The sequence below is a fragment of the Cuculus canorus genome, chromosome 1, assembly GCF_017976375.1.
Source record: "Cuculus canorus isolate bCucCan1 chromosome 1, bCucCan1.pri, whole genome shotgun sequence".
In the NCBI taxonomy this organism is placed as follows: Eukaryota; Metazoa; Chordata; class Aves; order Cuculiformes; family Cuculidae; genus Cuculus; species Cuculus canorus.
This window is the reverse complement of record NC_071401.1, coordinates 200414743-200558921: the sequence shown is the minus strand read 5'-3', so window position 1 is coordinate 200558921 and position 144179 is coordinate 200414743. Positions and strand designations below refer to the sequence as shown.

Sequence of the window (144179 nt, the reverse complement as noted above, 5' to 3'; positions counted from 1 at the left end):
TAAGATCAGATAAAAAACATCTGCGGCTTACTCGTTGTTACTGTATGACTTGAAACCACTTTCGTTTCATAGCCTAAGATCCTTCACAAAGTATTTTTCAGAAATTACTGTGAAGCAGAAATATAACTCCTCTTCAAAAGGAAGTAAGTGTAAGGACAGGCCTGTCACACTGAGCTACTTCCCTGACCATCTCCCAGACTGCCATGATTTGCATCCCAGGGATTTGCTGAGATGGAGTGATACCAGTGCATATGTAGGTTGTGTCAGAATGGCATGGTCATAAGGGTAGCAGAAAGAAATGATTTGGTAACACCAAAATCTAGGGATTTTTACTGCAGAGGCAAGAGTGATCATAAAGCATTATGGAGATGTTCAGAAAACAACAAGAGATCATCAGGCCATTCAAATTCAGGCTTGTTTTGAAAGTGCCAACTATTTGTTGCTGCATTGACAGAGAAGACAGGTTTGGCCGTGCCTCTTTGGAACATTTTGCTTTGGTCAAATAAAGGCTTTGTCTGCATGGCAATATTTCTCAGGAAAGAAAAGGCTGTTTTTCCCCCCCAAAAAAGCTGGTGTGTAGCTAAAAGATGAGCCTCTTTCTGTGGGGAAATACTTGGTGAATGGGCTGAATTCTACCTAACCCTTTCCTCCTAGGGAGGAGAGCCCATAGTTGTCCCTCAGGCAGAGATGTTCTTTTCCAGAGGGATGATGTTCCTACATGGGGATCCCATCTTTGCGCTTGCATGCCCCTGCCTGGTGCTGATATTTAGAGATGTGCCAAAGCAAAGGACAGCAGCAAAAGGCCAGGCTCTAACAAGATTAACCTTTCTTTCATTTAAGCTCTGGTGGTTCCTATGACTAATAAAACACAGATATATCAAACAAAATAGACTAAATAGACATGCAGGGAGCAGTTTCCTAAGAGGATCCAGAGAATTAGGAACATGTGTGCCACCACCCATCTTGAAGCCCTTCATATGCAGAACTATCCTGAGATACAGCTCTGAAGGGCTGTATTTGACCTCTTTAACCAGAGCACCTAATCCCAGCTGCTGCCTTTGTGATCACCCAGGGCTGCAGTAAGCAAAGCAGGGTACTACAGGCTATCAACACCTCATTCATTGCTTTGGTTTTAAATGACAGTCAGTCAGACAAGAAAGCATTGCATCAGCACAGATGACAGGGATCAGATTGGGCTAAAATGCTAAGCCTGCCCTCTTCTAATTTAAAATGTCTGATTTCTCCCACTTAGTTTTTCAAAGCTGCATTTTATATGCTACGTGCAGGGTTTAGGTGTTTACGTATCTACCCCTGTGTCTCTCCATCTAAAGAAAATACAGTCTCCATGCATATCAGATGCTTGGACCACTGTCCAGGATCACAAAGGGGTGGCACGCCAAGCTTGTGTCTGCTTTTGGAGAAATCTCCTAACCAAGGGCTGAGTCCTGAATAACGCTCAAGGACAAAGCAGCTCTGCTCCCTCCCTCAGATCTGACACCACAACAGTGTCCTCTTAAGAGTAAGACATTTGCAGATGACAAATTGGAGAGGGGAAAAGCAAGTGTAATGGGGGAGGAGGTGTTGGGAGAGAAAGAAAGCAGCGCTCCTCATTAGAGACACAGGGAAATAATGCCTTTCATACCTGCTTCGCTCCCTTTTGCTCCTTCCATTCTTCAGACAAATGAGATACCCACAGTGCAGACCGCGCGCTGGCATGCTTCCTCAATTATTAATGGAAGATGCTTTGTTTTATTTAATGCCATGGGTTTGATTAGTTTATTTTCCTAGGAGACGATTGGGGTTTTTTTCCATCTCCTTCTTTCTTCCTTCTTTCTCTGGCCTATCTTTAATCCACATTTTTTCTTGCTGTAACGTTACGACTTCTGCCACCAGGTACTTTGCTCACACAGACTCAGGCAAGCCTGGCAGGCACAATGTTTCTCCAAAAGGCCATATAACACCAGAGCCCCTTCTTGGGAGAGAGTGAGGCTTGCTAGAAAATAATGAGAACTGGCAGGTCTGATGATCCAAAGCCGAGAAACATATGCCTGGTCTGCCTCTTTCATCTCTGTAATTGGGTTTTTCCATTCCTGTCAATTAGGGCTTTTTTTTCCTCTTTCTTCTGCCCCACCACATCTTCTTTCACAAAGCACAGTGTGTCAGAATGGCTGATGACAAAGGTGGTCCTGGGGTAACTGGCACTGGGATGACTTGCAGAGGTAAGTTTGCAGGGTGTCACTGCAGCCTGCTGGAAAATCCTACAGTTACTCTGACAGGAGAGGGAGGATTATTACTGCCAACCACCTCTGGACACAGGGAAGTGCAGGTCTTCTTTTCCCTTCTTGTCCCTAGAACAGCCTAGCTGCTATGTGATGACATATTTAAAGAGAAGGCAAGGTTTCTTCCCACTTCCACTTCCAGCCGTGAAGTTTGTTCCCAGCAGTGAACTTACGGGCGAATACTCTTAGCTACCGCAACTCCACACCTGCTCCTGCACTGGTGCTCAAATAGAGGCTCAAAATACCATCTTTTTAGGGGGAACAGTGTCTGCAGAGGATGAATTCTTACCTCCCCTAGATCTGACCTTGCACCTTTTCTCTAGCCCTGGCCCCAGCTCTCAACACCCCAGGCCATGAGACTACAAGCAACAAGGAAGAGCTGCAGTTCAGAGCGTTCAGGCTTTCCACATGCCTACCACAGCCAGAAGCTTGCCAGAATTCTGTCTGGATGTAGGAACCAGCCATCCAGTGGCTCATAAATACAAGCCAGGTAGTAAACCTATATCTTGCTGTTATTTTTATTTCTCAAGCCTTTAAAAAAAAAAATCACTGGGTTCTTTCAGTCATCATGTCTTCTAGGGAAATCATCAAACTCAACAACTCAAGGATTGGTGAGAAAGGTGAGGGCTACGTTTTAATGTCTGCCAAACAGTTTGAATAGCACATCCCGTTGCTGAGCAGGACAAGAGCTCATTGCTTTTATCTCCCATCACAAAGAGTAGCTCATTTCAGAGAGGAATTCAGGGCTGGGAACCTCAGCTGCCAGGCTGCAGGTGGTGACTCAGTGTTGGCTGCAGCAGTCACCACTGTTGTCACTAGCTTAGTCACTGGTCTACATGTGCTGTTACAACTGAAAAGCACAGAGAAATTTTTCCACGAAGTGGATTTGAAGATATTTTTGTCCCATAAAAAAAAAAAAGAGGTAAAAAATATTGACCTGGAAGAATACGTCAAATTTCACATTGCTTAACATGATCATTTTCCCCCTGTTTTTTACTGGAAAGATGTGAAAAAAAGATTTTTCCTATTTTTCATTTTTCTTGGCAACTGCAAAACAAGTTTCAAAAGGGGCTACTTAAACATCACTCTATCCCAAAATTCCAGTTATTATACACCTGCAGAAAGCTGACAGAACCCTTCATTCCTCTTGCTCTCTGCTTTTAGTCTTTGATTTGGTGTTCAGAAGTCTACTGAAAGTATCTGAGGTTCTGTGAATTGGGACAGATGTGAGCCACCAGAGAGCACCTGTTCAAGGACCAAGAACAATTACAGGCTGGACGGAGAATGGATAGAGTAACCCTGAAGAGAAGGACTTAGGGATGCTGGTGGATGAGAAGTTCAACATGAGCTGGCAATGAGTGCTTGTAGCCCAGAAAGTCAACCAAATCCTGGGCTGCATCACAAGAAGTGTGACCAACAGGTCGAGGGAGGTGATTCTGCCTCTCTACTCTGCTCTCATGAGACCTCAGCAGGAGTAGTGCTTCCAATTCTGGAGTCCCCAGCACAGGAAGGTTATGGATCTGTTTGAGCAAGTCCAAAGGAGACCATAAAGATATCAGACCACTGGAGCATCTCCCATATGAGGACAGCCTGAGAGAGCTGTGGTTATTCAGCCTAGACAAGAGAAGCTTCCAAGGAGACCTTACAGCAGCTTTCCAGTACTTAAAGGGGGTCCACAGGAAAGCTGGGGAGAGGTTCTTTATCAGGAACTGCAGTGATGAGACAAGGGGGAAATAGTTCTGTGTGAAAGAGGAGAGATTTAGATTAGATATTAGGAAGACATTTTTTCCTGTGATGGTGTTGGGGTAATGGAACAGGTTGCCCAGACCAGTCATGGATGCCCTATCCCTGGAGGTGCTCAAAGCCAAGCTGCCTGAGGCTTTGAGCAACCCGATCCAGTGAAAGGTTTTGGAACTGGATGAACTTTAAGGCCCCTTCTGACCCAAACCATTCTATTTTTCTATGACCCTTCTGACAATGTATCTGGCACCTGGGTGCTCACATTCATGGATCCAGCAGGGTACAAACCCTCCACAAAACCCTCCACAACTGTCCAGGTGAAAGACATTGGTTTTCCAGAGAACTGGGGTGTATTACAGGTATTGTATCCAAAGGTCTCTCCTAACTAAATGCAATGAAGTCACAAATTAGACTTAAAATATTGCTTTGCATGTTATGTAAAAGAATTCTACATTAATTTCACTGTCAGGCTGTGCCCAGAAAGGGGCACATAAGGGTGGGTGGCTGTGCACGAGAGAGCACACATGCTTTTTATACTTCACCAATTTTTCACCTGAAAAAATGCTGAAATGAGCAACTACTGTCATATTTCATATAATACTCATCTTTGCACAGCTAGATAGGTTTATCTGAGTAGCTGTCAGCATCAGACATCTGAGGGTAGTTATACCTCAGCCTGGCTGATAAAAAAATATGGTCAGATTCAGGGAAGACAAATTATTTCACAAGCCTCAACACCAATTAAATGTGTATTTCATTTCTGTGTAATATATTGCACGTATCTGTAAGGAGACTGAAGGGCATATTGCTGGCTCTCTCCTTGTCTGCATATGTGATTTCACCCCCGCAATTTGTTCCTCACCAGAACAGTGAGGACAATGCACCAGCAGTCTCTTCCCAAACCTTTTCTCTGAGCGCACCAGCACAGATATGCTGGTTTTCCAGCCGTTCGTGGGCACTGAGGAGAGGCAGAATGATTTGCAGGACATAAAAAAGGGGCTTCCCAGAATGAAGCAATGGAGTAATTAATGTTTCTGAACTCCAAGGACTCTGTGACTTAGAATAGAGATGTGCTGATCCGTCTTTTTAATCAGGGCAGAGAGATGAACAGATCCACAGGGTCTGTACAGACCAAATTCCACATGGATGCTATGATTGAAATTATACCAGATTCTGTTGAATCTTGAAGAATGATTCTAATACTTACAGAAAAACTACCTACTTGCAGGATACTGACCCCTCTCCAAATTTTATGGGAGCATGTGAGAAGGAGAGAAGAAAACTGAATACCACAGCTGAAATCTTCTGCTGATACACAACAGTGTAGTCACGGTAAAATCTTTAAAGCTATGTCAAGGTAAACCAGCTGTTGTTCTTGCCAGCCACTCAGTCCAACAACCAGGAACCCAAGAAAAAGCCACGAAATCACGTTTTAACCTGAACCTTTACATCTGTCAGAAGGCAGCAGCTTGAATAATAAACTCATCCTTAAAGCTCTGGCTGATGTTGTGCTGCCAAACCATTCTTTACAAAGTGTTGATCTGCATAATTAATTTTTTTAAAATTGGCAACAAAATAGAATATATCAGTTGAAAATCTAGCCGTTGATTTTCTTTATGAATAAATGAGGGTGTAGCATTACCCGGAATTTAAAATATTGCACCTTGGGATCATTTACATATTTTAAAATACATATTACAATTTTATAATGGCTCACTTTTGCTGCCCCTCCCAAGCTTTCTCATTTATTTTCTCTTCTTCCATCATCTCAATTATCATAGAAAGTGGCCAAACGCCAGCAAAGATAGACACAGCTTACCGCATCTCCAAATGCCCAAGAGGCAGGTAAGTCCCTGGGGAGTCAGGAGCCTCGAGTTCAATGCAAATTTCAAGAAAAGCAGAGGAGAGACCAGCACCTGCTTCTTTCACACTCGAGAGAATAGTCTAATTGCTGGCTATTAGCCCTCTATATGACTCAAAAATCTGTCTGTGCCTCATGGTAAGAGGGAACCCAAACGTAAGACCAGGACCTAGTAGTTGGAAATGTGAATTAGATGCTTAAAAAGTGCTGTAAGACCAAAAATAAGTGATAAGTCAGGGAGGAAATCTGACCCATATGTTGGCTGCATGCTTCAAGCACAACAACCCAGCTTACGTTTTTTGGGGCACAACAGCCTCAGGATTTTCTGTCCCAGTTTTCAGGTTCATGGAATTCTGTGTAGGTAAGTAGACCTATTATACATTAAAGGTGTTACTGCTACTCTGGAGACTGCAAAGATCTGTTCCAGGGTCAGATTTCTGCTTCCCAAGGCCATGATGCCTTTCTAAGAAGAGTCCTCAGATGTCCGGGTCCCATCTCCTTCCTTACCTGCCAGTCTCAAGGACCTCCCTCAGTTTCATTTGACCAACCATTGACCCTAACCAAATTTTCACCCATAGGAACCAAATGCAGTGAGATAGGGGATATCAAAGACAAACACGCAGTTTTGGTGGAAACCAAATATTCTGACATCTCCTTCACTCTTTACTAACACTTAGTACGTAAGATCCAATGTGTAACAGCTGTAGAAACAGTAGAGAGGTTGATTTCCCACTACACCTCTGGGTTTATCCTCTTTTCAGCTTGTCTGAAATCCTCTGATCAGCTTCACTACATCTTGACAGCTCAAACATCTTGGTTGCAAGAGAAGTGGCCCACTGAGAAATGACTGACACCTTCCTTGCTGCAAACCCTGCCACTTGGTATGGACCTCCCAAGTCTCTTCCACCTCCTGGTGAGTCTCGTCTGTGTTCAATGGTGAATCTGTTCTCTGAAGGGGAAAGCAGAATGTCTGAGAAAAGACAAGCGCTGGGCATTCCCTGGAACAGGAGTGTGCACTGCAAAACCATGGCCAAGCTTTGACTTCTCAGCCTCCTCTCCTAGCAGCTGAAGTGCCCGTTGCACTCCCTTGAGACACAGTTTCTTCTTTCTACCCAGAATAAACATAGGAAAGTCATGCTGTGCTAGTGGCAGCAAGTTAAATGAAACACCGGCATTTCATAACTGAGAAATGTGTAGACACGGGAGGCAGCAGGGAAGGAATGGCTTTGAAGTTTAGCCAGTCAATGCGTCCCTCTGGGTTTTTTTTTCCTTACGCCTATTTTTAGCTTTTTAAATATATGTATTTTAAATCGTTGTGTAAATAAAAGAGGACCTGGGAGAGGATCTGCAACAAAATAGAAAGATAAGAAATTTCTGTGTACCAGACAAAGAAATAAGCCATGAGAGCATGTTGTACAGCCCCCTCTCTTGGTAGAAGTTATTAATGATACCGAGCTGGAGCGGCAGTGTTTGGATGCTGACACCTTTCCATAGTGCCCTTCGCCGTAGCCTGGTGTGCTTACTATTTGCAGCTCCTAACTGATTTTTTTCTTGTGCTCAAAAGCCCCAGAGAGGAAACATCAGGAAAGGAAAGCTTTCCTGCTTGCTAACAATCTTAAGTCCAGGAGGAAGCCAATGAAACCCCTTCCAGTCTTTCCAAGAAGCTGTAGGGTGAAACCTAAGATGCTCCTCCAGGACTGAGAGTCCCAGCAGTTAATAGATATTCTGCAATAATTTGGGATAAAAGAAAAAGAAGCAGGAAACACAGCAGCAGAAGAAAGAGATTCCTAACCTTATAAACTTATTCCATTAGACTATATTGGTGTCCTAACAGAATTAAAAATCAAAGCAAAAAAATATTCTCTTCCAATGACAATTTTTTAACTGTCTTTCCAGATTTTTTGGCATTTAAAAAAAAAAAAACAAAATCAAGGAAAAAGAAGACACTAAATTACTTGAAACAAACTGAGCAGTGTGTAGCTGGGATTATTCAGCGCCACGACAGACATAGTACTTTTTCTTTTTTATCTTCTTTCAACATGGAGACCAGAGAAGGAAAAAAATTCTCATTAGGTGGTGAAGGGTAAATCAGAATTTTTCCAGTACTGGAGTTGGATGCATTCTGCGAGATCTTGCTACACAGAAACAGAAGTGATTACAGGAAATATTACACTCTATGGTTCTGCAGCTGGATTAAGTGTTTTATTACTTACCACTGAGGACACTTCTGTTTGACACAAATATATTTGTTGGAGTATTTTATTAAATTACAGCAAACGTCTGAATTCAGAGTGGGGCTATTGAGAAGCTAAATATAAGAAGAATTGACATTACAGTGTCTCAGCAGCAGTAAAGCTGTAATCAGTTTTGACAGATATTACTCATGTGCTTCAGGCTCAGCAAGAAGTTGTTTAGATACCACCACAGTGAAGTAGAAAGGAATGAAATATCAGGAGGTCCCCAGAAATGTAGCAGTATGGAGAAAGGTTCTCCAGAGATTCTTCTCCCTGTTTTTCACCAGCTGCACTACAAAACTAAGGGCTGAAGATAAATAACTGGTAAACACTTTAGTATTTAGAAAGATGTGGCATATTTGTTAGTAGTCCTGCCTCCTGACCTTATGTGGCTGCTTACCTAAGATGCGTGCATGGACAGCTTATCCATCACTTTAAAACATACGCTTCTGGCCCCTAAAGCAACAGACTGTCGGTAGGAAAAAAAACCAATCTCACTGAGTGTTTTTCAAGTTATTTTTTTAAGGTTTGTTTCATTAGTTTTGCAATCCTTATGTGATTTTTTTAATATTTGAGACCAATAACTTTAGGCCCTTGATTTGGCTGCTTCTGGGAGCAGAATTAAGAAGAGCTGGCTGCTGGTGCTTGCTGTACCCCAAGACAGCCTGCGTCAGGCTGTCCTGGCAGGACCAAACCCCAGGTAAGGGGCAGCAGAAGGGCAGCTGTCATCTCTTCCTTCTCCTTTGGACATGAGATGCAGGAGGAGAGGTATAAAAAATCACTGACATCTCCCTACCAATGACAAGGAATTCCCATTGGGGTCCTCTGCTCATATTTAAGTAATTTTTAATCCCAAGCCAGAAGGAAATTATACTTAGCAACAATGAGACCAACCTTCTCTAATGATGTGGGGTGTAATATGACCCCATTTATTGTTAACTCTCTCATAAGAACTACTGGGCAGGGAACATTTTTCACATCTGCAGTCTGTAGGAGGAATTTTCCAAAGCTTAAAGGCTTCTTGCTCATCATAGGACAATGAATTTCTCAGAGGAACTTTCTCATGCTCATCTTTTATTCCTTTCACTCTGCTTTATAATCCTGGAAGTTATTAGAGCACAGGTACATCTCAAGTCATTTTTGAAATGCCATAGAAATTGCACAGCTGAGATTACTTCTTCCCTCTAGCATGCAAATCATCCCTAAAAGGGTTTTCCTGGAAAACAATTCCTTACATTTTTTTCCCCAGGGTGTGCATTTGGTTTTTGTTTTGTTTTTTTTTTTTTTGTTGGGGACCCAAATGCTTATGTGATAATGCATAAAAAGCTATTTAAACTTAGAGTATTTTGAGGTGGCAACAGCTTTTTCTCCTCTTTCCTTCATATCTTCTCATCCTCTTCACCCATCCATAAGACCTCCACTGAGCCAGAACTGAGAAAAAAATCTTTAAATGGTTGTTCGATGTCTTATTGTGCCGAAACAAGACAGTTTCTCGGCAAAATTCACTTAGGCACCAGCTGACTACCTGTAACTTCTTGTTGTGGACAGGTTTTCCTTTACAGACACCTTAGAATTCTATTTTCCCTACTCAAAACTTGCATGTATGTAGTCAAGAGTATGTCTTGCAGTGAGCTCCATCCCACCTAAGTTCAGTGGTGCAGGATTATCCTCAGATGTCTGCTAAATTTCTGCTGAAGTCTCTTGACTGTAAGCGTGCCCTTTAAGTCTCCATCCAGAAATGAGCAGCAGGTGCCAGATGTATGAAACTGGGTACTTGCTCCTAACGAAAAATCATCTTAAAGTACCCGAGCCCCTTGTGTAGTCAAAGGAAAAGGAAAGATGTCTTGGAAGATTTTCAGACACCAAACGCAACTGAGGACTCTTACTTGGTTGCATCTCTCCAAAGACAGACCCAGGTGTATCTCACAGAGTTAAATGTCCTCCTAGACAATTATGTTAGATGCATGCTCAGATTCCAGTGATTTCAAATGGAATTAAAGGCCCAGGCCCAGGTCACTAACAAACTGCAATTTGGGCGTTCATATCAGGACTGAGATTTACATAAGTAAGCAAGGGCTTTGGTGCCCCGTGCACAGAGCATTTCAAATTCTGTAATTGTTTCTGAATTCAGACAGGGTGCCAGCTCTTTGGGTTGTGTTTTCTGCCCAGTGCCAAACACGCAGGCTGTGCTAGCGTGGAAGGAGCTGTTTCACTAACTCCACAGGGAGTCCTTCCTCCAGACTTCGTTATGTTGCTTCACAAAAATAGAACTGTTACAATTCAGGCAGGATTTCTAGTTCCTGGAAGCCTTCCCCAAGATAAAGCTGTCTGATAGTTGTGCATTGTTTTTTTCCTGGTGTTAGCCACCTCAAGTCAAAGACACTGGAAATGAGAGCACTGTGTTGATGAGTTCAAGAGTCTAACACAACAAAGGACCTGTGTGTTCAGCTCCTCTTCTCCCTTACAGGAGCAAAGCCTTATTCTTTTTTAGTTTCCTCTCTGGAGAGAACTTTATTTAAAATTCTGTTTCTACATCTTCTTTTTTTCTTTAGTGCCTTTGGGCCTTGAGAAATCTGGCAGCTCAAGAATTCAAACATCGAGGAGCTTGTTTAGAAAAACTTCAGTGTGCGTTTTGCAAACCCCCAATTCAGACTGGTGCCTCTGATTATTGATACATGCCATTCAGTCTCTGTCTCTGTCAAATATATTTTATTTCCACACTATTGCGTGAAAAATTCCCCAACCAGCAGTTGCCTCATGAAGCAGAAAATGCAAATGTTTGTGCCTATTTCAAAGCACCTCTGGCAGGAAAAACGATCTCTGTGCATGGAAATTTTAGTGTTGCCAGCCCCTCCTTTTCAGGTAGAATATGCACCTATATCATGTTTTAATACAATCACTGTAGGTTGGTCTTAGCAGAGAATGAAGTGCTTAAATTTATGGCTTCCCTGGCTGTGGTTGTCCCCTGCAGCTTATTTGACTATTCATCATGCTCCGCATAGTTGTGGATGTCACCTTTCAGAGGATAAATCCTTGGTCATGTTATAAATTTAACATTATACATTAAATATCTGTGTTATTATAACACTGATAGAAGATATTTATATATATATATAAAATCTCTAGAACTCCTTGGAAAGAAATTTTGAATGTCACATCGTGTTCAGATTGTAGCTCCACTAATTACACGATATTCTGTCGTAATGAACCAAAGCTTTCAGTATGGTTGAAAAACCATATCCAGTGTAATGTCACTACTGCAGCTCTGCTGATTCATGGCGTGATGGACTGGGAGCATCTTCCTGCCCTTCATCCTACATGTGAGGTATTGCAACCTCTTAGTTCAGCTCTCTGGGGACTGAACCCAAGCTCAGTGTTACCCATGTGCCCCAGGCAGCACAGCTCATTAGCCACAAGAAGAAGGTCTAATGCTTGCTGGGCACAGAGAGGCTGTGAAGCTGTAAGGCCAGAGATACTTTGGCCTGGCTACAAACACAGAAGATCCCGTATGACTTTGACTCCACAGCTGTCCACCAGATTGGGTGCCCATGCTCTTCTCTTGCATGCCTTAAGCACACGTGTGATGTCAAGATGCCAGTATCCACTAACTGCAGACACTTTTGAGTTGCTTTCTCCTTTGAAAATCATGTCACATCCTCCTGCTTTTGCTCCTCAGGCCATGCCCCAATGAAATTCCAACAGTATTCCAAGCCATACCTCTGCCAGTAAGTCCAAGGTACCCTGCCATGGTAGCAGTGGTGCAGAAGGATGACACTATGAGGGTGGCAGTAGCGCTGAGCACTGCTGGTGCTTTCCACAGGTGCAGCCCAACAGCATGGAGGTCTCCACCAGGAATATTTTTTTAGTCTGGGCTGCCATATAACCTCCAACTCTTCCCAGCCCCCACGCAACTCTGCGCGCATTTATTACCTGAGGTGACAGTTCCTCAGCACCTCAATAGCCTGCCACGTGTGCCCAAGGTGTCCAGCTGCCACAGCATCCCTGCAAAGTCCTCATCCCTCCCCCTGCCCCCACTAAAACCACTAAAACTACTCCCAGAAAAGTTTTTTCAAAGCCACAACTAAAGAACGAGTTTGCCAAGATTGGTGTTATCAGGATGCTCTGTAGGTGTGCAAGTGATTGCACAGGAGTCAGTGGGTAGGGTTCAGATGTCTTGATATTTAGACAACTCAAATTCAGCAATGGCTTTACCTTAAAATGCCCAAAAGGAGAATCCAGAAGAGCAAGAGAGCTACCAAACTGAAAGGTGAGGAACATGATGAGGCACTGAAGCAGGTTTCTCCAAGAGGTTGTGAAATCTCCACTTTTGGAGGTATTCAAAACTCAATTGGATGAGTTCATGAGTAACTTCTCCTAGGCTGCCTTTGCTTTGAGTAAGGGGTGCATCAGAGACACTCCGAGGTCCCTTCTAACCTGAATTGTGCTACAAACCTATGATCAACATCCAAGTTGACAGTCAGAAAGCTGTGGAGTACATACATCCTACCATGCAGGAGCTAAAAACAGAAGCCAGAAAGGGCAGAGAAGGGTTGTGTGAGCTGATGGCAAGCACGGGACCCAGATCAGCAGGAGGAATGCAAATGTAGGCCACTGAGAAGCTGAGCAGACAACAGCAAATTGTCTGAGACTGCCTGATGTACACAGGGGTGGGATAAGTCAAGGTGAGATTCATAAGAAAGGACCATGAGACTGCTTGGGGTTTCTGACTATAGTCCCCTCTAAAAGATGAGGAGGGAATGATACACATCTCATCTAGTAACATGCGATGGTTTGTTTTTCCAGAGAGAAAGCACAGCCTAAAAGTAAGTGTATTTATTTGATTTTCATTAGCTAGGCAGAGAAATAACCCAAGTCACTTGAACTCTCTACTTGCTTTTCAATTTCCCATCTTTTTTCTCAAAAAGCTTCTGAAATTTAGACATATTCCCAGGCAACCTTCCAAACCTCAGAAAGTAGAGAGTATTGAACACCATTTGCCTTCCTCTAGACGATCTCATCAATTTTAAACACCAGGAAATACATTTTCAAAGTGGCACTTAGAGGCAGAAAAAATCACATTAAAAAATAAGAAGATTTCCATCCCTAAATCGGCATGACCAGCTTTAAATCATACCTAAAGGCATCTCATTTTCCTATCCAGGCAAAGAGTAAGGCAGAGGGAAAAGCTCCGGGTGCAGGAACAAGTTTGAAGCTTTCTTGCTTGAGGAACCCCATTCCTTTGCACATGACTGGGAAGGATCCCAGGAGCAACTGGAACCTGTGTCCTGCAGAATCTCTTTGTAATCTGTTTTTTGCTAACCGCTCCCTGAAGCACCCAGGCTACACAACATCAGACACTGTTCGGTTTTTCAGCATAGGGTGAAAGTACTGAAGTTAACTCTGCAGCTCATTGTCTATATAAACAACACATAAGTCAAAATGGCATCTTTCTTATTGTGCTGTGGACAAGATGTCGGCTTAATAAGTGTTCTGGATTTGTGCTTTCATGCTGCATTTTTGTTTTAATTACACCTCATTAATTTTTGCCTTCTGAACTATTACAAATGGCATTAAGAAACCCAGATATAAGTATATTCACCTCTATTTTTTATGCATGTATGTATATTTTTTTCATTCTGGGTATGTAATATACATGACATATTGACACCAGAACACTTGATACCAGAAGATTAAGACCAAAACACAAAAGTATTTAGTCTGTCAGCTTCCCATTGAACTCAGTGGGCTACTCAGAGTCTCAACAGGAGCAAAGAGCTGTAATGGTTGGCTGAAACAGAGCCGCAAGGAGGAGGCCAGGACCGCACAGTGAGCTAAAAAGAGTGCTAAGAATAAAACCCAGGAGTGTATTGGCTCTTTGTTTGCCATTCAGCCCACAGGATATGGCTTTCTTTCCCCAGAGCTTTAATGTAAGAGCAATAAGGGATGATGACTGGTAAGCTATATGCACAATTTGGAGATGGTCTGTGCATCTTTGCATTCACAGCGACTGATGCTCGAGGTAACATAGAGAGGAAAATATTTCAGGAGAGGGATGTAACCAAATCTAAACACAGTTAATCAAGGGGAAATAAACCAGAGCTGCACAAAGAACTGGGCTGAAAAATAAGATCTATAAACAACAAAATATCCAGGTCTCAATATTGCTTGATTCAGCAGTATGTAATTAAAACAATGAACTTCTGGAAATGTGACATTTGTAGATTTGCAGGAGTATTAACAACTTTGTAGGAGGCTTAATGTTATGTTTCCTCAACCCTCCTTACAAACCAGAAATGTTAAAACACATTAAAATGAACATTGAATTTTTAACAGAAGGAACTGTTAAAGCAGCCGTTCATGACACGAAGCCACTCAATAAAGTATTTTTGTAGTACAAAGGAGAAGAACAAACTACATAAATGAGATGATCCAAACGGTGTCCTCTATTTTCTTTTTCTTAATAAATTATCTTGAGGCAGTTTTCCCCAGGTGCACGCACAAAACCTCACACTGCACAGGCTGTGCTTGTACTTCTGTGGACTAAAGCCACATTTAAACACAGCGGAGAATACTGGAGCCATATATGCTCAAAGCATCATCTGCAAACATCTCCAGCATCGATCCTAGCAACTTCTGAAGAACAGGGTCAATTGCATTGCCTGCAATACAAATATTTTTTAAATTAAATATCAGGTGAGGTATTTCTGATATGAATTCACTGCTCTTTCCATGAGCTAACCCGTGCCTCACAACAGGTGAAACGCAAGAATAATCAGACAGTCATGGCTGGAAGAAGGATCATGCATGTCTTTTAGTCCCGTTCCTGCTACATTTGGCATAATCCTTACATTTCCGAGACAAGTGATGTTTGGAAGTTCCTTAGGTGAATATTGGCCTTTATGAAGACAGACGCTTTGAAGGAGTTGTGCATACAAAACACCTTTACTGAATAGTATCACTTAACCATGCAGATGTTTTCTAAGATGTTTTCCTCTTATTTGGAAACTTAGACATGCCAAATATCTTCAATTTAAAATTATCCCAAGTATTGGGATGCCATCATTGCTGCATATGAATTCAGTGGTAACAAAATCCAACTGCAAACTTAATCCAGAATGACATGCAGTAGATTTTTGCTAAAATCTTCAGGAATTAGAATAACTGCTAATTAAAAAAACAACTTTATCTTTTCCCAAATGCATGATTGCACAAATCTAGTTCAAGGTGAGGACAAACAGACTTGGGGGAACTGCTTTGACACATGGAATTGACAAGGGAACATAAAACACCTCTTCTGAAATATTGCTCAAGTAAGAAAGCAGGAAGAAAAAGGCATACAAGTTAGTGAGGCTAAACCCCTTCTCACATTCCTAGCAGCAACCCTACATATCATGGTGAGTTAAAAAACAGGAATGGAAAAAATACACGGACTCAGAAAGCCACAAATTCATAGAATCATAGAATCATGGGATGGTTTGAGTTGGAAAGGACCTTAAAGATCATCTAGATCCGACCCCCTACCACAGGCAGCAAAACCTTCCACTGGATCAAGTTGCTCAAAGCCTCATCCAACCTGGCCTTGAACAATTCCAGGGACGGGGCATCCACGACTTCTCTGGGTAACTGCTGCCAATGACTCATCACCCTCGCAGAATAAAATTTCTTCCTTAATATCTAATCTAATTCTCCACTCTTTCAGCATAACACCATTCCCCTTGTCCCCTCACTACACTTCCTGATAAAGACCCCCCCACAGCTGTCCTGTAGACCCTGATTAATGTAGTCTGGCACTGTCGGAAGGGTCTTGGTTTTGTGAATTGTGGTATTAAATCCTATAAAACTCATGCAGATACTTGCTAGATAGAGGTGGATTCTGTCCAATTCTTTCTGAAAAAAACCACCCAGAATTTGGAAGTCTCTGCTAGTGCCCAAATTGTAAAATACTGCACCAGTAGTATTCTCAGTTTAATCTGACTGCAATTGAAATGAAAGCTTTAGAAGACATCATGGACTGATAGAGGGATAAATCATCGATTGACAGAGCAATAAATCATGTGTTGGAGAGGAAGCCCAAGATTGCCCTAACCTAGACCAGTAGTACAGATCTGTGGAAGATTGTATGGAAAACAGTGCACGGGACCAAGCAGGTCCAAACACTTCATCTCCGTGAACAGGTGATTCTCAAGTGCTTTGCTGTGAGATCAGATGGGCAACCCTTAGACTAGTAAAGAACAAAGAAACACAGGCTACAGGAAAACAAGCATGCTCCTCTGAAATGTTGACGTCTTCCTTCAATAGCCCTTGAAATGGCAGATGGGAAGCAAGAATCCATTGTACATACCTATTTGGATGAGCTTAAAGAAATAATAATGCTTTCTCCAGAGAAAATAGGTGATGGAGGTTTGCTGGCGTCGAGGTGACCTACAGCTGGGTTTCATTCCATTTCACTGAGTAAGTCAAGTTGTGTCAAGAGATATCACCTGCATAGCAGACCATGTCATTCCTTGCTGTCACCCCTGCCTCTGAGGCATTCCCACGCTAGGGAAGGCAGACCAGCACAACTGGAGCTGGAGATTCAAATGGAAGCAGTAGGTTAGATGATCAGCCAAAGTAAGGACATGAACATCTGGGCCAGATTGCTGCTGGCACAGGCTGGACTCAGCATGGCTTTCAGGTGAGCCTGCTTAGAGGCATAAAACACACCCCTGAGTGTGAAGCAAAACAGAGCAACTGAGGGTCTTCAATTATGGGAGCAAAACTCTATCTGGCAAGAGAAACCATAGGACTTACCAACTTCATTAAAGATACCCTCTCTTTAACCTTGGAGGATGCAAAACTCAGTACAAAGGGCACCATCGTGGGTGGTCACAGGAAGAACATATGCTTCCTCCTGATGGAAGAGTAGCAGTAGCTTCTCAAATTTGTCTCAAGCTTCTTCCCAATTATCAAAACCAGGCTGTGTGAAAAGCCCATCTGTACACTGAGCCAAAAGCATTTTGCACCCAAAAGCTGTTTTAAAAAAGAAAAGAGAAGCTCTGCAATAAGGGAGTTCTTTACATCAGAAATCCAAGATGATATTAAAAAACAGCTCTTTAATAGAAAACTATGTATATAAAGAAATAAAATTATATTGTGTTTGAGGTCATCAAAATCAGTAGATGATACACAGTTCCAGCCGCAGGAAGGACTACAAAACCAGTTTGTTTCTACAAGGACCAGAAACTGTCATAAGGATCCTAGTTTGCTTTTAATTTGCTGGTTTTGAAGTGATTTCGGTTAGTGAGGATGAGTCACAAATGCCAAGGGGATAGAGAATTTAAAAATGCACACAAGAGTACTTCTTGGGAACAAACTCTCAGCAGGTCCCTGTGGCCCTGTCTAGGTACCTTACTCATCATACGAACACAGAGAACACTGGAGGAGACCAGCTCCTGAGGCTCACTAACCCACCAGAGGGAAATACCTGCTGTAATGTTTCTTTTGTGAAACCACCAGATTTCCCCTGACCAACAGCCTGGCATGGAAAATGCTATAGGTAAAGCTGGAACACTTTGAATCTTGAGGGGATGAAATGGCAGAGGACACCATGTGGTTCCTGATGTTCCACCAGTCTGGCGGTAATCCAGGAGGCTGTCCAAGGTCGTCTTCAGCACAGCTGTCAGAAGTCCTCCTGATGAGCCATGGGAGCAGCAGCCTGCCCAAGGGAAAAGCAGCAGAGGAGCTCACAAGAGGTGAGGAGCCACACTTACCCTGCCAGAGGTGAACTCACTGTTTCCCACCTGCACCTTCCAGTTTGCTGCAGTCAGCCTGCAGAAAGGCTTAGAGAAAGGACTGTTAAGTGGAGCTCACTACACAGGATGGAAAAGCTACAAATACCTGCTTGCTTCTCGGTTTAGCCGGGCCCCGGGAGCTCAAGGGTTGGTGTTTGCACTCTCCACTGGAACAGCAAACTCTGGTTACAGCACTCTACATCCAGCCTGCAGTAAAAGAGAGGCTTTATCCATCACCAGCAGATGCTCCATGAGCTGGACTTGAGGCTCAGACCACAGGGCAGGAATAGCTGATGACTTTGATCTATGATTTTATTCTCTTTCTTTTTCCTACACTTCTGTGCTACACATGTCTTCCAGCTTTCAGGCCAGGCCAGGATACAGTCTTGGACACATCTTTTTTTCACCATATTTCAAGCAATCCTTGCATTTCCACATATTTATGACTTCATCTGCATGGGGTTTATGGGCCAAAACAGTGGTGTCTTGGCACAGAGGGTGTGTGGGACAGTAAATGTGATCCACATCATGTGTGAGTCTGGCTGAGGGTGTGCAAAGCATGCACGGAGCAGGGAGGAGGCACATGGGAGCTGCAGAGGGCTGGCATCCCCCTGAACAGAGCAATCTCCCTCTTGCAGGCAGATGGTGAAGGCTTGAGGATGAACCAAATGTGTTCACACATAGGGAAGTGATTTGGATGCAGGCAGGGAAGTGTGGCAAGGTCTGGCCGATTTGGCCAGGATGCTGCTCGTTGTTATAGCAACATGAGGAGTCTGCTGTCAGCCGAGATGCTGGAGCACGAGGATGGGGAACACCTTTAGAAAGCAAAGGAGGGAGTTTGAACAGGTGAAGAGAAGGAGAAGTCAAAGGTCTGGAGACCAGGATGGAAACTGCAGAGGGATGGACAGGATATGTCAGAATGGAGGATTCTCCCTGTCCTTTCCCATCGAGCCCCTTCCCCTGGGCAGAGTGAGGGTCTGGCTGAGATCTCTCTCCTGCCAGGAAGCAGAAGGGCTGCCAGTAAAAAAAGGGCAAAGCATCGCCTTCCACAGTGGCAGCAAGAAAAACACCATTGCTGGTGGGGCAGCCAGGGGGGAAGGAGGCAGAGGGGAGGGAGAACAGAGGTGTTACGCTTGTTGCTGGAATTGCAGGCATATGTAAATCCTCTACAATGACCCCAGAGTACAACAGAGTCGTTGCTGCTACGTGTAAAGGATCAGCTGCTGGAGAAGGCGGTCCCAGCCACAAACCTGGCACACTTGGGCTTATCGCACCTCCAGAACATCCTGATAACATCTTGGATCTCTGGAATGATCTGGCTGTGCAAAATGGCCCTGGAGACTCCACAACAGCCCTCTCTGTGGCAAATTAGACAGAGAATTTCAACAGAAATTGTGACACCAAAACCCCCTTTGTGAATGCACCTCCCGAATTGCTGAGATCTTGAAACACACTGCAGGTTTTTTTAGCTTGATATCTCAGCAACTGTTAATGATGTTTGCATAACGCAAAATCACTAAATGTATGCTCACAGCCCAGAAGGCCAACTGTATCCTGGGCTGCATCAAAAGAAGCGTGGCCAGAAGGTTGAGAGAGGTGATTCTGCCCCTCTATTCCTCTCTTGTGAGACCTCATGTGGAGTATTGTGTCCGGTTCTGGAATCCTCACATAAGATGGATATGGAACTGTTGGAACGGGTCCAGAGGAGGGCTCCAAAGATGATCGAAGGGCTGGAGCACCTTCCATACAAGGACAGGCTGAGAGAGTTGGAGTTGTTCAGCCTGGAGAAGAGAAAGTTCAGAGGAGATCTTATAGTGACCTTCCAGTACCTGAAGAGGCTACAGGAAAGCTGAAGAGGGGCTATTCATAAAGGCTTGTGGGGACAGGACTAGGGGGAACGGGTTTAAACTGGAGAGGGGCAGATTTAGACTGGACATTAGGAAGAATTTCTCCATCATGAGAATGTTGAGACCCTGGCATAGGTTGCCCAGGGAAGCTGTGGCTGCCCCATCCCTGGAGGTGTTCAAGGCCAGGTTGGATGGGGCCTTGGGCAGCCTGATTTAGTGGGTTGTCCCTGCCTGTGGCAGAGGGGTTGGAACTGGATGATCTTTAAGGTCCCTTCCAACCCAAACTACTCTATGATTCTATGATTCTAAATAACGGATTCCCCAAGAAAGCACCAGTTTACAACACAGCGAGACTGAAGAGCTCAGCACCGCTGTGGTTCTGGGAGAAAGCTTTGGAGAGGGAAGGAGGAAAAAGCCTTGGCAGGGCCATCCCAGAAGAGAAATCCTCCAGCAGGGCACGAAACCCCCGCTCGGCATCGCTTTGCCCAGGAGATGGCAGCAGCGTGTGCAGTTAGCTCAGGGCCGCAGCCCAACGGCCCCGGGATGCGGCAAAGTGGAAGGGGGCGGGGGGGGAAGGAAATAACCTCGACGGGAAATCATTCAAAGAAGATTGTTATCGCCCTAAACAGGGCAGTTTGACTTTGCCCAGGGATTGCTTCTGTGTAAAGATATTAATGCTTGGATTCGATGATCTAAGAGGTCTTTCCCAACCTAGTGATTCTATGATTCTATATTGAGCTGCTGAAGTGTGTCCAGAGAAGGGCGGCAAAGCTGGTGGAGGGGCTGGAGAATAAGCGTTAGGAGGAGCAGCTGAGGGAACCGGGATTGTTTAGCCTCTAGAAGAGGAGGCTGAGGGGAGACCTCATCACTTTCTACAACTAGAGTGAAAGAAGCATGTAGCAAGGTCCAGAGAAGAGCAACGAAGCTGGTGAAGGGGCTGGAGAACAAGTCTTATGAGGAGTGGCTGAGAGAGCTGGGGTTGTTTAACCTGGAGAAGAGGAGGCTGAGGGGAGACCTTATTACTCTCTACAACTACCTGAAAGGAGGTTGTGGAGAGGAGGGAGCTGGCCTCTTCTCCCAAGTGACTGAGGACAGGACAAGAGGGAATGGCCTGAAGCTCCGTCAGGGGAGGTTCAGGCTGGATATCAGAAAAAAATTCTTCACAGAAAGAGTCACCGGGCACTTGAACAGACTGCCCAGGGAGGTGGTCAAGTCACCTTCCCTAGGGATATTTAAGGAAGGGGTGGATGAAGTGCTTAGGGACATGGTTTAAGTGAGTGTTAGGAATGGTTGGACTCAATGATCCGGTGGGTCCTTTCCAACCTGGTGATTCTATGATTCTATAAGGTGGGTGCTGGTCTCTTCAACCTAACAAGTGGTAGGATGAGAGGAAATGGCATCAGATTGTGCCAGGGGAGGTTTTAGATTGGATATTATAAAAAATTTCTTAACTGAAAGAGTGGTGAAGCACTGGAACAGGTTTCCCAGGGAAGTGGTGGAGTCTCCATCCCTGGAAGTGTTAAAAAAACATGTACATGTGGAGCTTCGGGACGTGGGTTTGTAGGCATATTGGTATTGTGTTGATGGTTGGATTCGATGATCTTAGAGGTCTTTTCCAACCTTAACAATTCTATGATTCCATGTATTTTAGGCTTCTTGCTAATAACGCAATGTACATCCATCCTCCTTCTCACCTCCACTGGGCTTCCATCATAGCCCTTCTTTTTAAGTGGGGCTCTGAGATAAATACATTGATAACACTACAAGGCCCGACACGAAAAAAAAAAATGTAGAGTAACCCTATAGCTTAGGAACCAAGAATGGGATGGGAGAGACAAAGAGATGGTTACAGAACATTTTCTAACCTGTCACAGTGAGACAAGGCTCAACTCCATTACTTCACTCAGTACAAGTGGACACGTGCTCAAATACAAAAGCTTTCTTATCCTCAGTTGGAAAGTTTCTGTGTATGCCAGCCCACAATGCTTTGTTTGTGAAGAAGTTTTAAGCTAATAACAACATCACTGAGCTTGAACACCCACCCTGTTCACTAGACCTGGCTCCCTCTTCCCAAATATCAAGCTGGTGCTCAAAGGAACTCATTTTTTTTGTCAGGAGATGTGAAAACAAAAGTGATGGAGATCCTCAACAGCTTTTCAGAAAATGGCCTGCAGAATCGCTTTGAACATTGGCAGCATTGTATGCAGCCATGTGTCAACTCAGAAGGTAACTATTTTGAAGGTGATGGTAGTTGATTTTCTTAATTTGTTAAATAAAAAGAGTTACAGACACGGTCTTGGGGTTATTTTGTGTCAGACTTCATATACCATTTGCTCATTTATGCTGTATCAGACACCCAGTTTGATTTTTTATTCCTATCTTTCCCCACCCTGCATACACTGTGTTTCTTATTCCCACTTCCCATATATTGAGTTTGGGCTGGGTTTGCCTTCACTCTGCATGGCAGTGCAATCCTCAGCTCCAAAACACCCATTTTAGGATCCATCCCAAGAATTCCTCACTAATTAAGTGCCTTTCATTACAAATCAGCCCTGGGAAATAAGCCTGAATAGGCAACAAGAATAGGCAGCAAGGGCTTGGGGTAAAGGAAACAATAGGAAAGGAGTAAAAAGCGCTGTGAAGCTTGGGGGTGGGGAGGGAAGTGTTTGGTACATTAGATGAGAACACAGGCTCTGCATCATCCTCAACTTGCTGTCTAACCTTGGGTTCGAAGTAGAAATCTTCATCAGTCATGGACTCACCTTCCCACTGTTTTCTTCCTTTTTAGCACATCCTTTATCCTCCCCAGACAGCAATGCCTGCTCTTCAGCATCAGGATTGAGTGAGCCTCCCTGCACAGGAGGTTTTTAAAGCTAGCTGTAGGCAGTTTGCAGTTCACCTCTGGTGTGGTTATCAGCACAATTTCCAAATAAGCAGGGAGTAGGGTTCTTGGTGCAAAACAGAAACAACTCCCTTGCAATACGAAAATAATAAAAAAATGCAGGATCTGTGTTTTGAAGGTAATGTACTCTTGGTACTTGATGAGTTAATTTAATTTATTAGAAATGAGAGGATAATTTTCCTAACAAACCAGCAGTTGTGAAGTATAGGGGCCACCGGGCTCAGCAAATTTCCAAAAGATACTTCCTTGCTGAGCTCAGCTCGTGAAGGCAGCACCCTGAAATTGTACAGAGGAGAATTAACCTAAATGATCAGCACAGAAATAAAACTAGATGAAGACAAGTGCTGAAATTATACATCAGGGAAAATTACACGTTATGGTCCACGACTGCAGTGATCAAGGGCCTTCAAGGGGCTTTCTCTTTTCCTGCTGCTACTGATGAAAGCAAACTCCTGATCGGCTTCGTATGGGAGAATCTTTTAGTCTTCATTTACCAAAGGCGAGTTCAAAGACAGAGATTCTGTTGGACGTAACCCCTTTTTCAGTGAGTTTCAGATGGGCAGGGCTGCCACACTCCAACTCCAGAGTAGCTGAGATCCAGCAGCTTCCTTTCACTTTCTATACGGAGCAATCTGCACTTCAAATGAACCCTGCTAAAGGGCTTAGGCTTTGCTGGGTGATCTTTAATTTTTGAGCACAATGAAGCAGACTTGGCATTTCAATTGCATTATGAAAGATTTGTTTCCGAATAGCTGAAGAGGGGAAAAGAAGTACAGTTCTTCTTCCCATCTAATCAGGCTGGAGTTACTCAATGCCAGCCTCAATCTGTGTTAAATTGCTCATGCCATCCACTGGAGAGATTAGACTTGGGTACATAATAGAAGTTAATCCAGAAAATGATTACTTAGATAATTAAGTACTACAGCTGTATGGGGTGATTCTGGCTCTTGGAACTCCCTATCAGGTGCTTCACGACCCTCCTCGTTGTCCCTCACCACCACTGTGGAGACGCCACTTCCCCTCCAGCTGGTCGTGTTTGGCCATGGGCAGGTTCTCTTCTCCCCAGATCCCAGCGAGGGCGGTGTCCCCAGCACTTCAGGGGCTCAGCTGAAGATTCCATGGTACCAGCACTAGAGCTGGTGAGCGCAGTGCAGAGATAGGCTCTTTATTAGCTTATGAACTACATGAGGATTAAGGGCCAAATTTCCTAAAGGTATCCAAGTGCCTCATCTTTCCTGGCAAGCAAAATTCCATGAAAAAGTCCTGGTGGTTTAGAGGTTGCATTTGAATGCCCAGCTTCAGAGTCCTTGCAATGCAGATGACATTCCCTTTGAGTAAACCTTGCAGGTTCCTTTGCAGTCAAAGAAAGGAAGGGAACTGCGCTCCACAGGACTGATTTCTCTGCAGCGATATAAATGAAATCCAGATGATTAGCTCAAATGCACCTACCAGGTTCAAAATGGACGCCTAGTTCTCTAACCTTGGAAAGGCAATGCAGGCAGCATGATGGATCCAATGCAGCCTTTACCTAGGTCTAAAGCACTGCCAAAAGACTGGCTGGGGAAAACAAGCACTGGAGTGGGAGTCAGGATATCCTGTCTGTGCTCTATTACCATCAACAAATACTTCCTCTGGCCATAGTTTCTGCCACCTCCATCGAGAAGATTCATCCTTAATATTGACAAAGGCATCAAAAACCCCACCTCTGACAGATGAAAGATTTTAAGCAGAATACAAGCAGTTTAAAGCAGCAAAGTAGGGGGAAAGATACCTTGTGTTTCCCCTTCCTCAAATCTCGTTGAGTATTAGTGCTCTTCCTATTGTGAATCCCATGTACTCTCCCGTTCTTCACTCTAACCACATCATTCTGATCCTATGGAAACCGTAGCAATGAAATTGTTCTGTCTCCTACTGTCTCGCTCAAATATTTTCTTAAGCATAACTGGTCAGCACAAGTGCTATCAGCCGTTTTAGGTTATAAATGCCACCCATGGCACTGTGACAGCAGCCATGGGACTGGAAGGTACTTCTTTCCGCATAGCTATGGCATGACACAACCCATCTGCATGCAGCCATGGGAGCACAAGCAAAGCCTCCAGCAGACCAGTGCTTGCAAAGCCACATGACAAAATACATTAGCTCAACTCAATCCAAAAAAGCGTACAAAAGGAAAATCATCTTTTCTGCTGGACATGCTACAAACACAGATCACATGCCCTCACTTTTTTCTTTCTGGAGCTGGAGCGAAATATCAAAGGACAATTCAAAACACATTTGGATACGCTTGAGGTAGGAGAGCACAGGGCAATGTCCCCACCAGGCCGTAGAAACCCACCCCTTATTAACTCTCGCTTCTTTCTTACCACCCCCACATTTGACAGCTCCTGGAGAGGGTCCAGCGTCATTGCATCAGCAGTACTGCCAGAACCCATTCCACATGCTGAGCAGTTTCTGAAGGAAAAAGCATTTCCTGACATCTGTTCTGAATTCACTGCTCTTCTCCTCCTCCCCCAATTCATCTCACCCACACTCCTCTCCAGCTCCCTCTCCATCACCACCTGTCCAGGGCTCAATACTAAGAGCTGAAAATCTTTGTGGAGACCTGATGACCCACACTTGCTTCAGTCCTGTTCTTTTCCCCCCCACCCCCCTAGTTTTGTCTGCTGTTGACACAGAATTTTGCTCTTAACAATGGCACCAAGCAATCTAACCCAACAAACCATTTGTGCATGCACTTCCTTTCACATGTCCAGGTTTTTCCTACTAGAAGCACAGCCTTGAGCACCAGCTAAATTAAAAACACCCTCGCAGCACTGAAACCAGGACCAGTATCATTACTCTTTCCTCATACCCTTTCAGGAGGGAGCTATTGCAATGCTAACGGTTTCAAGGTTCAGCTTTGCCTGGTGCACCTTGATGAAGTTAGTGGGATAGGGGATAATTTCCACAACTGTTTGATCCCCATCATAAGTTTTCCCTCATGCCCTGCCTCTCCTTGCACTAACTGAAGTTAGTCAACACAACCCTGAAAATTTTCTGCATCAAAAATATACTAAAGAAGCACAGCCGGCAGGTTAAGGGAAGTGATTCTGCCCCTCTGCTCTGCTCTTGTGAGACCTCACCTGGACTACTGAATTCGGTTCTGGAGCCCTCAGCACAGGAAAGACATGGATCTCTAAGAGCAAGTCCAGAGGAGGCCAAAAAGATAATCAGAGGGCTGGAACACCTCCCTTATGAGAAAAGGCTAAGAGAGTTGGGATTGTTCAGCCTAGAGAAGGCTCCAGGGAGACCTTATAGCAGCGTTCCAGCACTTCAAGGGGGCTACAGGAAAGCTGGGGAGGGTCTTTTTATCAGGCAGTGTGGTGATAGGACAAGGGGTAACACTTTTAAGCTGAAAGAGGGGAAATTTAGATTAGATATTAGGAAGACATTTTTTGCTGGTGAGGAGGAACTGTCCCAGGCTGCCCAGGGATGTTGTGGACGCTCCACCCCTGGAGGTGTTCTAAGCCAGGTTGGATGAGGCTTTGAGCAACCTGAGCCAGTGGAAGATGTCCCTGCCCACGGCAGGGGGGCTGGAACTGGATGATTTTTGAAGTCCCTTCCAACCCAAACCGTTTTATGATTCTACGATAAGACCAAGATACACAACAAGATTTTTCTGCCAACTACCTTGCCAATAATTTTGCATACACAAACACAGATGCATTTTAAAGGAACCAAAAGTCACCATGATCTTAATACTCTCCCCTGGGTTGCAGAACTCTAAATAACCCGGATCTCAGCGCAGTCCCCAAGGTGTTGTTTTCACCAGGGCATAACAGACACCACCACGTATGCCAAGCATGTAGCAGATTTTATTAAGCGTAACTTTGGTTCTAAGTATTCCACCCTTGTTCTCATAATACCTTTAGTTAAAAACAATTATACAAGAGCAAATACAAAAAATATTAAATTATGAAAACAAATCCATTAAGGCTCCCTTTTTATATTTATATATATTTATATATGTACACTCAAACAAGTGCAGATATTAACAGAAGGTTAAAGCCACAAAAATGCTAAAAAGTTACTACTGTACTATCAAATGCAAGAGTTTTAAAAAAGTACAAAGTGGTAAGCGAGCCATTTTCAAATCACTAAAGTATCTGCCAGATTGCTTTAAAACTCATCTAACTAAAGGGCAGATTAGGAATTGCTTACACTCAGTGGCAAGCAATTTCTTACTTGAGTTGCTGGACAGGACACTTGTGGTGTGGCTAGTGAACTGCCCGGTTAAGGGTTGCCTGCTCTAGCCCAATCCTGACTGTACGACAAGCTTTTGCCCGTCGAATCAACATAAGGTGGCTGGGATTCCTCTACAAGAGGGTCAGAAGAATTCGAAGATGTTCTAACACACACGTTGATGTTCTGTTCACACAGAGAATTAATTCCAAATGAAAACTAAAACCTACTTCACACTCTATGTACAAGAGTTTTCTGGCCTCCTGGGTTTCAGAAAGAGAAACCCTACCCTGAATCACAAGCTAACAGAGAGAAAGCAGAATGTCCTTCAGCCTTGAAGGGCCCAATCCAACACACTCATTGAAGCCAAAGACAGGTCCTCGTCCCCTACTGACTCCAGTGCCATTTGGGTTACACGAACTTCATTTCACTGTGCATGCATGGTAGGATTGCCATGCTCATCTAGGGTAAATGGCTGAGAAGAATTAGTCTGCTCAAGCCAGAGGAGGGTTTCCTCACCAACTTCTAGATGTTTCCATACTGTGCAGAAGGTTAATAGTGAAGCGGAGACCAAGAGGCATGAAGTTTGGTAGGCTGACAGCAGCTAAGATAAAACATGAGCATGGCATGGAAGGCTCGTATATAGTGCTGTCTCAACAAAATGAAACAAACTCAATCAGTGTAAGAGTTTGAATAACGTGTTGCCTCAAAGGAAGATTCTCTCCTTCCAGAAGGAGGGAAGGAGAGAGGAAAGAACCTGCAGCATTAAGGGTGTCCTTACTTAAAAAATACATGGAAGTCTCTCATGTTTGGCCTTTGTCTTTTGTATGTCCATAATCTGAACAGTCTGGTAGACAATCTTCACATTTAATCTTCTAGACATGAGTCACACTGCAAGTCTAAATCAATGGCAATATGCTTATCACAATTCAATTTACTCTCAATCTGATTACGTCCTCATAAAAATGCCTGGATCCTGACAAATTGAAGTCTGTATCTAGGAAACATTTCTAATTGTGAGCATTTTTTCCCAAGTGCTCTACTGAAATTGTATTTAAAATGTCCAATACTTACAGGAAAGGCAACTAAAACACAAGCCAACAAACCCTCCCCCACCACCTTCACAATACAAACACACCACTGTTGATATTAATAAAAAGTGTTCTCAAACAGTTATGTCCAATGTAATTACAAAGTAGACAGTATTTTGTTTAGCATCCTAAGGCAAATACTAGGATTAGATCCTCAGTTGATATGGATGAACACAGCTTCAGTGAGGGCTATGACTGTGCCAGCCAAGGAAGATGAGGATTTATCCCCAGATTCTGAAGATAAGGTATCTGCACCCATTCACACCAGGTAAGAATCCAATTCCATAATCCTACATGAGCGATCTGTTCCCCCCTCTTCATCCCAGGCTTTCCTGGACAACTAGTAGTCATAAGCATCAAGGATCAGATCCTGCCATCCCTGTGCAAGCTGAGCAATACTTTATATAATGGCAAGTCATAGGGGCAGCTTGTGGAAAGACAGAAGGTGACAGAATTGGACCCTAAGATTCAGTGGCAACACATTTCCCTTTCTTCTTGAAGCTAAAGGAAGGATAGGATAAAATTAATTTCATTTTATGCCTCACTTTGGGGAAAAAATTTCCACTTCAGTAGATTCCAATGATCAGCGTGGTCTGGCTTAAACACTGCTCTGTTGCAGGAACTGCAACAAGTTCTTGCAAGCAAAAACCAGGAACTGATGGCAGATCAGATTCCTGATTTCAGTTCCAGCAAATGAGTTTAAACACTACCGAGTAATGTGTTAACAGTGTACTCAGATCAGCATGTCCTTGGAGGAGAAAGGCCACAACAGCAAAGTATGTAGGATTTCAAAACACAAAAAGTAGAAGACAGTAGAAGACATCTCATTTTGCATTGAGATGCAAGAGGTAAATTCACAGGTAGCACTGCACACACCTGCACGCAACGGTGGAAGGCAGAAGTTTAGAGACAGAGATAATACAGCTTCTGGATTCTCCTTGGTGAGAGGATCATCAGATTTTTACTCTTTCTTAGCCCAAATTCTACATGCCAAACAGGAGAAATGGGCTTTAAGGCTGCTTAACTGTTCACTGCTGGTGGATTTTAAGCATTCTCAGTTTGCCCACACCTGCCTATCCCAGTGGGGACGGGCAGCAGTGCTTGACATACCTTGTTTCCTCACAGACTTGGTAAAAATTCCTACAAGCACAAATTATTGTTGGTTATATACAGGCTGTAGGTTTAGTTGGAGGAAATTTACCTGCACAGCAAAGCTTCATAAGATATCACAGGAAGATTTTTGTTGAGTTTTAAAGCAAAACATAATCTATGTATCTTCACTAAACTAGGATCACAAGAGATAAAGCAGTGCAACACTGAAGGAGTTTCTCTAGTATCCCTGGTTAAAATCTCTGAGTAAGCACATCAGACTGGTCCATGACACTGAACTGACAAACAGACTCTTTATCCATTGATCTCAGAAATGCATTTGGCAAGTCGATCCATTTAAAGTACAGTCTTTTTAATCCACATGTCCCAGGAATTAAAAATCTCATCTTCAGTAAGTGTCAGCTGGACGCTGTGATTTTCCCTCTTGAAGGGCAAATCTGAGACAACTTGCAAAAGCCTCTTTCCGCAGGAAAGCTGGAAGTCTTAGCAAGCGCTGGCTCTAGGACTCTGGTGCTTCTGTTCCTTCCTGGACCGTCCTCCTCAAGTTGCCCTTGACTTTGACAAATTCAGGAGCGTTTTCCTGCTCTTCCTGCATCTTCTGTTGCTCCAGTTCCAGCTTAAAAGGGAATCACATGTTAAAAAAAAAAGGTACATAAAACAGGTCACTGAAATACAAGACAATAACCTAAAGTTTTCAATAACTGGCCATGCAAAACTCTTTAAACTGTTTCCTTTTTTTCTCTCATGGAAAAGATAGTTGCGTTTCTTTGGGAACATCTGTTCTCATAAATGATGAATCTTTTCAAACTCTTTTTCCAGATGTCCGTCTTTGCCAGATGGACAAAAACTCTGCAAGCCCAGCACTAGAACAAGATGAAGCATTTTTGAGGAAACTCTTGGACATTAAAGAAACAACAGTATTTCCATGAGTCACGTTGTCAATTAATGCCATTCCTATGATGTTTACAAAGTCACAACATTGTTTGCAATTGGCAGGCTTTTCATCTTCTAACACAATTTTCTATTCTAAGTCAGTCCTTGGATGCCTCAGTTTCAAAGCAAACCTGACCATTTGAAGTGGGGCATTTAAGAGCAGAAGGGAAAAGTGACAGGATGATACACTTAAAAATACAGTAGCTTCCTCCCTCTAAAAATATTTCTAAGCCTAATTAAAAAGAACTATAAAAATCTCAAAACCTAAATGATGACTGGATTACACCTCATTTTCAATAAAGTAATTATTCGGCTTAATTGATTTCCATTGAGAAAAACAGGATATACTGTTTCTGAGCCTTCATTTATTTAAAAATAAATGCAGTGCTTGATGCACAGTGACTTCTTTGATGAGGCATTTCACTGTATAGAAATTTCCTTGCAAGCACATGAAGTGTCTTAAGAAGCACAAAGAGGTTTGGCTGGTCCTGTGCCTGGCACTAAGCTTCACCACAATGAACTCTAACTCCACATCATCTCCATACTCCAGGCCTGAGGATCTTTTCCTTCTTTTGAAAATGCCAGTGGGCTCGTAAGTTTTAAGGCTACAAAAGACCTTTTTTAAGTCAATTAGTTTCTTATGTAACCCAGGAGAAAGAATTTATTTTTTGTTTGGTAGCATCCAGTTTTGATGCACTACAGCCTAACTACCACTCATAGTGGATCATCTCAACACTTAGACTACAAAAGTTGACTAATTTACCCCAGTATCAATGGTTAAGTAATGTCAGTGCTCCACATATTCTGGTTATCTGGTGCAGGATTCCTTTGATCAAAGGCAGACACCATATACAGTTCCTGAACAGTAAGTGACAACAACGAGGTACTTGGAGAGTGTGATTTGACTCATCCTAAAAAATGTATCTGCATTTGGTCAGACAAAATGTGCCAGCAACTGGCTGGTGCTTCTTTCTTGTCTATGCAAGAAGCCTCAGGTAAGTAGCTCAGATGTAGATGTGTAAAAGTAGTGTTATTCCCCATCTTACCTGCTCCAGTTTCTGCTGCCGTTTCAGTAGCTCTATTTCCAGGTCTGATTTCTTCTTTTGTGCTTCCTCTTCTTTTTGTTGTTTAATAACTTGATCTCGTTTCCTTTTCTCCATCACTTTCTGTAGCTCTGGCTTGTTCTGAGGTGCAAGACCCCTTCAAATTAAATGGGAGAAGTAGCGGTGAAACAGGGGAGAAAAGAAATCAGTTTTAATTAGCAGAAATTCACACAGAACTGTAGGCAGTTTTTCTAGAGTCAAGTAGTTGCCTATTTAGATACAGCAGAACACAAATAATTAATTAAAAGGAAAAAATATGCATACCTTTGTCTGACTTCTAATCAAGAATAAACTAGAAATTAAGCTATAATATTACTAAGGATATTTCTCTTTTAATATGCACGTTAGTATTTCTTCTGGATAATTCACTATTTTACTCTCATCTTAAGTCTTCCCTCTATTATCTCAATTTCAGAAGAAATTATTAAAGAAATTATCACAAATCAAGACTCTATTAGGGCTAGAAACAAATTTTAGACAAAGAGACTTCTCTTGCTGGCTGATAACTCAGAGAAATTGTGTTCAGACAGTGCTATGCAGGGTATTATACCCATAGAAGTTTGCGTGGACAGAATGTTGCTCCTGGAAATCATGGATTCTGTCCTTCCTTGAAAATGGAAGAGCTTTACCCATGCCTGGCTGCAAAGCTATTCCCAGTGACAGCTCCAAGGCTACACTCAAAACCACAAAGAGTCAAAGACAGCAAAAAAACAGAATAAAAAAACATTGCAGTCACCTTGGAGACCAGACAAAGGCTGGAGGATTCTCCTTCTTGTAAGATTTTAGCTACTACATCAACTGAATGTTTCAGGTCTGTTCAGCACAAATTGCTTTCCAAACCAACTACTCTAAAATGAGAAAGCTTTTTCTTTGGGAATGTGTATGACTTTATTTGCACAGGCACACGCACAGATACGCACTGACTCCTACTTATTTTTGTGACTTCAGCTATTTTTTATCTCTGTTATGTTTTGAATCTTATTGTAACAAATTTTGAAAGCTTCATATCTCTCCTCATTATTCAGATATTTGTGTCACTTAAGTCAGAGCAGAAAGATCCAAAAATTACCCTTGTTATTTTCGTCTTCCCTGTGAAGAATACTACGTGAAAACATCCAAAACTGAGTTTAACATTGATGATTTTTTTATTTCAACCTTAAGGAACTCAATAATCTGAATCAGGCTTTCAGAAAGTGTATTTTTAGCCTTGCTTACTAGCTACATACAACTACAGTTGTCTAATTCTTCCATAATATGAGCCTCACGAGGTTTAACGAGGCCAAGTGCAAGGTCCTACACCTGGGCCGGGGCAGTCGACAGTTTCAATACAGGATGGAGGATGACGTGATTGAGAGCAGCCCTGCAGAGAAGGACCTAGAGGTGCTGATTGATGGGAAGCTAAACACGAGCCAGCAATGTGCACTTGCAGCCCTGAAGGCCAACTGTATCCTGGGCTGCATCAGTAGAAGCATCGCCAGCAGGTCAAGAGAGGTGATTCTGTCCCTCTACTCCACTCTCATGAGACCCCACCTGGAGTACTGTGTCCAGTTCTGGAATCCCTAACATAGAAGGATATGGAACTATTGGAATGGGTCCAGAGGAGGGCTACAAAGAGGAATGGAGCACCTCTGCTATAAGGACAGGCTGAAAGAGTTGGGGCTGTTCAGCCTGGAGAAGAGAAGGCACCAAGGAGACCTTACAGTGGTCCTCCAGTACCTGAAGGGGGCCTACAAGAAAGATGGGGAGGGACTTTTTACAAGGACATGCAGTGATAGGACAAGGGAGGGTGGCTTTAAATTGGAAGGGGGACAATTTAGATTAAACATCAGCAAGAAATTCTTTATGATTAGGGTGATGAAGCATTGGCACAGGTTGTCCAGGCAAGTTGTGGAGGCCCAATCCCTGGAGGTGTTCAAGGCCAGGCTGGATGGGGCCTTGGGCAGCCTGGTCTGGTGGGAGGTATCCCTGCCTATGGCAGGGTGGTTGGAAATGGATGATCTTTAAGGTCCCTTCCAACCCAAACAATTGTATGATTCTATAATATGCCTATCTGAGAGCATTAAAATTCCATTTTATGGTGACATCTATGAATGACTCCATACATTACGCAGCACTCTATCCCTGTACATACTCTGACAGCAAAATTAAATATTTAGCAACACCAAATGTTGTTCCCTATTTCTCATAACAGTTCTCGTGGCCTGAATGCAACAGAAGCTACAAGTTTGTGTTAATATTTTATGTTTTATGCTATTTTAATTACATTTTAACACATAAAACTTAAATCAGGCAGAGAAAAGCTGGAGTGGATTTTTATTACTACTGCTAGTATGGAGTCAGTGAGAGCTATGTCAATGGAAACTTCCGTGTTGGCAATTCATAATCAAGACAACAGCGATCAGAGTACTCGTTCCTGCTTTTTTTCCAGTAAGGTTGCAGCACAAGAAAGCAGAGCCACAAGAGCAATTTAGATGTGCTGTAGCTAGAATAACAGAGACCCACAGAAAATAAAAGTAAATACAACCTCTCAGTCTAATCAAATGGGATTGGTAGTCATGTCTGTAACAGAACAATTGTAACATCAATCTTATTTTCCCTCTCCTATGTAAGGAAGAAGTGACAAACAGGCTGTACTGGATTAACTGGGAGTCTGGTATCACCTCCTGGTGATTGTTATGGTTAAATATAAAACACTAAAGCTTTGGTTTGGAGTAAGCAAAATGTGCTACAACACAAGTTAGGACTGATAGGGTTAAAAGGTCTGGAAGGGACAGGACCAATACTTTACGGACTTGAGGCCCAGTGAGTAAGAGTAGTTTAAAAGAAGTGACTTGGCCCTTGAGGTGCCACTGCCTGGATCTTTGTTTGCCCCAACCAACTACCATTTCAGCAAGTAAATAACAATGTCAGTTCAACACCCAACAGACATTGCTCACAGCAGGCATGGAGAAAGATCAGACCAGCACTGGCTAATACCTTCTAAAAAGCAGAAAAGGCTGCTCAGAGCTGACTGCTCCAAAAGTGAAGCTGTTGGTGCCTACACCGAGTCTTCACAATTAAATAAGATGTATGTTAAGTAGACTTCTATAAGAGCACTAAAAGACCTCCATACGTATGGCAGTTTGCAGTAACAAAGCAGAACACAGGCATAATAGCGACATTACCAAAAAAGCCCCATATCACAACTAGTGCAGTGGCACACAGAAGACTAACCCTCTTTTTAAAAATATCAGGCTTTCTGCTGCTGGTAAAAACCCTCAGAGTATTTCGTTTCTACACCAATAATAAGAATCTAAAATTAACAGCTGCAGTTCATCAAAATTACAATAAGAGAAGAACGGCTATTGAGGACTGCAAGACTCCTCTGTGTAATAGGATAGTCTCCTAGAAGAAAAGAACTCCAGACTATTTAAAAGTGCTTTTTCATAAACTTAAAAGAAAAAAAAATAGCCTTAATTTATTGCAGCCTCCATATCCTTTATAATAAGACCATAAGTCGGGAAACTTCAACTATCTTTCTTTCAATGCCTATAAACTTCTAGTGCTAGGAACGACTTTGATGTTTAATCCCATTAACAAAAAATAGGACAAACACCTATTTAGGCCAGTTTCTTCCAATTCAGTTGGTATTCTGTAAAACATTTCTACTTCTTCATCACTAACTGTATTGTGTATGTGATTCATTTAGAATTAAGTATCTAAGCCTAGCATTTATGAGGATTTTGCTGTCACATAGAAAAGACTCCTTTCCCCCTCAAAGTACTGCCCTGTCAGAAGGAAAAAAATAAGAGAAACTTTCATAATAGGACTGTTTCTGACAAACAGACAAATCCAGTCATGCTGGAGTAGCCAAATAAATAGCTTCCCCCTGTCTTTTATCAAGGTCCTGGGTCTCAAAAAGCCTAAATGGCTGTTACCAGCAACTCTGTTCTTAAATGCACTCTGAAATACTGCTCTGCTATTCCTGTTAAGTAGATTCCCACACCCCTGCCTTTTGAAAGTCCATTTTGTGTGGCTTCAACACAGTAAATCCGTAATTTATATCATAACTTAGTTTCTGTTTGTTTAAATGAAGGAGCCCCAAGAGACTTGGTGGGTTTTCCTGCATCAAGTGATCTGGCGGTTGTTTTCTTTCTATGCTTTCTAAATGAGTCCTCCCTTGCTGAAGAGATTTAGTAACAGAATTGGGCCAAACGCCTGTGCCTCTGAAACTGAGGAAATCAAGTTCCAGTTATTTACATCTAAAAGCAACATACAGAGCAACAGCTGTGCATCCCATGCCAGTATGAAGGAAGCAGCATTTGCATAACATACAAAGAAACACTTGTGCAGCACCAGAGCAGACACCAGACTATCACACTACATTGCATGAAGGATCAAGCAAGTGGAGAACAGTTGCATGTGAAATAAAATATATGATTTGTTTGATTTAAAAGCGGCCCCATAAACTCAGTGAATTGGGAATGGTGCAAACCCACAGATTTTATGATCCTACCAGTAACGGCAAAATTTTGTCACATATTTGATAAAGAGCTCAAGACAAATTACAGCGCCCAGGTAACCAATATGAAACGTGACAGAGGAGAACTGAACTGCTTCCCCTGAAACTGACCCTTTGTGAGTGCTCACAGAACCGAAGTGAGAAGTGTTTTACAGCAAGCTCTTGCAGGTCAACTGAAATTCAATCAAATAAATGCCACGGTTAAGAACCAGAGCCTTTTCATCTACAAGATCTGCATCAACAAAAAGCATTTTGCTGGGCTTTGGGTAAAATGTCATTTTGACGCAACTAAAACCCAAGCTGTGTGCTTGGGGTGACACGAGTGATTTTTAAACTCTTACCTTTTCTGATTCATAAGGAGCTCTCTATGGAGATCTTGATGATTCCGGGATGACTTCACAGGATTAATTAATTTCTGAGGTCTAATTAATTCAGGATTGTCATCATCTATGTAGTCTGGTTCAGCCATAATCTTTCTCGGAATGGAATACGGATCTTTGGGTTCAGTGTCCTTGTTCACAGTATCTGCAAAACAGTGTGAAACTGCAGTAAATCTACATTGAAAGGCCTCATAAAAATGTATCAAACCATAAAGCCAGCATATTACATGGGTAACAGTTATGCTTTTCCTAGATTAATTTTGTCTGCAGTAAGTAAACGCTCTCAGAGCAACCAGTGGCATCATAGACAGCAATTTCACAACAATGCCATCTCCAACAGCCTTCATCCACTGACTTGGAAATACAGATTCCCTAGTTTTAAGAACCAGACAATGCAGGTTAAGCACATGATGAGCCCTATTGATTTTAATAACCCTACTCAGATGAAGCATTTTTAGATCAGCAATACTGAGACCTTAAAGACATTCTAAATACTGACTACATTAAATACTACGAATATGTACCAAAACCAGTGTCTTATTTTCTGCCATCAGTATTATGCCAGCTATAAGGAAAACAGCTTCTGTGGATAAGCCCTGTACTGTACTATACTAAGCAGTGGAAATTGCCAGAACTGCAGTTGCTTGGATGGGGGACAGACTTTTGAGTGGAAAGGGAAGGGAGAAAAAGTTAGGTAAGGTTGTTTCTAAAAGGCCATATTTTGCTCAGTGGAAATCCACAGATTTGCTGATCTGAAGGCAACAAAGTCTTGATGATTTAAATCAACTAGAAATCTCGCACTTTCCTACGCTGCTACAGAAAACGTATCTGTACACAAAATCACAACACTTTTAATCAACAGCTGACAATAATCTATAGATGACCATTCATACCTCCTTCCATTAAAAAAATCTCAGCCACAAAAATTCAGCATCCAACACAAAGCACATTCAGAGCAATTCTACCTCTGTTCGCTGCCGTGGAAACCTGCACGCAGAATCCAGCACACTGCAATTATCAGTTTGATGAAACTCTGGCCCCTCAAACAGACCCAAAAAAGGTAATCTCACAGCATGTGGGCTTGCAGAGATGAATCAAGGAAAGAATGAAAGAAAAGGCAAGAGACCTCCATCAGCTTGACTGGCAGAACAGCTGAATGCTGCACACTGTATGGCACAGGACTATGAGACAATTCAGAGAATCACTGGGATTTGCCATGTATTTTCCAGTTAAAGCTGACTATGCGCTTTAATTCAGATCCCCGTTACCAGCCCTTCTCTCTCTCTCACTCCACAGGCTGTAAAACCTGGCTAAGTTCAGTCTCAGTTTAACCTCTAAACTATTTTGTTTCATTGGGAATCTCACACGGTTGTTCAGAAAGACTGATTCAAAGATATACTTTGATATAGTGGAAAGATTTCCACTAATGCTTCAGTGCATCAATACAGATCTGTACCAGCATCACCCTGCTTGGGCTGCACGTGCACTTACAGATGAAGAAGTAAAACAACAGGACTAAGTTTTCAGTGGATGAAGGGAAGCCACTCTGGGTTTGAATGTGTCCAATGGGTCTGGCATAGCCCTTTCAGCTTCTTTGTTTGAATGGATGGTGTGAATTATGAAACCAAGTTTCTACGAAGCAAATCCAATGAGAAACAGCTTACCAGTGTAAGCGGCTCTTGGGGTGGCCCCTCCATTAGGTTTTCAAAGCAAGTTTACATGTAGTGTTTTTGAACTCTGTGGGGGTGCAAGTTCCCACAGAAACCTCTGAAACTAATATAAAAATTGCCCACAGTTCGAAACTGTGTAAGTATATTGCTGTACCTGACATAAATCTCTTATTGACATTGATCATGCAATAAAAATACTTCTCCCATCACCCCTCAGAGTCCTCCTTGCTTCAATCAAGCAACCAGCTATCACCACACGTGTGAAATATACAGGATCATTGGAAAATTGAGGTTGGATGAAACCTGCAAGATTTTTAATCCAATCTCCTGCTGAGAGCAGTAACAGCTATGAGATCAGACCAGGTTACTCAGGGCTTTACCCAGGAAGGTCCTAAGTCCTCCAAGCCTGCACAGCCTCTATAGGCAACCCTGTCATCAAGCTCTTGTTTCAACTCATGCCCACTGACCTCCAGCCATGCACCATGGTGAAGAGCTTGGCTCTGTCTCCTCGGCAGGTTGCTCCCAGGCATCAGGCACTGCTGTCAGGTCCCCCCACAACCCTACCTCTGCTCAGGGACAAGCCAGCCCAGATCCCTCTGCCTTCACTCACAGTGCCTGCACCCCATCCCTTAGCTTATCTTGATGGCCCTTCACTGAACTCACATTGCAAACCCTTTGCTCTTTAATTGCATGCAATATAAGAAACGCCAAGCCCCCCAAAACCACATACCATAGGACACTTCTTAGCGTACACCACACAGCACCACGCCATTAATAAAAAGTGTTGAAGTCTATTCTCATTACCATAGACATTGAATAAACTCACTGTTTTCTTTTTTAAAATACGGATGTATCAATTCATGCTTCCTCACTGTTCACGTCAGGATTATCACAAATAAAACAGCTCAAACGTTACATATCCAGCCTCCACCCAAAATAAATCTGAACTGTAAATATTTGTTTTTCTGTACTTCCCTACAGCTGCATTGATGCGGCTGCAACTCTTCTAGAAAGCATTTACCATTGACAGCCCTCCTTTAAAATATATCTGAAAATCATAGAATCAGAGAATGGCCTGAGTTAGAAGGGACCTTAAAAGATCATCTAATTAAATGCCCCCTGCCATGGGCAGGGACACATCCCACTAGATCAGGCTGCTCAAGGCTCCGTTCAACCTGGCTTTGAACACCTCCAGGGAGGGGGACATCCACTACTTCCCTGGGCAGTAACTTTCTGCTTCTTCAAGGCAAGTCTTCTGTTAGCTTAGGCAAAGATGAAAAACACAGAATTACCCTACAACTGTCTGTCATGAGCAATGTACTATTGTTTTAACATGAGCCCCTGAAAATTTGATTCAATCTTTTTTCAGAAGGTTTGATATAATATTTTTCAGCGCATAGATCTGCTTTGGCAAGCCCATAAAATGAAGTCTATTTACTCTTCTTTCTTCTGCCCCACCTCTATTTTTAAGACCATGTGTTCAACTCTGAGGTCAAGAACTGTGGTTTCACGATGTAACATGAACCCTACGAGCAGGAAACCTAAATGAATAAAACTCCCTTGGGAAATGAAGATGCTTTCCATGTATGATTAAGCTGTAAATAATTTCAGCTAGGATTTCCAAACAGACCCAGCAAAACAAAGCACCCAGCTCCCACTCAGTGGAACCTCTCACACCCTTTTCTAACCCTCAGTCTGGCTGGAGGCCACCAACCCAGTTCCTCAGTGTCACTGTGTAATACTATAAGCAAACAATCCAATTACAATAGTGTGATTCGTACTCACACCCTTTCAAAGCAAACGTTAACAAAGATACAGACAAGTTTCACATTAACAGGGAACTGAGGCACAAAGGATACACAACAGCAGACAGACACAGAGCTGGCAGAGTTTCATTCCAAGATTCAGGCGCCCACCAATAAACCAAGCTCAATAACAGAATCCCTTAAAAGTCCTCAAATGAAGTTTAATCAATGTTCAAGCAATAATAATTAAATAAATATTAATTGCACGAGTCTCTAGCGCTCATAACCACAGAAATCACAACCCATAAAGCTGCTCTCAGATCATCACTAGGTGAGCAACAGCGGGACATGAATAATCCAAATAATCACTTCACAGGAATACGCTGCCTTAAGAGCATCTGAGAGGCTCCTTTTCACCATCTGCTGTTACATGACCAAATTGAAATGCACAATCCATTTCTGGGTTTCCCTGTTACCTTGCTCAAAAACAAAGGAAAGAGATTTGCATTTGGGAGATGCGTTAGCTGAGCTTGGCTCACGTTTAATACACCCATTGATTTGGCAGGTGCCCCAGTGCATTTGCTGAATTAGTCGTTGCTGCGCAAGCAGCACAAAAGCCTTTATCTACCCCATCACATCTTGAGTAACACTCATAGACTTTGTCCATGATTTCTTATGCACATGTGGATTTTCATCCAGAAAGAATAAATTTGGTATCTTGCATGGAAGAGGAATTTTAACTCCTCAAACAGGACTGCAAAGCAATTTCAGTGCTCCAGTAGACAATGCAATGCCTCTGTATTAGAAAAGTAATTACTTCATGTATCTTCCCAGACCAAGGCTCAATGTTTTCAGATACAAAGATGCACTTGGAGCAATAAAGAACCACACTGGCACCTCAGTTGTGGAAAGTCAAGACCAAATGGTCACTTACTTGCAATTCTCTCACTTATTTTCCTTGCAGGGCACATAAATTCAGGAAGAAGAGATCAGACCCTTTATACTGATCATACTCAATAGATACAACTGAATGGGGGTGAGTCTGAAGCACGTAAGTTACATTTGGGGGAACATATCCAACAGACACGTTTGCTTCCAATGCTGTTTATTTTTTTATGCTATCTATAGAGGGTTTTTTTCACCAATATTCCCTTAATGGTAGTAACAGTGGAAAAACACATGCAAAAATTTCAACAGACAGCCACTAGTGTTTTTAACAGATTCAAAGTAGATGTTAACAGCATCGGGTTAGGGATTCAGCAGCTGCCAGAGCTTTTTCCTACAACAGGGCTCCCACAGCTTCCATAAGAAAGGGGAGTTCTTGCCAAAAACATCCTCATGTTTATATGGCATTCAGAGAATTGCATTTATTTTCTATCTGGTATTCCTCATACCAGAAATCACCCTTTACATATGGAATCCGAGTATAAAAATTCCTGTAAGACACCATATATTTATATTATACACACATATGGCATTTGCACCCTTCAAATGATTCCCACAATTACTACCAGCTGTGAAAGCAGAGGTAGAGTTGAGGGCCTTCAAAATGCAGATAAATAAATGCCTAAAAATACCAATAAAGATCAAAATAATAGACTAGTCCAGTATCTAAAAGTTACATTAAGGCTAAATTCACGTAATTTCCTTTTTGCCTTAATAAATTCTTGAATTAATATTTTCCACAGAAGCATTAGCTCAAACACTGAATAACTCCTGAAGCAAGATTTTATTTTCGAAAATCTCCAACATCTGTTCTGAGCTGAAAGCCATCAAATGCTACTTTTTAAGATTTATATTTTTAGGTCTTTAAACTACTGCATGGACTTGTGGTTTGTTACAAGTAACCCAAAGGCATTCTTTGAGAAGAAAAATGGTTTTACTCTCCCCCTTCCGATTTCAAGAGGCATCGGAATAAAAATTCCCCAGCAAGTCCCTGCTCAGAGGTTACACAACCAGCACAGCTTTGCATCAACCAGCCTGGGTGGAAAGCAACAGAGCTGCTTAAATGCAGAGTTGGCTTCCCAAGCACCACCTCAGCACTGTTCACACATGAAAGCTCCCCATCACTATCGTTTCTATCCATATGCTCTCAGTGCCGTAAAAGGCACTTGACTAGAGAGATTTATTTGATTAATCCTTGATTATAGATATCACTAATAACTTCCCACAGTTCGCCCTTTAATTCAAAGTTCCTGAAAACAGAATACTCTTTCCACTCAAGATGCTCAAGCCACCCCTCATCCAAGGAGTTTGGCTCTAATTCACACCACCTTTTGTGGATGAAAGGGATGATGGGGTTTGGATCATGGCAAAACACAGCCAGACTGCCTGCTGAGGGAGAAGGAAGGACGAGAGGGATCCTGGCAGCTGCAACTCCTCCCAGCCCCTCACGCTTAGTTCAAAAAGGCTGCCACTTCCAAGCTGCAAGAGTTTTGCTTCTAGATCAGGAAAGAAGAGCGTCTTCACCTACGTCAAAATCAAACTTGTTTAGGGTAGTGTGTACCTACTGTGCCGTAAGGATCACTCATTGATTATCAATCCATTACCAGATTATTTCCTACATTACTATTCCTCAAACAAAATGAAGATCATTGGACTTTTTAATGCTTTGGCAGGTCTTGGCTCTTGTCTCTGGCTACAGCCTTACCTTCCTTATCTTACGCAGGTTATTTCACCCCTGTGTTCCCCAGCTCATGCAGATATAAGTGAAGAGCATTTCAGAAGTCACCACAAGCTTCTGCAAGACCAATTTTGCTGAGCCTTGCCATGAAGTTTAAAGTCTCCAGTACTCAGCAGACAAAATGAAGTAGCAGGACTGAAAAACATCTGCCCATACTGTGTCAGAACAGTTTAACTCACAGCACCTTCCCTACACCGCGTATCACCAGTTAATGGCTTCCTTAGTCGCGGTCCCTCAGCTACCAAAAGACTGACCAACCACACGGACTTCTCTTGGGAACAAAGATGACACTTACTTGAACGGGGCAGCCCAAAGCCATTTCAGTGATGTCAAGGATATGGAACGAAGCAGAGCTTGTTGGCTACTGAAGCTGTTCCTGTTGTCAGTTTAGAGGCTATTAAAAAGAACTAAACCACTCAAAAGCCCAAGGAAATCCAGCTAATGCTAATTTTCTTCCCTTAAGTACTGCTGAGAGTGTAATGTCAACAAAGCATAAATAAATGATCCATTTGATGAGAAACCAGAAGACACAGGGTCATTTTAAAGATGTTTGCATTGGCTCTGGCACCTAAAGGGAGACAGAGCGCAAGATTTGGGGCAGTGCTCCATACTGTTACTATTCTCTCAAATGCAAAGAGCTGCTTATGGCTCTCGTTCAATTTAAACAGCACCATGTGGTCCCTGTTCCTGTGCTTTGAAGTTCAGTCAAGCCTTAGGTGCTAAGGGAAGAGCTGAGATCCCCTCAGAGGCTGAGGGCTAAAGAGCAATGCTGGTGAGGACAGAACGGTTGGTCCCTCTTGGTCTCTAGTCTACTTGGAAAAGAGATGCAGAAAGACACAAAGAGATTCTATTTAAGAATAGCCTCACCTTCCACTAAAATCACTAGGCTCAGCAAACAGGTATTTGCATTAATTCAAAAGAATTTTTATTCAAGTTGCAAGATCTGTGATGAAGCTCTCTGTCACTGGCTTTGAACCCAGCTGAAAGTACCAGCTCAGAATAGTTTTATTTCTTCTCTTGCTCAGTTAAAATGCTGAAGAGGTATCAATGCAGCTGCGTAGAGGTGGAAGAAGAAAGCGCCTCTCCACTCCTACTGCAACTGGAGTTTTTCACACAAGAGGGACTGTACGAGCATTGGGAGAGGAGAAAGAGACAGAGACTTTCATTCACCACTGCAGGCAGGGACTGGATCCCCTTTTTGTCAGTCGCAGGCAAAACTCAGATATAGACTTGCCCTGCAACAAAGTCCTTAGCAGCCAATTTTTAATACAAGCAGAAGAAAAGACAGAAAGATACAGGATGAAAACTAGCACACTGTGAACAACACCCGTCTTCCCTAAGGCCTGGTCTATGCTGAACCCACTGTAATACCATGGTTCCAATCTGAGACTAATGGCAAATAAAGCACACTATGCATCTCACATGAGTTTTCTTACCCAAAAGTCCTGTGAGTTTATTAAGGACTTTATATTCCCCATACTCAGTTTGCTCCGGTCCTTGTGACTACTGAAATCCCTGGACAGGGCTGGGGACATGGAAAGCCATTCTGACAAGAAGGAGAAGAGTGTTTTGGACATCTCTCACCAAAAATGCTGTTAGTAATTATATTGCTTTCTTCCTGCAGAACAACAGAACTTCCCCTTCATCTCATCTAATGTCACTCATTTGAAAGCAATTAAGCATGACTGGAAAAGGCTTGCAATTGAATATATATATATCTGCCTTTCACCAATACTACACAGGTAATTACTGCACCGCAGTAAACATGGCTTTCAGAAGACCATTGAAATTGTGCCTCCTAGGAAACGCACTCCAAAGCACAGTTTGCACACAGATTAATCCCAAAAGGTACCTAGCAATTTATTTGTACATGGGCCAACAGTGATTCATATCTGATCCTGAAATGACACATTTTTTAAGATATTTTAAGGTCAGAAAAGCAAATAAGATCCTTTTATACTCCCTGCAGCTAAAGTGGAACATCAGCATTCTAAATCAGTCACTCTGGACCACTAGATTAAAAATCAGGGCAGGTTTGGTTGAATCAAATTTAATTACATTAAATACAGGGCTTCATGTGAAAACCAAGCCTAGATTCAATATCAGAAGTCCAAAGAGTCAGAGGACAATTTCTACAGGGTTTCACTGTTGCAAATGTTAAGAACTATCAAACAGTGTCACCCAGTGGTAAAGGCCTTCCTGCAGACAGGAACAGAGTAGAAGAGGGGTGTGGGGAGAAGGGGGAAGACTGACTCAAATTCATGTTTATGTACAGAACCACTAAAGTCAAAGAGCAAACAAACTAAATCCCACACAATTTTAGCAGGAAGTATTACTTCTAAGCCATTCTGTTTCTGAAAACGTTGGCATTAGAGGATAGTAATTCTTCAAATACAGAAGGTTTAACGCTAAAGTGATGGATTTCTGAGGGACAGAGGGAAACCCAGAGCAGCCAGCAGCCTCTTATGAATTGGGAGAGCGGACACATTTCAAGCAGCTGACTTGAGATGCTTAAAGTGAAACTGGTGAATCTTGAATGCTCTTAAACTCTAGTTCAGAAGGCTTCTTCAGGATTCTTACAGGGAAGAGAGAAACACCTTGATGATGATTGTTGCTACACTCGTTCTGTATTTTGTTCCTTAAGATCTTGTAAGTGAGGTGAGAAAGTGCGTCTCAGGGATGCCAAACGAGTTGTGCTATGCCAGATATAAGCCAAGACAAAAAGGGTAAAATGACCTTCAATATACGTGACAATATTTTGGAGCAAGAGAAGTGGAGATTACTTGGTGCCCACGTAAACAGGATTGGCACATCAAGAACAGTTTTCTTATTTATAAAGAAAATAGGGTGTTAAAAGGCAAATGGAAGAGCAACATATCTAAGACCTATATACTGAAGCAGTCGTAAGAGCTCAGTCCATTTGGTTTTTAAAAAATGAAGATTAAGACCACGCTTATTGTCCTACAAGCAACAAGGCCAATAACGGTTTGAAAAGCATCAATGCCTAGAGATCAGGGCTAGGAAACAAATGCCTAAAATAAGGCACACACTTTTAAAGTGAAGGGAATAAAATGCTGGATTTATTAAAAGATTTGTGGTAGGAAATCAGAAATGGTTCAATTGTATGGAGAGACCAAATTACAGGAACATAATTATGCCTTCTAGTTTCAGGAATTTATGAATGTATCAATGCAATTAATAAATATTTGCAAGGGGGTCTGAAGATTAAAATCTCTGCATTAATCAGGTATATTAAGTACTCAGTAGTTAAAGGAGCAAAATTGAGACCAAGCGAGTTCAGTATTTCACATGTTGCCTAAGTTACACCACTGCTGTAAATCCCTGAGTCTTGCCAGTCAGAGCATAACAGGGCTGGTGAACCTCCAGGTCTTCCTTCATGCAACGTGCTGTTCCTTAGGACAGACCAGCATCCTGCATGGAGTTACAGCACAGCAGGATCTGCAGAGCTGTCACACCTCCCCGCCTCTCTCCGTGTTTCTGAATAACAACTTAAAAGGAATTCTACTATGCATAAAAGCAGCCCATTTTCAACAAATTTAAAAACACAGACATAATGAAAAACACACCACCCACTGCAGCTTGCCAACTTCCTAAATTTATTCACAGGGAGTTATGCAAAAGTTAAGCACTTCTTCAGACCGAACAGATATGTATCAATTTACCTGCCAACTCAAGTTCCCTTTATTTTCTAGGAAGAAACCCCTTTCCTAGGAAGGGGCACGGAACAGAACACAAGAAGTCTACACTAGTAAAGATTGTTTTTATTTCTCTCTGTGGTGGCAAAGAGCTCAGAGCAAGCACCCAGCCTCTATCTTTATTTCTTAGCACAAGGAGTATCTTTTCCTAGATAAAACGAAACAAAAAGAAATAATTTTCTGAAACATAGCTCCTGGAAGCTAACACACTCCCAGCTTACTCACAGGAAAGAAATAAAACCCTCACCTCAATGAGTTAGTCTTGGCTCAGGCAACTAAACCTACATTCCAGCCTGCACTGTGTCCACAAAGAGACACCATCCCTTGCCCAGACCCGTTTTATCCACTCTCAGCTGACAGAGATGTATTTTAGGTATGTGGCTCCTAACTGCAACTTACTTGAAAGAGACACCACTACCAAGGCAAGGAGTAAGAACCTGAAGGAATAGGCAAAACCAATGAGACCAGTAAAACTGATGACCTGATCTTCTAGGGAGGTGGAGCAAGATATTAAAGAGAAAGCTGTTCCACACTCTACTTGTGACCTTAACCAAAGGCACAATGCCCTAATGACTGTAAAAGGAACAAGTGAGTGTAAGAATGTCTGTCAGTCAGCACAAAGCTCCCGGAAACGTATGCTACAGGAGGCAAGGCATATATCACAGGGGCTTAGGACAGCTAGCCTGATATACGTGAAGCTATTAAACTGCAGCAGTGACCGACAGGAGCTCTGCAAAGAACACTACATGCCACAGGGCATTTAGTGGAACATTATCTTCTCACTATTTGATGGAATAAATATAAGTCCTGAAAAGCAAGAACTTCTAGAAAACAAAACCTGAAAAAAATGTTGACAACGGGTAACATCTGACTTTTTACATACTCTTTATGAGCAGCTACAATCACCAACCTCATAAATCAGGAAGCTCTGACACCAGAGCTGAGCATCAGTCAGTATGCTGCACATAAAAGGGTACACAGCCTGCCCTGCTTCTCAGCAGAAGGGTGTTGTTTTCTAAAGAAACATGCCTCTGTCTGCGCAGTATATTGAAGCATTGCTCACACAACTGAGTTGCCTTTGGCCTTTTAGCCTCCCTGGAATGAAGAACATGGAATGTCAACACCTAAAACAAAAGCAGTCACACAAGCTTAGCAGGTGCAGAGGGGAGATTTTAGCTCACACTCTGGCAGAACAAAGTAAGTTAAGTATGGTGACACGGCGCTGTTTCTAGCATGTTTTCTATGTCATCTTATCTTTTGGTTTCCTTAGAATGGCTTGAAGAGGTTCAGGAAGGGAGAAATAGATCACCACTCCCTAATCCCTCCAGAAAGGGACTGCTCAACAAATTCGAAGTAGTCAATAAAGAAAAATAAGAAACTAGAGGGATGACCCCTGTCTCACCACAAATTGTTTTGTTTGTTGAGCTTGTGAGTTGGTGGCAGGAAAGGAATTTCCTACAATTGTTACCTTTCTGCTTGACAGACCACCTGGAGGAAAGTCTCAGACTGTCCTTCCTCAGCAGCACTCATGAAGGGGGCCAGCCACACCACCAGATTTAGTAGGATTGCTCAGCTCAGCTCCTCGCAAACATCCTTGGGGCTTTTGAGAGAATAGTTCACTTGCTTTATGGGCTACAGAGTGGAATTAAGGTGGATTTAAACTCGAAATGGAAGAACTCAGAAGTACGTAAGTCAAATAAGGAAAAAAAACCCTCAGTAGTCCTAAGAGGCACTACAGGAATGTCCTTCAAACTCTTAAAACAAACCACCTGCATCCCAAAAAGTCAAATTCCAAATCACAATGGTCTCCTAAAGGAAAATAAAATGTGCATATTCTTGTTTCTTCATGCTCAAAAACAAGGAAAAACCTTAAAGAAGCCAGAAAACACAGTCCTGCAAAACTAGACTCGCTTAGAGCCAAGAAAGGGTCTGAAAGTCTTTGTCATTAGATGCCTGAAGCTGAGGAACAAAAGCAGTATTAGGTCACAGCTTGGCTCTTGCTAGTCAAGGTTCAAGAAAGCAGCATACAGAGCTTCCAGGGAAGAGAATGCCATTTGTCATTCACATATATACAGACAGTCATGTCTCTGAAAGAGGGTGCTGTCAGCCTGAAGAGAAAGGGCTTGAATGAAGCCTTCTCATAAAGCCTTGGAGCCCCCTTTATTAACACCATTTCACAGGTGACACAGCTTACAGGCAGACTGAAAAGCTGTCTGCTACCTCTGGTTTTAACAACAGCAACTTAATTAAAATGATGAATTCCTATTGATAGGCAATCATAACCACCAATTGCCAGCTGCACCTCTTCATACCTGAAGCCAGCCTTGCTCTTTGTTCCTCTGCTGAACAGACAACCGGGGGGCTCTTAGCATCTGGTGGGCCTGCAGTCCAAGAAGGAAACTTTCAGGCCAACAAAACTGATAAGCTGGCAATAAATTGCATGTTAAGGACTCCTTAAAAATGTCACCATAAGGTGACAGGATATCGTCTTACTGTCTCAGATTTTTATAGAAGGAAGGAAGAAATACCAAGAGGTATTTCTGTGGTCCTCTTTTGCTCTCCTTCAACAGCTAAATGAGCTATTTCAAAAACACCAAACAGAGAAAAATTGTAATTAAAATTCCAATGAGCCTGTATGACCCTCATGTTTTAAAAAGCACACCTCTGCTTTGCACTCAGTAGACACGCCAAGAGTCATAGGTGTATATGCAACACTCCAGCGAACACATTGTGCTGGGTCACATCACAGCAAGTGCTGCTTTTTGTTGTCTCTCATCACTAAATTAATTACTAGTTTTCTTCATGACTGTGTAACCTACAAAGATGTTATAGACTCTGAGAAGGAGAGGAACTGTCTTTGTGATCAAGGGTGAAAGGGGAGTTGGTATCTGCGTAGGCATGCCGTGCATTCTTCATTCCTCTGGTTGTGCCTCCCTACAAGAAAGCTGGTCTGCAATTGTAAGCATCAGTAAAGGAAGACAGAAACCCCTTTCCTTCACTGTAAATTCTGGACCTGTTACTAGTCTCATAAGTCTGAATAAAACAAGCCAAACTTCCACAACACTTCCAAACATCTTAGCCCAAGTTGCTCAAGTTCCTACATCCATCACAGCCTGTCCATCATTTCATAATACAATCCCTTTCTTAACCTGCTTTCTTAACAAGTAGTGGAGAATTCCAGATTGGCAAAGCAGAAAATTAACATCTGCTTCTTTTTTTTTTTTAATTAGACAATTATGGTTTGCCATGTTTCACTGAAGAATTATGTTTTAAAACTACAAACAAAATTACTGAACAAAGGGAATTCATCAAAATATAAAGTGGGATCTGTGCATTATAGTGGGCTTGGTCACAACAGAGGCTCGTTCACTCAGCAGGAAAGCTGCCCTGTAATTACAGCCAGGAACTGAGTTGCAACACAAGAGAGAGTCTCTATTCTCAGCTGTACCAAAATCTGGATTTGTAATGCGGAGCAAGTCGCTGAGACCTAAATTAATCTGGAATAGGCTGTGGTTGTCAACGCAAGACAACGTGTCGGATACTAAATGCTGAGAGAGCAAGACAGGCTTTTTCAAATGAGCAGATCAGTAAGAAACACCATAAATTACAACAATGCTATGCTTTGTTCTATTATAGGCAGCATTTTGTGAAAAGTTTTGGAGCCACTTCATGTTATGCACTCCTATTTATGAAAAAAAATGCTTGGTTTAGAGTCAAGAAGCAATATAAGTAGGTAATCTGCTGAATGAAGTTTAGAAAATTAAATGTGTGATGTTTAAAATAAGCTAAAAACTTCCAAATTAACAGATACACAGAAGAAAATTTAGAAAAGATGCTGAAGTTAATAGCACGCAGGCTGTAAACTTCTTCATACAGCAAAAGAAAGGCACAGGATTTATGATTCTTATCCCTGAAGGACCAATGCTATTTTCACCCCAAGACTATTTTTATGAATTTCTTCCTTCCCAAATTATTAGCGAAGTCCCTAGTGTTTTCTTTTTGTTATTTGTGTATGGATTTATCATCTCAACAACAAAGAAAGACACATTAAACACATGCTTTTGTAAGCTGCAATAGTAAATATCTTCTCAGAAATGACTCCAAGACAAAGATCCACATTGAAAAGCCAGAATGAGAGCTGGGAGCCGGAGGGCTTTCCACTCCCAGTGGTGAATACAGCATGTTCTTCTCTGGCGTGTTAGTAGTAAGACAGAGACCCATTTATCAAAATCTCTCCTCTTTAAAACAGCATGTGCTCCTCAACAGTCTCAGTGCTCAGCAGGGTGTAAATACTGCATCTTCAGCCACTACATCAATGCAAGTTTACCATATACATTAGTGCTTAAAATTACAGCTAATGTTTGCTACAGTTACATCCCGTTTCATCAGGAGAATGTTAATAGTCATCATTTCATGTGAATGTTAACAAGTAAGCCTTAGCGTTTTTCGTATCATTGAGATATTTGATGTTACAAACACAGGACTCCTACCCACCACGTGTAACCCAGCAGCCTGCCCGCACAGAGGATGCTGTCCCACCTGCTAACATTGATCCTGATAAAGTGATCAGAAAAGCTGCACAGAAACAAAACAAGGGCAGTATTTTTACTGCCAGACAGCAACAAGACCCATTTCCAGTTTGGAATTGCATCTGGTTATGAAAGCAATCAGGCTATCAAAAGACACCAAAGAGCCTTTACCAGCAGAGATTTATCATTAACATGTCTTGTTCTCTCATCTACACCTTTCCAGTGCTGCTGAGAGCAGGAACATTAGTTACAACTGGTAAATGTTTGAACATGGTTTGAACTTGGTGTTGGCTCAACTAGATGTGCATCTCAAGGATCTTTACCAGCAGACCACTGCTTGCTCCTGTCAGTCCCAAATCAGGCATATTTGAGAAACTACCGCAGTCATCAGCTTGTGCTGCATACCCATGAGCAAACAGGCCCTGCAAGGAAGCAAAAATTCCCAGAAGAGACAAGCACAGTGAGCTGGGAACATGCAGCTTCTGCCATGGCAATGTACGAGTGAAAATCAGCACACTGGTCTATGTGTATCAGTGTCAATCAAAATCAGTCCAGACTGGAAACAGCTGAGCCAGCATAAACACCATCAGCTGGCACAGCAAATTGAACCATTTCAACCCTACAGATAGAACAGTACAGCTTATAGGAAAAGGTCAGAATCCCAGTAACAAGATCAGACTTGAAAGTGCAGGTGGAATAGTGAAATATGTCTATTAAGGACACTGTCAGAAAATCAAATCCCAGGTCCTTCAGCTTTTATGACACATGAAGGCAATGAGGAAGGAGTTACAAAAGGCTGAAATAACAAGATTTCAATCATTATTATTTGATTTTCATTAGAGTTCATGTCATACATTTGTTTTACAAATAGCAATTAGAACCAAAATAAGAGCAACCTTACTGTCCACACACATCTGAGAGAGTCACGTGCCACAAGCTTACAGACCATGCAGAGGGCTGAATCATTATCCTCATTTTATATCCTAAATCTTCTAGGAAGCCAATGGGCTTCAGGGCTTATAAAATAGGAGAACTCTTGGAAATTTTACTTTTGATTTCCCTTGGTCAATGTTGCCTCCCTCCAGATAGACATGAATCTCAGCTCATCCTTCACACAAAGATATACATCCCATTCACGTTTTAGGTACCTGTTTAGTATAGATTTTCCAGATAAAAAGATGTTGGTCGCCACTTTCATTCCCAAACATCACGTTGTCAGGACTACTAACCTGTTTGCTGCAAAGTCAGGCTGCGGGAGATGCAATGTCAAGTGTCTTTGAGCAGGGTGATAGTTCTTCCACTACAGTCCACCAACACAGCATCATCTTATAGGTAGCTGAGCTAACAACTCCACAGTTTCAGGTTAAACACCCTCTTTCAAGAATCATTTCCCTCTCACAGACACACCTAATGAAGCATACACCTCAGAGCCTGGTGGAACAAACAATAAGTTTGTGGTTGTACAGGGCTGCAGACTGTGATTCAGGAAGTGTATGTCTGCAAATTAATTTTGATCCGCATCCTACTGTGCTCAGTGTTTTCCTATGGCTTCTATCCAACATAAACATCTACTACCATTGAAAACCCAGTGCTCTCAGGAAGACAATGTTTAGTTAAATTCACGCAGTGATTAAAAAAAAAATGATAATAAGACCATTAAAAGTTTGAAGTCGATGGATGAACTTTGCAACTCAGCAGCAGTGGATTTACCAGAAAGAATGCCAGCAAATGGGCCCGCCCACCATCAGAAGTACCAGCCTTGCTAGCAGAGATATTAACACATTTGTTAGTTGTTTCCAACAGAGTCAGAATGAAAAATTATGTAGAGGCTAGAGCACAGGCTCTTACCAGAGAAAAGATTTTAGAGTTCTTCAGTCTCCTCTGAGGAGTATTTCCTTTGCGGGAGAGTGCTGACATCCATTTTAGAGAAAACCTCTGAACAGGTGTCATTTAAATACCACTTCTCAAAAAACCCTACAGGACAGCTGCATTACTTCAAGTGACTTGAGAGGCAGGAGGAGTCAGTATGTTAAATGAGTAAGGCAGATACAAGGAAGGCTAAGGCAACAAGAGTTTAATCCAAATTCTCATCTCGTTCTCCCCTTCTTTACAACACATAAATCAATGTAGTTCAGCTGTAGACACCTTCAATTCATGTCACCCAAGAGCTCACCTAAAACCCGAAGACAACAACCATTTCTGTCCGGCTTAAGACCTTTTATATATCCTACTCTAACCTTTGTTTATACTGTTATGATTATTATTTAATTATAAGCCTTGGCCTAATTAAAACATACATATTTATAGAAGCATTCATGTTGCCCACCTTTAGGCTTTTAACTGCTGTAGTGAAAATAGGAAAGCAAGCTCCTTATAGCATTAGAATGGCTATCCAGAGGGCAAATCAAAGCAGCTATGATGAGCACAAATGTCAACTATCAATGCTTTCAAGCAGCTTCCAGAGACACTTGCCTTCCTCCACTGGGATCATGAGAAATCCAGGGAGACTAGACTCCCAAACTGCTTCAAAAATCAAAACAGCTAGAAATTTCAGCTCAACTTTCATAAACTACAGTAATACTGAACAAACAAAACCAGCCACTGCTTTCTACGATACCTCCAGCATGCTAGTTACTTCCAGCTTCACACGCTGCATAACACAAAACCATGGAAAATACTCAGTTTAATCATTTCCTGTATTATTCACCACATTGTGTGCAATACCTTGTGGATTAATTATCTAGATAACAAAATGACTGCAAGTGCCATTAATGGTGTCAGTCTGATGCAGTCATCTAAAGAACAAGAGCAATGTCGTCCCCGTGATCTACAGCAGGAGAGAAGCTGAACTGAAGAACCACACCCCTCCTACCTGCTACCTATGGGTGAAAAAAAAAAAAACCTTCCTCCCTGCGCAGGAAGGTGACTAAACCATGATACCACTGTGGAAAGTCCTGGTGATTGGGAAAACCGAAGACAGGAAAGGTCTTTCATACCTAGAAGCCAAACTGTTCAAAAGAATGGAGAGAAGGGTCACCAACTCTAGCACATCTAGCTTCACCTGCAATGCAATGAGGAGACAGAACTTCCTATCAGTCACTACACCAAATTTACTGTGTAATAAAAGCCATACAGTGAAAAGTGTTTTTCAGTCCTGTATGCGGAATCCCAAAGAACAGTGCAGCACCATCAATGGTTCAACTCACTGTGGAGCCTGGTGCATCCCAGTACCGATTGCTTAGAAGATGCACACAGCTCACCTTCTTCCACGCACCCAAACTTGCCCAGAAATGCTCAGCTCCTGGCATGGAAGTGGCTAGCCGAGGAACAAGGCATAGGTGGAATAAAACCAGTAGAAACCTATAGTCAAAGCCAGTTATGGTGGCTGGCATGAGTAATTTCCATAACAACATAAGGAAGATTTTTTTTTTACAATGGGGGTGTTGTAACACTAAGACAAGAAGACATGGATGCCCCATCACTGGAAGTGTATAAGCTGATGTTGAGCGAGGCTTTGACCACCCCGATCTTGTGCAAGACGTTCTCTGCCCATAGCAGGACATCCAAGCCCTTCTGTGATTCTGTCACTGATCACACTTACAATATGATGGGATAAATGTGTTTTTGAGGTGCTTGTACTGATCGATAAAAGCAGTCCTACACTGAGTGAGATACTACACCCAAGGTGCCAGAGCCCTCCCAGACCCAGCACACCCCTGTGAGTGAAGAAAGCCCTGGAGCAAAATTACTTCCCCGTAACCACAGATATGGCCAGGTACTACCACCACGCTCAGCTGGCACAACTGGAAATGGCTCATTTCTGTGCATCCTGGTTAAGCAAGAGGCACAGATTTCTGTTTGCAGGCAACATAAATTACACCACTGGAAATATTTCTGTTATTACCAGGCCAGCAAACACAAGTAGCACTTACTAGTTTACTACTCTGTTTTCCCAATTTGAGAAGTGCCTTTAATGGAAGTGCTTTCTTGAACACATCCAAATGCCTGAACATAGATGTGCCTAAATTGCATCTCTGAGAGAGCTCTGGTTTTAAATTAACTTCCGGTATGTTCTGACCTAAAAAGGAGGGAGGTGGAGGAAAGGAAAAAGAGGAAGAAGGTGTCTCTCGTGGCACTTTTCTTTCTGAGAACACAGGAGGAAATAGGTGGTGGTACAAGCAGAAAGGAAGACAGATTTACATCTCCCAGTTTCAAAACAAAGTGCTATCAGCAAAAATAGTAGATTATTGATGCAGAGAGAGAGGAAGTGGCAAAGCTGCTTAACATTTCAAGAAGTGGTGAGGCTTCTCACTCAGTGCTATAGCTGGGGATAATAAAAATATTCTTTGAGTGGGATTTAGTAACTCAATAACAAAAGTTAAATAGACTAAATGCTGCATCTGTTGTTATAATTAAATTAACAAAGTACTGATAGAATCATGCATTTTTTTCCCCCTTGTGTACCATACCCTGGGCAAAGATTTGCTGTAGCTGTACATATTTCCTGTGTTATAAATTAAAACACTAGCCAAATTCATCCTTCCTGCAACGCTATTAAAAATCAAGGAAAATTACTCCAGGGATAAATTGGCCCAGAGATGTTTTTCAACAAAGATGAGTTTCAGAATAAATTCTACCCAAATAGGTCTGTGTGGAAATACTTGAAACATTTTCACTGGCATTCCCAAAGCACTTGTTTAAAAATATACTGGAACAGATAATTGGAAATACAATAAAATAAGTAGGTGGAAAATTTGAAGATGGTGGTTTAGAATACGCTGTTTCCAGGTGATCAACCTGATGTCTTTACAGTGTGGATTTGTGAGGGTTTTTTCGTTGCTGTAACTGTTATTTAATTTTTTGTTGTTGGTATCAGGGTTGGTTTTGGGGTGGGGAGGGATTATGTTTTGGGTTTTTTTTGTTTTGGTTTTGTTTTTTAAAACACCAAAGTATCTGCAGTTTTAAAAACAAAGCCACTTTATATGCAGCTGAACTTGAATCCGTGAATTGAAGAGCTCAGAAACTACATGAGTACTTGGAGAATCAGACCCATGCATTGAAGAGATTACCAATTTTTACATCAAGATTACGCAGTCCGATGAAATATGACTATAAATAGCATCAGGTTAGACTGTCAGCTGGCACAAGCTGGAGCCAGTCTGCTAAAATTAATTAATCTTCCTCAGCTTATCTGACTCACTCAGGCAATGCGTACAATTATGAATATTACAGTTCTCCATGGAGTTGCATATGCAGAAGTGCTGGCAGGGACAATGGCCTCAGTTAACCTTCATATGCAGTAGCGCGATGCTGGAGACCTGCATGAACACACCCCTAGCACTTCTCCTGCAAGAGTACATCAACTAAAATGACAAAAACAGCCATAAACCACACACAAGTTGCTGAAAGTAATTTATCTCCAGCAATTTGCACAGCCAACAACCACTGTAATCACTTTTTTTTGCAGAATCATAGGAAACTGGGCTGGAAGGAATTTCGCGAGGCTGTTCAGCCCTTCCCTGCCCCAGGGCAAGCTGTAGCACACCTACACACTCCTCTGACACCTCCTGTTTCCTTGGAGGGTTTTGAGCCAAAATGTTTCATTCTTGATCTCACTCCAAAACAAGATTCGATTTAAACACAGTTGTTCATCTCATTTAAAGCTCCAGGTGTTGGCCTTTAATGCTTATAGATATACAGAACATCAAACTGCTGGCTAGTTCCTATGTGAATAGAGAGCTTAGCCTTTGCTAACACGGGGAGAGCAGAAGATATAAACAGGTAGGATTAATGATTTTTTTTAGAGCACGAGTCAAACAGAGCAGAAATAAAAAATCTGTTCAACAGATTTCCATTGCAGGAGATATTTTTAGAACATCTGGATGAGACCACAGAGGTCATGAGAAAATCTGCAGTACTCTCGGCAAAGCCATCCTCTCCATGACAGGCACTGAGAATGTCATAGTATCATAGTATACTTTGGGTTGGAAGGGACCTTAAAGATCATCTAATTCCACCCCCCCTGCCATGGGCAGGGACATCCCACTAGATCAGGCTGCTCAAGGCCCCATCCAACCTGGCCTTGAACACCTCCAGAGATGGGGCAGCCACAACTTCCCTGGGCAACCTATGCCAGTGTCTCACCACTCTCATAGTGAAGAAATCCCAAATCTGCCCCTCTTCAGTTTGTACCCATTCCCCCTCATCCTATCACCACAAGCCTTTATGAATAGCCCCTCTCCAGCTTTCCAGTAGCCCCCTTTAGGTACTGGAAGGTCACTATAAGATTCTTGGAGCCTTCTCTTCTCCAGGCTGAACAACCCCAACTCTCTCAGCCTGTCCTCATAGGGAAGGTGCTCCAGCCCTCCGATCATCTTTGTAGTCTCCTCTGGACCCATTCCAACAACTCCCACGGCCATACAGAAGAGGCCATTCTGTTCCCAGTGAGCCCTATTCTCTCCAGAATGTTCCAACCAAACCTGTTTTTCATCCCCCAGCTTTTACAAGCTTGTGACAAAGTCCCCTTGCAATGGCACAGAAGCACATACTTCTCCTTCCCTCTGTTTTCCTACCAGAAAGTCACAGGCTCAGAGGAGGGTCCCATGGAGCAGACAGCTCCCACTCCCCTGCCTCCCAAACCTCCCAGGGCACAAATCCAGTGATGGAGTTTGCGGAGGGGAGAGAAGGAGGGTCTGGCAGGGAAAGACAATAAATATGCCATTTCGTGAAAACAGTACTTGGATGGTTCTCACCAGCACAGAATGGTTCAGGTTTGACAGTGCTGCTGATGGTCCTTGTGGGCTAAGTGAAAGGGGGAAGGGTCTGGACATCAGATCCCAGTGTTCGAAATGCTTCAGACTATTAAAGCAAGGCATCAATTCTTGTAACAACATGCTGCAATTTATTTTAAGAAAATAACACACTAATAAGAACATCTTTTTCCTTCCATGCCTTCCAGGCATGGCATCGCTAGGATCTGTTTGGAAAACTTTCCATTGCTTCTGCCACAGTCTTGAAAGCAATCTGGTGCTTGTAAAGAGATGCAGCCCAGTCTCCTCATTGTGATTCTAAACCAGACTACATATTTCTTCTATTTTTTTCCACATATATTTCTTTGCAAGCAATTATTCAGACAAATCATATTCCTCAATCTCCTGGGATTCAGTTTATTCCAATAATTGAGAGGAATTATTTTTTCTTCTCTGATGTTCTGTTTTTCAGGGCAAGGAGATTTTTTGTGTGTATGAACGTTTTTCAATCATGCAAAACCCAAGGCAAAGGTGTAATAAAAAATGCAACAATTCTATTGCTTATTTTTGTCATCTGACATTTTCATTTTATATCATAATGAGCCTAATCAATCTATCCTGTATTATACACATATCACATTTCTAACCAAGTAGCAATTAGAAATAGATATCCGATTTCTTTCTTCCAAAATTGTATGAAAATTAACATCACTTGTCACAAAAAGAGTTCAGACTACAAAGAGCAACACACAAAACACTAAGTATGTTAATTTGACACCATTCTTCACGCAGTTCTCAAATCAAAAGCCACAATGTCAAATTCTATTATTAGTCCTCCTGCTTGGATCATCACTCTGAATAAAGACATTAATGAGATGGAAACAAAGCATTGTCTTAGAAGCCATAAAACATAAAATTAAAAATAAAATTGAACACTGTGGTTCTTGGGATTAAAAGCCCCCAGTAAATCACAATCACCAAGAAAAGGCTAAAGTATTGAACAAGGAGCATCTGTGGTGGCTCTGTTCCTCTCCATAGAAGTGACAGGCAGGGTATCTCTTGGCTGACAAATGCACAAGTCTCTCCATGACCCATAGCAGAGATGTAGTACTCGTGGTCAGGGAGCTGCGCTGGCAGCTTTCCATCCCAGGGCTCAAATTCTCACAGCTGCCTGCTCACAGGACTTCCCTCCTGTCTACCGACACACTTGTCATTTTCTAAAAGGCAACAAGCACAGTTGTCCCACTGAAGCTGGAGGTGTCCTGCACCAATTTATGCCCTCCCAAAGACCCAGCCAGTCTCACGTTGGCAGCTGCAATAAAAACAAGTGCTCCACTTCAGCAAGGAGCGGCCAGTTGCTGCAACAGCCATCTCTGACCCAGCCAGTGGAAGTGGTTACAGAAGTCTTGCCTTTAATTTCACTTGGAAGCTTGTCCCTGCCTATCAGGTTTGTCCACTTGGTGCGTCAGCCACTTGTTCCTTAAAAAAGTTCAAACAGGAAAAGAAGGATGTAGAAGCTGGAGTAATGCTGAGCTCTTCTGTAACCACGGCTTCTGTCCCTGGATCTCTAGAAAGGCTGTATGACATTCAGAGTATGCTGACTCACCAACTCAGAAGTCAGAGGGCAGCCTCAGTTTCAGTTCCTAGAGCTGCCAGTCACTCAGTCGTGTGCTAAGTGTGACATACAGACTGTCACTACAGCAAAGATGGACATGGAGTACCAAAAATTCAGTGATTCAGGTTCAGCTCTCAAACACCAACTTAGTTGCTACATTCACTTCATAAAAACATCCGCCTGTTCTGCATCTGTGTTAGTAGAGAGAAAAGAAGCCAAGTCTCACAGATATACAAATCTCTGACTACAACAAAATAGGTCATTCAGGAAATAAACTCTCAGGGCATATTCACTGTGAAAGACGGCATGAATTTTGTTTCCTCGCAAGGTAACAAGACAGACATGAATGCCTATTGCAAAATAGTCTCATGAAAAGCAAGTGACCCCATGGGGGATCGAGGACATCTGTATACAAACCTGCTTAAGTTGAATCCTTTACAGCATATACAGGAGCAGGGGTGCAAGAACTGCACAAGGGTTACTTTGCACATTACCTGAATCTTGGACAAAATGTCCGTAGTCAGACATCCTGGGGACTCCCAGGGCAGACTTAAAAAAGTCTAAGAGCTCACTAGCTGCTACTGAAACCGATGCTCAACAAGAGGCTAAAAAAAGACCAGGTGATCTCTTCTTAGGTTTGGACTTGCTATTAAAGAAAGTAACAAGTTAGGCAGCATCCAAGGAGTCTCCTTTATTCACATCCCCTGAGGACCAGTCCCTCCAAGAGGGACAGCAATTGTAACGCTTTCTGTAGTGAATCGTTAACCTTGCAGTCGCCAAAACCCTGAAGATTCATTTAGCACACAAAAATGTTTCATACCCTTCTAAAGCCTTTATAAAACCTGTATATCAGCAAGTGCAGATGACCGCTTTTATTTTCGTATAGTAAACTAAATATAGCCCTGATAGTTAAGAGTTAAATAAACAATTGCATATTTTGAATATTGATGGTTATTCCCCCCCCCCCCCCCCAGTATTTGTAGATTTGTAGGTATCTTCTAAGAGCTGAGTAAAGCAAAAGCCAGAGAGAAATACATAGTGCAGGCCAAATCTTTCAGCAGGTATAAGTCAGCATGGTCTGAATGACTCTTCACACATAATTATGCTGCCAAATACTTGATGAAAAGAATTGAGTGGATGTTAGCATATGCTTCATGTAAAACAGAGAAGAGGACATTTGACAGGGAAGAATTACATTAAGACTCACTATAGGAACTGTAACACAGTTTAAAAGAAAACCACACTAAACGTGCAGGCTTGGAAACTCGGGTAAAAAGCATGAGAAATGTCAGCTGAGGCTTGCTCTTTGCAAGGAAGGAGATTCAGCAGCAAGGCATACTATCATCCATTACACGCAGACAACTGGTTTTATAGGAACTGGGAGGCTTGCTGCTTCAAAGCAGCTGCTTGAATATTTAGCTTGAAAGGCAGACTATTCCTCACATTTTCTTTGGTGTGTCTTTTAGCTGCGCTGCTAAACCGCTGTGCCGACACAGCGGTGCCAAACGGCAACGTGTATCATACAGGACTGGAGCACCTTTAGGCATGCTAAGAACTGCACATGGTTTATACGGCACAGCAAAGCAGAAACCACAGCACTGTACTGATGCCAGAGGCATCTGGAAGCTGTCGCGTAGTTTCTGAGGACACGGCTCAGTACGGCGGGGTAGTTGTACGTGAGCCATTTTCAGTGCTAGCTATTTTGTCGTAAAGAAAGCCAAAAAAGAAGGCAGTCAGTAAGAAACAGCAACATGTACTTCAGGAGAGTAAGTGACTGCAGAAACACGTGCAAGACTGGTCCAAGCTAGTTGGAGTCTTGTGGGTGTTGTGGATAACAACTCCATCAGCCTGCATTATACAGATAGCAGGTTTGCAGCCTTTACATCTGCCAGTTTTCTTGCTAGATACTGAAAAACACCATAGATCTAATCACTCACCAGCAGTAACTCCCTTTCCTGGTTCAGTCTCTGCTACACAGCTTCATCTGGTCTGAAAGACTTAATATTTAACTTATGTGATATTTTGCTGGAACAGCAGAACAAAATAACTGATTAATGGAAACTTAAAAAAAAAAAAAAAAAGAAGAAGAAAATGTAAAAAAATTTAACTTTACCAACTGAAAATAATTTCCAAAGCAGTGATTAAGCTCAGTGTATGATAACACAGACACACACACAGACGCAAGTTTTCCACATATTAAACTAATGCTACCTAGAACAAAAGATGTGCTCAGCTTTCCCTTGAAAAGCCCATCACGCAAGTAGGTATCTAATAAATAAGGAGACAACTGTAGTCTGATACCATATGGCAATTTCAATCTAAAACAAATTCTTGCTGGCACTGAGGCTAAAGCCACGCATTTTAAAGGAAAGCTACCAGATTTTTCCTAGCATGAATATTTAATGTTTTGAGAGAAGCAAGAGAATTTTGTGTTTAGAAGTTACTCCACCAGAAGAACACACTGTTCTCTTAAACATTTGGTTTTAAATTAAGGTTAACCAGCTTGTAAGATTGCTCACAAAATCTCCAACCCTTCAAGCAAAGCAAGAACAACTCAGTAAGGCTGTAGACAAACGAGATTACCAGTCTGGTTTGCAAGTGAGAACAGCCTGTTAAAACAGGCAGAATCACATTTCCATGTGGAAAATTTTGAAATTATTATTACTAAATATAATATCTCAGACTTTTTTTTTTTTTTTACCCTGTTTCATTTACAGTTATACACATACAGTCAGCTCTGCTTGTTCCATTAGAAAACAACAGGCAGCAGAGCCAATGCCACCTTCTTGTTCAAAATCACTTGGGATTTGAGTATTCCCTCCCAGGTTCCCCTGGAGGGGAGCAGCAATGCTGAGACCACAGGGAAACAGGCAGAAATATGTAGGGTGGAGGGGAATAGGAAATGACCTGCATGTGGCTCTCACATACTGTCTTTATGGGCCTTTTCAAAATATCTGCAAAGCAGCTAAAATTCTTGTACAAATCCAAATTGTGGAGGGCGGGATGAAAAAACTCAAGAATTGCAGCGTTCCAATTTGAAAATGTCATTAAGAACTATAATTTTGAGCTAATTATGTTATGGGGAGTGAATAAAAATCAAGCAAAGAGGATCCATTTGATACAGCACCTAGATGGCAAGAGAGGAGCATTTATTCTACCACACTGAAATATTTTATATTCACTGTAATCACTGCAGTGTTGACTAAAGCGAAGGAAAGCATTGCTGCTTGATTCTTTTATCATTCTCTGTCATGGCACCCTCTGCCATCCAAATTCCCACTCCCCCTCACACTTTTTCAAAATGTCAGTGCAGTGACTTTCTAGGAATTTGGTCCAAGTTTAAGAACCTCCATCTGCTCTCGTTGGAGAGGAAGGAGATCAGAATGCATGGCAGACTTCTAGCAAAGAGACACACAAACACAATTCAGACACGTATGAAAGTGAGTTTCAGCTTTCTGCATTCAAATTAAAAGCTTTAGATTCATCTCTGTCTCACTGTAATGAAGCATTCATATATTCAGTTCACCATCCGTTTAGGTTAAGTGCACGTATAGGCAAGCACTCTCAAGATACTTCATTAATCTACATTTATCTTAAAGATATTTAGAACTGTAGACGCGCATGCACAAGAGGAGTTTTTCATGACTTGAAAGCAATTAGGTCTTGAGAAAAGCTTCAGTAGCACATGTTCTCACAGTTATTTCAATAAATTCAAATAAAATATATGTTTAAATCAGCACAAGACTTCCCATTGGGCAGCAGCTTTGCCCCTCACACCCAGTTTGAAAAGCTTTGTTGAATTACTTTGCGTTCTGTCCTTAGGAACATGAACTTATGCAGGTAGTCAGCTTGCAGGATGGTGCCCTTTGACAAACCTACGCACACATCCCTCGCAGGTTCAAAAATGGAATTTGTAATTATTTATCATTTTATTTGGTAGCACTATGGAAACATATATACAAACGAGGTGCTTCATATCAAAACATCAGCCGTTCAAGTGACTTGCAGGCACAAACAGCAGAAACAGAGGCAACAGCTGAAGAGCAGAGCAGCACACCCACTCACAACAAGTGCTGGAGCAAACTTGGGTTAGTGACTCCTTGACTGCTTGGAAGAAAGTACCCAGAAGACAGAAAGGCTGTAACAGCAGAGAAGAAAACCAGAATACATGACAGCTCTGGGCAACTGGCATTCACTTGTTCACTCATGATCTGAACTGCAAAAATCTGGAGTCACCTACTGGAGATACTTCTCCCCACCTGACTGGTTATCACAGTAGACTAGGGCTAAAGTTAGCAGCAGAAGCCTGCAGCTGTCCACCAAACACTTCGAACCTCCTCATTGGGTAAGATGGTGAACATGTGAAAATAAAACCAACCAACCACAGAAATCAAGCTATTGCCCCGAGCTACACAGGAACTTAGGTAGAACTGGAAACTGAAGGTGGATCATCAAAGTCCCAGTTGAGACCTATGAGAAAATCCCGTCTGCATTTGACTACATACTATGCTTCTTGATGTGCAGTAATTTCAGAACCTGACTATTTAACTTCTAGCAGAAGACTCTTGAATTTTCCATCATTGGAAAAAGATGACCCTGACTCTGATGGAGAATTCTAGACTTCTTTATAAATCCAAGTGTCTCTATTGCTTCTATCTATTTACTCTCCTCTAAAGTACACAAATAGACTTAAAAGGAGAACAAATAGTTCATTTCTTGGCCAAACGCATTGCTTGGCCACAAGAAAAAACAATGTGATTACATTCTGCATGTGGTTAAAGCCTGAAGCTTGCTGTTTTAAAACAGACCCAGACAGATATATATGAACATACATAGATATAGTCACACATATATATAGCCTTTGTTAAGAATCATAACAGATCTTGATTAATCACTTCTATTTGGTTTTTTACAGTGATTCATGAAAAAAACAATCCCTAAATGTGTGACCTATTAAGAAAATATGTGAAAAAACAAAGTCTGATTGGCAGACTGAAGTTATAAGCTGAATAAGACATGAGCCTGTTCATCATTAATGCCAGAAGATCCTCTCTCACTCTAAAATCCAAGATGCTGTTTGCCTTATTAGCTTTAAATCAAATATGCATTTAATTTACATTAAAAATAGGAAAACAGAAAATAATACAGATTATTAAGAACTGAAGTCATGTAAGGACAGCACTACTTTTTAAAGAGTCTTTCAGTTTGGAAATAAATATTTCTGCACACTGCTGAGTTGGTACAACAGCGTACAAGGCCAGCACTAGAAGTCTGTCGATTTAACCACTAAGATTTCATTTACTAAATATAACAGAGTTGATTAACTCCAGGCTTCCTTTTTGGATACCACAAACTGCCATCAACTATAAGTTTAGATCTGAGTTTATGAGCAAGGAACAGATGAAGATAAAGAATAAGAAAGGCGAGATAATGCTTCACTCTAGTCAAAAAGTTATAGCAAATTGGATTCACTTTGAATTCATGTCATTTTAGTCAAGAAATTAAAAATGAAACTCTGATCCTTAAAAAGTAAGGTCAGGTGTTCCATTAATTTCCTCTTATATTTTTGCGAAGCACGTGGTCCAAGGTAACAGAAAACTCTATTACAAGTCACAAGTGCGCCACCAGTAGAGATCCAAGCGTTTCTCTTCCAAGCTAGAGACAATTACCAACAAAACAGATCACATCTCTCCAGCATCAAGACAAATAAAGGGAGCCAGAGCCTTTCATCAGCAATCACATTTCTTAGAAATGACAATACATAAATGGCTCTGCACCCCGAGTCTGTGGTTGGCATAGCTATCACGGCACTGCACTCCAGCAGTATTATAGTAGCTCATACTCCGTTTTCACCGCAGGAATCTTGCTACCATTTGTGTTTACTACTGTAGGTCAATACAAATAACTTCACAGTCCTTAATGTCTGTAAAGGGCTATCCCATTCCACCTTTTGGCTCACCTCTTATTTCAAGAACCTGAAAATCCATCTAAGCCCACTTTAATAATGCACACAGAGGCTTTCTTCCCTTCAGTTTTTTTGTGAACATAGCATTATAAGAGGCTGGGAATTTTTCCTTTCTTGATCTCGACAAAACCATTTTCTGCTAAGTACTTCGCAACAGAATAAGGCTGCTGCACAGCACCATTACTGGAAACAAGGGGTTTGTAATGGAAATGGTGATGCAACCTTAAACACAGCACCAAGCTGCATGAAAACCCTATCATACTGCTGGAAAGAAAATGCATTTAAAAACTAACAGGCTTTGTCATCACTGTAAAATGCACACACGGCTGCTGCGTGCTCTCAAAAAGCTTCTTTAAGTGGGGCTGGGCACAGCAGTGAACTGCATCCTCCCTTGACTTTGTACAGTACGTGTGCTCATTACTACCAGCATCTGTGACCACCTCCACACTAACAAGGAAGGGCAAGATAAAAATCTGCACTAAATTACAATCCAGGTTTGTGATCATGAGAAGAATAAGGTAACAAAATTGATGTGAACAGAAGTCAGTGCTGGAGGGTTACTCTCACTACCCGTCCATTATACGCTTTGTTATTCTTTGCCTAGCATTAACACCTACTCATTTCTCCAAACCAGTGGCTCTTGTTATCATCTTCACTCCCTCATTGTCATCACACTAGGCTTCCTCCGGGGAAGGTTTATCAGCTTCAATGAACACTGGCCGCTGCACTTCACACAAACTTTGGAAATCTTGAAATTTCACAGTCATTCATCACTACCCTCTGCACAGAAGAGACAAGTCCAGGTGTAATAAAGATGTAATGATGCTATTTATTAAATGAGTGAAAGAATACTGAAGAGACATGAACAAGATTTGGTCTTAGTGAACATCTGAAAGTTAATAACCCTGATGAGGACTACTGTTACAAAGATCGCAAGGAATTTAACACAAGGTTAGTTTTATCATTAAGACTATACTTACACCTGAAGTACTCTGGATTCTTTTAAGATTCATGTAAGCGAGAACCAGGAGATCTCATCAAATCATGAATATGCGGTAATAGCCTCTGATTCAGAGGCCATCAGTTTACTTTGTGTTCACAGAGTGTGTACAATAGATCGTAAAATAAAGTAATAAAAAGAGGAAACAGGGATAGAGCTGATATGACAAAACACCCAAGCAGAAGCAAGGGAAAACAGAAAAAAGAAAAAAAGGGGGGGATGTTTTAAAGACAAACTATCTGCATGCGCAGTTCTGAAACTGTAACTCCCACCTTCCCTATCCCATTACTGCATACACTGCAAATGAAACAACACAACAAATGAAACAAATAAGAGGGCCATGTTGCCTCTTTTGAAAGGAAAGCTTCACCATTATGGAAAGCTAATAAAGAGAATAAAAGCAACAGGCAAGCAGAGAATGAAAAGTAATAGTATTGATTCAAGTCGTTCATTTTTTATTCATGGATATTCTTTCCAATGACTGTCATAGAAGCATTTTATGCTTAATAGATGCCATCACCATGCAAGTGTTTTCTAAAATAAAGACTGATATATTCTTCAGTACAGAAAAAAACCCTTAACCATGACATTGAGACACTCCATTCCTCCATCCAAAGCCTGCACAGAAGGACGTATGTGAGAAAGAGCAGAAATACATACAAGTTCTTTACAAAAATGTCATCAAAGGAAATAGCCACAGGGAGAATTCAAGTACTAAAATGAAACATGGACCGTGTAAAACTTTATCCTCAGTGAAAGACCTTTGATGTTGAAACAATTTAATACAGGTAGGTGCTATAGATGAAGAAACATTCTGTTTTAAATTGCTAAGCAAATTACAGTATGTTTTCATTTGATAAACCTAGTTAATCTGTCAGCAATCCTTGACCTCTCAAGGAGATGGCATGTGTATTATTAACTACCCTTTAAAAGGCTTCAAAGCAAAAAATGCAGTTGAGATACACAAGTCAGCCTCAGAGCCTTACAAAGAGACCAATTCCTTCCCACTACTCTCCCTCCCTCCTCCTAGTTCTGATTTAAATGCTTGCAATACATATGTTTTGAATATTTATCCCCAGTTTACTCCACATACTCTAAGAGACTAATTCAGCCAACAGATTAAATCCCATTGTTTAAACTATAAATTGTAATCCATTGTTAAGATGCAACCCAAGGCCTCTCTTGATGCCTTCTGCATAAATTGTTCTCCTCCTCCTCAGTCTTCATGATAGAGAATGTTGCTTCTCAATATTTTACTTCATAACCTCATTAGCAGCTTCTTCTTCCCTCTCCCAGTATTTAGATAGAAATGTCTTCAGATACCACCTGGTAACAATCACAGAATTCATATCCAGTTGGTATTGAAAATACTATTTAATCATTGTGGTTTTGTTGACATCAAATATTGAGACCGATAATAAAGGTAGTGGTGGTGAAATTGTTACAGCTCTGGAAGGACATAATGTACTTGATACCCACCTCCTTTATTTACTGTGCGAACACGTAAAGAAACACATGCTTGCTTTCCTCCTCAAGCCAAAAAGGCACACGAGAAGGTCACAGCAACTGCAAGAAGACTGTGCAGAAGTACGGCCCTTCCTGACCATACGTCTTGTGCGCATCCACACACGTGCTACAGGACACTGGCTGGAGATGACAGATGGAAGCACAGACTCAAAGAAATGACCCTTCCGCTTCCCTTAGAGGTGCCATCCTTTACGCTAGCTTTTGCATGGCTGTCTTTGGGCAAATGAATACCAGATGACTAACAGTCTTCTGAGCAGAAGAGAGTCGAGAAGCAGACTGTTAATGAAGTCTTCTTCCAAATGAAAGCCCAAAGAGTACTGGAAAGAGGCACTGGGATAGGATCAGCAATCTTCTTTCAGAAACCAGAGCCTCACTGGTGCAACTGACCTATATTCTCCCACTCAAATTGAAGGACTAGACAAAACATGCAGAAATAATAGGGCCATATCAGCAGAATCTACAGCCATCCCGTGCTGACGAGAGCAAGTAATCCCCTCCCCTGTACTACTCCTTCACCAGCCACAGATGCTACATATAATCCCAAACCACATCTGTTTTAACTTGCACAGGGCCCTTTACAGACCAGACTGTATCTTGCCAGAACCTCATGTTAGATTGCTGTTCATTGACTCTGGTGGTGGTGAAAAATCCAAAGTTTTAAACGACCAACATAACCCTTGCCTTTGAAATCTAATTCAAAACAGTTTTAAGACTTCCTTCTTGTGACTAATTCCCTTTATCTAGCCATCTATTGGATTTAAGAAAGAAATCACAGCAAGCTTCAATTTTCAAACACAAAATAACCGTATGCCTCCATTTTTCACTTCAGCTAAAAGGAACTCTAGTCACATCAGAGGAGAATACGCTAGTGTTGATTCTATTAAGGAGCAGATGGTAAAAATGAAAATTACTTAAGCAGAAATCTTGATTCTTAAATATTTGTAGCATTTCCTACGTTTCAGCTATTCTCTGCAGACGGGTTGGTGTAACAGGAGCCTTTTGTTTGCTGAAGAGGCAGATAAATTACACCACTAATTGGTTGCATATAACACACAGTTATTCAAATTCTTTATTACACATGGAAAATTACTCTGTTCCAATGTTCTAAGTGAATACATTTTCAGCTGTTATTCCTATCAAAGTTGTGTTAAGGGAGTTAAGTGAAAACAGAGTAAGTTCACAAAAGCATCAAAGTGAAACTGATTTTATTTTCTTAGATAAATCACCTGAACATGCTGGGCATTAAGTGGAACAGACATTTTGTTTACAGATCAAATTTATAACATTAATTATTATCTAGAGTTAGCAATTTGATTAAATTTGGTCCTGACTCCAGATTTTAGAACTAGCAAAGTTTTCCTTTTCTATCTCAATCACATTCCTGACTCTTCACCACTTTCTCAGCTTTGGAATAACTACTTAAATTGAAATAACAAGTTACTGAATTCATTGAATGAAATAAATCAAAATCAAGAAAATATCTCTGAATTTGACACAAAAACTACTGTGAAATTTTGCTTGTTTCTCAACAAAACTGGTTCCAGCCTCTTACCCACTACATGTCAAAAGGTCACAAGTGTTCAGGGCAAGGAGGAATGCCTTAAGGCATTTAGATTTGGGAAGTAAGGGAGGCAAAGTTAGACTGTATATTTCATTATGGCTAAACTACACATTTATTTTGATCTTACTTGTAAATAAGATTTCCTCTCGCTCCATTACTTTTACATATTTCCAATTCAGTTTAAATTACTGTTTCAATCTACACATATACACATTAAAAAGAAATACTCAAAGAACTCAAGGCAGACAAACTGAAATCACTCCAAAATAGGTCTTTGACAATCTTGAATTTACAGTTAGCATTTAAGTCTTACAACCGTAACAGAGAATCTAAGTACACCGCCGTGACATCACCCTGGACAAGACTCATTCCTGTATCACAACAGTGGCAAGATGCTCATACTAAGACAATGGCACGAACATAGTGGATGCTTCCATACCATACTGAATTTCCAGTTAAACAGCAGAGCAGTGAAGACCACAGCAGCGCTGCTTATCACACACCAGGAACCCGGAGGAGGATCGGATTCACATCAGACTTACTGTCTGGCAGAAAATCTTCAGGCTCTGCTCACCTGCATTATTTTTTCTTGGAGAAGCAGGAAACAATTCTTGGAGAGGCACAGTGCTCAAAGAGCTGAACTCTCCCTTTTCTTCCTACCACAGCCCAGCTACCTGCACTTGGGCGACGGCTGCTGCAGGTATAAGGTGGCCCCTCTTTCCTGCCTGCTTTGTATCCTGACCAGTACTGGCAACAACAGAAACCACCTGGCTACTAGATCAGATAGCAGAAGCTGTCCCAAATGCCCTGCAGCAGCTGCCACTCGATTTCCCCCTCCCTGCTGTTTTCTCACCTCCCTGCATCAGCCCTGCTCTGCTGGGGCTGGCACAGAAACAAGTAACTGCACAGGGGATGCGAAAGGCACAGTCTCACTTTTGGAAGTTGCAGCATCTGGAGCGGTCCTACACAGAGAGGTGGAACCACCTTGTAACCTCAGCCTCTGTTGGCTAAAAAATACAAAGCAAACACAGGATTGTGCAGTTTTGTGTACACATCAGAATAAAAGGAGGCAGAGATGGTCAGAAAGATAATGCTCAATAAGTGCCTGCAGGAGCTTTTGGCACAAACACAGGAATGCCAGGGGGAACACACAGCAGCTTGAGAAGCACGGCAGACGGACAGCCAGGATAGGCACGTTATGATGAGAGCAGGGATAACAGCACTGTAACAGAGAAACCTGAACTGCTTTAATTAGGTCCTTCTCCTTATAAAATAGTTATAATAAGAAATGTGAGATTACAGGACCAGCTGAAACTGGCGCGCTAATAAAGTACAGGAAACCGTTGCTTTCAGAGTCATTTAGTGAATGCATACAGAGACTTCAGTCCATAGGGTTAAAATATCTTATTATTTCTCATTACATCTTTTTACACATGTATAGTTTTTGTACAAGTCAAACACAGCGACTGGAGAGAACCCATGCCCAAATAATTCTGCAGTGATCAGGGCTTCACAGGAATTCTGAAGGCAGAAGACACCAAAGCTTCTCCTGCATAAATGCAAGGCTGATTGTTTTGAAAAGCTTTTCACAACCTGCCAAAATAACTTAGATGATATCATGCCATCTCATAAAACCAGAGGAAACATAAGGAGTTCAGAAAGAAACTCAGAAGTATATATATTCTTATTTGTTTTTCCACATGAATGACTGTGCAACTGAGGTCCCTTTAAACTTAAGCACTCCTAACAGACCAGCTACCGGCACATAAAGTCAAAAAGCAAAACAAGAATACAAAAGGAGAGACAGAATTTACTTAGTAAGGTCTGCAATAGATCCTGGGACATCTTTGCCTCGGGAAAAAAAAATGGTAAAAGTTTCAAAAGACACTTACCAACAGGATTTTTTAAAGATAGGTTGGTGCTCGCATACTGCTCAGTGTTACATGCTGTTGCAAAAATTAACTCTGTCTCATGAGATCATATGCACACACCCCTAGTCATACATCTATGGAAGCTTTTGCCAGAATCAGTCAGACGTTTTCCTTTATTTCCAAAGCTGCTGAAAAATACTATCACATTCATACTCTATCATGTCCAAATTTTCCTGGCTTTTGAAGTGATCCACACTTCCTATTTAAAGCTTGGGCTGGAATGGATGTCTAAGTCAGTTCACAAAGAGTTTGGTTATACATCTCCCTTTATGAAAAATTTAAATTGTTCAGCTAAGAAGCAGTGTCTTTTTACCCCAAGAAGCTACTCGAGCAGCAGTTAAGTAAATAATACAAAACAAAAGGCAGAAGGCAATCAAAGTGTTTTGTAATTAACACAGAAAAGGTTTTGGTTTGTTTTCATAAAGTTCAAACAGAAGTTTTATGACTTCAGTAAAATGAATGCAGAAGTGTGTGGAGAAGGAAGGTTTCCATTAAAGAGATCCGAACTGGTTCAACAGTAATTTGAGCTCCGTATGAGCTCACTTTTTGCCGTGCCACAGTCAGCAGTGAAGCTAAAATTCACAAAACACAGGAGGGAGCTGATGACAGATGAGAGGGCAAGAGGCAGCACTGGGGCCATCGCTGGAATAATCAGCGGCACTATATTACAGCCTGCCACGAGAGCACCTTTCCCACATTTTTAAAGCTGCAAATGTAAACAGCACATAAAAAGAAACGTAACCGGAGTGGTGAACCAGGAAACGAAAAAAATGGGCTGGAAGAAAATGATGGATTTTCCCGCACCCCAAGGAGCAGGCCTGGGAAGTCCTAGCTCTCAACAGAGAATCCCACTTCACGGTTCACCAGGGCTCTCCATCTGCAGGGAGTGGGACTTCAGGATGATGTCTCCTTTCCGCCACCCTTTGCTGGCTGTTACGAGAGGCTGCTATAAGCTGTGGCAAACCCTCCCCCTGCGAGATGGAGAAACTGCAAGGCAAATCAGGACAGCTAGTGTGCAGTAAGGCTGAACAGATTTAGAGGGTCTAGAAGAGATACCCTGGCTTAGAGAGTCATCTTCCACCTGCACTTCTTGTAAGTTAGTTCTGACTCACAGCAAAATAATTTTTATAATAGTGAAAAGCAGCTGCCAAAAATGCAATCTTGCAAAACGGTGCCAATAAAAAACTAAGCAGGGAGATTCTCTGACAGCATTTGCAATTTATGGGAAGTGGCCAAGCCAGGAGCAAGCTTAGGCCAGGCTCAGCAGTGGGCAATGCTGCCTGGAGTTCATCCCTGGCTGCCAGCACCCACGTTATGCAAGGGCAACCTGAGCACAGTCCCAAAGGTTCTGCAGCAGGTGATAAGGGTGACCCTTTGGAGAAAAGTGTCCCGTGTTCCCCCAGCGTTGGCCCACAGGAGGGTGACCTGGGGAGAGTCATGCCAGACCCGCAGCCAGCGTGAGTCCCAGCTCACATCCAGGGCCACACTCCAAGCTCGGCACAGAGGCTGCCCCTGTACTCTCCCCTCGTGTGGTACAGGATGGCGCCCAGGGACCCCTACAATTCTGGCTCTGACAGTGGTGCTCTGGAAGGACACAGGAATACATGGTTCGCCTGAGAGGATCTAATAGGGCACTGCCTCACCTCAGACAGCACAGCAAGTCTGTTTACTGATACCTTAACATCCCGCCCGCAGATCTGTGCATAATCAGCTCAGTGTTAGGATCTGCAGTTAAACCTCACTGGCTGAGCCTGCAGATTAGAGATAAAAACCAGGAGATTCAGGTATAAAAAAGTAAAGCAAGGCAGGTAATTCCTTGCTTCCCTCCTCAATATTCATCACTGTACCTAAAGGACAACTGCTTGCAGGCAGCACTGATATTAGCCCATTCCCATCTGGAGAGCTGGGCAGGCTGTTACCACTCTCCACCAAAAAAAAAGTTGAGAACTAGCAAAACCCCCACATGCATTGGAGCGGGGAGGCTCGTTCCTCCTGGGGAAGGCGAGCTAAGCCACTGTCCGCGCTGGCAGCCCAGCTGCCCAATACCTGCTCAGACAGTTTAAATCCTGACTTACTGGGTAGGAGAAAGACCTTGAATCCACAGAAACTGAGTTAAAGGTATAGCAGGAAGCAAGGCACAGGCTTTGCTGAACAGGAATTTTCTTCTCCAAGGAGTTCTGCAGGTTGCATCCCACATATTGCGGGAAATTTGCTTGATAAAGGTAACTCTTTAGGACACCAGTGCAAACATGGAAATGCAGGGAACCAAGTTTCCTTTCCATATAGAGACTTGCTAGCAAGTCCTTCAGCTTCACCGTGGGATGGAAATGTAAATGCAAACATAAGTATTTCAAATAACAGGTAATAACAACTTAGGGAGAGCCTCTGATTCTTCTTTATTAGATGGGCAAGAGGCCAGACAAAGCATTTAGTTAATTACAGTTTTATTGATAGCACTAAGTGGTACATTTCTGACATCCTTCATTTTTTTCCCCAGTAGAATGCGGTCCTTTAGCCTTTCTTTTATGTACAGCAACAACAAAAAATTAAGAGTAACTATGTAACTTCCAGCAAGATCCAAATGAAAAAGCTGCCACTAAAAATAAAATAAATACTGTATTCATCATTTAACAGAGCCACCCACACAGAAAGACTAACATGCAGGTCAAATGGGTCAGAATCTTGCCTAGGCTGCTAAAGGGAAATGCTGTATTAAAAAGGTAAGTTTCAAATAAAAAAAAAACAAAGACAGGAAGTAGGAAAAAATAATGAGATCCTTATACTCCGCAAACTGGCCAAAGGTATCAACCCTTGTTATATTTGTTTTTCATGTGTTACTCACTAGGTATGTTCATGCGCTGGGAAGACTACCAGATAAAACATGTGGTTATTGGCCAGCAGAGATAATACAGCTAAAACGCAAGCTCAGGTCTGCAGCAGCTTTCCTTAGTAAGTATTTCCTACTTAGGTGAAGATTGATCCTACGTGATGTGACAGGCCACTGATATAAAAAAATTGCTTTATGATACAGTCCTTGACAAGTATAGAACCATGTGAAATAAGAATTTTCTATCCGTTCTAATGTTAAGAGTCTTTGTGATGCACATGTAATTAAATTACAGGCACAGCTCATCCGTTTACAAAAAGATTTGCAAGGAAGTGTTAAATGAACCCTACGCCTTGATAGCTGTAACCAAATGCGGGGACTGAAATACAGAGGGGTTTTTCCACTCCCTTCTGCTTTACAAAGTTTTTATGTGGTTCACTGATCAGAAAGTTTACAAGAGTGAAAGCGTACCTACTATTCCCCACCCCTGCTACCCACCAAATGGCAGTTAGACAGAGCTGAAGGAAATTGGTGTGGTTTGCTTACTCAACAGGCTTTCTACAAAGGTAGCAAACATGTTGTAAAGCATTTAGACATAAAATAGGAAGAAATGAAGACGCTATTCTGATACCAGCATCTTAGTTAAATTAGTATGGCTCTCACAAAACCAGATGGCAAAAGCTGGGCTATGAGAGCCATCACAGGGAGTTCCCTTGGTGCAAAGCTACGCTGCAAAAACATATCCAGAGAGATAGTTTCATAACCAAGAAACAAACATAGGACTAGGACAGGTACTTAAGTTAAATGACCTTCTCAGATTTCTTATATGCTAATTTAAGTGTGCAGTTGCACACCTCCTGGTAAGTTCTGGCTGGTTTCAGCCAATTTTTTAAAGGGTTGGAAGCCTCCAGGATACAAAGTTCCCCTAAGTTTCATGTAAACTGGTGGCTGAGTAATGAAAGACTCCAGCCAAGAGTCCAGGCTCTGACAGGGCTCATTCCTATGCTGCCAGACAGTTGCAAGTAACAGCCCTTGGAAGCACATTTGAAAAAAAAGAACAAACAATCAACTCTAAGAATTTGGATCAACAGGAAACAAAGTGTCAGGAAAACAAAACCAAGGTTTATGAAAGGCAGAACTGGAGGATCCTCACATTGACTACAAGCAAACAGATTTACAACAGGAGTTAGTTATGCAGCAGGGAAGAGTTCAAGCTTGTGATGGTGATGTGAAAAATTCATGCAAGCTTATCTCGTGGGAATCAGCTCGAAAGTTTACAGCTTTGGGTTTACAGCTTTTACAACACAAATACATATGGTACAAACAGATACACCACATAAATATATAATTTTTTTTTAAGTTATCTTACATTTCATTTTCTTTCCAGTCCAGTCTGACCCACTTCCTCTCCAATCCAGAGATCAGGTCAAAATTTATCAAACATAATGATGATCATAGAATGGTTTGGGTTCAAAGAGACCTTAATGATTATCCAGTTCAAATCCACCCCACTACAGGCAGGGAAACTTCCCACTGGATCAGGTTGCTCAAAGCCTCATCCAACTTGACCTTGAACATCTCCAGGGACAGGGCATCTATGATTTGTCTGGGCAACCTGGGCCAGTGCCTCATCATCCTCACAGTAAAAAAATTTTTCCCAATATCCAATCTAAATCTCCCCTCTTTCATCTTAAAACCATTACCCCTCATCCTATCACTGCACTCCCTAAATGAAAATGCACACCCTATATGAAAAGGTCAACTCTAATGTACCTACCTGCCTGCATTCCTTCTGAAAGTGAGTGAATTGTAGGATAACTCTGGCTTCTGTGACACATTTAAGAATATGTAAAAAAGCAAAACCAAACAGAAAAAGCCCCGAAACCCCAAACTCTTTCAGCTTTAAGTACAAAGACTTTTTCTATTAGGAAAAACACACCATCATTGTATTGAACATGATTAAAAATTTAGATTTTTGCAAGAACCACTTTTGACCATTTTACAAACTTCCTGTCATTTGCCAATTACACAATTGACACCGACAATCTAAAGTATTTTCACTTCAGAAATAAAAAAAGAAACAACTAATAAAAAAGGGATAATGTAACAAGGTCTGCCCTAGCTGCAATGAGAATAAACTCAGTTTAATCCCAGGCCACTTAGTCAGCGAGGACAAGTCATATCACTAGAACTCTTCTCAGTTACCGTCTATTTCGCTTTTACTACTCTTGCTCACTTTGTTCGTGCCTAGAGCAGAATCAGGCACAGACTCAGCTGCAGTCCAGTATTATTTGACTCTTGAAGACAGATACTTGCTTGTACCAAACCACACAGCTTTGCTTTGTGCCCTCTGCCCTGCCTATGAAAAGCAACACAGAATCCAGAAACGAGCTGGAAGGAGAGAAACCGTGGTGCCACCACGAGTACCAGCTGCAAGGCAGCTTGCTTTTATTTAGCAGACACATACATGTACATCTTAACTGGCTTTCAGCTGAGGGCCTTTAGCTTCTGAACTTAGGTTTGCAGCTTCAGAACAGCTGGCTCTAGATAAAAAGTCTGATATTCCTAACAAACACTACTTAGGCAAAGAGGGATTGCACTGTAAATTCAAGCCTCCCATAAAAGAGATGTAGAAGATATGTGCATCAGAAAAAAAAAACCAATTCACAGTAGAGACTAAATTGTTTAAGAGAGGAAGACAACAGAAAATTCTGATTATTTAAACTGAATACTTGACACTTAAGTTGTGTGTCGATACTCCTGCTCCAACGCCAAACTGATCCTGTAAACTCCAAGTCCTTGATTCAACTATAACCCCTAAGCAAAGATGAAGAAAGCTCTTTTAAATATGCTTTTCTACTCCACTTCCATTAAGCACTCTGAAGTAATAACACTTTAGTCTAGGCTGTAAATATCCCAAACTTCTATGATTCAAGCTTTTAAACTTCCATTCATCTGCTCTTCATTCAACAACTGGTTTACAGAAAGATACTTAAATTGTTTTAAAGAGCATCACGGCTCAGCGTAGGGCCTTCAGGTTCTCCACCACACACTATCACTCATTACTTTTTGTTCCCCAGTAGTCACGTGCTGGCCTGTTCACGTTCAAACGAATCAAAAGCAACACAGCAAACAAGACAGCTAGGGCAAAGGAATGAGATTCAAACAACAATCAATACAGAAGACATTTAGACATCCAGAAAACTAAGTAAAGTCTGCTTTCTTTTTTAACTATGTTTAACAAAAAAAAAAATTATCATTAAGAAAGTCTAAAATTGCTTAGATGTATACAGAAATGCCACTAAGAACTCCCTATCTCTTAATTTTCATCAGTGACACAAAGCCATTGGCTGAAAACACTAGGTACTGCAATTAACTGTTTTCCAATAGCATTTCCAGAGAAGAAGGCGAAGGAATCCCAAACCCTGTTACAGGATCACATTGTTCTCATGAAGCACACAACTACTAAAGTTGTGCAGTAACTGTGAGCGCTACCACCCCTCCCATGTGGAAGCAAGCGACTATTGTGCTTTAAAACGCATCATCCTTTACAGTAAAAATTAAAGGTGATCCGAAAAACTTAACAAATGCACAAAAAAAAGTTTATTCTACACTCAATCCAAATGATAATGAAAATTAACACTGCAATTTAATGGAAATGCAGTGAGTGACATCCCATAAAATGATGCCAATGACTTCTCTGTGTCAGCTACATTTCCACATTCAGTACAACCGGTATAGGTGGCTCACACCAATAAACTGTCCAGTAGATAAGTAAAGGAAATGTCTAGCATGACCTTGTTGTAGCTTCTCAAGATTATACGCAATTTGCCTGGTGCTCCTTATTTGAACTTCAACAATTTGAAAATTTAATTTGAATTCCAATTTGTCTTTAGCAATCAGAAGAAACAACGTTAATGGGGCTAAATGCAAGATGCACAAAACTGGCAAGTAAAGTAATAATGATTGTCCAATCAGATCCTGGTTTTAGTAAGCAGCAGCTTTTCAGGCTGCTTAATTGCCTAAGGGCCTTTATAGGAAATTGATTTCTATATCGGGATAGTGAGTTTTATGCTTGAAATATGCTTGACAAAGTTTATGTTTATCTTTTCATTATGTTTATGCTTGCAACGTTTCAGCTCGTTTGGCCTTCTCTTGGTTCAAAGTCCCAGTTTCAAATTCTATCCCTGAACTAATTAGTTTTAGCTGTAGGCAAGTCGATTTTGCCTTTGTTTCTCAATCTGTAGAAGACATACAATACTAAATATTTATCTACTTAATTAGCTATTGGAAGGATTTGTTTACCCTGACATAGTTTGTTTTTTTCAAATACACAATGAGTCTATAAAATCCTAAGCAGAAAATACCTAGTTTAACCACATTAACTGGAATGATTGTAATTTTTGTAAATGGCTCGTTGAGCTTTTGTATCCTTTTCTTCCTGAGGGATATCGTGTCCTACAGTGCATTTCTAAGCCTCCCATTTAGCAAACCACGATACCCTAAGCTGAGTTCATGTTATTTTAACTATGACAGCTGAGAGAAAAAAAAAAAAAAAAGGCAACAGTACATTGATTACAAAGACATTTAATCTTAGGAATCTGAATGGTCATAGTTTAGAATATTTAGATTTTTTTTCCCAGTCCACTTCCTGGAGAAAACACCGAGTGAGAACAGGAGTTCCTTATTTCATTGCTTTTGCAGCAATTAGTTCTCTTTGATAGTCAATGTTTTGTTGACTAGTGTGTATAATCTGGTGCTGCCTGACTTCATAGTACTCAAAACATATGCACTTATAAAGTTCAGTAACTACATCTGTGGCTGTTTTAGCAGCCAATTAATAAGCTTCCCATTAGAAAGAAAAAATACCCTAAAGCAAAATGTGATCCTGGAGATAAAATAAAAAAAAAATTAAAAAATCTCAAGTCTTGTGAAGCATCAAACCTGAACAGAAAATCAGCTGAGGCTTCTTCATCATTAAAGATAAAAGAAGGAACAAATGAACTCACCGCTGGCTCAAACTTTAATACGTAATTCTACTAATCCTGATGTTATTTATAATAAAGAGATTAAGATCCAATATTAAAATGGGAAGAAGAAGTTGAAATGATCCCTTAGAGGAGTTATTTAACAAAGCACCATTTCATCACGGCACACTATGCCCAATTTGATGGGTCTTCATTAACTCAATTCCTTCCATGTTGGAAGGAATAAGCTCCTTGAAAGCACACACTTCACTACCCTAAAGTTTATTTTAAATAAAAAAGCAAAGCTAAGTACATCACAGATTGAGCCGACCACAACCTCAGCACCTCAGAAACGTGAGCCTTTCCTGGCAGATGCTGTCTGTAGTCGTCCTGGGCTACCAACACCATGACAGAGCAGAGGAAAGGAAGAACTACTTAGCCATACAAAATCATGGCAGTGGATTAGGAAGGGACCCAATAGACATCTGAATAACAATTTCAGCAGAAAATTTAGCTACCTTGGTACCCATATGGCCCACCACTACAGCATCCAATATGTCCCCCAGGACTTAAAGTACCTCCCCCTCTTTCAAAGCTCTTCACCCAGTTCCTTTACAAATCTATACCAGCATCACAGACCAGACCGATCTCTGACTCTGCATTTCAAACTAGCCCTTATATTTAGAGTTGTCTGGTATAAAATTTCACAATAACAGTGACATAAGTCGCATCCATTTTCCAGCAAAAGTACTGGTCTAACTTTTTTTAAAGTCCTGTTTTCTTTGAAAGTATAGACCTGTGCTTCTATTCCCTGCAATAATTTTTGGCTGGAGCTGGCAAATGGATTATATTTTGCTAAAGTAACAGGCTGTCTTGGACCTGTTAATCCTATTAGTTACCTGGAAACAGGTAAAAAGGTTGAGGTGATGCTTTTTTAGTGCTTCTACGGAAAACAAGTAGACCTTAACAAGCTGGAAAGTATACAGATCCCTACAGGGCACCTTATGCTGTTGAAGAATGTTCCTGTAATGCAATAAAAATGAATGACAAAGCAACTTTACATAGATACATAAAGCTATATCTGCGCTGGAAGTTGCAGTAGATATCTCTGGCTTTCTGGCAAAGTAGCTGCATTCAACGCAAAACTGATCTCTGATGCAAGAAAAAAATTCCTACATCAAGTTTGCAAAACCACTGAGCTGGTGGCACAAAAAAAACTAAACCTATGAACGTGCCTCACCTTTTTTGTGTCTGTAATGTTCATTCAGGCACTCTTTCCTCCCAATTCATACTGCAAATTCCTCAGGGCAGAGATTGTTTCTTTAGGATAGTGCTATGCAGGAAGGGCCCTCAGGCCACTGGAAACCAAAACAGTAGATGGCACACTTATTTTCTAACTTGATGTGCTAACTTGTCCTCACATCCCTGAGCAAGGGATTTTGTTATTCTGCTCATATATTGAGTTAAATAAATAAATCAGAGTCATTGCACATTCAGCAAATTCTTGGGTTTACAGAGGAAACTCTGAAGGTATAACTCCCTTGCATGACTAGGAAAAGGACATAGCATATAACACAGCCAGTTTATGCCTTCAACTTCTCCCTCTTTTTGCTCAGTTTTACCAGTCACTGACTACAGAGAAGGCAATACATGGCCAAGAATCTAGATTTGAGCTTCCCCAAATCAGTGAGCGTTTTGATACAATGGCAGCTGTAACCCATGCTTCAACCTTTTAAACTAAACCCTCCACCTAAGGCTGACTGGCATAAACGGTCACAAACTACAGACTTCGTAACAGGCTTCAAGGCTGCTGTCTCATGGCTTGAACTTCACAAAAACAGCTTTGTAAATCTTTTCAGTGGGATACGGCTTCAACCCAAGAGATAACATGTTTTCTGCTTTTCAGAGACATTAGATTTCTTGAATTCTAAAGCTTGTTAAATTTTTGGAAAAAGGAAGAGTATGTTCACTCATATTATGGAAGAGATGTATATACTTGTTCAGCCTTCTTGTATTTGAAATAAGAAATAGGTAAATGAAGAGTAATGGGCACGCTTAAACTGTCTTTGGAGAGCCACTCCGCTCCCCACGGGTGCTCTCTGTGGTAACAAATAGTACACACAGGACAACCTCATGCACTGCTAGGGCTTCCTTCCAGAACACACAACACTGCCCATACCTGAGCATTTCTAATCAGTTAGTGTATCGCTGCGCTGCTCACTGTGCCGAAGGACACAGGAGAAGGACACTTGCAGCAAGGCAAGCTGTGACAACTGTGCATTCTTACCCTAGCAGCCTCCTACAAAAAGTCATCTCTTCCCCTTGCAAACTGTACTGCCAGCACAACTGGGAAGTCAGCTACAACATGCACCGCTCCAGTTTGCTTTTGCGTGTTACAGAGGATGCCCTCAAAGGTCCTAAGGCTTGGAAGAAAAGGTTGGTTTCCTTTTAGAAGTATCAAACCACCTCCCACCCAAAGAAATTCCCCAAACCACCACAACTCCTTCCCCAAACTCTCCTTCTTCTATTAAGACACCCAAACCTCGCTACCAGTTTCTGCCAGACTGTTTTCAGGGGGCAGCAGTGATGTGCCAGGCACTACAAGAGTTAAACATGTGTATTGTTTACATGCTTGCATTATACAACATAGCACATCTCCAAGGACAAGTTACCTGGAAAAGCTCTAGGATGAAAAAGGAATAAAAACACAATATAATGCAAAGACTATCATAACCCAATCAGATTCCTCCTTATTCTCAAAAAAAAATATTCCCTCCCCCAACATCCCAGCCGCTTCAGATAAAATATAAAATCTGCCTTTCTTCCTCTACCAACAGCCAAGCTCCAAATTGCATCCCAGGATGAGCCCAGGAATCCACCCTTCCTTGAAGGGCACTGAGGCACTCAGTAACCGCAGCAAGCCTGAAGGTCATCGCACCAACACAGTGGGATGGATACTCAGCAAGTCATCTTGACACTGAAGAGAAAACTGAGGTAGCAGAGACGTATTTCAGTTGAAACAGCAGAGCAGTGCACATATTTTCTGGGCTGCTCAGCAACTCATCCTGCCAGGAAGAATAAAATTTCCTTTGGCTCAACCTAAATTCCTTGTTCTCCAGAGGTACTAAATAGTGAAGCTTTTCCTCTATGGTCATATTAACATGCAAAGCAACTCAAGCCCATCCGTTCCGATCCCCATCCTTAAGTGCTCTGCTTAGCTAGAGGTGCACTTCACCATCTGACAGTGTAAATTCCAGCTCCCCTGAAATCCTTTCAGCTTGTTTAGAAGCATCCAGCACAGGCACTGGCCTAGATCAGAAGTGCAGTTATGCACACACGAATGGTCTTGACCCACTTCTCATCACATCGTCCTGACTACTCAAGAGCTGTGAATTCTGTTTTATTAATAGCACCAGAATAAAAGCCTGTGTACATATACAAGGGCTTATGAATGCCCATTCATTCCCTGCCTGTACAGTGAAAAGAACTCTTCAGTTATTTCCCATCATCATCCTCCTCTCACCAACCCACCAAAAGACCCACAAAATGCCATTGCTATAGAAATACCTTTGACTGGCAGCGTTTGGCTCCCACTCAGAACAGAAGCCACCAGACCAGACGAGTCAGCTAGCACCAGCTGGCACAGGCCTGGTGAACTGAACGTCCTCCCAAGACAGACAGAACTCTTAATATTCAAGCAAGGAAAAGCAGCTTAACATGGGTTTCCCTTTACACAACAGCAAACACTTTCAAGACTCAGTTTCCCCTCCCTAAAATACACTATAATGCAAAGCAGAGGAACTGCTTCAACCAAAGTCAAACATAAAGGCAGTTTCTCCTTCAGAAGCATTTCTGGGTTTTAGTTCTCCAGCTTACAGGAAAGGTGAATAATTTCTGGGTGCAAGGTTAAAAAATAAGACCCATCTCACCACAAACAAGCAGAATAGTTGCTGCCCAGAACATCAAAGCACTCCTTATAGCAAGAGCAGGTTTCATGCTTCATCATTGTAAATATAGTTCTCTACAGGACGTGAACACAGCTCATACAGAGGGACTATAAATAAAAGAGGCTGAGATTTGTGAAAAAGCAGACCAATGGTTTTCATCCGGCATGTACAGAACTTGAAATCACAGTATAAATGCAAAAATAAAGAAATTAATCTCACCTAAAACAGTAATCTCTCCCACTGTTCCTAGATTACTACACTGTTCCTCTCTTTGAGGAAGAACATGTATTTGCACAAAAGGCAATATTCTGGCTTCATGTTCCCAAAGAACTTTTAAAACATAAAGACTCAATTAACTCCAAGCTACACAAGATCTATTCTAGAAAGCGAACTGCATCAAACCACTACAAACTCTGCCCTTGCAGATATACAACCAGGCTAAAGAACCAGAGCAACTCCTGATGTCAAATGTTATTTTAATATGTGATACAGACCAGGGGGCAGAGCACCGCACATAACTGCTCCAACATCTTTGTAACTTCTTCTTTTATAGACACAACTTGTAAAACCTTTCTCTTCCACCTGTGAGTTTCCTGCCCTTCACTGCACAAAACTTAACAGTGTTGGCCTAAACACAAGAAGTAGGCTGCCAGCTCAAAACACGTTTTGAAACTCAAGTTAAGACTGATAGACTGCAATTACAACAGTCAACCACCAAACGCAGAGCTGTAAGGAAAAGGGTTACTTCAAACTTCAGTTTTCCCAGTGTGACGAAACATGAAGGTAGCAGGTGCCATCCTGTGTTTTCAAGTTATATAGAAAGGGGAAGAAAAGGTTCTGCTTGACCACATCCTTCCTCTTCTTGCAGATGCCAGTGCTCCTTGCTCATACAATCCCTGTAAGACTTCTGCCACAAGAGAATTGCCACACGCAGCTCCCCCCGTCTTACAACACAAATAGACTTCTGCACCAACGCCCTGAATTGGAAGAGAGTGTCTGTGCACAGCAGAAGTAAGAGCTGCCACTCCTTTAGAAATCACCTTTAAAAAGAAGCACAACCCTGATCTAACAGGGTGGAGATCTGCACTTGCATCATGCTGCCCAGCTGCTGGGATCACAGAGAGGCAGTCCTGCTCTTGCCACAACCCTCCACAGAGCCTCTGCTTCCTTTCTGCTAGCACCTACTCACACGCAACTGTAGAACTGACCAGAGAAAGGACTTTGCAAAGATCCATCCGGAGACCCATCTGTAAAAACAGCATCCACTACTTAAAGGCAGGTGCAGAAAGGAGAAGAAAAATGTCCCTTACTGGACTGGTTTTTTCTCTCTCCTATGAATGCTGAATGTTTTTGTTTAACCACTTATCATTAAAAAACCCTCCTGTTTTTTTCAAATAAAAAAGACAAACATGCATGTCATTTGTGGAAGAGCAGCCAACCATTAATTGCATCACAGCCAGTAACCACACTGATTTTCACACCGTGCCTCTTCACTCCTCTCTTCTCCTGTTCCTTCACGCAGGGGATGTTCTTTCAATGCCAGCCAACAGTTCAGGAGACATCAGTTCAAGTTCTTGCACCACAACATAATTCCTGTCGTGATTCTCCACCCCAGAACACAGTTCCTGTATAGTCATGTACGACCCACATATTTTCTTGTGCTTTTATTCCCCATCTACAAAGGGGAATTGTAGATTCACTGTCTTCTCCACAGTGGGAAAATACAGGACCTTTGCACTTCAGCATGGTTTTGAGAGGATTAACATAAACGAAGCACACTCAGAGGTAAGTCTGACAAGAACATGTGAGGTGTGGAAAGAGGAGAATCACTGAGAAATGTAGTTCTAACCAAATAATTTATCCTTCACCTAAAGAATATTTTTTCTATCAAATTGGCTTCTCTATGCTCAGGTTAGCACGTGACCAATTCCCTTTCCACAGCTGAATCTTCCATTGGCTTATGTTGAAACTAAACACTGAAATCCGAACTTACATGCTCTTCAAGTAAATACAGAGAATTGCACACTCTTTGCAACTTCTAAGCTGGGCTGCAAACCATACTTCAACCGATATTCAAGAACATACTACGTCTGGCCAAAACAGAATAAACTTCAGACTGGTCACGGGATCAAAGAAGCATTAAGCACATTTTTTTCCTCTCCAAAGTCAGACAGTGCATAGATCCTTGCTCTTTGACTCTTGCTTTTTCCAAAAGTGTCAGAACGTTTATCAGCTGTGAGTTGTGTTTGACAAACTTTCTGTGTACTTGTGAGATGCAAATAAACACAAAGTTGTACAGCAAAAAGATATCAGATACAAAAATGTCTCAGCAGACTCTGCAAATCTGAGCACTGAAACTCACTCTGTTTAAAACTCCCACAGTGCCAGAACAGTCTTAAGAGTTGGCCATATGTATCTAATACTGTTAAGTACATACAAAGATAACATAGTTTTATTCAATAACATCTTTTTTTTTTTTGAAACTTTTATGGAGTCAATTACTGGTTAAACAGTCCCATGCTTCTTCCCACGGCTAGTAAACAAGAGTATTTGCTTCTATCCCAATTTTTTCTTCTGCTCCAATTTTTTGACGATTTTCCTGTCCTTACTGATGTTATGAAGGGGTGTGCTCAAAACCTGTTGTCCCTCAAAGTCACAAGTATGGCACTATGTAAAAACTGCAGTGCCACCTCCACCCCAGTCTGCTCAGTCTCTCTCAAGCTTCACTGTTCCAATGCACAACTCTGACAAACAATTTGCCACTTCAGCAAATGTCCTGATCATTGCCACCACACAAATCAGCTTGCAAAGAAAAGACGTGAATGATCAAGAAAGATCTCTAAACTGCAGCTGCCAAGACTGCTCCTCGCTTACCTTGTCATGCAGTGGTGTTGTAGGGCAGTTCAACAAAGTCTCAAAACCTTTAAATGCTGAAGGGTGAGCTGGAGTTCAGAGAAACTTCTTAATTTTGAAGGGAGAAAAAAGATGCCAAGATAGAAAAACAAGGAAGAGAGTAAATTAAAGGACGTAAGTTCTAAAGCAGAAAGGAGAAGCCAAGCAGGAAAATCTTCAGAGGACCTGATGACACTCTGACCTCTACCCCTTATTTTTGGGAAGCATCAGCATACCATTTTAATTAACAATACTTAATTGCTTGAGGCAAAATAGCAACATTAGTCTTGAACATTTGGACTCTGAAAAATAGAAGTGACACTTCATCTGCTAGAATCATCCCTGGCAAAACTCCACTGACATCAGTGGAACTACACCAAGCATAAAATCAGCCATCAGTTGTTTTAAGACAATAAAGGTTTTGTTTTAGGAGCTGTGGGGCATTTGTGGTTCTTTTTAATAAAGCCCAGCAAACAATTGTTTATTGTCCCTACGTAAACATCGCTGACAATAAGCAAGCAGCTATCACATTCACAGTACATGCTCTCTGTCCATATATTACTGGGAAAATAACCATCAATAGAGGGAGAGATTTTCAGCGTTCTGCTCATATCACAGGCAGATCGCAGACAGCTTAAATGCCTCTCAAATTGCCTACAAGATCTATAAGCAATTATTCCCAATTTTAACAATGTCTTCCAAGCTCCCACTTCTCTGCCATATCAATAAAAGTTAAACATCCACATTGGTGCTATAGGATTTAGCGCACACATAAACGCACCACGAGGCAGAATAGCATCACTGCCAGAACGAATACTACAGACAGCAACCACGTTATGCTCACAGAAGCACGTTTTCCTTGTTTTGTTGCATTTTTTGTTTGACTAGGCAAATTCGCAACAAAACCCCAAAATTTCACATTTCTGCCTCTCTCTCCAGTTTGCTACGAGCACTTCCCTGGTCTTACAGGACCAGACTATGTTCCAATGCCAGCCAGTGCCGCACACTGCATCCGCACAGTACTGGCATATGCCAGAACTCATGAAACTATGAAAACCAAAGCCCTATGGAAGAAGCAAACAAGTAGTTAAGTTACACAAAGCTCCTGCGTTGCACCCCTTCCCCTCATGAAACCCCAAAATACATTTATCCATGCAGTTAGCCTGGCCAGCTGTACCCCCTTTCAATCTAATGCATACAAAAATCTGGATATTCAGACTCCCAGGACTCTTCAGGAAAACTTTGACAGCACTGTACAGGGAGGGACGGAAGCTGCAGTCCTTGGGGCTCCCCATGCTTCCAGCTTTTACTTCTTTTAAAGATTTGCAAGGCAACAGCCACCTTCCACATCAGTTCAGCTGCTCCCAATTCCCAGGTATGAACAAATAGGAAATAAAATATGTATTTGGTTTTCCCTTTCCACCTTTTCTTCCTACCCAACCTTGGCCACACCAGGCTCATCCTGATGGGCCAAAGCTCCCACAGAACAACTGTTGCCCCACCAAGAAGCTCCACAGCCCAGTGGGTGGGGGGAACTCACCAAGCAATGGCCCGTAGCACCCCCCTTGCTGTTCCTCACAGCCCCCTGAGCTCCCTTCTACATCTCTCCTCCCTCTTTTTTGTTTTGGAACACCTCATGTTTCCCTTCAGGAATGAAAGAACACAGAACCTCAGAGCCTGGGGGTGCTGCTGCCTCCCACCCCGGGGAGGGAGTGTGGTGATGGCACCCCTCACTGGCAGCTCAAAAGGAGGGTGCAGCAATGGGACCCCCTCACTCTGGCAGCTCAAAAGGAGGGTGCAGCGATGGGACCCCTGCACTCCGGCAGCTCAAAAGGAGGGTGCAGTGATGGGACCCCCTCACTCTGGCAGCTCAAAACAAGGGTGCAGTTGGGACACCCCCCACTCTGGCAGCCTGGGGAGGAGGTGCCGGGATGGAACTCTCTCTACCCCAACAGCTTGGGGACGGAGTGCGGGGATGGGACCCTCACACCAGCAACTTGGGGAGAGTTGTGGTGATGGGACCCCCCCACTCCAGCAGCTCAGGGATAGGGTGCAGTGATAAGAACTCCCACTCCAGCAGCTCAGGGAGGGGGTGCGGTGGTGGGACCCCACACTCCAGCAATTTGGGGAAGGGGGCATGGTGATGGAACTCGCCCTACTCTGGCAGCTTTGGGGGGGCGGGGAGGGGGGGGAAATGGGATTCCCCTCTCCACCAACTGGGGAAGGGGTGCAGTGATGAGACCGTCCCCACTCCAGCAACTCAGAGATACAATATTGGAATGGGACCCCTCCAAGTCCAGCAGCTGGGGAAAGGGGTGCAGGGATGGGATCCCCCTCTCCAGCAGCTTGTAGAGGGGATGCTGGGATGGGACCTCCTACTCCAGCAACTCGGGGAGAAGGTGCGGTGATGGAACTCCCCACTCCAGCAGCTCGGAGAGGGGCTGTGGAGATAGGAACCCCCTCTCCAGCAGCTCGGAGATGGGATACCAGGACGGGACCCCCTTCTCCGGCAGCTCAAGAAAGGGTTACAGGGACAGGAACCCCAACGCCAGCAGCTTGGGGAGGGGGTGCACTGACGGGAACCCCCACTCCAGCAGCTCAGAGATGCAATATGGGGACGGGACCTCCCAACTCCGGCAGCTCGGGGAGGGGATACAGGGATGGGATCCCCGACTTCGACAGCTTGTGGGGGGGTTCGCTGATGGGAACCCTCACTCCAGCAGCTCGAGGATGGGATACGGGGATGGGACCCCCCCTCTCCAGCAACTCGGGGATGGGACCCCTCCTCTCCAGCAACTCGGGGATGGGAGGCAGTGATGGGACCCCCCTCTCCAGCAGCTCAGGGATGGGATACAGGGACGGCACCCCCACTCCATCAGTTCAGAGATGCAATATGGGGATGGGACCCCCCTCTCCAGCAGCTCAGGGATGGGATACGGGGATGGGACCCCCCTCTCCAGCAGCTCGGGGATGGGATACGGGGATGGGACCCCCACTCCAGCAGTTCAGAGATGCAATATGGGGATGGGACCCCCCTCTCCAGCAGCTCAGGGATGGGATACGGAGATATCCCCACTCCAGCAGTTCAGAGATGCAATACGGGGATGGGACCCCCCTCTCCAGCAGCTCGGGGACGGGATACGGGGATGGGACCCTCCTCTCCAGCAGCTCGGGGATGGGATACGGGGATGGGACCCTCCTCTCCAGCAGCTCGGGGATGGGATACGGGGATGGGATCCTCCTCTCCAGCAGCTCGGGGATGGGATACGGGGATGGGATCCTCCTCTCCAGCAGCTCGGGGATGGGATACGGGGATTGGAAACCCCACTCCAGCAACTCGGGGAGGGGGGGCGGCGATGGGACCCCGACTCCGTCAGCTCGGGGAGAGGATGCGGGGAGGGGGATGCGGGGAGGGGAAGCCGCGCCGCGCCATTGTGTGCGCAGACACAAAACCTACCTCTCCCGGAGGCGAGGGCAGGGGGATCCCGAGTCGCCCAGCGGCGGGAGGGCAGCAGGGACGCCGGCAGCCGCCCGGGCTCGGGCTCGGTGTCCGCCCTCGGTGCGGGGGGAGGCGGAGCCGCCGCGGAGTCACCGCCCCGCAGCCTCCTTTGTTGTCAGGCGTGGAAAAAAATCCGGGGTGGGGGTGGGAATCCTGAGAGAAACGGGGTGAAAGAAGAAGGGTTGGGGGTAGGGAGGTGAGCGCCCTGCAGCCCTGCCTGCTCGGGGCACCGGGGGACAGGCGGCTCCTGCTCCGGGACACGCGTGGGGAGCCCACGGGTCGGTTCCAAACCCCTGGCGAGGTCCTGGTCCTCTTGGGTGGCCCCACTCGCCTGCCAAAAACACCCTTCTCTTCGTGGATGAGGAATCTGTGCCTCCGTTTAACTTTCCCCAAGGGGTTTCTTTTCCCTTTCTCCATCCCCTTGTGGATATTTCTCCATAGGAATTGATGTCCCCACTCTAGTAGTGGACCCATCGAAGAAAAAGGCCAAGAAATCACAGCCAGCCGGCCAAAACGTGCCTCAGTGGGCTCTAAAATATGTATCGTAGGCACTAATAAGGGATGCAGAGCCTGGGACACACTGGGATGCTCATAAGGGATGGAGAGCGTGAGTAGGTTTGGGGAATGAACCCAAAAAATTAAAGTCCTTTGGGGTTAAAAACTGTGTTTATACACTGGTGTACATACTTGGATGAAATAGATCCCTTGTATATTTATCACTAGGATTATTTTAGAATAATAAAATAGTTAGGGTTGGAAGGGACCTTAAAGATCATCCAGTTCCAACCCCCCTGCCATGGGCAGGGACATCCCACTGGATCAGGCTGCCCAAGGCCTCATCCAACCTGGCCTTGAACACCTCCAGGGATGGGGCAGCCACAGCTTCCCTGGGCAACCTGTGCCAGTGCCTCACCACTCTCATGGTGAAGAAATTCTTCCTAATGTCTGGCCTAAATCTGTCCCTCTCCAGTTTATACCCGTTCTCCCTCATCCTATCACCACAAGCCTGTAAGCCTTTAAGCCTTTATTTTGCTTTTCTTCACAGCAGATGGCTCGAATCACAGGGAAGTGACAGGAGCAACTTGAGTCATCCTAGGGATGGAAAGCCTCTGACTGATTTGTGGAGCTCAATAACTTCAGGAGCTGAGCATTCAACATCGCTTGGGCAGTGAAACAGACCCTTCTCCTCCAAAACCCCTCAGCCCCAAGAAGTCCCTGCCGGCAGGATATTGGGTGCCAGCAAACGGTGCTGTTTCTACCAAATCTGGCCTGAATAATCCATTGCCCCAGCATGGTAAGGGGCATGAGCAGGTAGGGAGAAATGTGTTTTCTGTGGGGCAAGGCTGAAATCCGGGTTGCTGATATGTACTAAAAGACCGCTCAGATCTTTATATGCTTTCACTAGGGGGAAAAAAAAAGGCAGCCTGGGTGAAACTTGACAAATAGATAAAATCCAGAGCAGGCATGGCCTCAGTCAGTTCTAGTTCAGTGTGAGTCTGTTGCCCATCACCAACATATGCAGTCACACCTATGCTTGAACAAAATAAATGTTATAAAATAGTATATGTTCCTCTAAAAGGTCACTTGTGGTGTTGGGCATCTATTTGTGTTGTCTTATGTTCAGCCCTCATTATAGGTAGCCTCATTCCCCATGTGACCTTTCCTCTACCAGAGCGTTGTGAGATATTTTTGTCATGTATATGGAGCCCATGAATACTGTATGGAGAAAAACCTCGTAAAAATTGATTTTTTTTTTTATTAAATGCAGTAAAATGATGTGCCTAGATGAATGACGGAGTATAAATTTTGAATAGTTCCCTGTTCAGTGAGCAACCGTCCATCTGAAGCACAGGGGAGAGGAAATGGTGTATGACCATACTATTGCAAACAGCAAAGAAAGAAAATTAACTGCAAGGCCAGCTGGAATGCTGGATTTCCTTATCTTTTGCATTCTTGACCTTATGGACTTTCCATATCATTTCTGTATGTAAGCATTAACCATTTGTATTCTAAAGACGCTTTGTAGTCTTGATCAAGTTTTTAACTCTGTTGCCTTAGACACTGCACAGGCAGTTATCCCTGCTCTGAAATCCAACACTTTACATTAATGTTTCCCAACCCTTTCTCCGCTCAGACAGCTATTTTACTGCGATATGTACTGTCTCCCCAGCAGATCCTGCACATCCACACCTTTAAATGGAATGTAACACTTTGCTGAAGCTACCAAAAACTTCTGAGTATCTTGCCACAGCTTGTCAAAGGAGCACAGGCATTTTTCATGGTGATAGCTACTTTGTTCCAGTGTTACATTCAGTTTAAGTGTGTGGTTGCGTGGTATTGCTGCCTATACCAGGTGCAGACTTAGCAAAGTCAGTCCCCACATATACTGTCAGCTTATGCTGCATGAAGTGACTGTAATGTCATGCAGCCCAATAGTTGTATCCTAACTTGAAAACTATTGCTGGATATAAGCGAGAAAGAAGATTTGGAAGAGGCAGAAGGTTGAAAGGATGCACCAAGAACACACCTGAGAACCAGTGTGAGCTAAAATCAACATTCTTGAGTCTTACTTCCTTACTCAGTGCCTTTTATGTGACAGTGGTCAAATGACAGCCCTGAGTCAAACGTCTCACAAGTAATTTAAGGAATAGCCTGTCACATCAGGTTTTTGCCTGGTTTTTGGTGCAAGAGCCACTAGCTCCCCCAAACCCCTGGCTAGGGAGAGAGTGAGTCAGTACAGCTCAGCTCCAGCCCATAAATGAGGAAGAGATGCATGAGGAGTCAATAGTCTCCCATCTGTGAGCCATTCAGGTTCCTGGTGTTCCCCTTCCCTCTTTAAGGCACATCGTATATGCCTCATGCCTCTTGACCTTAGGAAAATGCATGGTTCATGCGATACAGAAATTTGGCTACAAATGCTTTTTTACTCATGACAAGTCTTCTTCCTCCAGCATTGTGTGTAATGAAACTCCAGGCTTCAGAAGGCCTCAGGGATCTTTCTAGATGAAAGATAGAAATGTAAGACATTACCATTTTATTTCAAAAGAAAAGCAGTGTATTGGAATTGAAATCATGAATAAACAGGCTGCACTTTAGAACAACTCTCGGACAGAATGATGCACTGGAAATACTTACTTACTAAGATAAATTCCTTTTTTATTAACATTATAGCCAAAAGCATATAGTCATTCTATTGTTTAACTGTCATGGGATGTATTTAGTATGTAGTTAGGCATTTCGGTATCTTATGAATCAAGTATTATGTATTTTAATTGCCTATTGGTGTTTGTATTTCTTTTCAGTCAAACTGTGGAATTAAAAACAAAATCACCCTTTAATTACTTGAGTTGTCCTCTTTGTGGAGTAGAGAACTGCATTTAACTCTATGCCTGCACCATACCTGGCCTTTGAATGTTACCATAATAAAACCTTAAATAATGATAACAAAAATTTTACTGTGGCAGAAACAAAGTGGAGTACAGAGTCAGCAGCTGTGGGATTCCCCTTGCTTAATTTTAGCTGTCTGAAAGCAGACGTCTCATCTAAGCAGGTCATGTAGGCTGGGAGAGAGGTAGGTACCTCCAGGGGGAGATTCATGCCTCCTACATTAGGTGTCTGTATTAGAATTGGATTAATTGCTTCTGGAAGTGCTTCTGCTGCCTATATAGGGCAGTGGCATACAAGATTCAGCTAGATGCCTTCCTCAGATATTCTTTAGCTGTGTGTCATTCCTTTACCCAAAGTGGCAAAACACCTCCCTTTTACCTGCTTCCATTTACAAACGAGATGAGTGCTTCCTGTACACCACTGGTACTTTTATTCCACATAACATGGAGAAGCACTAACTTGCATCATAGGTGAATGTGGTTTTCTTTACTCCATTGTACCCACATTAAATGGGTTTTTTCTTAGATTTTTTATTTAATCAAAGTAAATCAACCAGAACACAGGTTGCTATGAAGATTTTTCCATACCATAATTCTGCAGAAACATCAGCTAAGAATCCAAAGAAACGTCTGCTATGCACGTAGATATATAAATATATACAGGAGCTGAACAATACGACTTTAGAGTTTGCAGGGTTTTCTTTACACAAAGCCAGGAGTATAAAAGGGATTTCCTCCAGGTTTTCCTGTGTATTAATAATGAAGATCAGGATGCCACCTTTGTTTCCTCCCCTTCTGAGCATACAGTGAAGGGAAATGGTTCTGGATCGAATCACAAAGAGCAATGGGGAAAAAAAAAGACTACACTCCATGCTGGCACTCAGAAGTTTAATTACCCAGCAGGCTGCATCTTTATGGAAGAAGGAGACGGATAAATCCCATATGTTAATAGTTGGCCTCCTGTGGTTGACCTTTGGCTCAAATATTCCGTACTGTGATTAATGTTGCACAGTTGGATCCAAAACATGCTCATTCCCCAGGCTGCAGGGAAAAGGGGGATTTAATTTACCTTCCAACAGCAGAATTTTACTTGACCACTCTTTTGGTGACTGATTTTATCCCTGCCTGTAGGTTGGCCTCTGAAGAGCTGTTCCGCACTTCCTCAACTAGGACACCTAAGATCACCCTTCTTGTACTGTGTCTGCTACTGTGCTGCCAGAACAACCTGAAATAAGTGATTTTGTCTCAGTTTCTGGTTTAGCACAGCAGCAAAAATAACTGAGCCTTCCTTACTGACACAGTTTAAAATTTGCAGATAGAAGACAGTGAACAAAGTTCATCTTCAGACAAAATTAGATGTAGACCTCCAGAATCTAGAGGTTTCACAAGATTAGGATAGAAAATCATAACTGCGTTTGAATCATGATTTTCTGGCCACCTTCTACCCCTGTCTTGCAGTTCTTATCTGCCTACAGATTGTGTTTGCCTTCTCATGTCATTGTAGTACACTTAGATCATTCTGATACCATAAACTGTACCACTGACCCCTGCATAGCACTCCATGGCACTTTTCTGGGGAAATCCAATCCTCAAATACACAGTAATAGGGAGGCTCAGAGTTGTAATGCAGAACATTCTAATAGACTCAAACCAACGTGTCACTGGCATCTGCTTTGGGGTTAAAGCCTTGAGATGCTGAGATTAATAATACCAGAATTCCTCACCATTTGACTTCTTTAGAGTCAGGTCTGACACGGAAAACTTCATCCTTAGCTAATTAAAGCCATTGCTAAAATTGCCACGGGCCTCAAGTGAATTTAGACTGAACCCTCATTTTTGCCTTCCTCCTTGGTGAGATGAAGCAGCAAAGCCTAATGAAGGCTTGGAAACTGCTCCTGCTCCTGTGGAGATCACAAGGAATTTTGCTTGGACTGGGTCTGTAAAGACATTCCCAGCAGTCTTCCCAGGGATGACACAGAAAAGTCTCTAAAAATACAGCTGTAGTAGCTGGAGACACAGGAAAACGTGAGACAAAGCCTCTGAGGAGGTCTGTCCCTGTTTCCAACCCGGACACATCTGGACTGTTGTGCAGGCTGGGCAATTTTTCCCATTTCCAAGCCCGTTTATTTATTAAAGAGAACAGTCCATTAGCAGACTGTAGTCGGGATGGCCTTATTGCAATTGTAGCAGTCAATCTTATATCTTTTACCACTAAAAGGAAACTGATAGGCTGAGAGAGTTGGGGTTGTTCAGTCTGGAGAAGAGCAGACTATGGGGAGACCTTATAGCAGCCTTCCAGTATCTAAAGAAGGCCTATAGGAAAGCTGAGGAGGGGCTCTTTATCAGGGATTGCCAGGGACAGAACAAGCAGGAATAGTTTTAATCTGAAAGAGGAGAGATCTAGATTAGATGTTAGGAAGAAATTTTGTACTGTTAGAGTGGTGAGGAGCAGGTTGCCCGGAGAAGTTGTGGATGTTCCATCCCTAGAGGTGTTCAAGGTCAGGTTGGTGGAAAGTGTCCCTGCCCATGACAGGGGGGTTGGAATTGGATGATCTTTAAGGTCCCTTCCGACCCAAACTATTCTATGATTCTATGATTCTAAAGCAAAATAAAGTGCTCTTTCCCCCATAAAAGGAAAGACAGACAGATATCCTTCATGATCTGAACTATAAAGTACAAACACATTGCGGGTGGCAAGTAGCTTTTGTTCTGTCTTTCATGTAGTAATGATTGCACTCCCAAGAGTTTCCACAGGTCACGTACACACTTGCAGAGGAACATGCACATGGACTGGGACTCTACAGCATCTTCCTTTATAGGATCTTAAAGTGCTGGTTAAACCTAACAACTGTAAGAAATCAATAACCATGCCATTTCCAGCGTGACAATCACCAGAATACATATGCATGTCTAATTTAGAGATGAAAAACTACAGAATTTCATTTTCCAAGAACTGACGACCCTTGTTGAAGTTAATGGGAGCCTTAGAGTAAACTACAACTGAAAATAAAGTGAAAAAAAAAGAAAAAGAACCCTCCATCATACCTGCTGGCATTTGACTACTAAAAGCAGAAAGTTTATTGTCTACTTGTTGAGTACCCTACATTTCTATGTGGGATTTCCTATGCAGAAATCCATGAATGTGGCTCATGCTGTGCAGAGCAGCAAGTCTTGTGCAAGCTCAAAATCTCAGACCTTTTGTGTCAGCTCTCAAAAATCAATGGGTACGTTCACAGTGTGCCTGAAGAGTTTTGAGTGTGTCCAAGTCCATAAATTCTTAGAAAAACAGAAAAAGCCACAGGATGGCAGGTGACTTGGGGACGTGATAGAGTTGACAGAAACACCCAAGTCAACACTCCAGGCTAGTAGCAATTCCAGGAATAGGAGTAAGAAGTCCTGGTTCTCATTATCCCAGTAACAGGTAGGTTGCACATTGGAGTGTGTCTCCACCCCACAACCAGTTCAGGTGTGTGATCTCCATGTGACATCTCTGGCTGGTTCAGGCATGTCTTAGGCAGTCTCACCATGAAAATCTGCCTTTATTATCTCTGCCCCTGAATGCTACTGGGACTTCTGGGGTCATTCTTCCTGGGGAAGTTGTGCTAAAATAAGTTCAAAGTCTCCCTGATTCTTTCTCAGTGAGTCATTCATTACGGGACCGCTCGTCTTTCCCCATGTGTCTTTTGGACACATAGGGAAAACTGTGGGAAAAAACTGAAGAGACAAAGTAAATGGCTTAGCATCCCAGGGGAAACAAAGGCCATAGCCTGCACTTCCAGCCGCGGCTTCAAAGCAGGGTGACAGTGTATTGTGTATGATCAAGAAGGAAAATATGGAGAACACTGTATCAGAGCCTTCAACAGTGGGTATTGTAGGCACAGTGCGAGCTCAATAGATCTATTTCAGTGTAATCAGCTTATGACCTCGGCTGAGTCTCTAGTCACAGATTCTGATACAAGCCGTAATAAAGAGTAATGATAGCAACATGAGCAAATAACAGAAAAAGGTTTCAACTTTTTTCCTGATTTCCCACTTGAATTAAATCATTATTCTGTCTCTAACTCTTCATTTTCATTGTCTACCTCCTGTGGTTTAGTAACCAGCTGGCATTCCTTATAAAGAAATCAGCAGGTTGATTGAGATTGTGGCTGGCCTGAAGTCCACTGAGGTTTTCTTCTTGACTGACCATATCTTAGATAAAGTTGCCAGTAAATTATAGCTCTCCTTAAGAGCATCTGCCTCAGGGCTGCTCTCCCCTCATTACAAAACCTGATCTAATTCTGCGTGTCTCTTCAATTATTGGAGAGTGCTGTTTAAGAAGTGACTTCCCCAGTGAACATGAAATGAGATAAACTAGTCCTAAGTAGCGTAAACATGAATACTCAAGAGTGAAGCTAAGCATTTCCAGGCCAGTCTCCTGATTTCCATGTGGTTTCCAGCAGAATAACATATCACCACTCCTGTTAATGTTGACTCCTATTTCACCACAAAACTGAGTTAAAAATTGGACGTCCATACACCTGTCAGTGGAACTACTTGTAGGTATTTCTATCTGCAAGAACCATAATTGGGTGACAACTCTAGGAAATGTACTGGATAAGTCACTTGTATCCAGAGTCTCCAGTCTGCCGCAGGAAGCCTTGAAAGATACTTCATCTCCACGCCAAGATAGAGGAAAGACATTTCATTTATGAGATCAATGAATGTCAGAGAGCAAATGGAAAAGGAACAGGCTTATCTTGACATTTTTGCGGGTTACAAAGATAAATTATGTCCTGGATTGCAGGATGAGTTCAACACATCAGTGGTGATGGAGATGAGTTAGTCCAGTTCGTAGCTCTGTGAACAAAAGTACCTCATGTTGTAGAAGCATCTTACCGTACTGAATAAAGGGTGAATAAAGGACCTTGTTAGAGCTCCTGTTGGGTCAGTACCTGCTGCAAGTTCCACTGACTTCACTTTCTGTGGTCTTCACACATCATAGCCCCAATGTACAGCTTTGCAAGGTCCTGTCTGAGCTCTGGCCTTTCTTGAACCTTGCCTTTTCTGAGCACTCTTTCACTGGAGATAGTGTTAAGTTGGATGCTGTCTTTATGCAAATCTAAAAAGTATGTTTCAGCACTAGTAGGTAGCTGACATCTATGTACAGCTTTGTGTTTTCATCTGGATAAATAGGAAGAAACAGAAGGATTTATTTCATTCAGGGGAAATATACATCTAGCAACTAAATTAATGGAATCTGTAAACCCAAGCCAAAGTTATATGGCAGTTTGACTCAATGTAACATTAATGACTTTTTGTAATTGTGCACAAAAATGTTTATTCCTCGGCATTTCTTTTCATCTAAGGGAAATTAATTACTCACCCAGCTCCAAACACAGAGTGAATTTTGCCATCTCTGGTGGGAAATGAACAAGCTGTCTCATTGCTATTATCATCTATTTGGGCTGTTTGTTGGATCATTAATTTGTGCCAAGGAGGGCAAGACAGATTGGGATATCAGATGGTAGAAGGAGGAGCATCCATCTGAGGATGTGGTGAGAGTACACACAGATCATCCTTCTTCAGTCAAATTAAGTTATACTCAAATCAAGTACTATCTGCCCTGTGGGCAACCCTCATAGGACACTCTTGGAGACCTCTTTTCTTGCACTTCCTTCTGATCAGTAATATAGTATAAAGACATTTGTGAATGCTGAGGTTGTCCTATGCAGGTACAAGAGGTGGGCTCAATGATCCTCATGGATCCCTTCCAACTCACAGCATTCTGTAAAAAAGACTGTAAGAGTGGTTGTGGTGTTCAGATTACAAATCTGTGTAGACCCATCTCTGGCAGTGAACAAAAGTAAATGCCCAAGGAATATTACAAGAAAAGGGCAAACAGACATGAGACCCCAATCACAGGCCCCAGCCACCTGCAACTTCCTGAGCTGGATGTAGTTTTCTACTAATTTCTACGAATAGATATAGATTTCTATAAATAAGTCTCAGTAGATCTCCTTCCCTTGAACCTCTACAGCCTCCCCTTATGTTCATGTAAGGTTTTGGCAATATGTTTTGGCAAGAAATTGCAAAGCTCAATAGTCTTCTCATGGGAGAGGATACTGTGCTACCACTGGTTAGAAATATGTTTTGTAAATGTTAATCTTTATCACTTAGTAAAATTTTTCTTGTAGGAAGCATAGTTCTACAATCAATGGAAGCAAATTTCTGCAGGCTTCTTTGGTGCTGGATCTCAGCAACATGGTCTAACTCAAATCTCCTCAAAATCAGCAAGAGATTTTTGGTTTTATGTAGGTCTACAATTTAGATAAGTCCTGGCTACCAGAAAAAAATATTCAAAATTACGACTTAGTTAAAGTGAGATTTAACATCTCCTAAGTAGCCAGTATCTTTTAACGCAGTTAGCTTTGTAATACTGCTTTGATTTCCAGCAGGATGCATCAAAACATTGATTTCACTTCAAAAAAAAACCAACTACAGAGTGTTTCTTAAGGAAAGATGAAAGGATGAATGCTAATGAATGGTGAGTGGGGCTGCCCCACTATAAACAATTACAGAAACAAATAGGTCCAATAAAAAGCTCTGTTCTCATTTACATAGCTACCATGCTCATGTAGCTAAATTATGGCCTCTTTTATCAAAGGATTTAAATCCAGATGATCTCTTTGTAATTCCCTCAAATTTATACCTTTTTAATTCTGGTTTTGATCAGCTATTTTCTACTGTGCTATTAACTAAGGCAGAGGTACCCTGTAAATACAGTATACTTCAATGAAGAGGACTCCCTTATTTCTTTATTTATAGATAACTTCAATATTTCCCCAAACTAGATGTGCCACCATGACCCACACAGTCATTATGTGTTGCATTTACATTCTTTTATAATGCAAGTCAGTTGTAGAGTTACATACAAACAGACATCAGGGAGCACTGGCCTCTCAGCTGTATTAAATAAATCCCCATAAGCACAAAACAGGGAGAAAAGGAAACAAAAAGCTTCCTGCTAGCTTTTCCTGGAAACACAGAAGTGAGATAATTCATTTTAGTGTCCTGTGGAAATAAAGGATAGTTCAAAAACATCAGAAATGAACCTTTACAAAAATACAGTCCTGGAAGTGAAATGGTAAACATCTGGCCTGTAGAGAGGAATGGAGTTTTCCCAGTTCATTTGCTCACCATCTCACCCCTACAGAAAGCACTTGGTCTCTAATCTTCACTTATATTAAATACCTTTGTACTGTAGAAAACACAAGGGGAAAGTGTACCACTAGATGGAAATAATTACAGGGTGGGGTTTTGCCAGTAGTTTATGTAAACTTCTCTGTCCTGTTCTACTGAACTGAAAATTTATGTCTTTACTGGTACACATACAATACTCAAGCTGACTGATCTAATAAAAGGAGCTCTTTAGACATAATTTCTGTTTTTCTTGCAAAATATTTAAATGAAATCTTGAAAACTAATTTGTTTCAGTTTAAAATCAAACATTTTTTTCCAAGTTTGTTCATGTATTAACCAAAAAATACATGCCTTCCTAAAGCTTTTGACAAATACTTCCATTTAGTCTAAAAACCCATTTCCGGGAAAAGCTTCTTTTGGAGATACCAGTTCTTCTATAATAGAGGAGCTGATGTTTGACTTCTGGCAATCCTGGGCAGACCCTTTTATGAGGGTGATTCTCAGTTCATTCTTCCCTGTGGGCAGCTTACAGGGCCCTCCTGTGCATTAAGTCCTGGACAAGTGGCATATCTGTTGCCTTTGACATCAACTGTGTCTCTCACTGTATGCCCTGGATTTAATGGGTAGTGGAAGGATATGTCATTTGTCTCCTATGATAAGCAGTGGTTTTCCATATGTCCCTTTCTAGAAAGAGACAGAATGAAAAATCAGTGTCGGGTTTTTGTTTGTTTATGTGTTACAAGATGAATTTTGGGGAGGGAAGCTTGGTACTGTTTAGTCATGGCTTTAGTCATGGCTCTTTGGTTATGTCCACTGGCTTCATTGTCCTAGTCTGACTGCATCCAGCCAAGACATGCATTTTGTTAGTAATTAATTAAATGGAAAAAAGCTGGCAAAGTTGTCCATGGTGCATTTCATTTCACAGACCTTCAGATCAAAGGTTCAGAGAGAGCAAACTGAAGCTTACCATGTGTCACCAGCTCTCTCAGGACCTGCCACATCTTTCATACAAACATGATTTTACCAGTCCAAGCACCAAATCTGAAGACCAGTTTGTACAGGGCAGTGTATGCCAGATGAGTTTTGTTTTGCAAAATCCGAAGTGAGAATGACTGGGACATAATCACAAGTCCCTGTCTGGAAAGCTTTAGATAAATGGTTCTGCTTTCAGTCTATGTCCTTTGTTAATCTCATTATTCAATGACTGCTTACAGCCATCCTGTGCTCATACAAAATAAATACATAACCCAATTAAAACAATCCTAAGCTATTTAGACCTCCAGAAACAGACGAATTTCAGTGCTTCTGACATTTTAGATCATCCAGACCTCCAGAGCATGAATGTCTGTATTGCCACCTTATCTTCTTTCATCTCAACTATCATTAATAAATTGCGCATATAGGTTGTCATATTTTGTATATGGTGCAATAGTTCTAGCCAATTTCCCTAATAAACCAGCACCTACAGAAATTGCTAGATATTAAAATCCACTGATACAGCTCTATGTCTGACTACAGGATACAGGACTTAGGTCTGCAAATCCACTTGTGCCCCTGGGATCATGGGAATGTGCTGAAGTGACGGTGAGAAAGGACAGAGAAAAGGATGGAGCTGAAAGTATTCAGTCCATAAGCACAATAGCTTTTATAGCAGAGCTGGAGGAAACTAGAGAGTTTCTGCTAACTAAGACAGTTTACAGTGGAAGGAAACAAGGAGAAGGGGGTAGTTAGACTGAAATAATGAAGTGCTTTTCTTATCTACTGTACTTAAACCCAGCTGCAAGCTGATCTGTTTCCTAGGAACTAGCAGGCAAGGTCTTTCCAGGGGAATTCTCACAAGTTTGTGACTAAAAACAAGGAATGCTCAAGAAATTAAAGTGAGATTTTAACTAAAACAAGAGCAGGAAACTCATGGCAAACATAGAGCTCAGCAAATAACCTCAAGTATATAATTTCTTCCACGGATTTTGTACTATTTGAGTTCATAAAGGTTCATGAACAGACTGCAAAATTAAAACAAGCAAACAAATGAAAAAACATTTATTCATTATTGGAATAATTGCTAGACAATATGTTACAAATTAGAGATAGTTCTTGGTCTCCAAATTGTATCAGCCAGGTTTGTGTGTCATAATTTGCACAGTGTAACTTTGTCACACAAGTCAGATGGCTCTGCAGGAGTTAAAAGTAGCACGATTCATCACAGCAGTCAACTGGAAACTCTGATGTGTCAAAGACAGTAGAGGACCTAGTGCAGGTGGAGAAGGTATGGAGAAAGGCTTCTGAAGACAAGGAGATGGAATAGCTGCCGTACAAGGACAGGCAGGAATAGGCTGAGACTCTTCAGTTTGGAGAAAACACATTTAAGAAGAGGTATGACTGAGGTCTACCAGCTAACAAAAGTGCTGGGGAAGGTCAAAGAACAAAGTTATTCACCCATCCCTCAGCACTGTAACTAGTACAGCACTCCAAGAGCACCACCTGCTTCTTAGGGGGATCCACCGAGGTTATGCAATGCTGCTGAGGGTGCTCTGCCTTGGGGACGCAACAGCACCAAGGAAGAGAAGCAGGCCTCCCAGATGAAACAATGGTCACAGCCAGAGGTAGAGGAGAAAGGGTTACAACTGGACCATTGATCTAAGCATTCAGGCATTCCTTATGTCCTTAACCTAGTTGGCTGGTGTGCCCTTCACACATGGAAATTAACCTGTTAGCAAAATAAATCCCAGCTGTATAGACTTCCAGAGGAGTGGAATAATATTCAAGTGATGCCATCATAGTTTTGCCCACCTTGATTTTGGTGTGAACAGTTCAGGTCAGATACCACATCCCTGCTCATGTTCTTGGACTAGTACATGGATTCCTTGCTAGTCATGAAGGAACTGGACTTCCCAATGTCAGAAATGCAATGAATTAAAACTGGAAGAATGAATAGAATTCTACTACGTTTATTAGCAGAATGAAAAATAAAACAAAAAAACCCAGTAAATCTGATTTAATTGTTTTATGCTTAAGGGCTCAGCTATAGGACATTCTTGTGCCCATCTCTTTGGTCAGTAACAGACACTAAGGGTGAGGAGTTCACTAATCAGCATGCAGCACTCCACGCTTTGTTTCACCTTCTCAGTTTGCTTTTTTGCTTTCCTGTTTTTTCTGACATGGCTTTAAATTCCTTGCAGTACTGATGAAGCTATGTCTCTCTCTCTCTCCCCCACGCCTTCTCCTTTCACTCCTCTCTGCCCTTTCACACTCCAAATATGCATTTGAACCTGGCAGACATGGGTCCCTGCTCTGTGACAGGGCTTTGACTTTCTTTCTTTTCTGTTTTTTTCTTGTCTTGCACCTGCAGATGACTGTGGGCGTGATTTTCTGTCATCAGTTACACAGGAGTACAATTTGTGCCTCTCAGAGGGCTGAGCAAAACTGCAGGCGCTGCTTCATTTATGCCCAGTTCTGGAAAACAAAATGCACTTACAATTATGTATCTATGGGTGCAAATGAAAAGGATAATGCTTAGGCAGAACTGGGAATTTTCCAGTGAGGTGGCTTTTTGCAAGGAAACAAAGAAAACAAAACCGATCTACCTGAACTGAGGGGGTTTGTGGGAATGTTCACACCATTTTCAATGACAATGGTGTTTCTGGGAACAACCACACAAACATTTAGCTCTTCCCCCCTGTGAATAGGAAGAACTCAGAATTTAAAACATTTACTTAAGGTGTGGGTGCCGATGCCAAATTGCAATTTGCTTATTCAGAACAAGTAATTTGTTCTGAGATATCACATCTCCAGCACATGCCCTGCCTGCAAGGTCACCAATGATTCCTTCCTAATGTCTTTGAACATGTTTGAAGTTGTCTTACAGGACTTATTAAGTTAAGCCTAAGGGTCATAGCTGGGTCTTTATTTAGACAGGGTGAAGTCCCAAGCTGGTGTACACTGAAATGTTTCTGATAAGCCAAAACTGACTGAGTTGAGTTTCCAGGTGATTACCTCACTCCAGACTCTGGCTTAGGGCCTTGGAGGTGTTCACACTGAGCAAAGAAGATCCCAATAGTGTTCACACTTTGTGCAGTTACCTGAAAACATACTACCTACAGGAAAGCTTGGAGATCTGACTTCTGAAGAAACTCTTCAGACTGAAAATGGTATAAAACTTTTCTAAACCAGAAACACATTATGCAACACCCCATACATCCCAACTTCTTGAGGAGGAGCGAATGAAATCTTTCCTAATGTTGGTTTCTTAATATGTCTGTTAATAAGTATAAATAAATAACCTTGAAATTCAGACAGGCTTAGTCCAGATAGGTCTGGGTACTCTATGTTGTGGGCCATGTTTGACTGCATTTTTCCAATAGGAGGGGACACACATGCGTTTTTCACCATGTGAGAAAACAGCGCACATCTTTTACCACCCATTTCCTTCTACCTAGAAGACTGTAATCACATGAGAAGAAACCAGCTGGTCTATTCTCCAACAAAAAGCCCTGGCCAGATGTAGTGTAAGGAAACTTGGTAGCAAAGCCTTATGAAGAGGTGTCTGCACCTCTTCTCTGGGCTTCTGCTTCCCTTTCCATGCTGCAGCACAGCTGAGGTGTGGAGATGAGGCCAAGGCAGAGAGGGAGACATGTCTCCTGTCTCCATTGCAGCAGTCTCCCACAAAGTTTTACTGATGCAGGTCTGTCATCATGGATATCCTCTCTTAGATTCAAGAGTCTACTCCACAGTCAGGACCAGGTACCAGAGCACTTTCCATCACTGAAGCTGCAGACTAGTCCTGGCCTATTTATAAATATGGTGGAGGAAAGCTTTGCTGAAAGAATTAAGAGTTTGGAAGGACTTTTTTTTTTTTCCCATGGTAAAAACCTTTTACTTCTAAAGAACTAATCTGAACAGAACAAATCTTAATTTGTTCACTGCTGAGTCCTCTGAGCTTCATTGCTCGGTGATAGATGACGTTTCTCCTCCTGCCTTGTCAAAAAAGAACATCCCCAAATTGAAGCTCTGTCTCATCCTGCTTCATTACAACATAATGAGAGAAAATGACAGGGTTTGCTGGCACCGCTCAGCAATTCAACACTGTGATTGTCCTCAAAGCCAGCAAAATAAGAGAACTACCAGCCTCTCCTGCAGCAAATGGAATTACCTTGGGGTCAGCACAGAAGTTCCACAAAGACTTTTCTACAAGATCTGCCATTATGACAGCATCTGCCATTCAGGCAAAATCAGAAGCAGCCTCGGAGAGACCGGGGCAAACAGGCTAGACGTACGATCTGAAAGACTCCGGAGTGGAGCTGCTCTGGCATTACGATTCCTAAGGCTACAAGGGCTGTTAATAGACCCCATGTGCTACAGGAATGCAAAGCTCTGCGTGGGCTGGGAGATTTATGCTTTTGACATTGCAGGGAACTTCCTGACTAAAAGCTAATTGCTTCAGACTGTGAGTGTCTCTGCTCCGAATTACTGTGACTTTATTGAACAGTAAACCTAAGGGAGCAGCAAAGCCAAGGATGAATGGTCATCCTGTGTAAGATGCCACTGGTTTAACGTCCTGTTTCTGAGGATGTGGATGTGCAGTATTTTTGTTTAATGAAGTTCATATTTAGTTGTCATTTCAATGTCATAAAAAGAGGAGATTTGTCTCATGGTTGTTTTCTGGTTTATGTCTTCCTCCAACAGGGGCCAACAGTGAAGGTATGTGAAAGAATGCAAGAGCAGAGCAAAGCTGTAGTTCTTTCCCAGTCCTCAATGAGCTATGACATGTGCTGAGCCAAAGATTGTAGCTTTGTATTTTAGTAACCTTCGGTGATTTCTGTGTATTTTATTAATTTGTTCATTGATGAACTTATGTAAACTGCTGGCAGCCCAAGCATCCAAAAGCTCAACTGAACGTTCATGAAGAATTGTCTCCTTTCATTTGTTTTATACCTGTCATTTGCTAATTGCTACATTTCCTAAATGGTTTTAGTGATTCTCTTCTTTTAGATGTGGGCTGTAACATAGTTTAATTGACAGAATGATATACTTGAGACCAGACTCAGAAATTCAACTATCCAATTTTTTTTCATCTCTGACTGCTGACCATGAAACCTGAAGCTGAGGTCCGAATGGGGAAAGAATCAATGTACTGGAAGGATCTGCTGGAGATGAGATCTCCTGAGGATAGATATTCGGTCAGAAGCTCAATGGTCCAAGAACTTTGCTTTTACCTGTGTAACCCATTAAGGCACCACATGGTTAACAGAACCTTTAATTCCCCAGCCCCTTATTAGTGCAGAATTGCCAGGCTCCATTGTGAAGCTTGAATACTTCTGATTCATTCCTGTTTTTCCCTGATCATCCAAACAAGACAGAAATTTAGTCAGTTAACTTATTTAGGAAGGCCTTCTCCTCTTTCCCGTACTGCTCACATTGCAGTATATCGCTGGCATCATTTAAAGTATTACTGGCAAATAATATTATTTTGTGCATTATAAATAGAAATCATGCAGAAATGAAATTAAATGAGCACTGAAAGGCACAAATTCCGTCTGTATGTCTGACAGGAAATAGAAAAACTTTGTTAAGTTTACCCATGAGCAGCCTAATTTGATCTTGGATTTTTATATTGTTTTAAATGTGGTATTACATGTCTACAAAATGTAACAGCTTCTTGAAACCAAAACCAAAACCACCAATACAAGATGTCTCCAGGGCATCAAAATTATTTCAAACTGAATTTGTTTGAATTCTTCTTTTCCAATGTTCCTGTGCAACAGATAACAGCAAATAGCATGCTAAAAATATACTTTAGAGTTATATGGGCAAAAAGTAACAGCAGACATCTGTGAAGGATAAGTTAGCAACAAATCATCACTTATAAATGCCTTTCATCCATAAGAAAGATTGCAGTGACATTCCAGTTTCTTAAACTACATAAAACACCAACTATGCTGCAATCCAAGATGGCCCGCAGTGAGCTGTTGGGGAATCTTCAAGAACTTTCACTTGCTATCAGGTTCTATATCACCTGAGCATCTTCCACATAAAATATGAAGCAGATGTAAAAGTCCTCACTGAACTTCTCAGAGCCTTCAGCTTTTTTTTTATAGATGTTGATTAATTTTATGGATTTTTTTTTTTCAAGCTTTGCTTCCAGTTTTAACTTTCATAGGAAAATTTTGAACCTTTGTGGTGGCAATGAGAATGAAGAATGTCAAGTTTCCAACAGTATCCTTAATTTTCTGCTGGGGTAGCAAGGCCTATTGGAAGATTAAGATTAATCTTCCCTGCTTCCTGGCTCCTAAAGATAGCAGAGAGGCTGTCTCCTAACTACACTAAATCTCATTTCACAACCAAAAACTCTCCTTTAAGAATGATCTGTTCCTACCCCTCCCTGGCTTCTGACCTCGGCTTGCTTCCTCTTTGGCATGTTAGAGAAAGATTTAGCCATCCTGACAGTTTACATATCAATAATCAACATGAGCAGCAAGAATCAGGTCTGATAACTGCTAAGTGGGTGTTTCCTCTGCAGGCAGCTTTCAGGCTGAAGAGTTGGGATTGTTCAGCCTGGAGAAGAGAAGGCTCCAGGGAGACCTTATAGCGACCTTCCAGCACTTAAAGAGGGCCTGCAGGAAAGCTGGGGAGGGGTTCTTTATCAGGGAGTGCAGGCATAGGACAAGGGGTCATGTTTTTAAGCTGAAAGAGATTTAGATTAGATATTAGGAAGAATTTTCTTCTAGTGAGGGTGGTGAGGCACTGGAACAGGTTGCCCAGAGAAGTCATGGATCAAGAGGTGTTTAAAGCCAGGTTGGATGAGGCTTTGAGCAACCTGGTGCAGTGGAAGTTGTTCCTGCCTATGGCAGAGGTGTTGGAACTGGATAGTCTTTAATGTCCATTCCAACCATTCTATGATTCTATGATCTTTGGGGCTTTCTGTAAACCCAAAGAACCAAAAAAAATTCAGTTAGATTCAGGTCATTTTCAGCTCTGTTTTGCAAACCTTGAAACATTTTCATTTTTTCCTTGAGATTTACATCAGAGGTTTCTTGGAAAATATCTTTCCCCTGAAACACATTTTGCGTCTGGAGAAGCCCAGCTTTTCTCTCCAATTGTGCTGGAAAAACAGGAGGAACTGATGCCAACTTTGCTTTGCTGGAAAAAGCTCTTGCTAATTCTGCTAGGGGATGAAGAGCTACATGTATCCCCAAAGCACAAGGAGAGGTGCGTACAGATCTGAGCTCTCCTTTATCTTGGCTGGATATGAACCTGTCCTATTTTGAAAGCCAAGTAACTGAACATTCCCAAACTCCTTGTCTTTGCAAGCCAAATGCTCGTATTTCACCACTTTATGTAGCAAGGGAAGAGGCATTGGGTGCAAACATCCAGCATGACTACAGAATCCGGGCACAGAAATTCCAAAACAAGGACTGAATCATGCTTAGGGCTGTGCTGAAGTCAAAGAGGATCCTGTGCAGACCCAGAGACCTGGAGCTTATTTTATGGTCATGGCCCAGGTCAGTGTACGTGATCCTACATGTATGGCAAAGTTCCCATTGATCTTCACTGTGTAGGATGAGGGCATGAATGAGCTGAAACTGAGGGAGCACTTAACGCACAGGAGAGCTTTATAAGTATTTTGATTGCAACCACTTGCTTTAAAAATGTAACTATGATCTACAGTGGTAATTTATACTGCAGATCTGGAGTAAAAAGTATTGCACAGTCAGTGTGATATTGCAAATAGGAGTTTAATAATTGCTGATTACTTTAGAAATGTTGTCTTGTAAAAAAGACATAGAAGTAAGTGATAATCAAGGGTGAATGGATTGCTGTTGTTGATTTAAAACCTTGCTGAGGCAGATTTGAAATCCCGAAGCTAGAGCATTTTTTTTAGGGAATAAAAATGCAAAGAAGAACTGGCTGATGGAGTCCCTGTTTGAACTACTGGCAGGCAAGTAGCAATAAATCATGAAAAAACATCCCCAAACTTTCCCTTTTAATAAATTAGGTGTTGTTTGTAAAATAGCTTGAGAGAAGATGTTAATACAGAACTGCGAGCTAGATAATGAGCTAAATCCATCTCTGCATTTCGGCTGAGTTGCACCAGGCATGACTTTGGCTCTGTCTCTCTATAAATATGAATCAAGCTGTTTGCATTTTGTCATTACACTATCCCTGTCCCAAGAGGATATATTTCCTTGGCAACAACAATTAAGAGCCTGACAAAAACACTATACATTATCTGCAGAATTTTTTTCCTCCTTAACAAAAGTTGGATTTTCCCACCCCTATCCCTCCGTAAGTAAGGAAAATCAAGGGGCCCATCCAGTTTCCTGTCAAACTGAAGATAAAACTTCCACTGGTTTTTATAGCTACAGTAGAGCATTCTTCATTTTGTAATTATGTATGGGATTGATAAGCTGGGCCAGGCAGCAGTCCCGGCTCTGTTAGCTGTAGTGCTTTTGGCTTATAAAACTTCTTCTGTCCACAGCAAAGGTGAAGAGAGGAGTAAAGCGGCTGCGCCAGTGATGCACTGGGAGCTTTCTAGCTCTACTGAAGTTTGGAGGAGATTATAGCAACTAACGGTTATTTCTTTGGGAAATTCACAAAAGTAAGAGCTATGTAGGCATTTTGGGATTCTCTCTTGACAGGCTGAGAGAGTTGAGGTTGTTCAGCCTAGAGAAGAGAAGGCTTATAAGAGCCTTCCGGTACATAAAGGGGGCCTACAAGAAAGATGGGAAGGGGGAATGCAGTGACAGGATGAGTGGTAATGGTTTTAAGCTGAAAGACAAGAGATTTAGATTAGATATTAGGAAGATATTTTTTACTGTGAGAGTGGTGAGGCACTGGCACAGGTTGACCCAGGAAGTCATGGATGCCCCATCCTTGCAGGTGTTCCCGGCCAGGTTGGATGGGGCCTTGAACAGCCTGATCCAGTGGGAGGTATCCCTGTCTGTGGCAGGGGTGTTGGAATTGGATGACCCTAAGGGCCCTTCCAATCCAAACCATTCTATGATTTTACGATTCTATGTGCATATATTTTACCGAGAGTTTATCATTATGTATCAAAGCTTTCCTGCAATGAAAGTTTTGGCCAAACGGATCCTGTCTATGTAAAAGTGACTCCTCCAGCTGTGCAAAACAGCAGGCCCAGGGTTTGAGTCCTTCTCCCCTAGATACAAGATAGTTGTGTATTTCACAGTCATTGCGTGGAGGAATATTACACTGTGCATATGTCTGTCTTACTGAATTTCCCATCAGGAAAATGGGGTAATTTCTCTTTCCTTTTAGTAGGTAGTAGGCTCTTTGAGATCACCTCATAGTTTGTATCTGTACTGTGGAGCCTAGATCCTGGCTAAACCTCAAGAAGCAACTGTAATCTTCTCCACCATCTTTCTAACATGACAGACACGGAAAATTAGCATATATTAATTCATGAACATAAGTGTATTGCTAATAATTGCTGGAATTTCCATCATGGCTTTTTCCAGATAGATATTACACATTAGGAGGAGAGGAACACCATTTGCATCAGTCATAATATATAAGGTACTATTTATTGAGCATCAGCCAACCTCTGCTCAGAGTTGGGCAGAGAGCAGTCCCTGTCTTCAAAGAATTTTGTATGCAAAAAAGCTTAGTTCCGCCAAACTTCATTGTCAGAGGAAGCCTCAATGAGTGTTTCAGGGTTTATGGACCCAGGTTTTAGGCAATCGCTTCATATATAAGCAGTGTATTTTTTCTCTTTTAGTGATCTGAGCTGTTGACAATGCAAGCTGACTGTAATGAAGACACCTCTGCTCGAAATAAAACCTGCTTCTGCTTGTTCAGATGGCTGAACCTAACCCACGGTCTTTTAGCTATAATTGCAAAGAGCCAGGAGGCAAATAACAGTCATCATGTCCAGCCACACCAGTCAGTGGCACAAGAGAACAGTATTTCTATTAGGTGCGTCTGAGAAACCCACTGAGATGCCCTGTGAAGGTTTTGCCTGACTGATGGTAAGCCAGAAAAACAGCAAGAGAACAAAACAGAATCTGTTTTCTTCCTGCCTTGCTAGTTTGCCCGGCAACATGATAACCCCACTATCAGGATCAGCAGCACTTTTCCGTTAACAAAACTAAGCAGTATTACCACCACACTGAAAAAGAAAAAAAGCCCAAATCTGTTTTCTGCTGCTTTTGAGATGAGATGGGGGACAGGGGGGGAATTTTCCACATCTGTTTCCTCCATTCACCTCTCATTCATTGCTGCAGAGCAGGAAACGTGTGGCTCTATGCACCAGCCACTGACCCCCTCTGGGAGTCAGCTTGCAAGCATGGCTAGAAGTCCTTCACACTTCATATTGTGGAGCTTTGAAAACGTGGATTGCTATTAAACCTTGCCCAACTTGCTGCATCAGAGTAGGAGTCTGAACTAAGGAAGTGTTTACTTTGGGTATAGTAAAGAAAAAAAAATAAAAGAAAAAGAAAAAAAAACTGTGAAGGGAAGGAAAAAGACGAAACCTAGCCTCACCAGGCATATTTCAGTTGCTGTGTGTGTCAGTATGAGGAGTCAGCTCTTTCATGGGTATGCCTTGGCTGTCCTTCCATACTGCGCTACAGATCGGTACCACCAAGAGTTCCCTTACTGCCTGCCTCTGTCTGCTTCATAGATCTCCTCCAGGATGGAGGAGCCATATTTGAGTCATTCTTGCTACAGACAGATCCCTAAAGTTCTGTCACCTGGATGGAATTACTCCAACACCTTCCCAGGTGCACCCCAAAGAGCTCAGCCCTGAGGCAAGGTCAGTCCCCCTCCTTCTTCTCCCCTTGACTCCCATGAAGTTCCCCTTCAACTTTTAAGTGCTTTGGGGTGCCATGAGCCGGTGTTACCCCCTAAAACAGTATCCAAAAAAACCTCTCCTACTTGCTTCAGTGCAATCTTGGCATATGTGGCTGTCTTATCTTGCAAGTGTGTTTGCCATAGAAATTATGTCTGCCTTTTTCTAAGGCTTCAAAGCATAGAAAAACATGTTGTTCTTTCCCACCATCCCCTCATGAACAAGAATGCGTATGAGCAACGGAAGATAAACACTTGTCATTCAAAACCCATTTTTCAAGCAACCTCAAGGCATCTGGCCCCTGTCTCTTACTGCAAAGCCAGATAAGTTCCCTTCCTGATTTCATCCAGCTCATTTTCACACTTCCCAAAACTCAAAACTCACATGCTGATGAGCCCTTGAGACTCATCAAAACTTGCTTGTGTTAAGCAAAAACATTGGTCAGGTCTTCACTGAGTAACAGCCTGTGCCAGAACCTCACACAGCACCTTGCCTAACAGTAATCCGGTGGAGGCTGCGGTATTATTTCAGAGGTCAGCTCTTGGATCTCCCGGTGCAACTTATGGGGGCCCCTACTGAGGACAGATTCAGAAAGGGTTAGGAGACAAAAGGGGAAAGAAGCTGTAATTTTTAGAAGATTTCTGGCTCCTACAGCAGAAAAATGAGAAGGCAGCATTGAATTGTATCCACAAAGGACGCAATGACTTTCTCTGCAAGGCAGGCAGAGCACGCAGAGAGACCTTTTGAGGTCTTTCTGGCAGTGTTGCACCCTTCTGCAGATGGTGGAACCTGCACAGATGCCCACTTCTGGATAGCAGAGAAGAGCATGCAAGGTGAGCAGGAGAGCAAGAGATGCAAAGAGTCCTAGCAGGGCAAGGCCACAAAGTGCTCTGAGATAAAATCGTGAATCCCTTCACCATTTGTTGCTTTGAAAGTAAAAATCAGTACAAGGCAGGGTTTATCAAACACTGTGAAGGACCCATTTTCAACTTCAGTTCACTCTGACCTTTTAATCCCCAATATTCTCCTCAACCAGCCTTGCTCTGAAGTCCCAGTAATGAATCTCTGGCATGCACAGAACTGCAGGGCTTTGTGTGGAGTGTTCGCTATAGCTCTAGGATTATTTACAATGAGACCATCTAGACCACACTCAGAAGGGATGTGGATGGTGTGAGGATTATTGATTGGGTGATCAGATATTCAGTGAAAGAGTGGGGAGATGGATTGGGGTGGGAGAGGAAGCCAAGTGGAAATGTAAGAAAGCATCAGAAAAATTGCCATTGGTCTGAATTTATTGTACACTCTCAGCTTCCTTGAATTAGCTGTGTCCTCTGAACCTACTGCAACATCTCAGCCCTTTGCTGTCTTGCATGTCTTTCTTACTCCACATCCCTGTTAGCAAGTGGCATTGCCTTCCATTAAAACTGGGCCAGTAAGACATGAACTGGGTGATGACATTCAGGTATGCTCAGCTTCACCTTATCTCTGCCGTCTGTTCATGTTCTGGTGCTTTGGAGACAACAAGCTTAGACGTCTCCTGCACAAAAAAAAAAGTTATTTATTTTATGTGTGCCTATTCTGTCCTCTTGGTTCATACCGAGGATCTGTGACAGTTCAAAACCTGAGCCCAGGTCCCCAGGCTGTTCTTCTAATCTTTAGACCATGCTTCCACCCATGGCCCTTCCCTTCCAGTGGCATAGGATTTTCACCTTATTGCCAGATGTAAGAGTATCCCTAAAAAAAAAATCAGTAGAGTCACGCAGTGAGTACTTCTCACACTGAAAGCAGAAAGCTGTCCTATTTTGTTCCTCTTTATATGATGCCCATCTACAAGAAAGGCTGGAAAGAGGATTGGGGAAACTGCAGACCTGTCAACCTGATCTTGATGCCAGGGAAGGTTATGGAGCAGTTCATCTTGAGTGCCATCACGCAGCACATACGGGACAACCAGCGGATCAAGCCCAGTCAGCGTGATTTTAGGAAAGGCAAGTCCTGCCTCATTAACTTGATCTCCTTCTATGACAAGGCGATCTGCTCAGTGAATGAGGGAAAACTTGTGGATGTTGTCTGCCTAGACTTTAGCAAAACTTTTGACACTGTCTTCCACCACATTCTCCTCGAGAAACCGAGTGCTTATAGCTTGGTGGGCATATGCTTCACTGGGTGAAAAAATGGCTGTATGGCCAGGCCCAAAGAGTTGTGGTGAATGGAGTTAAATCCAGTTGGTGGCCAGTCACAAGGGCTCAGTTCTGGGGCTGGTTCTGTTTAATATCTTTGCCAACGGTCTGAACAAGGGCATCAAGTGCACCCTCAGTCAGTTTGCAGATGACACCAAATTGGGTGGTAATGTAGATCTGCTTGACAGAAGGCAGGTTCTGCGGAAGATCTGGACAGGCTGGATCAGTCTGAAGACAATTGTATTGGGTTCAACAAAGCTAAATGCTGGATCCCGCACCTGGGCCACAACAACCCCATGCAATGCTATGGCCTTGGGGAAGAGTGGCTGGAAAGCTGCCTGGTGGAAAAGGACCTTGGGGTGCTGGTGTACAGCCAGCTGAACATGAGCTAGCAGTGTGCCCAGGTGGCCAAGACAGCCAAAAGCATCCTGGCTTGTGTCAGAAATAGTGTGGCCAGCAGGAGTAAGAACACGATTGTCCCCCTATACTCAGCACTGGTGAGGCCACACCTTGAACCCTGTGTTCAGTTTAGGACTCCTCACTACAAGAAGGACATTAAAGCGCTGGAGCGTATCCAAAGAAGGGCAACAGAACTGGTGAAACATCTTATGAGAAGCAGCAGAGGGAACTGGGGTTGTTTAGCCTGGAGAAAAGGAGGTTAAGGGGAGACCTTATTGCTCTCTACATCTGCTTGAAAGGAGGTTGTAACAAGATGGGTGTTGGTCTCCTCTCCCAAGCAGCAAGTGACAGGATGAGAGGAAATGACCTTAAGCTGTGCAAGGAAGGTTTAAGTTGGATATTAGGAAAAGTTTCTTTACTGAAAGGTTTGTCAAGCATTGGAACAGGCTGCCCAGGGAAGTGGTTGAATCACCATCCCTGCTGGTATTTAAAAGATGCGTAGCTGTGGTGCTTAGTGACATGGATTAGTGGTGGACTTTGCACTGTTAGGTTAACAGTTGGACTCAATGATCTTTTCCAGTCTAACTGATTCCACGATTCTATGTTACCTGCAGGTAACTGAGCCTCAGTCTATCCCTGCACCAGTGCTGAGTATTAGAGATTCACTCAGGGGAGATGACTTCTCCCTCCTTGGCCTGTGGCTCATGGCATAGAGACTGGCTTTCCTGGGGCAAATCACAACATCGAATGTTATTCTTATTTGTATCCTGAGCTCTAATACCCTCAAGTTATCCAGGATGACATGACGTCTTGTTCTCTTCTGCCTCCCTGGGCTGTTCTGCAGAGATGTAGATGAGCTTTGTGGCCACTTTGCATGGATTCTGCTGGAACACAGTGGCCTTGGAACTCCTTTGGTGGATCACTCCTGTTCTTGCTCCTTTGCATTGGGCCATGTTTTGCCTGGCATCAGTGCTATGGAGCCAGATGGTCCTGCAACTTGTTGCTTCTTGCAGTTGGGTTCTGCCAGCCTGAGCAGACAGATTGGAGGAGTGTTGGTGAGAGCAGGAAGCCGTTTTTGCTGAAGCGTAGGAGCTATTTTAAACACATCAGCAAAGTCTAGCATGGAGAAGACCCTGCTGCCTCAGAAGCATACTCAGCCAAGCTGATGCAACCTGACCATATTTTACAGAGCAGAGAATTTATCCCATTCCAGACAGGGCCTGGGGTCGGGACACTTTATGCAGTTCCAATAATTAGCAAGGAGACTTCTTTCTCCAGCAGGCATTTGAGGAAAAACACATTTTTCACTGCATGAGCTGGAAAACCAAACACCCAAGTTCCCTGCTTCCTTATTTACTCCTCCATCAGTGCTGTTGGATGACCTGCAGGTACCTCTTGGCACCACTCTTGTCCTCTCCCACTCTCCTCACTGAAATAGGACAGAAAGTTGGAGGGAGGAATGAAAATGTTTGGCAGACCTGTTTAATCTGACCATGCTGACCCCTGCGGGAAGCAGCCCTGCATGTAGAGGTTCTTCCCAGAGCACTAGGAGCCTTCATCCCTGCCTGGCAAACTAACTGGCACTACATTCAGGGCATGCCTTGGTGTTGGAAAGTGCGGGTGCTTTTATACTGTCTGTAGCAGAAAACGTGGAAACTCATCTCTCTCTGCTCTCCTCGGTCCTATTATTGCTGATATTACACAGTCTCTAGCTCTTTGTAGCATCCAGCATTAATTCAGGGCTCTGTACAACTTCTCAGTGTTTTTTTCCTGTCTCCTCTTGGCCCTAAGAGATGTGCTGCCGCTCTCTGACATCCCACTTTCTGCAGGGTGGCTGCAGGAAATACTCTAAGCATCTTTTTGGCACTAAGAAGGCACTTTCCAGTCCGAACAAACCCTGAGAGACTTGGGGTTTTATTCTCACTGCATGACAAGCAGCAGGCGCCGTAGGTGTGGGGTGTTTGGGATGCATCCCACCACATCACAGCTGGCAAAACAAATCATTCCACAAAGTTTTCACCACCTGTCCAGCTTCCTCCCTGCAGGAAATCCAGCATCTCCCACTCCTGGAGACAATAGCTGGAGCTTTGTTTGCAGCTCCCCTTTCACAAATAAAAGCAGCGCTGACAAGTAAACACAACGCAAACAAAAAGCAATGCTCAGAGCTTGAAAGATTATGATGTTCTTTTCTACTGACTCGGGTTAAAATAGCCACCAAATCGTTGAACTGCTCCTTGTTAAGGTAATTTGCATTCTAGAAGTACCCTGAAAGCCCAGCTGAGACTGGGATCATGCTTCATACCTGCTCTGCTGAGCTTACACATGAACTTCTTGCACACTCAGTTTAGACACTGATATTGTAAGACTAGAAAAGCAGGGCCAGACCCAACATGAGGTACAAACCTGACTCATCAGGAAGAGTTTAGCTGCAGAGAACGTTGTTTGCAAATGGGAAAAAGGATGTGAGAATCACTACACTCAATCTGATCTGAAGTCCAGTTAGCTTAGTATCCAGTCTCCAAGTAAGAATAAAACCAGTAGCTTCCAGAACTGATAAGCATATTCATTCAGCCATGAGGATTATATTTCTCTTCCAGAAGTGCTGACAACTTAAAAGCCCTTAAATTTGGTCTTCTCATACCTCTCCTGCTCTAACTTGTCTCCATACAAGCCCTCTATCTCCTGATGAAAAAAATAGAGACTCAGGACTAAAGAATTTGATACGTATGAATCTCAGTTTACCTCCTCTATATATAGTAATTCACTGTCTTGAGTTAAAAGAAAGGAGACAGTAAGAGGATGAAATAAAAGATTAATATCAGATATTGATAGGGCTATAAGGGAATGAGCAAAGAGTGTTTGCTGGGATGTGGCCATTGTTAGGTGCAGCCTTTTGCAAACACAGGAATCTGCCAGAAGTCCCACTATCCTGGAGTACAAGAGTAGGAAGGTCCTTCCTCACACAAGCAAACTCAGAGGTGGAAAGTTTACGCAGATCCTTGCACACAGACTTGGTTGAGGTATGTCATGGCATGGAATATTTTTAGTATGATATTTCCATTTTTAGGTTTTTTTAAGACTTTCTTTCTAAGAACTTTGTTAGGTTGGAGAATCCAAAGTGAGAGAGAAATACCTGGATCAAGTCTGGACACCACACCAGTGGCATAGTGTCTGATCACTGAGCACAGGGAAAGACCTAGTTCTGGAAGGGAAAATTCTGTGAGGTACAAAAAGCTGGAGAAAACTCCTTGGAAGAGCTTCCAGAAGAGGATTTCTGTCTAGCAAGTCTGTCGAAGGTTCAATGCTACCTAAAAGCCATGATGACAACAGACTTCTCCTCTGGAATTTGCCTCGGGAAACAACTCTTCTAATCAAAAGCAAAAGTTTTAAATAGTCAGAAGTTTTACTGACTCTGTTTCATGGATACTGGTATTTTAACTGAGAGCATTAGATTCTCCAGCAGGATGGTTTTGATGGCTAGAGATCTGTGGTGGTCCAAAAGGAATTTTAAAAAAGTGATTTACATTTTCTATAAAAAAAAGCAAGAGGTGAGGAAATCTTTACTAAGCCAAAGGAAAGAGCTCTGGATTTACATGGAATAAAATAATAACCAGTCTGAAATGCCAAACCCTTTAATGACCATGTTCCCTTTCCAGAGATGGAAAAAAGTTGGGTTTTTTTAACCTCACATCTCCAGGAATATCTCTGTTTTGTTTTTCACACCAGGATTAGAAGAGGTAGGGTTAAGATATTGAGATAAAGGTCATCCTTGAGAATATTTAGGCTGGCTGGGAGTAGGAAATACCAGAAATCCCTCCAGATTCTCAGGTCTACTTTGCCATTTCAAGAAATAGATAAATCCCCCAAAATCTGCTTGCTTATCAGCCTCACCAAAGGGAAACTGCAAACCATCTGCTTTTTGAAAAGTGTTACCCAATGCAGTTTGCTGCTGCGTTGGCTGGTGCTTCATGTACCGCATCTTTTCCATACCAGCGACTGAGGGCAGGGGAAGGGACCCTGCAAAAGGACATCCCTGGCTCCTCAACAGTGCTTGAATCTGGTGGACCTGCCAAGGGAACCCCTCCTTCTGTCTGTTCACCTTCAGATGGGCTATGATCTCTTTGTCATTTTTTAACCTGTTGTTCCACTTCTGCTCAAGCAGCTTTTTTTTGCCAAGGATATAAACATCTTGGCCAGTTTAGGCTTTTCACTCGTAAGCTGCTATCTCAGAAAAGGAAAAGGTTCCAGATGACAAAATATTTCATCCTCCAGTAGCTGAAGAAGGAAGTCATGGCTTAAAGGAGAAGTCTTGTGAGCAGCTGAAAGCCATTGAGCAGAGGACACACCTGCTGAACCAGGAAAACCGTGTCTGTTTTGCAGACGAGCAGCAACACAGTTGCTTCGGCAGTGGTTGAAAGTACTTGTGGCCTGATCCTGCCACAGTCAAACTAAGTCTGGCCTGGCTTTTTAGGAAGGTGTTTTAAAAAAAATCATTTTGCAAGAGTGCAGAAGTTTGCTTTAGTGTCACCGGCAGCACAGACTGGCCTGAAAAGCAACAGAAATGAACACACGCCCGTGTCTTACTTCATCATCCAGCACTGGCACTTCTATCGTGTTTATGACTATAAATTGATTTAATTATCTTCATTCTTCAACCCTGGTGCAGAAGCAGATGACCAGCATGTCCAGTTGGAGTCTTTAATATCTTAAATCACTGCAGCTATCTTCACTTGCCTGTTACCTGCAAACTCTCTGATTTCTGCCCAGAAATTTGCTTTCTGCTTTGCTTGAATTGGGGCCAGTTTGCTTGTGGTGCAGTTTGCACAACACCACGGCAGCAAGAAGAGAGGAGCCACCCTGTGGATTTTCTTTAGCAAGAAGCCAGAGCATTGTTTTTTAATTCATTTCCCTTGGTTTCCTACTTTGGCTTTGCTTCCAAGGTTTGCGGAGGAGGGATGGGTGATTTTTGTCTGGTTTGTGGAGTTTACCTTTCGCTGGATGCCAGATCCCTGTGGTATTGAGAGTTGGTGCCGGCATTGCTCCTGGCATCTGTGCTGGGAGAAGTGCTGAACAATGGGGCTTGTGAAGATGCAATTGCAAAGTAGTGGTGAAAAAGCTACTGAAATTTGCTGTTTGTATTGTGCAGGGCTTATGTCAAAGCCGTTAGCATGGATCCCTATGCCATGGATGTTTAAGCTATGACCCAGAGCTAAGGAGGGACGTGTCACCAGAGAGCAAGAGAAGGAACAGCGTGACAGCCTGCTTGAGCCCAGTGAGTGAAGATGGAGCAGCCCTCCTGCCACAAGGGTAGAAAACACTAGAAACATCCACTCCCCTCCTATCAGCTTCACACCAGCATCATGTGCAGTCTTACAGAGGTCTGGATGGGGAAAGGCTCTTCTATGCTGCAAAGTCGTTCACAGACAGATGTGGATGGCAGATGGATGTCAAAGTGGTTCCCATAGCTTTAGTCTCTCCTCTCAGTTCCTCTTGGCTGATCTTGAACTGGGTTTTGTTCAGATATTTATGAAAACCAACCCTTTTATTGGTTTTTTTTTTTAAAAGAGAATTTTCTTCACAAACTTGCATTTCTTTTTGTGCTGTCCTGTTTCTAAGCCAGGAAAACATGTGGGTTTTCATTTTTAAAAATGACACATTCCTGTGAGCGATAGTAAGAAAAACAATAACAAAATGAGATCTGAACATTTCAGCCTTTACATGGAAAACATTCACTATTCTTCTGCCCAGAAAATTAAATAAGTCTTGCTCAGGCTCTCTCTTTAGTAGAATTTAGATAAATCACAACTCAGAGGGTAACCCTTCATTTCAGAGTTTATCTCCAGTTGACTCTTGATGTGCCAGTCCCAGAGCTGTGTGCTACCCAGAGCATCTCTGCTCCCTGATTTGTCTGTTGGATCACAAATGCAAAACCCGGAAGGTTTGCTTTCATTTCTCTGCCACAGAAAATAAAAGCAACCTTGAGACTAATTCTAACTGACAAAGAGTAAAAGCTACATTGGCAAAAATGTTTCATTTCATTCCTGCTTTCTTAGGATGCTGCCACTGGGAAGTGGCATAGACATTGCACATGAAACTCTCCGTGTCAAGGCTGGGTTGATTTAGCACTGACATGAGTGGGGATAATGGGGGAGCCTTTTTTCTTATGCTTTTTTGCCCTCTATGTTTTTTCCTTGTTTGCATCAGCTCAGATTCCATCTCGCAGTAGCTTTGTCCTGCAGCACAGCCCCAGCCAGCATGGGCAGCCCCGCTGCAGGAGCTGGGATGTGTCTGCCCAGTGGAATCTCTAGCCCAGATGTTTGTGCTGTGGCATTTTCCCCTCACCCATCTCAGCATCCAAAATCTCAGCATCTGCAGCTGGTAACAACTATTTACACAAGGTCTTCTATTATCATAAATACACTGGGCTTCAGATTAAAGCTTATATATGTTCCAGCACTGGATATTACTGAGCAATTAATTCACTTGTCCAGAAAATTTTAAACACTCTAAATAAATGCACAGGCAGCTTTATCCAGCATCTCTTTCCAGCTCTGATCTCTCACTTGCCGCCTGGGTGGGCCCATGATAAATGCCACCCCCGGTTCAATCTAAAACCACAGATTTGATGTGAATGTTTTCTTTTTATTGCTCTGCTCGTAGCAAACCAGGCAGGGAGGGAAAGGAGGAGGAAACCCTACATAGCTGAAACCTGTTCTGGCCTCTTGTTTGCTTTGCCTTATCTAGAAAGCTACTAGGGTAAGATACCATACCTCCAGATTCAGCCTCACTCGCAGAGCTCCCATGACATTGACGTGTGCTCAACACTTGTAAAGATCATAGGAATCTGTGACATAAGCATCTGTGCAAGGAATATGGATGTTCAGAGCTCTACCCATCTGGGATCATATTTACCTAGGATCTCATCCCTCTCGCTGCTGGCAGGTAGGGTATCAGAGGATGAGGGTGTTTCCCTGAGACCTCCTTCCACTCTGCCAGCTGCTACATCAAGTGTGACTGACAGGGCTCATACAATTTTACCAAATCACCCCCAATTTAAATGCAGTCTGGCCCATATTGTTCACAGGACCAGAATAACCACCTCTTTCAGTTTTGAGTCTACAAAGCAGATGCAGCAGCTAGATCTGATAAGAGACTGTAACGCTGACAACTGATTCACTCTAAGCAGGCTTGAAGTCTTCTCTTTTTAGGGAACACCTCTCGTCCACTCCCCACCATGCATATCTGAGAGCAGGAGGTGCACAAAACTCTGGAAAACAAGTGTGGACAGGCAAGGGTAGGAGAAGGAGCTTCCCACCAGCATAGGCTCAGATTGGCAGAGAACAGAAACTGCTGGATACATTTTTAACAGATGTTTTGAGAACTGCCAATGATTTTAACAGATAGCTCTACCGAACTGTAGTGAACAACTTTCAGCCTGGCTGTGATTCGTATACAAAACTTTATAGAGAGATTTCTTGGCCCATTGTATCTTGTTAGCAATAATATCCTAACCATGGTTACAGGCTGGGCAGCAAGTGGTTTGAGAGCAGTCCTGCTGAGAAGGTCTCCAGGGTATTGGTGGATGAAAAATTGTATGTGAGACAGTAATGTGTCCTAGCAGCCCAGAAAGCCAACTGTATCCTGGGCTGCATCACAAGAAGCGTGACCAGCAAGTGAAAGGAAGTGATTGTTCCTCTTTACTCTGTCTTCGTGAGACCTCCTCTAAAGTACTGCATTCAGCTCTAGAGAACTCAGCACAGGAAAGACATGGACCTGTTAGAGCGGGGCCAGAGGAGCGGGTGCTTGAGCACCTCGTGTATGAGGACAGGATAAGAGAGTTGGGCTTGTTCAGCCTGAAGAAGAAAAGGCTCCAAGGAGACCTTATAACAGCCTTCCAGCCCTTAAAGGGGGCCTACAGGAAAGTTGAGGAGAGGCTCTTTGTCAGGGAGTGTAGGGATAGGACAAGGGCTAATGGTTTTAAGCTGAAAGAGGAGAGAGACATTAGATACTATAAAGAAATTCTTTACTGTGAGGGTGGCAAGATACTGAAACAGGTTACCCAGAGAAGTTATTGATGCCCCATCCCTGGAGATGCTCAAGGTCAGGCTGGATGAGGCTTTGAGCAACCTGATCCAGTGGGAAGCGTCCCTGCCCATGGCAGGGGGTTTGGAACTGGGTGATCTTTAAGGACCCTTCCAATTCGAACCATTCTATTATTCTAAAATCCTCTTCATTCCTGCTACAAAGACATGCCTCCGCTGTGTATGGATTGCAGGAGAGAACAAATACTGCACGTACCCTTAGTCACCGCCATTTGCAAGGGATGAAGGAAATGTCATTTTTAATTGCATTAGCTGCAAGTACGTGCCCTGTTGTTTTGCGGGCACAGAACCACTGTGTTAACAAACTGAAATAAAATCCCAAGACCATAGACAGGCTGTAATAGTCATGAAACATACCCCAGATCTGTTATCATGGATATGTCTCTGTTTCATTTGCCACAATCTGAATGTCGTCACATTATTATCCCTCCTCAGCCCAGCTTTGAAAAGACAGCTTTTAATTTGCACCACTGAGAGAATGCAAGTTCCACACGTCACATACCTGGTAGGGGCTCATTCTCCTTGACTGGCAAATCCAGTTCCTTCTGTGACTCCTTTTCTTCTTCTTCGTCTTCTTCCTTTTATATTGCATTTCCCAAGAGAAAGCAGAAAAAAAAAAAAAAAAAAAAAGAAAGAAAGAAAGAAAATGCAAATCATTAAACTGTTTGTCAAAAAAAAAGGCAGAAAATTTTGAATGGTGCTAACACCAGAGAAACATGAATTACAGCAAAAAACATCTTTCATCAAACAATCTTGTAATTGATGCCTAGCATGAAAGCGAGCCTCCTGACAGCCTTGTGTCAGACATCAGCTCCCCATGATGTCGCTGATATAGATGGAGAACGTGAATCTCAGAAATCATGTAAAATCTCACAAACCCCACCCAATATTTGAATGGTAGAACTTGATGGAGATCAGTGCTGGGTATTGATGGAGCTTTGCATCTCTTCAAGACTGCAGCCACATACAGTGAAAACTAATCTGCAGTTATCACAGTGAGGTATAATTGAAGACAAGCAGAAAACAACATTTTTCTCTCTGCACTTTCAAGTCTTTTGGGGTAATGCCCTGTCAGAAGCATCTATGTGATTTATAAAGGGAAATGAGAGGACATGTTTGAGAGATCTGGATGGAGGTTTGAGTGCATTATGGAAGCAGGTTTCATGGTGCCACGCTGGAGATGAACATTGTTCTGAGGAACCTGGAGCACCTTTGATAGACCATAATCCTTCCTTTGTGTAAATCCCTTTCTCATATTTTGGAGTACAAATTGCCTTTTTTGCTTTATTTTGCATCATTACAGCCAATGGCACATACAGCTTGATCTCATGCAGCAATTGCAGCCTAGAAGATATTCAGCAAGAAACTCAAATAGGTGTGATTTCATCTGACCCATCAAACTGGACAAAAATATCATCAGCAGAGCTTTCTCAGCAACAACAACAAAACAATAAACTGTGAATCACACAGCACATGATGGTGTTTTGCTCGGTGCGGCACAGCCCAGCAGTCAGCCTGCAGACCAGGTTTCATCTCCTCCTGCTCACGTTTCCATCTCTCCATGCCTCAGTTTTCCACCTACAAGCAAAAAAAAGCCAACATCCTTCCTGCAGGCTCTTCACCATGGATATTTGGGATATTCAGCAGTGAGCTGGCCATGGACATGAGTGTGAGGAATACAGCTCAAAGGACCCGACACTGGCAATGGCAAGATGCCACCCAGGTGCTGGCAAGCGAGGGAGGAGCTGCTGGTGCATAAAGCAGGCAGGAGATCATATTCGTCTTTGAGAGTAGTATTTCCAGATTAAATATAAGAGGGAAGCTCAGAGAGGTCAGAGGCTGAGATTGACTTTCAGAATGATGCCTTTGACATCCAAAGAGGTAGGACAGGCTTATTAAAAATGCAGTGTGGGTTGCAAATCTGTCACACACCCAAGCCACCACATGGAGCAAAAGGATGAATGAGGCGGTTATGGAGAACCTGCTGACAACAACAGCCTCTAGAGTGGCAGGTCAGTGAATAGTTTGCTTCTATTCAGCATTGTTTTGACAGAAAATACACAAACAACTGCATGGGGGCCAAGGAGTGAATGTTCATGTCCACCTGGAGGTTGTTTACAATCTTGAGGTGGAGAAATATGACTAGGAATGAGAATTAAGCCCTGCATTTGCTTAGGAAAAACAGTTTAGAGAGGCAGAACAGAGAGGAGAGAGAAGTGAGGAAGAGACTTAAGGGGGTGAAGGTGAAGGATTGCAACAGCAATAATGGAGAGGAAGAGCAGGTGATGCTGCTGGGACACACTGGCTGAAAGCTTCATCAGCTTCTGCTGTATCCATGGCTTTCAACTGCTGTGTCTGCTCTGGAGCAAACTCTGTTTCACCTGCTGTACCATTTCTTAGCCACAGTGACTTTAACGGGTGAAAATTGATGGTGTCTATTGCAAGGGTAAATGACAGGCAGGAAGCCACGCTATCTATACATGAAGGTCTTCCATGCTACCCACCATTTCATTCACTCTCATCTTTCATCTACTGAGCAGTTGCTTGATAGCTGCCTCGCCACTTTGTCAACAACACTATTAACTCACTGCAATTTGAACCTTACCCATAGAAAGATCCTCAATGGAAAATTCTTAATGTTTGGTGGAAATGAAAGAAACGAGAAGTATTCATGAGACATTATAGGCAGCGGTTCTAGAAACATTGCCAAGATGCCTCACAGACATTTAGTTTTGGCTTGAGACTATAGATCAGTGGCTATACTATAAATGCTTCATTCTTATTGATAAGGGATGTTCTATCTCTAAAACCATCCCCCCTTTTTCAGGAAGTGGAAATTTCAGGCAATGAAGCACCCAGCGAGATAAAGGCCAGATATCCTGTAAGACACAGGCCAGGATGCAGTAAAGGAACTGTATTCCATGGGCCTTCATAGTAGCGTACCAAAATTTTCAGTAAGGAAGGTATTTATTGTAGCTGCAAGATGTGACATTCTGTATCAGAAGTAGATGTAGCATCATGGCATCCAGACAAATGTGGCTTACCACTAAATAGGGCCACCATTGTCTCCTGGAAAAGTTTAATCAGATTTAAATATCTCAGACTGATGGAGTGTTTCCTTGTTGTGAATGAATTGAATATTTCCATTCCATATACTTTTAACAGGACTGGAAAAGGTTCAGGAAAGGGCAGTAGGAAGAATACAAATGATGTGTGGCTTCACTTAGGGCAGTTATACAAGTACACAAGAAAGAAGCCAGTCAGGGGTTCCTGAACACGCGGACACTACCTACAGCTCAGACTGTCCCTGAGCTGACTGTATCATATGGGGATACAACATATGCACCTGCCTGTTCCCACTGTGAGTAAAAACTTCAACTTATACTGTGCCAAAGAAATAATATCTGCTTAGAGCCAGATGCAGTGTCCAGCAACGAAGTGTTTAAAACAGAGCAGTAACCAGTAGGATTTGCCATCCTTGTTATTTATCCATAAATTACTCCTTTGTACCTGCTGTGCAGTAGCACTGATGCTGCATCAGGCACAAGCCTCTGCAAATATTCCAGCTGGTTGCACCAGGCCATCCTAGGGAAATAATATCTTCTCTCTAGGATATTTCCAGGATCATTTAAGAGCATGCCTTCGAGGTAGCATGCAGCAAAAAGTTAATGAAATGAGTATGTGCATATATATGTGTGTAAATATCTATATCTATGTATAGAGATATATATAGATAGTTGGAGGTGCAGATTTAATAACATCTGGAAGAATGAGTCATTCCTGGTAAAGCTGCTTATGTGTAAGTGTACATCCACACATTTGAAACCAAAAAGCTATTGCAAAATCTTTTTAGGACTCAGCGGCCTGGTCTTGCATGACTTTCTCCATGCACACCCTGGAGTCGCAGGGCAGAGTGACCCAGTCCCAATGCATTGTTCAGCTGGGAAAACTTTTTCCCCTCCTTATTTTCTATGGCTGTCATTTGTCTTCCACTGCCAGCATGATCACGGTGCCAGTGGGAGTTAAGAGCAATGCAGGAGTTATTAGTCAGGAGCTGCTGAGTGGATCCGAGGGGAGACTGTCACTTTTCTGATTTTTGCAAATTTAATGCATTTTAATTTCTGTCAGAAAAAGAGGCTGCCTCAGGCGGTAAAGAGAAGCTAGGAGAGAAGCTGCATCGAATAACATACTCCCTGTCCAGTAAATACTGTGAATGTCTTCTCAATGCCAGCTATGGGTCTGGTCCAAGGACCCTTCAGAGAGAAAGGAGGATGCTCATGGTCCTGGTGCTTAATGCTAAGTAAAGGTTTAGCCTGGCTTGGGTCCCAGATAAGCTTTTCCAGTAGAGCAAAGACTCTGGAGTGTGCAAGCACTAAGACCTGTGTCTTGCCTCACAGAGAGGGTCACACAATCAGCCCAAATGGATCGGAAAATGAGGTGGGACAAACAGTACACAAGAGCTCCTCCCTGTTAGGAGTGGGCTGATAAGGAAGGGACTGTGTGATTAATGACATGCCAAGGGAATGAAATAATGTCTATGTTTATGGGTATACAGGGCAAGTAACATTTCATACATATTTCAGCACTTCCAAGATAAAAAGAAAAGGTTTTCTATGGGTCTTCTGGGATAGATAAGAGGATTTATAATAGCTACATTTCTGGTCCATAATCCTTAGAAATATGTGTATTTGCTTCACATGCCAACTATGACATAGAGACGAGCTACATGATCAGTGTATTCCATTGTGTAATTTGGGCTATAATAATTACAGCTGATCTTTGAGTGTTTCTCCTGGCCCCAGCAGAGAGTGCAGCTGTACCACCCTGCAGAGAAGTCATCCTATGGCTGAGAACGGACTGTGGTTCTGGCAGCAGGGGTGCACATCTCTCACACCAGGACTTGGCCATTAAGCTTCCCCCTCTCCTCTCCTGGTCCACCTCCTCTGGTAAGTAATCTCTGGTTTACCACCACCATGACTGGTTTAAATTCAGCATCACCCTTCTCATGTGAGAGTTATTTGGGAATCTATCCAACAGGCACTCACCATCTCCATTCCTCTCCTGTAGCACAGCTGCAACTCATTGAAAATTTGGGCAGAGGTTTGATGCAAGGAGAGAGCCCTGAGGAGCAAAGGCCTCTTGCTCCCCAAAGTGAACTCCACAGACAGAGGCTGGAACTGCTCTGCTTAGGAAAGCAACATCTTCAGCTGACTTTTATAACTGCGGGTTAATTCTTAACCTGCAGTCGAGGTGGACCTTCTAGTGAGTGATCCAAGATCACACCTGGACGAAGGGCTCCCTTCATTTTGGCTATCAATATTTTATTTCAGCCTGAGATGGGAGCTAGATGATCCGTTCCCTGTGCATTAGCATGAGTGTATTGGATTGGTATGCAGCATGGAGCTATAAGAAACTACATGGTATCACGGAATTACAGAATTGTTTAGGTTGGAAAAGACCTTTAAGATCACTGAGTTCAACCACAAGCCCAACACTGCCAAGTCCACAACTAAACCATATCCCTAAGCCATATCTACATTTCTTTTGATACCTCCAGGGATGGTGACACCACTGCTTCCCTGGGCAGCCTGTTCCAATGCTTGACAACCCCTTCAATGAAGTAATATTTCCTAATATCTAGTTTTAACTTCCCCTGGCAGAACTTGAGGCCATTTCCTCTCATCCCATCACTTGTTACTGGGGAGAACAGACCAGCACCCACCTTGCTACGACCTTCTTTGAGGTAACTGTAGAGAGCTATAAGGTCTCCCCTAGGCCTCCTTTTCTCCACACTAAACAGCTTCAGTTCCCTCACCTGCTCCTTACAAGACTTGTGCTCCAGACCCATCATCAGCTTTGTTGCTCTTTGGATATCCTCCAGCAGCTCAATGTCTTTCTTGTAGTGAGGTAAATAATCCTTCCCTTAGCTTTCCTGCTTCAGAACTGCTGAAGTAAATGCAATGGTACCTGTGCACACAGCAGGAAATGTTTAGATGAACATGCTGTTTTTTCAGAAGCAACCCAACATTCTGGCGTAACACTTGTGGCAAAAGCAGCCTGGCAAAAGAAGCCTTGCCTGGCAAGACTGGAGCCTCTTTAACAGCAGCTGAGAGTCAGCTCAGCAGTGTTGGCAAAACCCAACTTGAAGACTTCAGTCAAACAATACAGAGGGCATCTCAGTCTGAGCTGCACACACCACGCAGGGGCTGATGGAATCTGTATATTTACAGGACCAGGCAATAGAGAAAGGAAGGTGATGCTGCCCCTGTGTACCCTATTTCTAAGATGATCCCTAGGGTTATCCTGTCATAGGTCATTCTATCCCTGCCCATCAAGGAAGATGTCTGACCTGGACAGGCTGGGGAAGTGGGCCTCTGAGAACATCATGAGGTTCAACAAGGCCAAGTGTAAGGTCTTGCACCTGGGTCGAGGCAATCCCCATTTTCAGTACACGATGGGGGATGATGTGATTGAGAGCAGCCCTGCAGAGATGGACTTGAGGGTGCTGGTCGATGAGAAGCTCAACATGAGCCGGCAATGTGCGCTCGCAGCCCAGAAGGCCAACTGTATCCTGAGCTGCACCAAAAGAAGCGTGGCCAGCAGGGCGAGGGAAGTGATTCTGCCCCTGTATTCCTCTCTTGTGAGACCTCATCTGAAATACTGTGTCCCTTTCTGGAATCCTCAATGTAAGGAGGATATGGAGCTGTTGGAATGTGTCCAGAGGAGGGCTACAAAGATGATCAGAGGGCTGGAGCACCTTCCCTACAAGGACAGGCTGAGGCTGAGCCTCTTGTTCAGCCTGGAGAAGAGAAGACTCAGAGGAGATCTTACAGCGACCTTCCAGTACCTGAAGGGGCTACAAGAAAGCTGGAGAGGGACTATTCACAAAGGCTTGTGAGGATAGGACCAAGGGGAATGGGTATAAACTGGAGAGGGACAGATTTAGACTGGACATAAGGAGGAATTTCTTCACCATGAGAGTGGTGAGACACTGGCACAGGTTGCCCAGGGAAGCTGTGGATGCCTCATCCCTGGAGGTGTTCAAGGCCAGGTTGGACAGGGCCTGCAGCCTGATCTAGTGGGATGTCTCTGCCCACGGCAGGGGGGTTGGAATAAGATGATCTTTAAGGTCCCTTCCAACCCTAACTATTCTATGATTCTATGATCTGACAGTTGATTCCTGTGGTTCCTGGACTCAATGAATGAAGTTTGTTAAACTACCCACTTCAATCTGAGATGGATTTTATGCAGCTGAAAAGTGGATGACACCAAACTACGAGGAAATCCTTCCAACCCTAACTATTCTATGATTCTGTGATTCTAAGATGTGAAAAAGAGGGTGCTTGCTGGAGAGGTGCTGGACTCACCCATCCTTGTCAGACCATATAAGAAGTATTTTTTTTATAAGCCCTAAGCCTGTCCTAGAGGTTAAAGCAGATGACATCAGCCTGGTGCCCCTTGGACATCTCCCTGTGATACAGGACTATATTTTGTATGCCTGGATGTGTATGTCCAGTGGGTTCCAGAGATGTGATCCAACTCTGGAATGGATACTTCACCTAGGTCAAACATGTTGAAAACGGAGCCTAGACTTGCGTAAGTGGCAGATAATTCACCATCCCCTAAGCTTGAATAAAGCATCACTAAACCCTAGTAATTCATCTCTCCGAGCCCAGGCCAAGAGGACGTAGATAGGAAGTAGAGGATGAGGAATTTGGCTGTGGCTCGACATCCAGCTCAATCACCACCTCTTTCTAAGGCGCTACTGCTGCACAGAGATAGGCCACAGGAGTTTTTCCCCAGCAGAAAATCTGCCTTTGTGTCTCTCCAACTCACATTGTGTCTTGTTGGTCCCTGACACAGAGCAAAACCCACCCAGTCCACAGGGAAAAAAAAAATCTTGGAGAAAATTGTGAGATCCTGAAAAATCTGTTGATAACAGGATGCACAGGAAGGCTGGAGGATGGGTGTTCACATACGTGCTGTCTGCTGTATCTTTTAACTGCCCACCAAGCCAGCAATGAGCACTTGATCTGACAGATGGTTTTCTTCAGCCCGGACAAGCCATGGGGGACATCACACCCACCCACACTTCCCAGCTTCCGCTCTCAGGCTCTCCTAAATCTCAGCAAGGAACCCTACTGCCCTTTCACACAAATGCCTGGAGATTAGCAGCCGCCCTCAAAATGTCCACATCCTCCTCTGAGAAGTGCCAGAATTGCTCCTCTTGGAGACAAAGGACTTTCCGGCTCATCCTGACCATAACCCTGAAGCCTAACATGGACAAAAGCCCCAAGTATTCTTTGCACAGACAGTCTCTGCAGAGTGGCAGAAAGGCACCACTATGAATGTGACTTTGGATCCCATGTTTACAGCATGGACAATTACCCCACTGAGTTCCAAATAGTTTAGAATAGTCTGTGAATTGCTCATGCAAACTCCATTTTGCCCTGAAGGACCACACACAGCTGAGAAAAGCCAAACATGTCTCCCTAATCCAGGACCCAGTAGGTGAGGCACAGCATCAGCCATTTACATTAGCTTCCCACCATCAGAGTTGTTCTCTACAGAGAAGGGGAGGAAGGATGAAGAGGTGGGTAGAAAACCTACATAACCATATCTGGCTATATTCTAGATTTTCCGCATCCCACAGATAAAGCCTGGACATCTATAGTGAAGTGCTCAGCAGTGTCTCTGAAGTTGGATTTCATGACAATCAACCAAACTGCTGGAACACTGAATCTCCAAAATGCAGATGCCCCATTGGAATACACTCCTAATTGGTCTCACCATAGCTGAACTGTGGGAATGTGCTGCTCAGGGTGCCACAGACTAGCAAAAGTCATAGGAACAGTCTTATTCTGGGTATCAGATGTAATCTCCTGCCTTCAGAATGATAGAGAATTGAGTGTCTCTAATCAGTCCAGACTGGCACTGTTTGTATGGTTCACCTTGATAAACTCATATGTGAGAACTTTGATTGGGATTACAACCGGCTTTATTAGGATCTCTAAAAACATCCCCAGGCAATTGCTCTCAGGGTCTAATATTAGTTTATTAGTCAGTTTCCTAAGCCACCACAGACAACTTTCCTTCAGCCTATTGAAGAGGTGAGAGATGTCAGAACATGGAGAACAGGGGAGCTGGTGTTGCAGTTTGCAGGAGGGCCATACTGTGCCCATGAGAAGTATTCATTTCGATGCCCAGAGCTTGGCCTTTGTAGGCTTGAGGATGCCTAAGACCAGGCATTCACTTCATGCTAAGAATGGGTTATCAACACATGCACTCTGCATATCATCCTACATAATCTCCCCTCCTGCTCAGTTCATAGCACAACTTTTTTGACTGTACATTATGGGTATCAACGAACAAAAAACACACTGTCCTCAACATGGTGAATGATACAGCTGGATTTACTGAGTGGGACATAACTGCGTTTATTTCTGTGCATATAAAACTCGATATGAACTAAAATAAATCCAGTCTTTTCCCTTCAAAAAAAGTCTTGAAAACTTTCAGGAAATACTCTCCACTTTGACCTCATATCAGGAAAACCAATGAGCCTTGACAAATGAGTTTTCCAAAATCCTAACACATGCGGAAATCATGGGGGCAAAATTATTTTAAGAAGAGGCAAGACACCACGACTGTTGTTTTGCTCACTAGCTTATAAGGAGTTGACAGCACCAGTACGTGTTAGCCACCCTCGCAATGTTATTCACCCCTTCATAGTAACTGAGGACTAGACGGAAGGCTAACCTGAAACAACGATATTCACAGTGCAGAGGCAGGCTCCTAAATGAATCTGGTTTCAGGAGTGCTGAGCCATTGACTTCCTCTCCCAGCTGTGTCAGCTGTTACTGTACACAAGAGCTTGTGTCACAACACCCACCGGAGACCATCAGTCCCACTAGATGTCTTGAACAAGAATGAGCACTGGTCTACCTCATCACACACCTCCTCTCCAAGGTCTCCAGTCAGTTTTGGAGAAGTTGAAGTTCTGTGGTATCACTTGACCTTGCCTTTTCTGCAGAAGCAGTTGGTGCTAGCAGTGACACCTCCTTACACCTTTGTTTTTAAGGGAAGCTTTGTCCCATCATCTTGGGACCCATGTGGCTGTCTTCATCCTCACATTCAGCCTTTGTACTCTGCTGACCACTCAGTGCTATGGTGGGACAAGTTTCTCTGCAGGGAATATGTATGCTGTCTGCCACCAAAGCTGCCTCTCATGTATTGTCCTCTCCAAAGGCTTCACCTTAAGGCCAGAAAACAGCTATTGGACCACAGGGCCACCCATTCCTCACTCAGGTCAGAGGACCTTGAGAAGAAGAGATTCCCCTCATCTTTAATTTAAGGTGCTGGTATAAATCAGGCATATTTTACTTTAAACAATCAAGTCACACAGCACAAAAGCATGTGGGAGCCAAAGGCTGTTCTTGGCTCAAGATTTTAAGCTCTAGAGGAAGCTTCCAGATGTGTTACGGGTTGTATGTACACTGTCCATTGCTGTGGGATCTCATTTCTTTCTGCATAACATGGATAGCAGGTCACTGGGGAATTTCCTGGACTCTTGTTTGCTTCTCTCTCCTTTTTTTGATACACAAATCTGTGTACAAAAATAAATAATATTTTTCAAAACTATATTTGGAGAAAGCATTTTGATTTTGAATGGGTTCATCCCTCACCTCATTTATTTTTTTGCTGGTAGAGTTACAAGTTTAGCATAAATGCCAGCATTGCAAAGTGTCATCTTTATGGTAGAAAGGCTTTTTACAAAGAAGGAGGGCAATTTAGGGGGTTTTAAAGCTGGTCAAACTGGTCTTGCCTGATCTCTTCCTGTAGTTTGCTCCCTCTTGCTGGTTTTCCTAAGGCAAGAATGCTTTGTCACCGGCTCTCTCCAGCCTCACCCTGGGCTTTGTGATCTAATGATGAAGCCCATATAAACAGCTTTTGTACTTTCTGTCTGGAAAACCTCTTTGTCTCCTTACACAAACATTTTCTCACAATTTCTTTGGGCAGAAACCACTTTACAGTTGAAATAAAAGCCTCACTTTGGCTGCCTCTAAGTCTCTTGATTGTATTGAAATGCACTAGATGCATCAACAAATTTTAATTCCACCTCAAGATAAAAAAGGCTTCTCAAACACTTAACTCTGATGTCTCAGCTTGGGATCGTATTCCAATCTCCATCCTTTTTGTTAAAAATAAAGTAATTTCTCATCTTCCCTCGAGGTCTCAAGGTGGCCCTGAAAGTAAGCTTGGTCTGCAGTTTTTGTGTATTTCTAAACTGAGAATGTGTTTGCAGATACAAACTGAATGCAAGGGAGGAGGGAAGATATCTGGTCTTAAAATAAATAAAGAAAATAAAAAAGGGAAACCTTGCTGGTGATTTGGCATTGTGTACGTTTCTTGCAGGGTACAGGATGTTTGTGGAAAAATTTGAAAGCTTTGCTTTTGGACCAATATGGGGCAAAATCAAGTTTTTTTTCTTTTAATTTCCCAGGAAAAAATACCCTCTAGATAGACTGTGACTTTCAGACAGCTCATCTACAACCAACTCACTGCTATGACGCAGTGCATTCCCTGGCTCAATTCGTTGATTACTGTGTTTTGGTTCTATGTTTTTTTCTACCTTTCCTGCAATATTTGCTTCTCTGCTTACAAAAAGACAAACACAAACTTCTGGCTACTGGCTGATCCTGCTCCCCAAAGACACAATTTACTGTCAATGACCTGGAATAGCTATGTTTTTAATAATGATAGAGTGGCCAAAGCTGTGAAGAGAATCGAAGGAGTTGGAGAGATTATGGAATCATTAAGTTTGAAAAAGACCTATAAAATCATCAAGTCCAATTGTCAGCCCCACACCACCATGCCTACTACGCCATGTCCTGAAGTGCCACGTCTGCACTTTTTTTAACACCTCCAGGGGTGATTAAATCTGTGCGTCATTAATTTGGGAAGTCAAGGAGACAGGAGGCTACAATGGAAAGTGCTGCTTATTATTCGTGCAAAAGATAAATCCCTTTATATCTCTTTTCTAAGCCATTTACAGCACTGTGATGAATTCCCCCAGAATCAGAAAGGGAGGGTAAAGCTCACAAAAATCAATAGTGAGTCAGCCGAGTGCCAAAGAGGAGACAGTTTCCCACTGTGTTACATGGGGCAAACAGCTCAAGGAATATAAGGCTGTGAGATGTGGCCAGATATTTGTCACTGAGGAGGCTCATAGAAGCTTTCCCTGCATAAAGAAATGGGCCAGAGGCAGAGCAGACGAGATCCATCAAAAAGAACTGGCAGCAAAATGTCAATGCAGCAGTTACATCAGAGTTCCTGGGCAGCAGAAAGAGGACATTTAAGATGGGAGATAGACAAGGCAGAGGGATAAACTAGGTCACCGTGTTTGCACAAAGCAGACACATGTATACTTTTGTATACAGAGGACATAAAAATAGATTGTGTTTACCACAACAACAGTATTTGCACAAATTTTTCACAAAGAACAAATCACATAGGCTTCTCTCCAAATCTCCAGGTACTTATTCTCATTTCACACTAAATAAGTCTACAGATAGCCATTGTAGGTTGATTTATCTTCTTAGAAACATGTTTTCTGTCCCTAGCTGGTTACAATCCTATGCTTGGAGAGAACATAAAATAAATATTTTTAGGGCTTGATGACACTCCACAGACTACCTCAGCCTCTCACCCAAATTAGGGCAGAAAAGGTGTCACAGCCCAAGGGAAGTGATTCTCAGCAAGACATTTTAGAAGCAACTTTTCAGCAATAACAGCCTGATCTAGTTTAACCACAGCTTGACCATGGGGCAGCAAAGCCAGCGCAGCTGCTCACCACGTGTGCGCTTGTGGAGCTCGGCCCCAGGAAGGAGACCACCAGAGAAGGCTGTGTTCTCTGTTTCTCTAGGGCTGAACCACTTCACAAGCTGAACTTTCTATCTACAGCCATGTGAAGATCTTTAGACTGAAGAACAATAAGGTTTATGAGTAATGGACTGGCTGCCTGCTAGTGTTTCTCTGACTCTCAGAATGCAAAATTTTAAGTATTATGGGGTTTTTTTCTTTAGGTATCTGTGTCTCATGCAATATTTCCATTGCATTTTTCCTTACTTTCATGGACATTTCCTTAAAGTCTTATCTTTGGGATGTTTGGTTTCTGGGTACAATTTCCTTCATCTTCCATTGCAGCATCACTTCTCGTGATCCCGCCAGTGTGTGGCAATATTTGAGAGACTGAATATTTAATAAGCCCAGCCTAAAACGTAATTTTCTTGAACAAATACATTCCCCCATCTCCTCACTCTTGCTGCATGTTGGTGGCCTCAGCTTTGGTGCTTATGGAAGATGCTGCTGGATGCTGTTACCCAACACTTGTTGTCACAGCTGTCCTGCCAACTAAGACCACCCTTTGCTGCCTCCCCATGTTCATATCTTCCATATATTTGCCATTAAGGTAATCTCAACTGCAAGGCCCCAGGCACAAGGAATTCTTCCCATGCTGGCATCCCACACATGCCAAGATTTATATCATCTGTTGAACTCGATTTGCTAGATGTACTTCATCACTGATTGCTTCAGGAGAGCTCACAGACTTCAGAGTAGAAGCAGCTCAGAAAAAGCCTTTAGTGAGACCCCAACATAACATTAAATTCCCTCTCATTCCCAGCTAACGATCGTACTAGCCTGAGGAGGACAGGTTGTCGTCATATCTGCTACAGTTAAAGGACTGTTCCATAGCTAACAAAGAGAGGCAAACAAGTTTACCTAAAGCAAGCCTCAGAGCTGAAAGCAAAGGGGAAAGAGGAAGAGGGAAAGGAAACCCTCACCAAATCCTCATTTATATATTTGCAGTCCATGCAGCAATACTGCCAGATGACTGAGACATCAGACCAAGTTGTTCAATCCTGCAAAGGACTTTGCAATAAAAATTGAGAAAGAAGAAGCTGCTGGTTTCTGTGGTTAAAGAGAGCTGTCAAACACCCAGAACCAGGAAAGTTCCCATATCAGGGCCAAGTCTGCTTAATCTCAGGCCTCTGACATCCTGGCATATATTGCAGGTGATCCTCCAACCTCGCAGGAGAGACCTACAGCAAGGAGCCTTTGGGTTCCCTCTTCCCTAGGATTAGAGCGTGCTCTGGGACATCCCCAGACCCACTCACACCTCTAACTCCTCCTCCTTCTCTAAAAGCACACTTTGTCCATGCTGCTGCCCCTGGGCTTTTGCAGGTGTCAGTATTCCTATACCAGATGCAAACTGTTGATCCCAGTACATTAACTGCACTGGAGAAGTGGAGGAACATGACAACTGTGGAAATAGAGGGATGCAGGCTCTGTGTCACACCACAGTGCTTCTGCTTTTCAATCCACGTGGGAAGCACAAGAGATGTGCAGCACAGCTCTCAGGCAGAAACAACACCACGATCTGCTGACTGACGGCAGACAGGCAGTAAAACTGCCCTCACTCCAGTCGTGCAAGTAGATTTACTGGATTAGAAGAGCTTGGATATGTGGGTAAGAGGTGTCTCTTCCAGTACAGCTGGTGGGTCAGGGTAAGAGGGGATGGCAAAGCCAGAGTGCTCTCTCTTGTTTCTTAATTGGACTTTATTTTAAGACTAAATATATGTTTGCTCAAGCATTTTCCTTTCTGCTTCCATTCCTTCATGTCACTATTAAAAGGGTGGGAGGGAGCGATGTCTCACTTCTCAGTTTGATGGAGAACTCAGGAGTTTCAGATAATTACAGGTGAGTGTGGGGGAAATAGTTTCAAAAAATGTGTCTTTTTGTTAGAAAAGTCAAACCAGTCATTTTCCTGCTGCCTGGAATTAAGATTTTAGAGGAACTCCTAACCTGCACATCACCCATAGACAAGTGTTCATCACAAGGCTGAGTGTGCTTGTGTTGCCTTTGCTAGAGAAATTCTGCAGATAATCAGAATATAAAAGCAAAGCTTGAGATTTGCAGCACTGTCCTTCCTCTTAACTGCCTCATGATGGATTTTAAAGTGCTAAGGAATGTTTATTATCTCCCAGTGAGTCTTTTTCCAGAAGGTAGGAGCTAAAGCTGCTCAGAGTTGTTCTCATGCTCCCTCGCAGCAGGGGAACAGCTGAGAGACCTTATTTCTTCTCATTTTTCCCTTTGTAACACTCAGTTGGTCTCCCTTGGGCTACAGCAGTGGAAGGAAATAACTTTGCTCTGAGATGGCAGGGGATGCTGTATGCATGCGTCCTACAAGTGAAGCCATGAAGGTGAAAGCAGGCTTGGTGCCTTCGGGTCCCAGCGCGCTGTCATCCAGCCTTGTGTGCTCCTTCGTCTGAGAAGCTTCCATGCCAACATGGGCCAGCTGGGATGTAGGATGAGAATCCCACTGAGCTCACTGTCACCTCATGCCCTGTCACCCTCTGTCCCACGCAGTGAGAAGGAAGGATGCTGATGGCATCACCTGGGCTTTGTGAGGGAACACTGTAGCTCCCAAGAGAAAAGAAAGACCAAAGGCTCATCCAAATCAGCTTTAACTCTCCACTTGGATGTGAGTGTGTGTACACATTACCCAGCAGACTGTGAAGAGAGGGAGAAGCCCATCCTGTGAGTGTACAAGCACTACAGAGAAACATAAAGGCGTAACTAGATGCCACAGCCAACTTCACTGGACAATACTTCTGTCCTGAATCTTCATTATCTTCTGGACTTTTCACCAAGACACTGGGAACAATAGAAGCATCAAGCAACATAGCAATCCAGATGTCACTTGGGTCAGAGAGCACTGCAGCAGTATCGGCAGAGTGGCCTCTATGGACCATACATCACAAGGCGTGAACCTCCTGAGATTCTTTGCCCTACTTGTGTGTAGATACCACTAGCACTTGCCAAACAGAATTTCCTTTTTAGAAATGTGTCCTCCAGCACTTTCAGTGACTTTTCAGCTTTCCCAAGTAAACTCGGATGGAACAGAAGGTGGGGAGTGGACATCCCCGCCTAGCTCTGTTGTGTAGGGTACAGCTCCTGGTCCTGCTTCATGCTTCCCATGTGGTATTCAAATATACCACACGCACAAGCCCACTAGCCTCCCGTATGGCTGTTGCCTCCATTCTCTTTTTCCAGGTTTCCCAGCAGCTTCACTCAGACAGTCATACAACACTTGCATTAGCATCTGGGGTCTTGGCTGTAAAACTCAAAGCAAAGACATCTCTGCCTCCTGCTCCCCATAGGTTTACAAGAGCCCAAACCCCTCCTCTCCAGTGCAAACCACCCCCATTGGACTCCACTAGCAGACACCCCTGCTTTGGCCCTGGGGACATGCTGGGACTCTTCTACATGTTCCTCAATGGGTTTCTCAACCCCTACACCCTTGTTTCAAGCGTAGCCCTTCACAACTGCCTACTCCCAGAAAGCCCATCATCTGTCCCAGCCCTGTGCAACCAGTGATACTCTAGGCTTAGAATAATTTTAAAAGAAAACAGAGCAAAAGACATAGCTATTGAATCAGCCTTAAAAAGTGTCCAGCTATTTTTGTCTCAGAGTCCAGTGATTTGACTTCTGCATCTCACAAAACTATCTAAGAGCTAAAAATACATGACCTCTACAAGGGGAAATACATAAATCTCTCCACAAGTCACCAAACTTTCAGGGTAAAGAGCATTCTGCAGACTCTGGTTTATTTTTCAGTTTCACTTCTGCAATCAAAATTGTCTGTAAGTGCTGAAAAACTGGAACTGAACTGCACTTCAGAAAAAGTGCGATGTGCCATAAACTAGACTTGAATTAATGTACAACTTGGTCTTCTCAAAAGTGCAGATTAGTCACACAACTATAAAATGTGCAGATAAACATCTCAGAAATGCAAGTATTTTTCTTTCATGACTGGTACTTGGCTATTAATAAATTAATCAGTGTAATAATTGTGGTTCTTGGCTATTAATTAGTCACTGAGATAGCAGTCACTCTAGCCTTGTCCCAAAAATGACTTCCTTTAAATCTGTTATGATCAAATGGATAAAGACTTCTTCAATCTGCTCTGTTCTTGTTGTGAAAGTTTGGTCAAACTGAAATCACTTTAGCAACTGCCCCCATTTCCCACAGAGTGCACTCTCCACTGTCACCAGAAGATAGACTGAGGTCCATGGGTACCTGAGCTTGCAGAGACTGACAAATCTCAGCTTGGCCTTGGTCACAGACAGTGCATTGAGATGCCAGCTTGCAGAATTCCCCATAATTTCCCACAGTCTGGAAGGAACAAGCCAGTGATCTTGTATAGTCAGAGGAGGGCTGGAGAGAGACCTGCTAGACCAAGTTATAGAATCATACAATTGTAGAATCATTAAGGTTGGAAAAGGCCTCTAAAATTATGAAGTCCAATTGTCAGCCCAACATCACGGTGCCTACTAAACCATGCCCCAAACCACCACATCTATGCATTTTTTTAACCCATCCAGAGATGGAGACTCCACCACTTCCATGGGCAGACTGTTCCAATGCTTCATCACTCTTTCAGTAATGAAATTTCTCCTGCTATCTAGCCTAAACTTCCCCTGGTGCAGCTTGAGGCCATTTCCTCTCATCCTGTCACTTGTTACTTGGGAGAAGAGAACAAAACCCACATGGCTACAACATCCTTTCCAGTAGTTGTAGAGGGCAATAAGGTCTCCACTCAGCCTCCTCTTCTCCAAGGTAAACAGCCCCAGATCCTTCAGCCACTTCTCATAAGACTTGTCTTCCAGACCCTTCACCAGCTCTGCAACCCTACACCGAAGGATAGGTCAGCCAGCAGTGAAATGGCAGCAGGCTCCATGATCATATTTCTGCTGGAGTTTGGTAGAGTTTTTGGAGGGAGAAGGGACGAGATCTTTATCAGCAAAATAGCTTTTTAACAATTCTAACAATAAAAGTGTTGTCTAGCACAGAAATCCTGTGGGAAGCATTCAGTGGAACATTTTGAACAAGATAGTAGGAAAACCAACGGGGAGTCTGATTCAAATCGTTTTGAGGTTGGATTCAGAACAATAATAAAAAGTGCAAGGAAGGGGTCTGAACCCACTCACTGGGATCTGGGACTGCCATGATTTTACCACAGAAAATTGGGTTCTTCTAAGCAGTGTTCAACATAAAAGCATTGAAAACGGCTGCATGGTGCATCTTACTGTTTAGACTACTGCTCATCCTCTCCCTACAAGCAACTAGAGCTGCAGAGTAACTGTGGTCAGGCCACTCAGCAGGAGAGCTGTGGGCTGCCAAGAGCAATGCTGGTACCTGGAACACAGCACAGCATGAGGCAAGGACAACATATGTGTCCTGCATGGTCTCATGACCTACAAAACCACAATCCTCAGACTCTGGGGGAAGAAGGAGTTCTCCAGAGAGAGATGGCTTAAGTGTAGGATGGATGCTCTCTCTTTACCCGAGCACCAGCACTGAAAGCTACAAGTTGAACTTCAGAGGAGCAAACTGTGTTGAGGTGAAGCTCTTCTCTGCTGAAGTCAGGGTCAGCATTGCAATGCTCTTGACAGTTCCCCATCCCAGGTCACTGTGTAAGTGCACCAGTCCTCATGGCTGTGCAAGAACAGTGTGTGGTAGGCAGTGTGGGAAATGAAGGGGGAGAGGATGAACTGCCCTTTTTCGTTTCACGCTGGTCTGTAGACATAAATATGATCTAGAAATTATGCTGTGGGAGCCTTGAAGGATGGTTTCCCAGCCTCAAACACTCTGCCTGTTCCCTTGCCTTGTTGCAGCCCTGTCCCTAGAGCTCTGGCCAGCCCAGGATTAGGGCTCTCATATTTCTAGCTGGGATTTGCCAAGTGGAAAACTCCTTTTTATGGTTTGGAAACAACCTGATGGCACATGTACAGTGCAAGAAGAATGGGCAGCTGCAGCAGTATTGGCTTGGAGTCCCTGGACACCCAGCACCCAGATAAGAGTGACTGCACTTCTCTGCTGGCATTAAATAGGAAAGTGAGGCAAAGAGCCCTGAAAATCTCTTTCATCTTTAATCATCATCAGTGTTGGTAGAAATACGATCCAAAAATGTCCTGCCTTCACAAGATGCAAACAACATGTACAGCCCTAAAACGTCTTAGTGCAGGGGTTTGTCACGTCCCCCTTTGACGGGCACATTCCTTCTCAGTGATTTTCCCCTAATTTTACTCCAACCCCCTTCTGTGCAGGTAGCCCATCAGGCGGCTGAGCTATACATTAACCACAGAGCTGGGGGCTGAGCACAGCATGCATCACAGTTTGAAGCATGCAAAAATGCAGACCCCAGAAACAATATCTGGAGAAAGACATCCCCACGCTGAGGTTATATTAAAGTCTGTGAGCCAGGAACAACACATATAGTGTGCACATTGCAGGAGGACACAGCTGCAGTGAGAACAGAACTGGTAACATCGCATGACATTAAATGCATGTTATACTGGGCAGTCGTAATGGGAAGAAGGTTACCTGCTCCCTTTTGCCCCAGGAAATCCACCATTGGTAAGTGTGTGCAGGAATACAGGCAGTTTATGAGAGGAAAGGGTTTGACGACTGCCTGTGTCCCTTGCTACAAATACATCATTGCCTGTCCGTGGGAGAGAGACACCACCACCTCATCTCACATGGGTTATCATGTGCATTTACAGCTTTATAGCAGCATGAGTGCAAAGGGTTAGGATTTTATAAATCAGGTACTGCCCATGACGAGCTTTGGTAGTGTAGATCTGGTGATGTCCTCCCACACTTGGGCACTGCTGAGCTGCTGGGTTTGGGTCCTATCACACTCAGCCCACATTCTCCATGCTCTGGTTGCAGTCAATACCAGCCTCTCTCTTGACCTTGGTCAAGAGATTTTTCTGGTCTCTCCTTATGAAACCCTCTGAGGGAAGAGGAACCCCACTGTACTGGACCAGAACCAACACCGGTATGTCCCTTCAGCTATACCCACAGTTCTCAATCAGTTTAAGGCAATCTAAGACCACGTTGTCACCCAAAAGTGTGGTCCTGCCTTGTCCCCACCCTGGATAAAAGTTCCTTCTTGCTCCCTTGTGTTAACACAACTTGTCATGCAGCTACCAGCAAGTTGGATCAGTTTGGTGGGTTATTTTTCAGCCAGACTAGTAGCCTGACCTGCCTCACCATATGGTTTCACAATTGCTAGCCTGGCACAGTGGTGGTGGCAGGAATGCATGACCAGGGATGAGGAAGGGTAGGATGTGGAAGCAGGACTGCTCCTTTTGGCAGCCAGGCAGAGCTGGGCTGGTTTGAACATCTCATTAAAATCTGCTTTTAATTTTCCCTTTGGTAAATACAAATAATTCTCTCTTAATGGGGAAGTTGTGAGGCTCTGCTGTGTTTCGGAGTCACTCTAACCACAGCATCTTTCTGCAGATCATAACTGAGTTAAGCGTGTTGAGCAAATAATATTTCAGCTGCCAACAGTCGAGCCAACAGCAGGGTGATCACGATTTAATCTTCTATTTTTCAAGGAGAGGCTATGCTGCTATTTTACAAGGCCTTTTTCATCACAATAGAATTCCCTGAATCAAAGGCTCACAGGTGTGATTTTTGGCTGGGAACAATCAGTTACATTCCTAGCAAACATATTCTGCTTTCCAAGCACAAATGGCCTTCAACTCCTTGCTGTTCAAGATAATTGCTTTGCAGAAAAGGGAGGTGTTGCCTTCCTGTGGGTTCAAAGGCTCATCAGGGATGTATTGGTTGGGATGCTGCTAACAAAGCATCCTTCATTACCGAGGAACAATTCCTAGTAGCTAACCAAGCAAAAATGCCTGCAGGAGGCTAAAAACTGCAGAACTTGGACCAGGAAGAAAAGTTATTTTAGCCATCAGCAGTAAGAAGAAGTCTTCCTCTCCTCTTATTTTTTTGCAGTAGCAGAATCAAAACCCATGCTTTTTAGCTTTAAGCAATGCCCCTTTCAAAACTGATGGAGTAAAACAGACATCTCTTTCAAAGACAAATTGATACGCTGCTGAATTTTGTTGATCTTTGTAGAGATATTATTACATAAGTCAATGGCTATGCTTTTTGGGAGGTTAGATTAGATGTGCATAAAGATTTCTTCTCCTTCAGGCTATTCATTCTGTCATACAGATTTCTTTCAAAGTGCCTTCTTTTTATTACATCAAAATTCTGAAGAGAAACAGTGATTTCTAATTCTCTAGAGGACTTTACATGGTCATACCAGTAGAAATGAGCAATTTTACCCTGCAGAGATGTAAAAGTGCCGTAAATAAGAGGTTCCTGATACACAAAATGTAAAGAAAGGCAGTTGCCTTCCCAAGAATATGAAGCAGGCAAACTTTGAACAGTCAATTACTGTCTGATCTCAAATATCTCATCAAAAGAGATCAAAAAGCCTCGCTGCAAATTCATTTCTTGGGCATTTTAATATCGGCAGACTTCCTTGCAGACTTTTTGCAAGCAATGGATTGAGGCCAACAGCTCATCTGAGCCTGCAGACCACCTGCCAGGGCATATCCTGGATTAAGACAGGAAGGAGGAAATAAAAGGATGGAGCAGTCCTCCAGCGCGGGTGAGATTTGTCCATATCTCACTGGTAATGAAATGTTGCTCTGTACGGAAGTCATTCACCCTAGTCTCTTTCAGGACTGCTTCTTATCCTAAGATAAGCCTGTATCTCATCACCTACAGCTGACCACGGTGTGTGTTTGCACAGGTGGAACAGAGCCTTGCTGCAACACCAGCGCTGGCATTTTGAAGACTGCTCCCTGCTTCACCCAAACCTGCTCCTAACCTCCTCAGTTCCATGCTGTACGAGGAAATACAGGATACGGGCAATAGAGTGGACAAACAGAGGGGTAGGCGTTCATACAGGGCGAGGGTTGAGTCATGTCTCAACCTGCAGGCCAAGGCTTGGAGGAGAAGCTTGTCCACGCCCTGCAGCAGAGGGCTCTGATGGTGGGGAAAGCTCTGCTGGGGAGGAGGTGAGCTGCTGCTACACAAATCTGAAACACTTGCTGTTTGCATATGTTGTTCTGCAAAATCTGGGTTAAAAAAGGAGCCTGTCCAAACTTGGAAAAAGGTATCTTTGTCATAAATGCATGACAGCCTTGGCCAGCGATCCAGATCAAACATCCCAGAAGGAACAGTCACCCTTGTCTTAAGCAGCACCTTGCAAGCTTGGGGTACTGAAGCTGCAGAGTGAAAAGAGACTCAGTAGAGGACTTTTTTTGTAAATTCAAGTTGAGAGACTTTATTGGTAAGAATATCCCTGAACTAAGAAAGGAGAGTCTCCCTAGGAGGTACTGAATAAGTTGAAAACAAACCACAGTGCTCTGTACTACATGACTTCTGCTTAGAGAGACG

General features: G+C 42.8%; 1 protein-coding gene across 4 annotated transcripts; it reads right to left on the bottom strand.

Annotated features, from left to right (window-relative positions):
* Positions 1-28762: 28762 nt before the first annotated feature.
* FAM107B (family with sequence similarity 107 member B) lies at positions 28763-88861 on the bottom strand. 4 transcript variants are annotated; one of them, XM_054051921.1, is made up of 5 exons: positions 88754-88861; positions 85279-85365; positions 35934-36117; positions 31035-31188; positions 28763-29671 (listed from the first exon to the last, which is right to left on the bottom strand). In XM_054051921.1, exons 3-5 carry the CDS (start codon positions 36059-36061, stop codon positions 29555-29557), a joined length of 399 nt encoding a protein of 132 aa, XP_053907896.1. In that variant the 5' UTR covers positions 36062-36117; positions 85279-85365; positions 88754-88861; the 3' UTR covers positions 28763-29554. The 4 variants fall into 4 exon arrangements, with proteins under 4 accessions (XP_053907896.1, XP_053907887.1, XP_053907914.1 ...); XM_054051912.1 differs by lacking the exon at positions 85279-85365 and having other exon boundaries at positions 88754-88860; XM_054051939.1 differs by lacking the exons at positions 85279-85365; positions 88754-88861 and adding an exon at positions 70625-70647.
* Between the last annotated feature and the right edge of the window lie 55318 nt (positions 88862-144179).

Coding starts and splice junctions, on each gene's coding strand:
- FAM107B (XM_054051921.1), bottom strand. CDS start 36,061: ATGGCTGAACCAGACTACATAGATGATGACAATCCTGAATTAATTAGA. Junction 31,189..35,933: donor CTCCTTATGAATCAGAAAAG/GTAAGAGTTTAA, acceptor TTTAATTTGAAG/GGGTCTTGCACCTCAGAACA. Junction 29,672..31,034: donor GGCAGCAGAAACTGGAGCAG/GTAAGATGGGGA, acceptor TTCCCTTTTAAG/CTGGAACTGGAGCAACAGAA.